The sequence below is a fragment of the Macrotis lagotis genome, chromosome 5, assembly GCF_037893015.1.
Source record: "Macrotis lagotis isolate mMagLag1 chromosome 5, bilby.v1.9.chrom.fasta, whole genome shotgun sequence".
NCBI classification, from domain to species: domain Eukaryota; kingdom Metazoa; phylum Chordata; class Mammalia; order Peramelemorphia; family Peramelidae; genus Macrotis; species Macrotis lagotis.
Window position 1 is genome coordinate 165907287 of NC_133662.1, and position 144179 is coordinate 166051465.

General features: G+C 36.4%; 2 protein-coding genes and 1 long non-coding RNA gene across 7 annotated transcripts in view; 2 read left to right on the forward strand and 1 right to left on the reverse strand.

Annotated features, from left to right (window-relative positions):
• Positions 1 to 10543: 10543 nt before the first annotated feature.
• On the reverse strand, positions 10544 to 49670 carry LOC141488093 (uncharacterized). 5 transcript variants are annotated; one of them, XR_012468583.1, is made up of 6 exons: positions 48963 to 49670; positions 48217 to 48302; positions 47312 to 48038; positions 43801 to 44245; positions 20773 to 20884; positions 10544 to 14401 (listed from the first exon to the last, which is right to left on the reverse strand). It is a non-coding gene; the product is annotated as an uncharacterized LOC141488093 (long non-coding RNA). The 5 variants fall into 5 exon arrangements; XR_012468585.1 differs by lacking the exon at positions 20773 to 20884; XR_012468582.1 differs by lacking the exon at positions 10544 to 14401 and having other exon boundaries at positions 17264 to 20884.
• A 208-nt stretch (positions 49671 to 49878) lies between these two features.
• LOC141488095 (damage-control phosphatase ARMT1-like) lies at positions 49879 to 69145 on the forward strand. The gene is made up of 5 exons (XM_074187834.1): positions 49879 to 49998; positions 55476 to 55581; positions 60339 to 60583; positions 64283 to 64448; positions 66482 to 69145. The coding sequence occupies exons 1-5, from the start codon at positions 49958 to 49960 to the stop codon at positions 67244 to 67246; spliced, it is 1323 nt and encodes a 440-aa protein (XP_074043935.1). The 5' UTR covers positions 49879 to 49957; the 3' UTR covers positions 67247 to 69145.
• A 35575-nt stretch (positions 69146 to 104720) lies between these two features.
• The window catches only part of CCDC170 (coiled-coil domain containing 170), a 93527-nt gene continuing 54068 nt past the window's right edge, over positions 104721 to 144179 (forward strand). Inside the window, exons 1-5 of the mRNA XM_074190056.1 lie at positions 104721 to 104837; positions 124868 to 125002; positions 127135 to 127391; positions 137669 to 137810; positions 139725 to 139910. Of these exons, the coding sequence (XP_074046157.1) occupies positions 104721 to 104837; positions 124868 to 125002; positions 127135 to 127391; positions 137669 to 137810; positions 139725 to 139910 (837 nt within the window). The remainder of the gene's footprint in view (positions 104838 to 124867; positions 125003 to 127134; positions 127392 to 137668; positions 137811 to 139724; positions 139911 to 144179) is intronic.

A 144179-nucleotide genomic window follows, 5' to 3' on the forward strand; every position in this document is an offset into this window, starting at 1 on the left:
ATTAATAATTGCATTCAACAGCATTCTCCAGTTTAAAGTGATATACAATACTGTATAGTATTATCTAAATTGTTCTAGTTCTCATTTCACTTTGCATCAATTCATAAAAATCTCAGGTATTTCTAAAACCATCCCTATGTGATAAATAATTAAATGGAACCCCAATTTTATTCCAATAAGCATTAATCAGTTTGATATGATTCCATAGGTTCTATATAAAGTCCCAGAGTTGTGAACTGCAGAACCCTGTTCCATTTCACTTAATCTCATCAGAGAGAGAGCTCCAAAGCCCACATCACCTTGTGGACTTACCAAACAAGATGTCCCATAGGGTTCTCAAGCTTAAGATATCCAAAATCAAAAAAGTGGCAGAAGGGGCGGCTAGGTGGCACAGTGGATAGAGCACCGGCCCTGGAGTCAGGAGTACCTGAGTTCAAATCCGGCCTCAGACACATCTAGCTGTGTGGCCTTGGGCAAGCCACTTAACCCCATTTGCCTTGCAAAAACCTTTAAAAAAAAAGTGGCAGAAGTGATGTTAAAGAACATGTAGCTCTTAGGTGGAGTTACATATTGACAGTAATGGTAATGACAACAGCTAGCTCCTGGACAGTCTCCGTCTATAATGGCAATATGAAAAAGATCCTTTTATATACCCACCATCAATATGAATGGAGCAGTTCCAAGAGTTGTTTATAATGCAACAACCCACCTCATTCATGAATCCCAGGAGAGTAACAGAACTTCTGAAATAGGTTGAGTATTGCATCAAAGCTCAGTATGAAGGAAATTATCTGGGAAAGCACAACAGGAAAGCATCTTGAAGAAAAACTAATCAGATTTGGGACTGGTCAAGAAGGCTTGATAACAACCTTTCCTGCTCCAGGTAATTTCTTTTTAAAAACTCAAAAAGTGTTCAGCTAACCTCAGAGAAATTAATGTCATGAAAAAAGAGAGCAGCTTCTCTGCCAAATTTTTAAAAGTTTTCCCTCTGCCTATCTTTGGCTGCCGTCTCATTTCCTCAACCTTGATTGAGTATTTATATTGGAAGATGTCTCACTGTCTCTATCAACAACTTGAATGGAAATTGGACTGAGAATCTCACCAAATAGCTGCCTGTGTAGAACGGTTATTGGAGGAAGGTCCTGGATCACAAGATAGATCATTTATAAGACTTATATCTATTTATCTTTTAAACGCTATGTTCGTACTTCAGCAGAATAGATGTATAGATGACTATATTCATACGCTAGCCATCAGTTTAGGAAGTATTTCAGAATGGTTCCCTCTCTAGCAATTAGCTAGTGAGTTCTCTAATGATGAGTTTAGCACAATTCCTAGTGCTAATGTTTATTGATTATTAAATATTTTTCTAACTACATGCAACAATAGTTTTCAATAATCTTTTTTTTACAAGGTTATGACTTTTACAATTTCTTCCCTTCTTCCTTTCTCATCTCCCCCATCAGAAAGCTCTAATAAAGCTATGCATGTGTAATTATGCTAAACATAGATGCATATTAATCATGTTGTGAAAGAAGGATCAAATCCGAAAAGGGAAAAAAAAATTTGAGAGGGAAGAAAAGACATAATACATAAGGCAACCTTTAAAAATGAAGGATAGTAAGCTTTGGTCTTCATTTAAACTCCATAGTTTCTTCTCTGGATATGGATATTTTCCATTATAATGTCACTTGGAATTGTCTTTGATTATTGTACTGAACAAGTTCATCATAGTCGTTCATCACCCAATATTGTTAGTTTGTACAGTGTCCTCCTGGTTCTGCTCACTTCATTCTGTATCAATTCATGCAAGTTTTTCTACGTTATTCTGAAGCCCTGCCCATCATGTTCTTATAGAACAATAGCATTCCATCACATTTATATATTACAGTTTGTTCAGTCATTTCCCAAATGATGGACATCCCCTCCATTTCCATTTCTTTGTTACTATGAAAAGAGCTGCTATAATATTTTTGTTGGGTTTTTTTACCCTTTTTTGTGATCCCTTTGGTATGCATTTTAACATTTTATTTGTTTTTCAATTATATACAATAGTAATATGTACCCATCATTTTTTGCAAGGCTCTGAATTCTACAATTTCTTCCCCCCCTCCCCCCACAGAAGGCTGTCTGACAGTCTCTACCTTGTTTCCATGCCATACGTTGATGTAAATTGAATGTTATAAGAGTAAACACAAGAATGAACATAACCCCCCCCCAAGAAGATGGGAAACCTCAAGAATAGAGAGAGAGAGAGAGAGAGAAAATGTACTTCAGTCTGTGTTCAGATTTCAATGGCTCTGTCTCTAGGTTGAGTTGCTTTCTTTATCTTAAGTCCACCAGAGAAGTTGCTTCAATATTTTTCCCTCAGTTGCTATTACTAGCTGTACCTCCACTCTATTTCTCCCCACTCTTATTTATTCTGTTCTCTCTCTCCCCTTTCATCCTGGCCCTTTCCAAAAGTATGTTGAATCTGTGTACCCTCCCCCTCGATCTTCCCTCTCTTCTATTACCTATTCCCCCCTTCCCTCCCCCCATTCCCCCTCATCCCATCCCTTTCCTCCCATCCTTCTCCATGGCAAGACAGATTTCCTCACCCTATTAAGTATGTATGTCATTTCCTCCCTGAGCCATTTCCACTGAGAATGAAGGCTCACTCATTCCCCCTTGCCTTCCCCCCCTCCCCTCCATTGAAAAAGCTTTTTTTTACTCTTATGTGAAATCTCTCAGCTTCTTCTTCATCTCCTTTTCCTTCCTCCCAGTACTTTCCCCCATCACCCATTGACTCCATCCCTTTACCACATCATATCATTATATTTCACTCTTTCCTATGTCTATATATGCTCCTTCTAACAGCTCTTATAAATGAGAAAGTTCATATGAGTTATCAATATCTTCTTTCCATGCAGGAATACAAACAGTTCAACATCATCAAGTTCCTCATAATTAGTCCCTCTCTTCTACTCCCTCTTTGGTTCACCACCATCCTGTACTTGGAGACCAAACTTTTTGTTCAGCTCCAGTCATCTCAATAGGAAAGTTTGAAAGTCCTCTGTTTCATTAAAAGTCAATCTTTTCACCTGAAAGAGGATGTTCAGTTTTGCTGAGTAGTTGATTCTCGGGTGTAAACCAAGATCTTTTGCCTTCTGGAATATCATATTCCAATCCCTATGAGCTATTAATGTAGATGCTGCCAGATCCTGTGTAATCCTGACTACAGAACCTTGGTAGTTGAATTGTCTGTTTCTGGTAGCTTTTAGAATTTTCTCTTTGATTTGGGAGTTTTGGAATTTGGCTATAATATTCCTGTAAGTTTTTCTTTGGGGATCCCTTTCAGGGGGTGACCAGTGAATTCTCTCGATTTCTATTTTACCCCCAGCTTCTAGGATCTCAGGGCAATTTTGCTGTATTATTTCTTGAAAAATGAAGTCTAGGTTCTTCTCCTGGTTGTGGCTTTCAGATAGTCCAATAATTTTTAAATTATTTCTTCTAGATCTGTTTTCAAGATTGGTTGTTTTTCCAATGAGATAGCTCACATTTTCTTCTAATTTTTAGCATTTTTGGAAGAGTTTTATTTCTTCCTGATTTCTTGCAAAGTCATCAACTTCCTTTAGTTCCATTTTTGCATTTGAAGGAGTTATTTTCTTCAGAAAGCTTTTTTATCTCCTTTTCCAGCTGGCCAATTCTGCTTTTAAGGCATTCTTCTCCTCATTTGCCTTTTGTTTTGCTTTTTCCATTAGGCCTAAACTGGTTTTTAACATATTATTTTCTTCAGTATTTTTTTGTATATGTTTCACCAATCTTTTGATTTGGTTTTCATGATTTTTCTGCATTGCTCTCATTTCTCCTCCAAATTTTTCCTCCACCTCCTTTAATTGATTTTCAAAATCTTTTTTGAGCTCATCCATAGTCTGAGCCCATTTTCTATTTCTCTTGGAAGTTTTGGATATGGAAGCTTTAATTTTGTCATCTTCCATGGAACTAAAGTAATTCTCTATGGTCAGATTCTTCTTTTTTCTATTGTTTACTCATTTCCTCAACCCAAGACTAATTTACAGCACTTCCAAGGCTTTGGGGTTTTTTTTGGGGGGGGACACCCCACTAGGACCTTTATTCCTCTAAGGTCTTATGCTGTCTAGCCTGTGCTTTGATATGTCGATGACCACAGTACTGCCCTCTGCCCTGGAGCTATAAGGAGGGATCCAGCTTTGTTACTTAGTATGGTAGCCCAAACTGCAATATGTGAGTGTAGGCAAACAACAGAGTTCTACACAGGGAGAGTAGAGAAATCTCTGCAGACTTCCGTTACCATCTCTGGGGTGCAGGCCGCTTTCTCTCGATTCTTGCTGCAGATTCTGCGGCCAGTGTTCCTCATTCCACACTCACCCAGGTACAGCAGAGTTCTCTCACCACCCCTTCAAGCTGTTTCTGGTGATTTCTGGGCAATGCTGGGCTGGGCTGGGCTGGGCTGGGCTGGGTTGGACTGGGCTGTGCCATGGCTTTTTTTCCAACCTCCTTGTCCTGGTGAAGCACACCTTTTCTGCAGAAGTTCTAAGTTATCTTGGACTGGGAAAATATATCACTCAGTCTTTCTGTGGCTTCTGCCTCGCTAAATTTTTGGCTAGAGTCATCCTTTGTTTTATTGGGGTTTGGGGGGGTCAGAGTTCTTGGGAAATGGTGCCTTCATGTCACCATCTTGGCTCTGCCCCCCCACCCCATCCCTTTGGGATACAGATCTAATAATGGCATTGCTGAATCAAAAGGTAATGCCAGTTTTACAGCCTTTTGGGCATAATTCCAGATTACTCTCCAGAAGGGTTGGATCAGTTCACAATTTCACCAACAATGCATTAGTGTCCTAGTTTTTCCACATCCCTCCTGTTAGGGACTGTTGTGTGTGGGAGCACTGTAAACTATCATCACCTGGTATCCTTGAGCACCAGAGCCTTATTTTGCTAAGTGCCATGGGAGTGGATTAAGTGACTGGGAAGGATATTTAAGCATTGGTATTTGGTTCAATAAACAGAGACCTTGGAGATCTTGAAGAAATTTCCATCCTTATCACTTGCCTCTTCAATACTCTCCTGGGGAAAGATTGAGGGAGTCCAGAAAGGGACTCAACATATGAGCCCGAACTGGGACTCAGCACTCTCCAACATTGATTATTTTCATTTTTAATCATATTGGCTAATCTTATAGGTGTCAGGTGGTCAGAGTTGTTTTAATTTGCATTTCTCTAATAAATAATGATTTAGAATATTTTTTCATATGACTATAGATAGCTTTAATTTCTTCATCAGAGAATTGCCTTTTCATATCCTTTGATCATTTCTATTGATAATTGATTGATGATCATTATACATTACTTTTCCTACCCCAATCACAAGACTTCCTGGATCTAAATGAAATAAAAAAAATTCCAGATTCCCCCTTAATTTGAATAAGTGAATTGAAAGCAAGACATTGAGGAATTTGTCCAAAAATTATTGTGAACTTGTGGTCACAAATGTCACAGAAAATCTCCTGCACTTATTGTGCTTTGCTTGAAGTTGGTTATTTGGTTTGAAGCTTCCTTCACCTCTATTGCACAAGTAAATGTGAAAACAAAGACAATCAGCAAATTATAAATGCAGATTCTCATGGAAGTGGTCTACTAAACTTTAATTTTCTTCTTACAACACTGTGACAATCTAATTCTAACATTTTTAAGTTTCCATATCATTAGCACTTCCTAACTCCCTTCCCATTGATCTTAGAGAATAGGCTATGGTCAGTGTGTGCTAGATAGCAGACCTTGCTCAGATTGCTCACTTGACTATGCTTCACAGTAAGCTGGCACAGTCTTTTTTCTTCAACTTTCTAAACCAGTCTATTATGTCTATCCTATCCCTATGGAAGTAGAAAGGTATTATTCTTTGCCCAACCCTTCAGAGATACCTCTGTTTTGGTCTAGTTTACCAAAGAATTGTGAGCACTTGACTTATTCTCCATTATGCTGTTCTCTCTAGGATAAATGCTTTTGATAGGTAATATCTTTGCTATGCAGGACACATTATTTGTTTTTATTTGTCCCTACCCTTCTCAACACTCTTCATCCCTATTTATCTGTAATGAAATAAATAGAATCTATTAATTTGAAAAAACATTATTCAAAACTGAATTTTCTTTCTCCCAAAACCTCACCTATTCCCAACTTTGCTATTGCTATCTAGGGTACTATAATTCTCTCAATTACCCAGGTTCATAGTCTTAGTATTGTCTATCTTTTTAACTTATACTCACTCCCTATATCCAGTTCATTGCCAAATCTTGCCTTTTTTAACCTTACAACATTTTTTGCATATATTGCCTTCTTTCCATCTATACAATCCACCCTGGCAGAGATCTTCATCACCTCCTGCCTAGACTATTGAAATAACTAACTTAATTGGTCTCCCTGCCTTAACTCCCTTCTCACTCATATCTATACTCCACTCAGGTGCCAAAGAGATTCTGATAAAATGTCATTTTAACCATGAAACACAACCCTCTCTATTCAACAAACTCTAATGGCTCTCCATCACCTCAAATATAAGTCCTCTGTTTGGCATTTAAAGTTCTTTATATTCTGATCTCTTCCTATCTTGCTGATCTTTGACTTTACTTTCCTCCACTAACTATGATTGAGCTACATTTGCCAAATTGATTTTCCTCAAATATAATATTTGGTCTCCTATCTTTGTGATTTTGCATCTGCTGTCCACTATACCTGGAGTGTTCTGTCTCCTCATCTTTGTTTGACTCAGTTTTTCTGACTTCCTTCAAGCCTCAGCTCAAATCCCACCTTCCCAAGATCCCCAGTTGCTATTGTCTTGTCCTCTGAGGTTATTTTCCATCTACTCTGTTTATATTTTGCATATACCTATTTATTTACTTGCTATCTCTCCTATTAGAATGTGAACTCCTTGAAAGCAGGCTATGTTTTTGCCTTTTTTTTTGTATCCCTAGCACTTATCAAAGTATCTACCACATAGTAAATGCTTAATGAAAGCTTGCTGACAGACTGAGGAAGATCATCAGATTTGTTTTAATTTGCATTTTTATTAGTTATTTGATACATTTTCACATTGTTTTTAATAGCTAAATTTTCTTTGGAGAAATGCCTATTAATATCCTTTGACAATTTACCTTTTAGGGAATAATTCCTGTTCATATACATTTGTATCAGTTCCCTTCATATCTCACATATCAGATCTTTATTTTTTTTTAAGGTTTTTGCAAGGCAAATGGGGTTAAGTGGCTTGCCCAAGGCCACACAGCTAGGTAATTATTAAGTGTCTGAGGCTGGATTTGAACCCAGGTACTCCTGACTCCAGGGCCGGTGCTTTATCTACTGTGCCACCTAGCCGCCCCTATATCAGATCTGTATAAAAGAAGTTTGCTACAAGGATTTCCCCCCATTTAACTTTACCTTCCAATTCTAATTGCATTGATTTTAGGTTAGTAGGCATGATTTTAATTTTACAAAACCTTTCAATTTTATGAAATCACAATGTCCATTTTATCTTTTATGATCATCTCTCCTCCCATGTTTGGTCAATAACTCTCTCATATCCCTAATTGTAAAGGGGTATCACCTTCCCTTCTTATAGATTTTATGAGTGAGTTCATCATATTCACAATCATAATTTTTAATTATTTAATTTTTACTTTTTCCTCTATTAGTCTCCTTTTCTAAAAAGAAAAGAGGTGGTAAAGAAGAAAAAAATGTGGTCATCATTAATAATTTATAATTGAAATGGTCTGCTATATTCCTTTTGGCCCTTCTCATTTTACCTATGCCAGTTCTCCAAATATTAGTTCTTATATTTTCATTTTCTCTGAAGACCCTTTTTGATTTACCTTCCAAAGTTAAAAGTTTATTTTGCTTATGACTATTATCTCCACAACTTTCTCATTTCTCTTTAAAATCCTGCCTTCCCTATTCTTGTTTCTCTCTTGAGTTTAACATATTTCTATACCAAACTTTATATCCCTTATCCAATTGTGATGAGTGAATTTTATGAGACACTTACTCCCACCACTGTTCTTCAGTGTTTGGGTACTCTTTTCATGCATCCCAACTAATGAATTATAGAAAGTTCCTCCCCTCTTCATTTTTATTTCTTCCCAGATATATTCCTTTTTGCCCTCAATTTTTATTTCCTCTCTTAAATCAACCAAAGGGAACATACTCATCCAGACCTCGTTTGTCTTTAACTCCCTTTGTGATTTGAAGACAAAAGGATTTTGAAAGAACAGTTTTCACTTCCCCATGTAAGTAATGGATTATTATGTAATTCCTTCTAATTGTTTAAATTTATTTTCCCTTCCTGACTTCTCTGGTCTCCTGAATTTACCTTTCGAAGATTCTACTAGATCTGGTATTTTCATCTAGGATAGGCAAAAATTCCCTATTCTCTTAAAAGTCTATCTTTTTTCCCCCACTCATTAGATTATATTCAGATTTGCTCAACAAATTATTCTTGGTAGTAAACTTTTACTTTTTGCCTTTTGTTTATCATATACCCAGATCTTCTCTCTTTTATTAGCTGCAATATAATCTTGATTGATTTTGACTACAGTTTCTTGTTAATTGAATCCTTTCTTTTTGGCTGCTTGCAATATTTCTTTTTTTTCTTTCTTTAAACCTAGCTCTGGTTGCAACATTCCTGCATGTTTTCAATTTGTTATTTCTTTTGGGAGGCAACTTGTGGATTTTTTCAATTTTGTACTTGTCCTCTGATCCTAATTAATTTGGGTAGCTTTCTGTTATGATTTCTTAAAATATGTCATTGACTGTTATTTTTAAAGAATCAGATGATTCTTTAATTATTTCTCCTTGTCCCATTTTCCTGGTCAATTATTTTTGATAGTAAATACCTTACATATAATTACCCCTATTTTTTAGATTAGAGTCTTCTGTTGAGTAGCTACTTTGATTTTTTCCCTTTTTTTTTTCATTTCTTCTTATACAAGGCAGGTAGGTGGCATGGTGGATAGATACTGGACCTGAAGTCAGGAATATCCGAGTTCAAATTTGTGGCTTCATACATTCACTAGCTTTGTGACTCTAGACAAGTCCCTTAGCCTCACTTTACTCCATTGCAATATGGGGTTGTAAGAATAAAATGAGATCATATTTGTAAATTTATTTACAAATCTGAAAGTGCTATTTAAATGCTTGTAATCATTAATAATAATTCACTATTAAAATATATTAATATTTAGCAATGATCCCCAGCTGGAAGTTGTCCCAGATATGCTGTGACCCGGATCGCTTTCAATAAAAATGGTACAGATTTTGCTTGTGTTAGGCCTCCCCCTACTGTATGTACTCATAATCAAATGACTCAGTTTCCTGCTGAGGTTCTGGGTGCGCTTAGGCTTGTGATATCTTGTTCTGTATCTCCTGGAAAATTTTGAATAAGCTTGATATATCTTTCTCAACTCTTCACTTTTACTCATACCATGCTTCCAGTAAGATCCAGTCACATCAAGTTGTTTCTACCTCCTCAGCATCATTTACATACGTCCTTTGCTCTCCACTCTAATTACCTAGATTCAGGTCCTCATCACTTCTCAACTGGATGATTTTAACAGCCTTGAAATTAATTTTTCTGCTGTAGGTATCTCCCCATATCACTCCACTCTTCACCAAGTTGCCAAAGTGATTATCCTAAATTGTACATCTGGCAATTTTACTTCCCTTATTCAGTAAACTCCAGCAACTTCCTTTTAAATATAGTATCAATTTAATCTGATTAAAATTTTATATTTCTAAATATAAAGGTATAGCTACAAGAAGTTTCTTTGTAGTTTTCTACAAAGAGTTTCTTTGTAGTTTTCTACAAAGAAATATCATTTCTTATAATGAATCTTGTTTACAGATTTAAAATCATACATTTTGGTAAGATGGTTTGATACAATTCTCTGTGTAGAAAGGAAGGGGAATTGGACTACAGGATGATAGATTTAGTAGGACTAAAAGAGACTTTTCAAATCCAACCCTCTTATTTTAGGAAAGGAAGGAAAGTAAGCCTGAAAACTTGCTCAAGGTCATACAGATAGTGTCTGAGGTCACATTTAATTCCAAGTCCTCCTGATTCCATATCCTACATTCTATCCACAAAACTATGTTCCCTCTTAAAGACAAAAGGAAGAGATTATTAGATACGGTGGCAGTAATGTTATCTAGTTTACATCAAAGAAACAGTACTGAATAGATGAGATTGAGATTCAATTTTTTCCCTAGGGTTTTGAATCAGTTATTTGTGCCAGATAAAATGCCTTTGGAGATATTTATTTTATCATACTTTGTTTTTGCTTTACTTATCATACCTATTCTGTAACTTCTTTTGTAGCCTCACTATTATTCTTCAAATATGTATTTTCTTTGCTTTTTTCTATTTTCATTAAAAGTAGAAAATAAAAATTGTGAGTATTCATATACTAGACATTTTAAATGATGCATTTAGTATTATAAGGAATCACTGTAATAATATAACAAAGTGACAGATTATACTTGTTAAATTCTGTTATATCATAATAACATTTAGGCATATAAGAGAAAAATTGGTGAATACCTAAAATTAAAATGAGTGCCATATAATGCTAATTACCAGCTAATAGCTTTAGAACTGGAAAGGATTTTAGAGGTCACTTTTACTTTACAAATGAGGAAACTGAATCCCAGACAAGACAAATGACCAATGCTATACAAGAAGTAAATAGTAAGGAGCAGAATAAGATTTGTATCCAATTCTTTTTTTTTTCTAAATCTAATATGCTTTCTATTATACTTTGCTGCTGCTCTGAGTTGTGGCAGAAGAATGAACAGAAGTTATAACTTTTAGGAATTCTGGATTATTTTTATTTTAATTTTATAAACCTTTATTCTAGATTTTTAGAATATATATCTGAAATATATATTTAGCATAGCAATATAGTTAATGCACTTTCATTTTTATTTCTGATTTTAGTTTTTATTAGCTATGTGATTTTAAAGTTTTAAATTTATTTCTGATATACTTGAAATATATTTAACTCCTAGTCTTGGAAACCCTTGGGAAGTTGGATTTGTTCCAAAAAACATTTGTTCCCCTAGGGGACACCAGAATATCCTAGTATTTGTTCAAATTGTTTAATGATGGGAAAGTTTTGAACTGTTATATAAATCTCTCTAGGAATTTGAACTGAGCAGGCTTAGAGAAACTGAATATTTTTTTCTAGAGAGATGATTAAAGAGTCACACATGATTCAGAATGAAGTAGACTCTTGAAATTATGCTGAAAGAGTAGTCTCAGAGAAGGGTTCATACCATTGATTCAATCTTCTTTTAAGTCTTGATTAGATTCTTTATCCCCATTTTGGAGTGGGACTCCTAGATTCCAAATTATTTTAGATATTACACTTCCCAGAAAAGAAATATAGAGGACTCCAAAAAAAATCTACTGCTATCATTCCTACCCAGTTGAAAGCAGATAGACCATCACCCATTGCATTTTCTGTTTGGTTTGGCCATTTGGAAAAAAATATGGAATATTTTTATCAGCGGTTTCTCATTATATGCCTGTATACTTTTGAGCTGTTGTGATTACCCTTTTGGGCTTAATATTGCTTCATCTAATTTTCAGGCCCTCAGGAAAACAGCAAAAAGAAAAATTGATGTGGCAAAAATGTGTGCAGATCTGAGTCCCATTATTTGTTTATTACTTTTAATTTTATATGTTTAAGACATTATTCTGTCTTCAGAGATGATCTGGGAAGATATATATAGTGAATTACAGAATGATGCAAAGGAATACTGTAAATTTTTTTATTATTTATATGAAGTTTGTGTTTACAGAGCTCTTTAAATTTAAATTAAATTTAAATTAAAATTAGAGATTGTCCAATAAGGAGAATAATGGCCTGTAGAATGACTAATCATAAGCCTTGTCTTCAATACAAGAACATCTAACCTTTATTCATTATTACCAGTACCTAGCAGTTATCACCCAACTCTGACTCGGGCACTCTCAGCAACAGTTATACATATGCAGAATTTATACCCCCTTCCCCAGATCACTTTGTTACTTGAGCAGGTTCCCCTTAGCAAGAATTTCACATTGCCCTTTCCATTTTGGATGGGCTAGAGAGAGTCACATAGGATGATTAGGCCTTGAGAGGGTTGTGATTTGAACCAAAGATATTACATTCTCTTTTTCTCCAAAGACACTCCTTTTCCATTTTTGTCAGGAATGCCATCATCAAGAATACCCTCCATGTCACTCTAGACTCTTCACTGTACATCACCCCACAGATCTAAGCAGTTCCTAAATCCTGTCATTCTATCTCCACCAAGTTTCTTACACACATCCTATTCTTTTCTCACAGCTACCACATTGCTTCAAGGCCCTCATCATGTCTTGTCCAGACTCCTTCCAATGGTCAACTACAATGAAAAGCTACACTCACTGACTCTCATGACCTATCATTGTGCAATCTTTCAATGCAAAAAAAGTATCTAAAATAAGAAATTTACCTGCTTGTCCTAGACACATAGCCTAAGTTAATAATAATAATAATTATTTACAACTCCTCTATCTCCCAGGATTTTCAAAGGGACTTTTCTTATATAATGAAGCCTATTCAGCATATTGTTCTCAAAAGCAAAAAATTTTTTGTTCCATTACAAAATTAAAGTTTAAAAACATTGATAATTTCTTCATCTTATCTTTGAATTTTTGTGTTTTATAATAAATATATATTCATAGTTTATAAATAAATATAGATATATTTGAAGTAAAACTAGCTTAAATTTATTTTTATTGATATTTATATTGCATGATTAAAAAAATAATTGGAGGCTACAAAAATAGACTAGCATAGGTAGTAGCAATAATGAAGTTAAAGTGAAGCAGACTAAGATATATATATATTAGTTGAGTTCAGTTGAGGTTCAACTTTTCAGATATTGATGATAATGATAATAAGTCTTCTTTAGCCTAAAGTCTCTTGGGTTTTCATTTGTACACGTATTACAGTAATTGAATATCCAGACTTAAGGGCTTAAATACTCTCAAAAGTTGTAGGGGAAACAAGCTTGCTCTTTTTGTCTTTTTCCTTTGCACCTCTAGTTTCCATACCATTACAAAACAAAACAAAAATAAAACTCTGTTATCTACTTGAGGTTAATATTGTGTTTTGTTATTTTTTTAGTTATGATTTATTATCTTGATGGGAAGGGACACAGTTATACTTACTAATAGAATTTTGAAATATAGAAAGAAAATAACATGATAAAATTTTCTTGGTTGACTGCAAAAAACTTGTAGTTTAAATTGTTATAATTCTTCTTTTGGAGTTATGAAGGATAGATATAGATAAAATACAATAGACAGATGGATATTTTGACAGTGAGATGATGGATCACATTCATTAAGCCTCACTATGTATCAGACACTGTACCAAGAGTTGCAAGTACAAAAAAGAAATACCAGAAGACAATTTCTATTCCCCAGGAACTTTCTTTCTAATAAGGAAAGACAAAAGATAAAGTGAAGCTAGAAAGGTGGTGGTGTGTGTGTGGGGGGGGGCTGGAGGACAATCAAAAGTGAAAAATGAGAGCAACATGCCTAGGCTTCCTCATGTTAGGGAGGTTTCAGGTCCCTGTTTGTGAGGATCAAATGAAATGATGTCCATAGCCTGCTTTGTAAATCTTAAATGCTAGCTATTGTTATTTGTTTTGTTTCAGTCATAGACTTCCTTTTAGAGCTAGGATAGAGCCTTAATGCAGGAGTTCTTAACCTGAGGTCAACAGACACTCACACCCCAGAATCCAGAGAGTACCTGAAATTGGCTAAAGATTTTTTTATACAATGTTTAAAAGTTTTAGTGAAGCAAATGTCAAGCAAGTACATCAATTTCTAATTAAAGAAAATCTAGAATCTGACTTACACCACACTTGTAAGAAAACTTGTCATTTAAACTGTTCCAGAAACAGGGACAACACATGGATTTGTCTCTTCATCTTAGAAAACTACCTTTTGTCTGACTCCCTCTCCCAAAGCTGCCTTTTGTTGGCTATCTTTCTTTAAAAGGATGGGAGGAAATCTATAATGTGGAAGTAAACAGGAATTCATATCTTGACAAAAAAAATAAAAAATAAAAAAATTTCCTAATGAGAACAATCAAATCTATGTCACTAGGACTGCTATAATCTCACAACAGCTTCTCTGTGGTAGGACAGGAGGAGGAGGTATGAGATTTACACTCAAATATCTGATGGGTTGCTGGGACTGTATCTTAGCCACTGGAGAGTCAGGTATATCTTCACACAATCTTCTCATGTTTTTAGATGAAGAAACCGAAACATAGTTTGTATAAGACTTTTCCAAATCTACAAAACAAAAAGACATTGTATCATTTTAAATCTTTCAGGAAGGATATCCTGAAACAGTCTTCACCATAGAGTCAAGGAAAAGAATGAGCTATTGGTTGCCCTGCCTTCTACTTATTCCCTCCTTTTTAAAAAAAAAATGGTGGAGAGAGAGGAAGGAGGGAAATTGTCACTGAACTGTTTTTTTTTTTGTTGTTATTGATAGATTTATAAATAGTGTATTTACCCGAGGGCAAACTTTGAATCAGTAGAAGACAAAAATCTCTTTCCCAAAAAGCTGAGATGAATTTATTTTTGTGATGCTGCTGGAAGAATTAGATGAGAATCATATAGTGTTGGATGCCACTTGATTTTTAATAAAATCTAGTGTTGTCTGAATTTGAAAATCATCAAAAGTATTCTCATGTTTTTTCCTAAACCTCAGCAAGATATTACAGTCAACATTAAGAAGCCAGAGGAGTGCCTAGGAGGAACAAAGACTTTGCCCTCAACCTCTTTTAATTTTTTTTTTTGTTAACAAGAATTATTGCTGACATTTGAAAAGAAGTTGGCATGTTTTTAAAAGAAGCTCAGAGCATGTCTAAAAGAGGGTCAGGCAAATCCCACACTCCACACCCCATTCTTTTTCCCAACCCCTAACCCTGAAAGATTGAAAGAAAAATTAGAACAAGTATCTGTTCATTCAAATGGAGTGAATTTCCTCATTTTAAAAACAAATTCTTTTTTGAACATGACAGTAAATTGTAATTTTCAAATGAAGATTCTGGGAAATTGTCCTTTATTTTTTTGAGAAGTTTTAGTATTGGTCTTCGAGATCTGGAAAGTAATTACTGATAAAATAATCTAGAAGCAGTATTAATTTCTTACAGCTGTTCTCAAAATTAAATTTGCTTTAGGTTGGAGTGGCTGAGAAATTGGACTCTTTCATTCTGTACTTTTTTCTTTCTTGGTTCCTGAAATTTTCTTTTGAACTATTAAAGAAATAAATGGTCTTTTTAGTCATTTAAAATTGGTTTGATGCCTATCTTTTTTCCAAATTCAGGACAATGTAAAGCTAAGGACAAGAATCAAGTTAGATTTTCCTATACTTTTCTCAAGACTATTGATTGATGGGGTGGCTAGGTGGTGCAGTGGATGGAGCACCAGCCCTGGAGTCAGGAGTACCTGAGTTCAAATCTGAACTCAGACACAATAATTATCTAGCTGTGTGGCCTTGGACAAGCCACTTAACCCTATTTGCCTTGCAAAAACCTTTTAAAAAAAGAATATTGATTGATGCTTTGTACTCAATTTTAAATCAATGTTTTCTTTAATTTATATGTAAAAGAATCATTTGAGTTCCCCACCCACCCACCCAAAACTTGCTAATAGGTTTAAGTAAACAACTTGACCCTCAGGTAAAGAGTTTCTCAATTAAAATGACCCTGTACACACAAATACACACACATAATAGCTCTTGTTGTAGCAAAGAAGTTAAAAAAAAAGGGAATGACTAAATAAATTATTATATTTGTGTGTATGTATGTGTTTGTATCTATACATATATTTATGTAATGGAATACTACTATGTTATAAGAAATGATGAGATATTTCAGAAAATCCTGGGAAAATTTGTATGAAGTGATACAGTGTCAAGTGAGAACTAAAAGATCAATTTGCATGGTAAAATATTGTAAAGGCAAGCAACTTTGTGAGATCTAAGAACTCCAATTACTGTATGTCCAATCATGATTCCAAAGGACTGATGATGAACTACCTTCTGACAAAGAAATGATGTTTCAAGATGCAGAATGAGACACAAATTTGTGGACATGCCCAATGTAGGAATTTGTTTGATTATGCATATTTGTTACAAGGGCAATTTTTTTCCTTTAAATTAATTGGAGGGTGAGAATATAAATATTTGCAATTAAAAAATAAAAGGAAAGGAAAAAAAGAAAGATAAGAAAAAAACCAAGTTCCTCATTAACATGATGAAATTACAGGGCCTTGGCCACCAAGTGAAGTTAGCTTAAAAACATGATTTCTGGGGCAGCTAGGTGGTTCAGTGGATAGAGCACCAGCCCTGGAGTCAGGAGGACCTGAGTTCAAATACGACCTCAGACACTTAATAATTACCTACCTAGTGTGTGACTTTGGGCAAGGCACTTAACTCTACTGCCATAAAAAAAAAACAACAACCAACAATTTCCAATGATTGAGAATATCAGTTACATTAGAGAAAAAGCTTACCCCAGTATAAGGTGAGCTCTAAGGAAAGAGTTCATTCTTTACCTTTTCACTTGTATCTATTGGAGAGTGTAGTTGTGAAGGGCAGGCATTTCCTCTTTCATTCACCCACCCACCTACCTTTTTGGACCTGGTATTTTACAGCAGCCACACCTGATAGCATCCAGGGGAGGACAGAACAGCTATGGAACTGAATTGAGATGATTAGAGAAGTTCAGTGCCCAGAACTATGAGCTTACACTCAGATCTGGATCACATTCCTAGGGCAGGGAGGAACAGCATGTAGAGTGTGACCTTAGGAGAATGGGAATCCTGGTCACATTTCCAGGCCAGGAAAAAGTACTGGTGGTCACAGACTAGGGCATAGTCCAGGAGAGTAGAAAACACATCTCTCCTTTTTCTGTTTTCCCCTTTATTTTCCAATTATATGCAAAGATAATTTTCAGCATTCAATCTTCTGCAAGTTTTTGAGTTCCACATCTTCCCACCACCCTCCCTTCCTAACCTCCCCCCCCCCCCATGGCAGTAAACAGTCTGATATAGACTGTGTTTAACATATTTTATATTAATCGAACTATGAAAAAAAGAAATAGAACCAAGGGGGAAAAAACCTTGAGAAAGCAAGAAAAAAAACACAATTTTTTTTTTAAAGAGAACATAGTATGCTTTGCTCTACATTAAGAAACCATAGTTTTTTTTGGTATGTAGATGACATTTTCCATAACATGTCTCCCAGGATTGACTGTTCTTGATCATGGCACTGCTGAGGGGAGTTGTGTTGATTCTGAAGTCTACCCGATCATGATTTCTTACAGAGCAATAGCACTCCATAACATTCATATACTTTGGCTTGTGTTTAGTCATTCACCAATTTATGGGTATCCCTTCAATTTTACACCTCTCCTTAAATTATATACCATCTTGGAAGAAGGGATAACTTACAGACTTCCAGAACTAGCTCTGAAAACGGCTATATAGAAAACCTGAAACTTGGGACAGTGATTCCTTCACTCTGGGAATTGAACTCAACTTTAATATAAAAACTAAAAGGTAAGAAAAGGCTGGCAAAATGGACAAAGAATAAAAAAAAAAGAACCTGATTATAGAGAGTTACTATGATGACTGGGAACATAAAAACACAAAACTTAGAAGACAACAAAGTCAAGAAGCTCTTCTCAATTCCCACAGCCATCAGTATTTTTTCTCTCCTCAAATTGCTATTGTGATCATATTATCTATTATATAGGACTTCAAGGTTTACCAGGCACTTTACAACTATTATCACATTTTATCCCAAAAGACCTTGGGGAGTAAGGTGTTATTATCCTCATCTTACAGAGAAAGAAACTGAGCCAGAGAGCAGTTAAGTGACTTGTCCATAGCCAGTTTGAAACCAAATTTGAACTCTGGTCTTCCTGATTCCAAGTATACCTACTAGCTCATATAAAAATATCTTTAGATCTCTCCTTCCCTTTCATTTCTTATGCTATATTATACTTATCCAAACCATGCTGTGTTTTTCCAACTGGAAATAAACGTCTTGAGAAAAGGCTTATTTTATTTTAATTTTTATATTCCCAACACTTTTATTGTGCCTTGCATGTAGTAGATACTTAAAATTTGTGGAACTGAATTAAAGCAAGTCAGAAGTGTAACACTGGCTTGACTTTCAAATTATTGTTTTATTTTTTGACAATCATTTCTCTTTAATCCTGTTAACCATCCCAACTCTCTCCTCCCAAAATAAAGAGAATTAGAAAAGGCAACCTGCCACATTCTGAATTTATAGTGCCCACTCTTCATAACCTGCTGACCTATTAGGAAGGATATTTCCTCACTAAACTTTCTGGTCCAAGATTTGTCATTACAATTCATTAGAATGCATTAGCTCTTCTTTTGGCAAAAAATGAATCCAAGAGAAGATTTGAATTGTTGCGATCCCACATTCACTATTCAGCCAATGAATATTTAGGCTTCTATTCTGAACACAATCTGATAAGTGTTTCCCATATATGATCTCACTTGATCATATATGGGAAGACATCCTTGGGAGACATGTCCTATTATCCCCATTTGAAGGTAAAGGAAACTGAGGCAGATAGCACTTAAGTGACTTGTCCTGTATCACACAGCTAGTATCTCAGACTTGCCTTGAAATCAAATCTTCCTGATTCTATTCCCAGCACTCTATCCACTGAACCATATGGATGTTATATCCTAGTTATAAGACCTATCCTATAAAGTCACAGGTGTAAATTTGCCTCCCTGCATTAGGGTCACTGCTTCAACTTACTATATTTTTAATTTTTAAAAATTACTGCATTTACTCTTGGAATTTTTTCCCTAGGAATTATTAGTCCTCTTTACTGCTATGATATAGCAGTAAATCATACTTACTATGATGTAGCTACTATTTTATTGTATCTCAATACGTTCAGATAACTTTGTCCTTTTCTCTTTGTTTTAAAATAATCTTGCTCAGTTTTGTAAGCCTTCCAGCAAATACATTTTAGGCCCTTCTTAGATACTCTATACTCAATCAAGAACTTGGCATGACTTTATATGATAGTATCATCCAGAAGTACAAATGTTTTTTTTTTAATCTAGTTGTTCACTTTCTAAATTCAATTCTTTTCTGAACTCTTTCATTTAAATGCTAGCAGTAATAAGAACACCATTTGTATACCTGAAATCACCAATTTTCTCCCCAAGCTTTAAAGGCCTCAGTAATGACTTTTAGATTCCTTTTGGCGAATTATCAAGAATAGTAGCTGTTGGGGCAGCTAGGTGGTGCAGTGGAGGGGCAGCTAGGTGGCACAGTGGGTAGAGCACCGGCCCTGGAGTCAGGAGGACCTGAGTTCAAATCCAGCCTCAGAGACTTAACAATTACCTAGCTGTGTGGTCCTGGGCAAGCCACTTAACCCCATTGCCTTGCAAAACAACCTTAAAAAAAAAAAAGAATAGTAGCTGTCAGGTTTGGTAGGTCTCAAAAGGCATATCCCAAATACATGCACTAGGAAAGTAACAGAGGTCTTTATGTTCTATGTCTACCTGACAAATCACTACACTGGCACGACTGGGGCAAGAAACACACACACACACACACACACACACACACACACACACACACACACACACACAGATCTCAATTTGTTCATTGGTCCAAATCCTGTTATAGTAGAAGGTTCTGTTTTATACTTAGATAAAAGTTTTTCCCTTAAGATTAATTCTATTCCTCTCACTTTATTATCCCACCATATAGATTCCTAATAGAGGTTAGGCTTTCTCTCAGTCTCTTCCTTGTTTCTCCTTGAACATTATGAATGTAGAGCTGTTACTTAGCACTTAGCACACCTTCTATAGAAGTCACAGGTAAAAATACAAGGACATACAAAGACTAGATAAATAAAAAAGATCTGTGGGAGTGAACTACAAAGGATTTTACTGAGAGTATGAAACAATATTTGTAAAGTACTCAGCATTGTGACCACCATATGTAGTGAGTACTTAATATTTAATCCCTTCTCTCCCTCTTTCTTCAATGTCTTATCCTGTATTTATTATCTTCCCCCTCTCCCCCATGGGTGTAGATTGTGTTCAAAGAAGAATAGTTCCTTTGATATGAGGGCTGCTTTTTCAGGGTTGCTTTCCACCTTCTATTTCCACCTGATTCACCTAACTCTCACCTGTGGCTCAAAGAGCTGTAGCATGCACAGTGTCCATACCCTGGGCTAAACCAGCTTGAGAGGGTATCAAATCTATTAGTGAGTTAGGGAAATATCTACTCCAAGCATGTGAAATCTTCCCCTGTTGGAACAGGTGGATGAGAACAGTTTGTTTCAATGTTCATGAAGGCAGAGGAAGCAGAAGCTGTGTAGCTTTTAGAACTTGGTTAGACTCTGCAACTCAAGGTCATCCTGCATCTCAAGCCATCGCCAGTTCTGTCTTGTCACTGGACCATTATGACTTTGGAAGAGAGTGAGGCTGACAACTTTGTGGAAACTCTACCTCACAAATACATTTTACCTATGAATCAAAAGATATCACTCATACCATTTTACCACTCTTATTTCAAAATCCTTTGGTGACTAGCATGTGACAAAGCAGCAGGTGCAGATACACTAGAAGCTGTATTCACAAACCTGCACACAGGTAGCCCAGGCCATATGATTGTTTCCTCATTGAAAGCAGCAGCAGTATTTGGCAGGCTCTTTGGTATCTAAGCAGCCTTTTAAAGATTTCATCTTTCACCACCTGGTATGAGGAAGAAGGTAGAAAAGGTGACCTAAAAATTTCTGCTTTTCTAACCCTGACCTGATTATTATGGCAGGCTAGGATCCTATCCTGTAGTCGAACCACAAAACAAAACAGGAATTTATTCAAAGATGATTTTGCACATCATTGATACATGGAATGTGGGCACACTCATAGACAACATAAGATCCAACAGACTGAAAAATGAGCAGCTTTTGTTGCAAGAGAACTTGAGGGAAAAAAATAGAAAACTCAAGAGATATCACATCCAAATAGCAGCCCTAAGTGAAACAAAGCTGGCAAATGAAGGCTAGCTTATTGAAGTTGGCACTAGATGTGTTTTCTGGAGTGGTTGCAGTGATGGGGAGAGCTGTGAATCTGGGGTAAGTTTTACAATTAAAACTAATCCAGTCAAATAGCTTGTTTGCCTATCAAGGAAGTAAACAATGGACTCATGACAATGTGATTGCTACTTACAGGGAAATGCCATGCCACCATCAATAGTGCCTCTGCCATGACTAACCTGATGAGGGCAAAGAAAAATTTTCTGAAGACATGAAGACCCTTGTCATCAAGGTACAAAAAGAGGCCAAGCTTATAATTTTGGGTAACATTAATGCTAAAGTGGGTTCAGACTATCAGACAAAGCTGGAAGGAATGGAGTTGAAAATGGTAATAGCAATAATTATCTACTGCTGGAGGCTGGGCATTTCATGATGTTCTCATCACAAACACTGCCTTCCTTTTACCTAAACACAAAACTTTCTGGACACACCCTTGCAGCAACATTTGCATCTAATAAGGAGAAGAGACAGCCAGGATATGAGAGTGATGAAGGCAATTTGTGGTACAGAGGGCTGAACTAATCACAGACATCGTTTCCAAGCTAAATGTTCATATTCAATTGAAGTAGCTGCCCCAAGGCAAAATGACTACTAGAAGAATTAATATCAAGAGATTAGAATGCTTCTTTGAATGAGGACATTTTGTGCTAACTTTGAAGGAACGTTGAACCAATATAGTTAACAACAGTGGAGCAGAAAAGGAGTTTACTGCTTTCTGAGATCTGGTTTACAGCACTGCATTTGCTCATCTGGGTAAGAACTCACATAAACATCAAGACTACTTTGATGAAAATAAGGAAATACAGAAATTGTTAAATGAAAAACAAGAGCTCCACAGGAGTTGTCAGCAAGATAGTTCATCCATTTCTAAGAAGGCAACATTTAATTCCATCAAAAGTAAGATACAAGTGAAGTTTAGAGAGAATTGAGACCCTTGGCTCAGTAAGAAGGCAGATGAAATTCAGTTTTATATGGATAGTAATCATTCACAGTGCTTTTATGATACCCTGAAGGCTATGGGTTAAAGACTCAGTGTTGATGGAGTCACATTAATTGTAGGGACACGATTCTAGAGGGATGGGCTTCCAAAGTGTTCTTAATAGACTGTCATCAATCAATGCAGAAATCATTGACTGTTTATCTCAAGTTGAAGTCAATCCATCCCTAGCTGAAGTTCCAATTGAAGAAGAGGTATTGAATGCTATTAGACTCCTTTCATGTGGCAAAGTCCTGATACTGATTCTATTCCAATTGAGATTTTCAAAGTTGGCGGGGGGGTCCATTGCTCATCCAAAAACTGACTGAAATTTTCCAGGTTATATAGTATGAAGAGGTTATCCCCCAGGAATTCAAGGATGCCTCCATTTTCCATCTCTATAAAGGTAATAGGAATAGATTGTCCTGTGACAATCACAGGGATGTTTCTTAGTCATTGCTGGCAAGATTTTTGCCAGAGTTATTCTCTAAAGGCTGATCCTTCACCTGGAAGATGGTCACTTACTTGAGAGCCAGTGTGGCTTCAGAAAGGATTGAAGAACAGTCAATATGGTGTTTTCTGCCCAATTACTCCAGGAAAAATGTCAGAATCAAAACAGAAGTCTGTATATGCCATTTAAAGATCTGACCAAGATTTTTTTTTTTTTGCAAGGCAGTGGGGTTAAGTAGCTTTCCCAAGACCACACAGGTAATTATTAAGTGTCTGAGGCTGGATTTGAACTCAAGTACTCCTGACTCCAGGACTGGTGCTCTATCCACAGAGCAACCTAGCCGCCCCTTGACCAGGACTTTTGATAACCATCAGTCATGAGAGTTTGTGGAAAATTATGTCAAAATTTGATTGTCTGGAAAAGTACATTAGTATTGTACATTAGTTTCATGCTTGCCTGAATCCTGGATAGTGGATGATGCTCTGGAGATTTTCCAGTCACCAATGGAGTGAAACAAGAATGTGTTCTTGTTCCCATGTTTTTTTTTTTAACATTATGACAATCATGTTACCAAACATCTTAACTAAGAATGAATCTCGAATCAAGGTCAGTTACTGTACTGACATAGATTCTTTAACTTGAAAAGGTTATAAACCAAGACCAGGGTGGAGGAAGTATTGGTATGTGATTTTTCTGTTTGAAGATGATTGTGCCTCAATGCAGCCTCTGAAGCTGAGATGCAACAAAGTATGGATCCATTCTCTGCTGCTTGTGCTAAATCAGACTTAATGATCAACACCAAGAAAACACTGCTGTTCCATTATCCCACACCATACCATCTATATGTACAACATCAGTTACAGTAAATGAAGAAATTTTGAATGCTGTGGATAAGTTCACTTACCTTGGCAGTATACTTTCTAGGGAGGTTCACGTTGTTTATGAGGCTGACAAATGTATTGCCAGAACTAGCGGAGTGTTTGGTAGGCTCCAAAAGAAAATGTGGGAGGGAAGAGGTATTAGACCAGCTACTACACTGAAAGTCTACATAGCTATTGTGCTGACTTCATTATTATATGCCTCTGAAAGTTGGACAGTTTGCAAGGGTTGGGGTTTGGCACTGGAAGTCTGAGAAAGAATTCATGAGACATGGAGCTCCCTCCCAGGCAAGGTGGCACTTTACTGTATGCTGTGCTGGCACAGTGGATGGAGGGTTGGGAGATACTCAAGTAAAGAGATATTTGATATATCTCATGTTTATAAGGAAAGAGAGAGGAAATGATCTCAGACAAATCTGAAAGTGAGTCTGGAGGTCAAAAGTTGGCAATACCAGAAGGACAGATCTAATAGTTATAACACAGGCTTGTAAAAAGGGCTTTTAATATCTAAAGAAATAAAGATGTTGGAAGTAAGCAATTGTCTCTTAATAGACCATTACATAAGGTTAAATGATAAAGATAACCCCTAGCAGTGGTTACTGATAACAAGCAAACACAAGATTGAAGGCCTTGTGCAAAAGGCAGAGGCACTGACTGTAGAGCCAGGAGTTTAGTCATAGCTAAAATTCCTGGTTCTAGCAAGGACTCAGGAAGGCCACTCAGAACAGATCTGAATGGTAGGGAGGAGGCTTATTATGTAAGACCCTGAGTTTTGAAACCTATGAACTTTAGCCTGAATGCCTGTAAGACCCTGAATGTTGAAACCTATGAACTGTTGCCTAAATTCTGCCCCTAAGTCTCTGCTTGGTCAGCTAGCTGAGTTTCTGCCAGATCAGCTTCTGAAGATTCTGCCTGGTCAGCCCTCGGACCATGCAGCAAGGGGGGCTTCTCCAAGGACCTGCATCCAATAAGAACACGCTGCACCATCTCAAGACAATCTGCAGGCAGATACTTGAAACTCCCCTACCAAACCATATATAAGGTCTCTCTTCACTTTACTCAGGGTTCCAGGATCCTAGCCCTGACCTAGGATGGAACCCTAGCTTGAGCTAGTTTAATAAACCCTTGCTATTGCATCTCCATCATGTCAAGTGCCTCTATTCTGTAATTGGGGACTTTTCTCGGACCTTAACAATTAATTAGGACCTTATCACCAGCACCATGCCAGGAACTGAATCTCTTTCATTTAAATTGTCTTAGGAAGATCAAAGATCACCTGCCAGGCTAAGATACCCAACACTGAGTTCCTTTCTTTAGCTCAACTGCCAAGCATTCAGGTGACCATGTTGTTCTTTTTTTTTTTTTTTTTTTTTTTTTTTTAGGTTTTTGCAAGGCAAATGGGGTTAAGTGGCTTTCCCAAGGCCACACAGCTAGGTAATTATTAAGTGTCTGAGACCAGATTTGAACCCAGGTACTCCTGACTCCAGGGCCGGTGCTTTATCCACTACACCACCTAGCCGCTCCGACCATGTTGTTCTAATGTCAAATGTACACTTGCCAAAAAGACTATTTTATGGAGATTCATATAGGACAGGTACTCACAGGGGGTTCAGAAAAAGTGATACAAAGATACTCTTCATCTCTCTCACAAACTTTGGAATTGATTGTGCAGTATGACAGGACTGCCCAGCCTGGTGTGTCCTTATCAGAGAGGGTGCTGTACTCCATGAACAAAGTAGAATTAAAGCAACTCAAAAGAAACATGAGATGTTCAAGTTTAGAGTCCACCCCAGCTGTTTGGATGGACTATTTGTGTTCAACCTGTAGTAGAGCATTCTGGGCTTGTGTTGATCAGCCCTCAATTTGTCTCTTAGCATAGCAATGCCATTTTGGTGGTCTGCAATAATGAACCAAACAACCAATATTTCTCCCTATGATCTTGCAGGACAGACAGGTCCTGGGCTAGAACATGTAGGCTCCAATTTGATTAGTTTTGAGGAAGGTGTCCTGTATCTTCTGATACCCAATGTTTAATTTACTCTGTACCTGTTAGGGGTCAGTGTCCTGAAGATCATGTCAGAGCAAGACATCTAGTCTATCATCAATGGGTGATTCCTTGAGTTTAAATTCTATCTTCACAGGATAATTAAAGAAAAAACTTGCTAAGTCTTTATTATATTCAAGGTGTTATTAAAAAAAGATCAATATTAAAATCTTTATTCTAAAAAAAAGCTTATATTTGTCTGGGGCAATAAAAAATGAATACAGATGTTTTATACAGGAAAGGGAATGAGGGTTGTAAAAGAGAAATCAATTTCAGTAGTCATTATTATTAGAACTAATTTGATACTAATTTGATTCATCTAATATTCAAGAATTGGAGATTTACTTTGCCATTAGACAAAAATTAGTCAACCAAAATATTTAGCAAGGGCACTATGTTGATTCAGCTGAGAATCTGAGATGACCATGGTGGTCTAGCCAATGAAGCATTAGGAAGAAACTAGACCTCTTCATGTATTTTTGTATTCAGAAGTTAACTATCAGTGGCATGGACTTTTGGGCCACTGAGTCAATTACACTTTGAGAATGATTTCAATATCTTTTAAGAAAAAGAACCCAGCTCATATAGTGGAGAGCGCAGTCAGATATTTATTAGACCCCTTAGTGATAAGGTCCTAAATACCTTCTAGTGAACCTTTTCCCACTTAAATGGTTTTAGGACTATAACTAGGTAACTTTAACTTCAAAGATGTGTAAAACATGATACCTAGGACCAAAGGAGAAAAAAAAAATAAACCTCAAAGATAGCAAAAACAAATTAAAAAAAAGCAATGCAATGCCCTCTTCAGTGTGAGAGAAGGAAGATTTAAAGTGAGAAACTCTCCCATTCAGAAGCAAAGAGGGCTAGATTTAAACAATATAGTCTATGTTATGGGTGATGCCAACACTTTGAAGTTCATGATGACAAAGAAATGAAAGTAACAACAAGGCTACAGTGACAAGGGTAGTACCTACTCAATCACTGCTTCTCATGAGTTAGGATCTTCTGTTGTCATTGAGGCCTTACAATCCTTGAACTTTTTTATATTCTTTGATATTGTTTCAATATAATTGTTTTTCTTGCAAATCTATAGAGTTTATTTTATGCATTTAAAAATAATTCTGAAGCTGGGTCCATGAAACATGTTAAAAAAAGGTTAAGATTTAGAATTCCTGGTCTAGAGAATTCTCAATGATAGTAGCAAACACTTCTGACAAATTCATATTTTCCTATTTTTTATGACTGCATGACAACCACAAGGTCACTGAAAAGTCATTTATCAAGTAATTTTGTGTGATCTTAGTATATTCATGAGAGATTCCTTGTTGAGGAAGAGCCTTGAAGGCTACAATTTGCTTTATTGAGACAAGTGTATCTCCTTTTTTGGTGATTAACAAGAATTCAATCCATCAGGGTTAGATATTCATTAATATCTTTTAGACAGACATGCAATGTGGCTAAAGATGTGTTCTGTTAGATAAAATTGTTTCTGAAGACAGTCTATTCTATTTTCATATTTTCATCAAATATGCCCTTGATATATCTGAAATCATTCTCTAAAAGATTCATCATATTTTCTAGATGAATCTGAAATGACAATCATATCCAATTGGTTTCTTGTTGTTGTTATTGAGGCAATGGGGTTAAATGACTTGCCCAAGGTCATACAACTAGGTAATTAAGTCTGAGGCCAGATTTGAACTTAGGTCCTCCTGACTTCAGGGTGCTCTATTCATTGTGTCACCTAGCTGCCCCACATTCAATTCTTCTTATTTTTTTTGTTTTTTTGCAAGGCAATGGAGACAAGTGACTTGCCCAAGGTCACACAGGTAATTATTAAGTATCTGAGGTCAGATTTGAACTCAGGCCCTTCTGACTCCAAGGCTGGTGCTCTATCCACTGTACCATCTAGCTGTCCCCTCCACATCCAATTCTTTTTTCCCTTTTATTTATTTATTTTTTTAAATATACTTATTTTTTGTACAAATAATTTTTTATACATTAATAAAATATTCTTGTTTAAGAGTAAACAGAATACCCCCTCCCCCCCACAAAATATAGACTTGCTTGAGTGATAAAGTAAAGGGGAGAGGAAAAAAATTAAAATAAAAAAATAATAATAGTAATAATTGTAGGTATGGCCAGGTGGAGCAATGGATGGAGCCCCAGCCCTGGAGCCAGGAGCACCCAGGCCCATATCTGGCCCAATACACCCAACAATCACCCAGCCATGTGACATGCAAACCACCCCAACCCCACTGCCCTGCAAAAACCAAAAAAAGAAAAAAAAAGACCCATAATAAAATAAAATAGTAATAATAGTAGAGGTGGCTGGGTGGTGGACAGAGCACTGGCCCTTGAGCCAGGAGCACCCGGGTCCAAATCCAGCCTCAGACACCCAAAGATCACCCTGCTATGAGGCTCCAGGCAGGCCACCCAGCCCCATTTGCCCAGCATCCCCCCCCAAATAATAATAATAAAAAATGTGCTTCAGTCTTTGTTCCAACACCAACAACACTGTCACAGGTGGATCACATTCTTTATGGAAGTCCATGGCAGAAGTTACTGCCATATTTTTCCACCATTGCCATTGCTGATTGCAACTCCCTCCTTTTGTATTTGTCCACTACCATGTACTATATTTTCTCTCTCGTTTCACTCTGACTCTGCTGTAGGGTAGCTGAGTGGCGCAGCAGCCAGATCCCTGGTCCCGGGGCCAAGAGGCCCTGAGCCCCCATACCACCTCTTAGGCCCAGCATCCACCTGGCCCTATGGTCCCGGACAGGTCATCCAATCCCAGCCCCTTGCAAGAAGTAAAAAGGAAAATGTGTTATATCTGACCACTCCCCCCATGGTCCATCCTCTCCTCCATCACTCACATCCCCCCCTTCCCCTGTCCCCTCCTTTTCTTCTTACTCCAGATACCTATACCCCATTGAGTATATATGCTGTTTCCTCTCCTAGCCACCTCTGATGAGAGAAGATTCCCTCATTCTCCCTTGCATTCCCCCCTTCCATATCATTGAAATAGCTCACTGTAATAAAGAAAAAACTTATTATATGAACTATCTTGACCTATTCCCCCCTCTCCTTTTTCTTTCTCCCATTACATTTCCCTTTTTTTCTATTGACTCCATTTTTACACCATATTTTATCTTCAAATTCAGCTTTCTCCTGTGCTTCAGCTATAAAAGCTCCCTCTACCTGCTCTATTAACTGAGAAGGTTCATATGAGTATTATCAGTGTCATTTTTCTATGCAGTAATACATGCAGTTTATCATCAAGTCCCTCATATTTTCCCCTTCTCCTCCAATCTCCATGCTTCACCTGAGTCCTGTATCTGAAGATCAAACCTTCTGTTCAGCTCTGGCCATTCCAAAAGGAACATTTGAAATTCCCCTGGTTCATTAAAAGTCCTTCTTTTTCCCTGGAAGAGGACATTCAGCCTTGCTGGGTAGTTCATTCTCGGTTGCATTCTAAGCTCTTTTGCCTTCCGGTATATTATATTCCCAGCCTTACGAGCTTCCAATGTAGTTGCTGCTAAGTCCTGTGTAATCCTGACTGCAGCTCCACGGTATTTGAATTGTGTCTTTCTGGCTGCTTGTAATATTTTCTCTTTGACTTGGGAGTTCTGGAACTTGGCTATAATATTCCTAGGGGTTGTTTTTTTGGGATCTCTTTCTCAGGGAGATTGGTGGATTCTCTCCATTTCTGTTTTGCCCTCTGCTTCTAGAATAGCAGGGCAATTTTCCTGTATGAATTCTTTGAAAATGATGTCAAGGCTGTTTTCCTGATCATGACTTTCAGGTATTCCAATAATTTTTAAATTATCTTTCCTAAGTCTGTTTTCCATATCAGTTGTTTTTTCAATGAGATATTTCACATTTTCTTCTAATTTTTCATTTTTTTTGGTTTTGAAGTAATGAGTCCTGATTTCTCATAAATTCATCAATCTCCCTGAGTTCCATTCTTTGTCTGAAGGATTTGTTCTCAGAAAGTTTTCTTATCTCTTTTTCCATCTGGCCAATTTTGGTTTTTTAAGGCATTCTTCTCCTCAATAACTTTTTGAACTGTTTTATCCATTTGACCTAAGCTGGTTTTTAGCATGCTATTTTCTTCAGCATTTTTTTGGATTTTCTTGACTAAGAAGCTGACTTCATTTTCATGTTTTTCCTGCATCTCTCTCCTTTCTTTTCCCAGTTTTTCTTCCAACTCCCTCATTTGATTTTCAAAGTCTTTTTTGAGCTGTCATAGCCTGAGCCCAATTTCTGGTTTTTTTTTTTTGGAGTCTTTAGATGCAGGAGCTTGTGCTTCCTCATCTTCAGAATGAGTATTTTGATCCTTCTTGAGCTCATATGCAAAATATTTCTCAATAGTGTTCCTTTTATTTCTCTGCTTGCTCATTCTCCCAGCCTGAGCCTGGTTTTTTGGGTGCTTCCTGAGCTTTTGGGACACTCCCACAAGAATGTCAGTGTGTGAGGCTTTGTCCTCCCTCCTGGTCTGTGAATAACCATATGCGCCCCCCTCTGCCACGGGGCTGAGGTGGAGGGGGCCCTGCTGTTCTCTGGGGGGGCCTAGCCTGTGATCAGGATCTGAATTTGGTCAGAACCCCAGAGTCCTGTTCCAGGGACAGAGCTCTGCAGTCTCTCTTCACTCCCCTCCCTAGGTTCAATGGGCTCATGCCCTGGGGGCTCCTGCTTACCAGCTCCACCTGCTTCTGTTCCTGAGTCTGGGCTGCAGACAGAAAGACCACTTTCCCCGCTGTGTGCCCTGAGGGCTGGGCTTCATGTGGTCAGTCTGGCAGAGGTCCCCTGCTGGTCCCCCAAGTCGTGCCAGTGCTCTGCATGGTGTAGCTCAGGAAACTCCCCCGCTTCTGTGAGCCGCAGCTCCCAGCGCCCTGGGGCTGCCTCCAGGAGGCTGAAGTTCTTTTGCTCTGGGGGCCCACCCCTTCGACACTGGGGAGGAGAGCCTTTCTGCTTTTTTCCAGGTTACCTTGAGTAGGAGAACTGCCTCACTGGGTCCCTCTGTGGGTTCTGTCTCTTGAAAGTTTAGTTAGAGTTCTTAGTTTCGAAGTTTTATGAGAGAGCTTCTAAGAGCTCTGCCCCCCACATCCAATTCTTAAAAGTGATCAGTAATCCCACTTAAAAATCTCAACAATGTGGGAGGGTGGAGCCAAGATAGCTACATGAAAGCAGGAATTCCCAGAAACTCATTCCCCCAAAACCACCAAAAGCCATCAAATTATGACTCTAGCCAAAATTTAGAGGGGCAGAACCCACAGAAAGACTGAATGATACAATTTCCTAGTCCAAGACAATTTAGAAGTTCGGCAGGAAAGATTTGTTTCACCAGGACTGGGAGTTCGAAAGAGCTGCAGTTACAGCACAATGCATCCAAGGTTGGGCACCTGGGTCCAGGGCAGAGGGGTCGGTTTCCAGACTTGTTGGCCCAGGGATCACCAGGGACAGCTAGAAGGGGAGATGAGAGAACTCTGCTGCACCAGAGTGGAGTGCTAGCCTCAGAGTAGCCCTGAGATGAGAACCTGCAGTGGGCATCAGCAGAGCCACCCAGCACTTCCAGAGCTCTCAGCCCACAGATGGTAAGGAGGTCCAGGGAGACTGCAGAGGTATCTTTGCTCTCCCTGGAGCAGGACTTGTTTGCCTACACTCAGATCCAGGTTGCAGTTTGGGCTCCCATACTACCATAGCTGAGCAGGGGCTCTCCTCACAGCTCCAAGGCAGAGGGGAGGGCCTGTGGTCATCCAGACCAGAGCATAGGCAAGACAACAGAGCCTCTCATAAAACCTTGGAGGATTTAAGGTCCCTGTGGATTGTCCCCCAAAGCCTTAGAAGTGTGGTAAACCAGTCATAGGCTGAGGAAATGAGCAAACAACAGAAAAAGAAGAATCTGACCATAAAAAATTACTTTGGTCCTATGGAGGACCAAAATATATGCTTAGAAGATGAGAAAGTTGAAGCTTCTGTATGGATGAGTCAGAAAAAAGAATTTGAAAAGCAATTAAGGGTGGTAGAGGATAAACTGGGAGGAAAAATGAGAGCGATGCAGATAAATCATGAAAACCAAGTCAACAGCTTGATAAAAGAAATTCTAAAAAGTACTGAAGAAAATAATGTTAAAAACCAGTTTAGGCCAAATGGAAAAAAAGCAACACAAAGGACAAATGAGGAGAAAAATGCCCTTAAAAAGCAGAATTGGCCAGCTGGAAAAGGAGATTAAAAAAAAGGTCTCTGAAGAAAATAACTCCTTCAAATGTAGAATGTAACTAAAGGAAGCTGATGACTTTGCAAGAACCCAAGAAGAAACAGAACTGTACCCCCCCCTCCAAATTAGAAGAAAATGTGAAATATCTCATTGGAAAAACAACTAAGCTTGAAAACAGATCCAGAAGAGATGATTTGAAAATCATTGGGCTACCTGTAACAGATAAAAAAGTCTAGAGTTCATTTTTCTTTTTCTTTTTTTCCTAAGTAGTTTATTTTTTTAAATTTACATTTATTTTTATTTTTTTGTACAAATGATTTTTTATACATTACTAAAATATTTTTGTTTAAGAGTAAACATAATACCCCTCCCCCCAAAATATAGACTCTCATGAACAATAAAGAAAAGATAAAAAAATTAAAATTAAAAAATAATAATAGGGGAAGCCAGGTGATGCAGTGGATGAAGCACTGGCCCTGGAGTCAGGGGCACCCAAGCCCAAATCTGGCCCCAGACACCCAACAATCATCCAGCTGTGTGACCCTGGGCAAGCCATCCCAACCCCATTACCCTGCAACCCCCCCCAAAAAACCGAAATCAAATAAAAATAAAATTAATAATAATAATGATGATGATGATAATAATAATAATAATAAATTGTAGGGGTGGCCAGGTGGTACAGTGGACAGAGCACTGGCCCCAGAGCTAGGAGCACCTGGGTCCAAACCTGGCCTCAGACACCCAACAATCACCCAGCTGTGTGGCCCCGGGCAAGCCACCCTACCCCATTTGCTCTGCAACCCTCTCCCAAAATAATAATAATAATAATAATAATAATAATAATAATAATAATAATAATAATAATAATAATAATGAAAAATGTGCTTTAGTCCAGCTCTGTCGCGGGTGGATCACATTCTTTATGATAAGACCATCACAAAAGCTACTTCCATATTTTTCCACCGTTGCCATTGCTAATCACAAATCCTTCCATTTATATCTCCCCACTATCATATACTATATTTTCTCTCTCCTTTCACTCTGTCCCTCTTCTTAAATGTGCTGTAGGGTAGCTGCGTGGCACAGCAGATAGATTACTGGTCCTGGGGTAAAGAGGTCCTGAGCCTACTTAGGCCCAGCAACAACCTGGCCCTGGGGTCCTGGACAGGCCATCCAATCCCAGCCCCTTGCAAGAAGTAAAAAAGAAAATGTGTTCTATCTGACCACTCTCCTCCATGGTCCACCCTATCCTCCATCACTCACATCCCCCTTCCCCCTTCTCTCCTTCTTACTCTAGATGTCTATACCACATTGAGTATATATGCTGTTTCCTCTTCTAGCCACCTCTGATGAGAGCAAAGGTTCCCTCATTCCCCCTTGCCTCCCCCCATATCATTTCTTTTTTTTCTTTTTAAGATTTTTCAAGGCAATGGGATTAAGTGGCTTGCCCAAGGCCATATGGCTAGGTAATTATCAAGTGTCTGAGGTCGGATTTGAACCTAGGTACTCCTGACTCCAGGGCTGGTGCTCTATTCACTGCGCCACCTAGCCACCCCGTCTCCATATCATTTCAATGGCTCATTGTAATAAAAAGAAAATCTTATTATATGAAATATCTTAGCCTATTCCACCTCTCCTTTCTCTTACTCCCATCATACTTCCCTTTTAGCCACTGACTCCATTTTTACAATATATCTTCAAATTCAGCTCTCTCCTGTGCCTCATCTATAAAAGCTCCTTCTACCTGCTCTATTCAATGAGAAGTTTCTCATGAGTATTATGAGTATCATTTTTCTATGCAGGAATACATGTAGTTCATCATCATTAAGTCCCTTATATTTTACCCTTCTCTTCCACTCTCTATACTTCACCTGAGTCCTGTATTTGAAGATCAAACCTTCTGTTCAGCTCTGGCCATTTCAACAGGAACAATTGAAATTCTCCTGGTTCATTCAAAGTCCATCTTTTCCCTGGAAGAGGATATTCAGTTTTGCTAGGTAGTTGATTCTCGGTTGCATTCCAAGCTCTTTTGCCTTCCAGGATATTATTTTCCAAGCCCTACAAGCTTCCAATGTAGTTGCTGCTAAGTCCTGTGTGATCCTGACTGCAGCTTCATGATATTTGAATCATGTCCTTCTGGCTGCTCGTAATATTTTCTTTTTTGACTTGGGAGTTCTGGAACTTGGCTATAATATTCCTGTTTTATTTTTTATCTTTTTCTGGGGGAGATCGGTGGATTCTCTCAATTTCTATTTCCCCTTCTGCTTCTAGGATATCTGGGCAATTTTCCTGTAAGAATTCTTTAAAAATGATGTCAAGGCTCTTTTCCTGATCATTACTTTCAGGTATTCCAATAATTTTAAAATTATCTTTCCTGAATCTGTTTTCCACATCAGTTTTTTTTAATGAGATGTTTCACATTTTCTTCCAATTTTTCATTTTGTTTTTGAAGTATTGTGTCTTGATTTCTCGTAAAGTCAGCAGCTTCCCTCAGTTCCATTCTATATCTGAAGGATTTGTTTTCCTCAGAGAGCTTTCTTATTTCTTTTTTCCATCTGGCCAATTCTGCTTTTTAAAGCATTCTTCTCCTCAATAAGTTTTTGAACTGTTTTATCCATTTGACCTATGCTGGTTTTTTAACATGTTATTTTCTTCAGCATTTTTTTGGATCTCCTTGACTAAGCTGCTGACTTTTCATGTTTTTCCTATATCTCTCTCATTTCTTTTCACAATTTTTCTTCTATCTCCCTCAATTGATTTTCAAAATCTTTTTTGAGCTCTGTCATACCCTGAGCCCAATTTCATTTTTCTTGCAGTCTTTAGATGCAGGAGCTTGGACTTCCTCATCTTCAGATTGCACATTTTGATCCTTCTTGGGATCATAGACAAAGTATTTCTCAATGGTGTTCCTCTTTTTTCTCTGTTTACTCATTTCTCCAGCCTGTGCTTGGTCTTGGGGTGCTTCCTGAGCTTTTCAGTATTATTGGGACAACCCCCCCCCCCAACAAGGATCTCAGTGTGTGTAGCTCTGTCTTCCCTCCTGGTCTGTGAATGACCACAAGCACACCCCTCTGCCATGGGGGGTCCTAGACTGGGATTGGGATCTGAATGTGGTCAGAGCCCCAGAGTACTGTTCTAGGAACAGAGGACAAACCTTGGCAGTCTCTCTCCACTCCCCTACCTTGGCTGAGCACTCAAGCCTGGGGGCTTTTACTTACTGGCTCCTGCTTCCGGTTCCTGGATCTGGGTTGCTGCAGTCATGCTACTTGCTGAGTGCCCTGAGGGTTGGGCTTCACTGGCTTGATCTGGCAGAGGTCTCCAGCTGATCTTCTAAGTTGTGCCAGGTACTCCCTGGGGTGAGGTACCCTGGGGCTGCCTCCAGTTCCTTCACTCTGACGGCCACCCCCAACCTCATGGAGCTGAGCCTTTTCACTATTTTCTAGGTTACCTTGGGCTGGAGAATTACCTCATTAGATCCCTCTGTGGGTTCTGTCTTTGAAAATTTAGTTAGAATCCTTATTTTATGAGTTTTGAGAGAGAGCACCTGAGAGACTCTTCTCCTATTGCCTTCTTGACTCTGCCCCTGCCTTTTAACTAGACTTCAATTTTCAAGAAATAATGCAGAAAAATTGCCCTGAGATACTAGAAGCAGAGGGCAAAATAGAAATTGTGGGATTTCATTGATCACCTCCTGAAAGTGATTCCCAAAGGAAAAAATTCCAGGAATATTGTAGCCAAATTCCAAAACTTCCAAGTCAAAGAGAAAATACTAAAAGCTGCCAGAAGCAAATAATTCAACTACTGTGGCTCTATATAGTCAGGATTACACAGGAGCAACATGGCCACAGCAGCCCAGATCCAGGAACCTGAAGCAGGTGGAGCCAGTAAGCAGGAGTCCCCAGGCTTGAGTGCTCAGCCAAAGTAGGGGAGTGGAGAGAGACTGCCAAGGTCTATCCTCTGTACCTGGAACCGGACCCTGGGGCTCTGACCACATTCAGATCCCAATCCCAGTCTAGGCTTCCCCTTAGAACAGCCCCTCCCCCACCTCACCCTCGTGGCAGAGGGGTGCACTTGTGGTCATTCACAGACCAGGAAGGGAGACAGAGTTTCACACACAGAGATCCTTGTGTGTGTGTGTGGGTGTCCCAATATACTCAAAAGCTCAGGAAACACCCCAAGACCAGGCACAGGCTGGGGAAATGATTAAACAGAGAAAAAAGTGGAAAATACAGCTACTAATAGCAACTGTGGGGAAAATATTGAAGCAACTTCTCTGGTAAACCTATAATAACGAAGGCAACTTGTACACTTTTTTTTTCTCTCACTATTCTTGAAGTTTCTCATCTTTTTTGGGGGGGTTATATTTACTCTCACAAGATTATTGTAAGATAAAGCAAAAATAAAAAAAACTCAACATCTTAAAGTTGCTTTTCAAATACCTCTAGGCAAGAAAATTTTCACTCCATGCTATGGCTTTTCTATTATATATATTAGCAAAGCATAATCAGATTGTACCACATTTTAAAAAAAATAGGAAAAGCAACAAATACAGTATTGGGCATAGTCTGCTATCTGAGGACCAGTCCTAGCTAATATAGGAACAAAGATGCAGTGTCAGAAGATTGACCACCAGATTAAAAAGAAAAATTTTAAAAAGACCCAAGTCTTTGTGTGACTATTTTCCCACTTCTATAATCATAGGGGTAAGTACTATAAAAACAGAGAAAGTTGATTTTAAAAATCTCCCCATTTTTTTTAGAATGCCTATAAGGATATATGCCTATAATAATGTGAGATGTGTATTCTTTCACAAAAATGTACATCATAGTTCAAAGTTTGTTTTTGATGATTAAGTTCCCCCAAATGAAGAAAATTTAAAGGAAAACTATTAAAAGCTATTTTCATCACAATGCATTTTATAAACTAGAATTTACAATTAAAAAAAATCTAGTTAACTACATCTGATTCCTCTCAAAAAATGAGGTAATTTTATTCATATTGCCTTTTTTCAAGGTATCTCCATATATATTACTTCAATATTTTCATTATCTTTTGTTTTCATAACACCTTAACATTTCTGAAACTATCCTACTTCCTCAGCAACAAAGAATAAAAAGAAAGGTAATTCAATAAAATATGTGAATAGTATTTGTACTATTTCCCATGTACTGTCTCTCAACTCTGCTAAAAGGGTATAGTTCATTTTATTTATTTTCTAGGGTCAAGCTTAGTCATTATAATTACCTGGAATTCAGTTTTGAGCTTATTGCTATCATTGTATAAATTGCTTTATGGGTTTTGCTTCTTTCTGTATTAGTTTGTTTCCATGTTTCTCTGTATTCTTATTGATCTTTCCTTATGTGTACATTTCTTTTATTCATATACTATAATTTAACTGTCCATCATTGGGTATCTACTTTGTTTCAGGTTCTTTTCTACCAAAAAAAATTCTGCAATGAATATTTTAAATTTGAATATTTCTGTCTTTGACCTCAGTAGTGCATTTACCAACCAGTGGGATCTCTTAGTCAAAAAATTATCCATTATTTTATCCATATGAATGAATGAAAATGCCATAGGGGCCTTATTCTTACTAGCCACACAGTCATTAAGATGGCTGGAAAAAAATTAAACTAAAACCAAAGAATTTTAGGGCCCATAGGTACAAAGTAACACCAAAAGCTTTAAGGGAGGGATGAGGAAATACAGGAAATAAATAAGTCTTTAAACCTCTGACAGTTGTCTTTGGACAGCTAGGTGGCACAGTGCACAGAATGCTGGGCCTAGAATCAATATGGCCTAGATCAAATATTTGAGTCACTAACTAGCTATGTGACCCTGGGTAAGTCACTTAATCCTATTTGCTTCAGTTTCCTCATCTGTAAAATGAGCTGGAGAGGAAAATGGCAAACTACTCCAATATCTTTGCTAAGAAAACCCCTAAAAGGGAGTCATGAATTAGGACAAGACTGGAATTCATGAACAACAATATAAAAATTTATCTGTTGATGCTTTCAATGTGAGATCCTTTTTCAATTCTCACCAAGTTCAGATGTTACTGGAAGAGATAACCTATGTCACTATTAACATTTTCACTATTAACATAACCAAAAGACATAAGTTGCATGTGATGGATAGCTCATAGATTCTCCTTAGAGTGTCATGTAAAGGAGTTGATCAAGTACCCAAAGGTAACAAGAAATACTTCACAGGACATTTGGTCATTTCACCTTGCTGTGCTTATGATCAGCATAAACTAACAAATAAAAAGTACCATGAAGGTAATTATAGTGATTGAAGATAAAAATGAGTTATGTTTCAAAAACTCAATGTGACTTATGGAAAATATGAGTAGGTAGTTTTGAAGTGTTCTGAAGGTACTAACAACTTAGCATCCTTACTGCAGTGGAAAAAGGAAGAAGATGGTAGAAAGAAAAGGTGAACTGATAGGTGCTGATAATAATCACTTCAGCAAATTCTTTTATTTTAGGTTTTTGCAAGGCAAATGGGGTTAAGTGGCTTGCCCAGGGCCACACAGCTAGGTAATTATTAAGTGTCTGAGGCCAGATTTGAACTCAGGTACTCCTGACTCCAGGGCCAGTGATCTATCCACTGTGCTACCTAGCTGCCCCCACTTCAGCAAATTCTACACCTTCCTTAAATTTGACCTTTTGTCTATCCTAGAAAGAATGGCATACTTGTTGCTGAAAGAATGAAAATATTTTTCTTGTTTTTCTTTTTAAAATCCCATGAGGGAAAAAGAATCATATGAATACACAATAAATAGAGTTAGTCAATGTTGAAGTTAGAAGGAAGCATTTCTACTTTTTTGTTTACTAAAGTAAATGATGGAACACACCTTTGTAACTTAAGTTTTATTTACTACTTACCATTTTTTAGGATTGTATTATTTCATTATTTTAGATGAAATTAGCCCAAGTTCTTTGAGAGCAGGTACTGGTTCTGTCTTTCTTTGTATCTCCAGTGTTTAGCAGGGTAACTGGCATACAGCAGATAATTAATAAATGCTAGTTCACTTACTTGTACACTCCAAATTAGGAAAAGGGTGATGCTGATTGGATTTTCAATCCAAGAAAGAAGGCTGAAGGAGGAGTGAATATGGGGGGGCGGGGTTGGGGAGTAAAGCAAGCACTAGCCACACAAGAGATGTCCAGTCTCTGGTTCTGCTAGAAAGTTAAGAGAAAGTTATATCAAGATTGAGATACTCCCAGTCAAAGCCAACTTTACCTGGAGATTTACTCCAGTGGTGAGGGCAATGATTCACCAAATAAGCTTTCTTAATTTTTAATAATGTCTTCTCATAAGAAGACACTTCCCTCTTTTTTTTGGAGGTGGGAGGTATGGACAGGGTCTTGGAAATGGATATGGATTGGCTGGTTTTTGTCTTTATTGAAAAAAGATGAAAATGACATCACTATGTTTGAGAGAAATTACAGTGTGTCCTATTGTGGCTGATCAGACCAATACAAGCTCAGAATGCTCTACACAGGTCAGGCACAAAGTGTCCATGTGAACACCTGGGGTGGGTACTCTAAAATTATGGATTTCACATGTCCTTCGAGCTACTTCCTTCCTTCTTCATAGAGTGCATCATCCTCACTGATGAGGGCATGCCATACTGGGTGGTCCTGTGCCAATGTCTCCCTTGCTTTCTAATCAATTCTAAAGTTCTTCAATGAGGCTTCAGATTGTCTCAGAATTGTTTCTTCTGACCCCCTTGTGAGTGCTTACCCTTGTAAGTTCTCCATAAAAGTTTTTTGCTACTACAGATAATAGCAGATTTTTTCAATATTGGTTAGTATTGCTAATCCCTCTTTTTTTTTATTATTTTTCTGTTATAAAAGGTATCTCTCTTGGAGAAGAGGGAGTGATAAATTGGGAAATTTAAGTTTTATAAATCAATTAAAAATAATTTAAAAACAGCACTAGGGGAGCTAGGTGGTTCAGTGGATAGAGTACCACTTTTGGAATCAGGATGGATCTGAGTTCAAATGTGACTTCAGACACATTGGATTGACCATGGATAAGTCATTTAACCCTAATTGCCACCAAAAAACAAAACAAAAATATCTCTTGTTTTAGTTAAGTTGTATCTTTATCTTTGAACTTTTTTTCTCTTCATGTAGCATATAAATCTCCTACAGTTTCATGCAAGCTTATACTGTAAATTTTTATGGTGACTGATTTTTGTTAAAAAAATGCAAAGATTAGATACTAGAATGATTAATTCACATCCCTATCTTCTGAAAAATGGATTACCAAATCCATCAAGGCACGATATTAGACAAGTCAAAAGAATCTATCAATAACATTTCCTGCAAAAGGCAAATTCCACATGAATTTCAAGTTAAAGAAAATATGTTCCAAGAGGTGGCGATAGAGAACTATGTAAAAAGGACAGAGTTATAGTACACTTTTTAAAAATCTAATATATATATATATATATGTATTTATTACCTAATGAAAACACAAAACTCTAAGTAGCAATGGTCTTAGAGAAAATAGACTGGAATGTACTTAGTTCTGCCATTATATCCCCAGAATTTTATTTTTTATAATATATTACTGAACATTTTCAAGCACATTGAACCATGATATTTATTTCTTTTGGAACCTTTCTTACTAAACTCTTTTTTTTTCTAGAATTTTATGGTATTTTGAAAGCAGAGAAAGTTAGTGATTTAGGTTAAGAAAAGATAATAAGAATATTCAGCATAGTATTGCTTCTTCTTCTCCCCCTCCTACTTTATATAAAGTTCTAGTAACATGAAATCCCACCTTCAACAGGAAGTCTTTCCCAATTCCTCTTAATTCTAATGCCTTCCTTCTATTTTTCTAAATTCGCAGTTTACCACATAGCAAATAACAGGCACAATATTTCACTGACCACTTTCACAAACCTTAGATGATACAAAATAATCAAAAGTCACCATAACACAGCAAAATCTAGTAAAAAGATTGCTTGGTCCATGATCTCCTTTTAACACTTCCTGTGGCACTAACTTTTTTCCTCCGATAATTTCACCCAATATGTGAGTTTTTTTCCCTTTATTTTCTTTCCAGGTACCAGAAAGTCTGTGTTTCATCCCACATAAAATGCAGAATGGTTCTGTGAGTAATTTTTTTGAGGATTTATATACAGACTCATTGCATGAACAATTCTGTATTATTGTGTTCCAAAGAACCAAGTTAATAAGGATAAGCAAGAACAGTCTGCAGTTCCATTCATAGGACCATTAGTATTTATCATGAATGAGAAGCAGGGGTGTCTATCATGTTCCAGATTCATAATGGGTTGCTGAACTATTAGAAAGCCTAAATCTTTTTCATGTTACCTTAAAGAGATCTTAGACAACAGTTAAAGGCTTCAGTAAATCTGGCCTGGCAATGCCAAAATTGTGATTTAAGGAGGCAAAGAGGAGGAGGAGAATCTGATCTTATATCTCCCTCATATGTCTAAAATTAACATTTTATTCTTCTCTCTACCCTGCCCTTCCCCAAATTCCCTCTAAGACTATTTATCTGGCACACACACACACACACACACACACACACACACACACACACTCTCAAACAAAAACACACACAATATGTATTTTGTTCATAATTGTTTGCAATATTAAATCCCCTAATATATTGTGAGCTCATGAGAGAAGTGTATTTACCTTTTTTCTATTCTCAATTCTCAAGCACAATGTCTGGTACACAGTAGGGACTTAATAAGTACTTGTTGATTTGATTTCTCCAAAATTTTTTATTTCTATAATTGACCCTGAATCCTACCCATCTCCCAGGCTCAAAAACCTCAGACTTTCCCCTCTTCCTCCCCTCACCAGCCACATCCACAATGCCTGGCATACAGTAGGTATTTGATAAAAGTTTACTGACTCTCTGACTAGCAGAGTGACAAATAGGTGCTTAATATTGACTCTATTTAATTTGTTCAGCAGAGTTCAGTTTTTTAAGTTAGTTTCTTTTTAAGAAGGGGCAATAGTGGTCAATATTTTATAGACAAGGCTATGTGAATTGGAAGTTAAGATACATTATGCATAGAATTTTATACTATTAATGTGGGAGTAATAAAAGAACATTGATCATAGTGTCCTAAGGACTGGAGTATAAATCCAAACTTTTTACATAACAGTAAGGCTATGTAAGTCATTTTTATTAAGTCATAACTTCTCTCAGCTTATTTTTTATTTTTTTATTTTTTTAGTTTTTGTAAGACAATGGGGTTAAGTGGCTTGCCCAAGGCCACACAGCTAGGTAATTATTGAGTGTCTGAGACCGGATTTGAACCCAGGTACTCCTGACTCCAGGGTCGGTGCTTTATCCACTAAGTGAACCTAGCTGCCCCTCAGCTTATTTTCTTACCTATAAAATGAAAATAAGTCCTGTACAACCATCACAAGTCAATGAAAATCAAATATTAAATGTATGGGATAATGTTCCATAAGCTATAAAGTAACATGCAATTTTAATTTATTAATACAGAATTCCATATAATCAATAACTTTGTATAAGTTTTTCCTGACTGCACTCGTCATTTGTTATTAAAACAACAACAAACAATTTGATTCTGTGGTATCTTAGAATAAAAGTTAGAAGAAAAGCATTATAATGACTACCTTTATAACCTTAGAAAAGAAAATTGAATGGTTACAGGAACCTCCAAGGATTAGAAGGTCTAAGAATTGAAAAGAGAATTAAAAATAGGGCTCTTAAAATTTTCTTTTTTTTATTTAACTATTTTGTTTCTCAATTATATACATTAATTTTGACCTATCTTTTTTGTAAGGTTTTGAATTGTACAATTCCCCCCCCCCAACAGACAACAGTTTAATGATGTCTTAAAAAATTTCTAAGGAGAGCTGGGAACCTGGAAAACCATAATAAAAATTAGATATCCTGGGGGGGAATGCAAGAGGGGGAAAAAAAGCTAAATAATCTAGTGATATAAGAAATAGTATTAAAACATATAGAAAAATTCAAACACATGAAGCATATTCAATTAAAAAACAACTGACACAATAGAAATAGTAACAGAGCTTAGGGAGAATCTGAGAATACTTCAATGGCCTCCCAGAAAATTAAAGGAAAATTTAAAAAACCTTAATAGCATAATTCAAGAAACGAATGGTCTTCCTATTCCTTTTCCACCATAAATTACTGGATATTTCCCCTATGTCATACAGATAAGGGAGCAATTATCTATATATCTATATTTATTATATATCTATATTTATGAATGATGCTAAAAACAAAATATTCATTTTGACAGTGAAACTCTAAAGTTGGATTAGTTGTTTCTATAAACCTTTTGGCAGACTGGATTTTGTCATACAAAAATCATTATTCTCTTTTAATGGATACTATATTGATGTTCTAAAGTGGCATTTCACCAAAATCCTGATATTCTACTTTACCAAAAAAAGGGGCTTTGTAAGAACATTTTTATGTTATTAAATATTTTCCTATGTAAAATATATATAAAGTTATATTAAGTAGCAAAAATATTAACTGAAACAATATACTAGTAAGTAAATGGTCTTTATTTCACCTCTATCATTTTAGAATATTTTTGAACCCTGCCCTTTATATCTCTGGGGCGCTAGAAATATAATTATATCAGGATCATAGATTTAAAGAACTATAGATTTAAGAGCTGAAAAATCCCTTGGAGGTATATAACAGTAAGGGTTAAATCAGTCAGTTAAGGTTCAAGCCCTGAAGTGTTCCATGGCCAATATCTAAGACATTATCCATGTATATTTATATTCTGTTCTTACTTGTATTTTTAAGTTATAACATTAGGAATTTATTTCCTTTAGGTATTTCAAAGGTCTTAACAATGAACACAAGTTAAGTCTGTTTAACTTGCTGATTCTTAAATACAAGCATATAGTTGCTGTGCTACATTCACTGCTCTCTAGAATGAGTATTATTAAACAGAGAATTCAATAACAATATGAACTTTACCTCAATTACTGAAGAAAGTAGGTTAGCTCTGAATGGTTGTTTGATCCTAGATGCTTTTTAATGATCTCTTGATTTCTTGAACTTCTAGTTATTCAGTTGGTATAGATGAATAATGCCTCTTTACCATTTTCATAGGCCACTTAGTATAAAACAGACATAGTTTGTGAATCATTTTCCTGGAAGTAGTAAAAGGTTCCAGGGATGGAATATTCATTTTTTCAACTCAGCAGAACGCAGTCATCAAATGAGATATTTTCAGCTGACACTTTTCAGTTGATGTGTCCAGGAAATGAACATTTCCTATCACCAGCTGCTGTTTTAGAAAAGAATAAACCCAAGTTTCAATTTATCGTCAGGGTCCTGCATGTTGTCTTTCCAAATTCTCTAAGTGGTTTTTGTATTGAGTGAAGAATTCTAGGAAGACTTTAGCACTGGCTTATTTTTGCTAAAATGCAGGAAGATTTGGTTAGACCTGGAAGCAGTTTGAATTGCATCATTACACTCAAAACTAAATAACAAAAATTCAGAATTTAACATTTAAGTCAATCCACAAGCATTCATTAGTAAGGAAAAGTAAAAACATTCCTAACTGAACTCAAGAAACTCATATTCTAGTGGGAAAGACAGCTTATGTAGGCACGTATAAGATACATACATATATATATATATATATATATATATATATATATATATATATATACACAATGCAATAAGCACCAAAAGAAATGTTTTTTTTTCAGATGTATAAAATTCTGAAGATTTAACAGAACATTTAAATGGAATCCAAAAGAAACATCTGTAAGCTCAAATGTGTCACTTTAAGTGTTCAATCAATCAAGCAAATACCAACTATATACCAGGAACTGTGATAGGAACTGAGGATTTTCTAACATTTTTTAAATGTCTGACACTTTGTGACCCCATATATAGTTTTCTTTTTTTTTTTTAGTTTTTGTTTTTGCAAGGTAATAAGGTTAAGTGGCTTGCCCAAGGCCACACAGCTAGGTAATTATTATGTGTCCACCTAGTCGCCCTCACATGTAGTTTTCTTGTTAAAAATACTCTGGAAAGGAAATTGCAAACCATTTTATTTTACAGATTAGGAAACTGAGGCAAAAAAGGATTAAGTGACTTGCCCAGGAATTGAGAACATGAGTTAAAAATAAAACCGTTCCTACAAAAATGAAACAATTAGTTTTTATTCTATCTTCACTTAAGATTGTAGGTCAAGACTCATAGGTTCGAGGTTGAAGATACAATAAGCATTTTTAGAACATTAAACTTAATGAAAACCAGCTTTTTTAAAAGTATAAATCAAAATGATAAATTAAAAGGGAGAAGAGGATATTATTTGACTTCTGAACAATCGATACTGCAAACAATTCTTGGAAAGCTTTTGCCTAAAGGAAAGCAAGAAACATCTATGGTTTGGGATTCACAAAACAGAGGGCAAGGAAGGAAAATGGCTTCAATGGACCCATACAGGAATGAGGGATGATTCCCTTTTTACTATAACAAATAGTTATTACCTATTAATTCATCTTGCTGTTAGGTGACAAGGTCCCTAAAATTTCCTAGGTGAACTTCTACCACTTTACCATTCCTATCTCAAAGTCCTGTGGTGACCAGCAAATGATGAAGGAACTGTAGTCACAACTCTGCACACAGATGGCCCAGGTCACAGGATTGTTTCCCCACTGAAAGCAGCAGTGGGAATTGGCAGTCTCCTGGGTGTCTGAACAACGCTTTAAAGGATGGAACTGCTCTACTCCTGGTATGAGGAAAGGGTCAGAAAAAGTGACCTAAAGATTCTCTGCTTATTCAACCCTGTGTCCTGGTTACTGTATCAGGCAGTCAAAACACACACACACACACACACACACGCACACAACATACAAAAAGCTTTTTCAAAGAAGATTCTAGGCACATTGGTACATGGAATGTGTATGCACATTCAGAAACAACACAAGATTTAATAGACCTGAAAGATGAACACATTCTGGTTGCAAGAGAACTCGGCAGGTATCATACCCAAATAGCAGCCCTGAGTGAAAGAAGACTGGCAAATGAAGGCCTGCTTACTGAAGTCAGAGCTGGATATATAATTTTCTGGGGTGACTACAGTGAAGGGGAGTGCCATGAAGCTGAGGTAGATTTTGCAATCAAAACTAATCTAGTCAACAAGCTTACATACCTACCAAAAAAAAAAGGCTCAAAACAATGGAGATTGACACTTGTAGGAAAACACTACTCTACCGTCATTAGTGCCTGTGCTCCCACTATGATGAACAATGATGAAGCCAAAGAAAAATTTTATGAAGACCTGGAGACCCTTATCATCAATGTACCAAAGAGAATAAGCTTATAATTCTGGTGATATTAATGCTAGAGTAGGCTCAAATTACCAGTCATGGCAGGGAGTCCTTAGGAGGAATGGAATTGGAAACAGCAATAACAATGGTCACCTACTACTGAAGACTTGCATATCTCATGACCTTCTTGTCACAAACATTGTCTTCCATTTACCTAAATACAATAACACTGCTTGGAAGCTCCCTTAAAGCAAACATTGGCATCTAATAGACTGTGTGATTTTAAGAAGAGACAGACAGGAAGTGAGAATGATGAAAGCAATGTATGGTGCAGAGTGCAGGACTGATCACAGACTCATCCTCTCCAAGCTAAATATTCACACTGAACCAAAGCAGGAGCTCCAAAAAGACTACTAGAAAATTAAATATCAAGAGATTAGAATGTCTTGCTGAATGGGAACAGTTTGTTGCTAACTTGGAGGGAAAACTGAACCAATACACAGTTGACAACAGTGGAGCAGACAAAGAATGGACAAATTTCAGAGATCTGGTGTATAGCTCTGCATTTGCTCATCTGGGCCAGAACAATTGCAAACATCAAGACTAGTTTTATAAAAATGATGGGAAAGTACAGAAGTTGCTAAATGAAAAACAAGAACTCCACAGGGTATACCATCAGGATAGTTTATCCATTTCTTTCTTTCTTTCTTTCTCTCTCTCTCTCTCTCTCTCTCTCTCTCTCTTTCTTTCTTTCTTTCTTTCTTTCTTGCAGGTTTTTGGCAAGGCAAATGGGGTTAAGTAGCTTGCCCAAGGCTACACAGCTAGGTAATTATTAAGTGTCTCAGACCAGATTTGAACTCAGGTACTCCTGACTCCAAGGCCACTGCTTTATCCACTATGCCACCTAGCCGCCCCTAGTTTATCCATTTCTAAGAAGGCTCAGTAAGAAGACAGATGGAATTCAGTTTTACACAGATAATAATCAAAATTCTTTTATGATGCCCTGAAGGCCATTTATGGGCTAAAGACCTATGGTGCATCTCAACTACTCAGTGCTAATGGAGCCTCATTGATTAACAAAAGGGACATGATCCTAGACAGGTGGGTTGAACACTTCCATAGTGTTCTTAACAGACTGTCATCAAACAATGCAGAAGCCATTGACTGTTTAACTCAAGTTAAAGTCAATCCATCCCTACCTAGCTGAAGTTCCAAATGAAATTTTTGAATGCCAAATAGGTTCCTTTCATGTGGCAAAGCATCTGGTGCTGTTCCAGCTGAGATCTACAAGATAGGGGGTCCATTGCTCATCCAAAAGCTGACTGAGATTTTCCAGATTATATGTCATGAAGAGATTATCCCCCAGGAATTCAAGGTTGCCTCCATCTCTTTAAAGGTAAAGGAAATAGATTGTCCTGTGACAATCACAGGGATACAGTCATTGCTGGCAAGATTCTTGCCAGAGTCCTCAAAGGCAGTAGGGTTTCAGAAAGGGTGGAGGAACAGTGGATATGGTGTTTGCTGCCTGGCAACTCCAGGAAATATGCCAGGTGCAGAAGAGAGGTCTATACACAATGTTTGTGGATCTGATCAAGGTTTTTGATACTGTCAAATCATGGAAATTATGTCAAAATTTGGTTGTCTGAAGAAGATCAGTATTGTATATCAATTTCATGACTGCATGCTTGCCCAGGTTCTGGATAGTGGATGATGCTCTTGAGATTTCTTGATCAACAATAGATAATGTTTTCAGCCATGTTATCAAATGCCTTTACTGAGAATGCACATGGCATCAAGATCAGCTATTGAAATGATGGAAAATTCTTCAACTTGAAAAGGCTACAAATCAAGACTCAAAAGTGGAGGGAGTGTTGTTGTATGATCTTCTGTTTGCAGATGATTGTGCACTCAATACAGCCTCTGAAACTGAGATGCAACAAAGTATGGATCAATTCTCTGTTTTGCTTGTGCTAACTTTGGCCTAACAATTAACACCAAGAAAACACAGGTACTCCATCAGCCAGCAACACATCATCCATATGTGGAACCATAGGTTACACAGTAAATTGAGAAGTTTTTGAATACTGTGGATAAATTCACTTACCTTGGTAGTTTCGTTTCTAGGGAGGTTCACATTGACAATGAGATTGACACATGCATTGCCAGAGCTAGCTCAGTTTTTGGGAGGCTCTAAAAGAAAGTATGGGAAAAAAGAGTAATTACACTACCAAACTGAAGTTCTACAGAGCCATTTGCTGACTTCATTCCTGTATACCTGTGAAACCTGGATAGTCTATCAGCCCCAGGTCAGGAAACTGAATCACTTCTGTTTACATTGTCTTAGGAAGATTCTGGCAGAAGAGGTAAAGTTTTGAATTTTACAATTTTTTCCCCCACTGTCCCTTCCCTCCCTCCCCCCCCTCCCAGAAGGCAATCTGATTTTTCCATTGTTTCCATGCTATGCATCGATGAGAATTGAATGTGTTGAGAGAAAAAATATCCTTAAGAAATAAAATATTAAAGATAGCAAAATTATGTATACATAAGACAACTTTTTAAAAAATTGAAGGTAATAATCTTTGGTCTTTGTTTAAACTCCATAGTTCTCTGGATACAGATGGTATTCTCCATCACAGATACCCTAAAACTGTCCCTGATTATTGCACTGATGCAATGAGCAAGTACATTAAGGTTGATCATCATCCCCATGTTGCTGAAAGGGCACATAACATTCTTTTGGCTCTGCTCATCTCACTCAGCATCAATTCATGCGAGTCTTTCTAGGCTTCTCTGAAATCCCATCCCTCCTGATTTCCAATAGAACCACGGTGTTCCATAACATCCATATACCAGTTTGTTTAGCCATTCCTCAATTGACGGACATCCCGTCGATTTCCAATTCTTTGCCTCCACAAACAGAGCTACTACGAATATTTTTGTACAGGTGACGTTTTCACCCTTTCTTCATCTCTTTAGGATACAGAACTGAGTTCAACCGCCAAGCATCCAAACATTACTACATAGAGTGCAACTATGATGGGCCAGACACGCTGTTAGAATGCCAGAAGGATCCCTGCCAAAAAAAGACTATTTTATGAAGAACCTGTAAAGGGCAAGTGCTCACAAAGCGGTCATTGGAAGCCTTAGAGGGACAACCTGACAGCTTGGCCTGCCCTCATCAGTGAGGCTGTGCTCTGTGAACAGGGAGGCTGGACTTATGGAAGTTGAGAGTCTCCACCCCAGGTGTTCACACGGACCATCTGTGCCCACCGAGCTTGTGGGGGTTTGTCTCAAATATGGTGACGTCATTTTGGTCTTCTTAGATCATGAAGGGCGAGAACCAACCAACCTCTGACCTCCGGAAGCACATCAGTCAATCCCAGACGCTGGGAGAGGAATCGTATTTATCTTTCTATCTCCTGGGGCTTCGGGTATATTAGAAGTGGTAAACCATCAGGAGCCGAGGGCCGTGGCCAAGGAGACCCCAGGGGGGTGGTCTGGAGCCTCCTACCCCTAAAACTGAGCCCCGGCCACATCCATCTTCCGCCTTCAGTCCGGCGCAGGCGCAGACTCCCGCGCGGAGAGGGCTGCTCACGTGACAGCTTTTCCTCCCCTCCCCCTCCCCCAGCTCCACCCCGCTCCGCAGTCTCCCATCCCCCAGAAGGCGGGTTGAATAAAGTTTGTGGATTCAAAAGAAGAGGCGTGGTGTGACGTGCCCGGGAGGGGCGGAGCTTGCGGCGGTGACGCACTTCCGGCGCCGGGGCTTTCCTCCTCCCGCACTTCCTGCGGCGGCGGGGGAGCTGGGAGGAGCTCGGAGGAGCGGAGCCGGGAGCCCTGGGGCAGTGATGGACTTGCTTCCGCCCCGCTTTACCCCCCAAGAGGAAGGGTTAGTTTAGCTCTCCCCTTCGCGCCTGCCCCTGCCATCCCGCTCCGCTCCCCGGTGGCCGGGAGCTGCCGAGGCCTGTGGCCGCCGGCAGAGGGGAGGGTGGGGGCGGCCTTCCGGCGGGCCCGGGATGGGCCGCTCCAGGGACTGAGACCGGAGCGCACGGTTGTCCGGCGTGCCTGCCCTCCCACCCGAGAGCCGTAAAGCTATTATTTTTCTGCCGTTATGAGCTCAATGTTGGCGTACCAGCTATGTGTGATTTTTTTTTAAAACCCCTTTTTTCCTTCCTCTCCATCTTTATTTTTATTTTTCCCCCAAATACATGCAATTAAATGTTTCTTCTAAAAAAAGTTTCCCTTTTCTTTCGCTGCCAAAGCTTGCCACCTACCCCGCAGCGTGCGGGTCCTGGAGCAGGTTGCTGAGAGCCTTCTTGTTACTCTTTTTTAGGAAACCCGCAGATCTGAAGTCCGTCCCCCCTCGGTGAATTTTTTCACAGCTTTTTTGTTAATAAATGTGTAAATGCTCTGAGCTAAAATTCGAGACTTAGAGTGTGCCGGGTTATGGCAGGAGGCTGGAGGGGCTGCCCGCTCGGTCCATTTTCCGTACGAATGATTCCAGAATGACTTTTCTTAAATCATAGATCCAGCTGGGTCAGCCCTCCACTCAACAAATTCTATTGGCTCGCTATGCCTGTGGGATCAGATGTCAAACTCGGGCTTTCAAAGCCCTTTTTATAACCTGCTACTCCCAGGCTTTCTAGTTTTCAGTCTAACTACACAACAACTCCCCCCCCCCCCCCCACATTCCCATCTCTCAGGCTGTCCTTGGTGCTGGAATATTCTCCCTCCCCATTTATTCCTACTTTTGTTTCTTCCCCTGAGTAAAATCCCATTTTCTCTACTCAATTCTAATGTCTTCCTTCTTTTAATTTCCCATTTAGCCTGTTTAGATCTGTTTGTATATGTTTGTTTGCTTCCTTTTTGTTTTTTTTCCCCCCGCCTAGATTGTGATTTTTGTATCCCCAGCACAATGACTGGCACTTAGGTGGTTCTTAGTAGTTATTGATTGACTTGACAACTTCTCTAGACCACAGATTGAAAATGAGGGAATAAGGTTAAGTAATATAGGAAGTTCCTTCTGGTTACACAATTTTATGTATCTATAAAAATAATAATGGTGAATTTATGGTGATGTTTTTAACTCTTGCTAAGCATTTAAAATATATGAATTGATTCTGTTTTCTCTGAAAAGTTAAGAACAATCATATGCCCCTTTTTTTAGTTTTTTTTTTTTTGCAAGGCATTGGGGTTAAAGTGGCTGGCCCAAGGCCACACATCTAGGTAATTATTAAATGTCTAAGGTCACATTTGAACTCAGGTCCTCCTGACTCCAGGGCTGGTGTTCTATCCATCTAGCTGCCCCTAGTATGCCCTTGTTTTATTCATAACTTCTACCTTTAAAAAAAAACAACTTTTTTTTCCCCCCAAACTGTGAGTGAAGATAATGTTTAAACTCTATGGCCAAAATTATCTCATATTCATTCTCAAAATGGCAACCCTTACATAGTACTTTAGTATCCTTAACTTTATCCACAACATCCTTCCAAAATATTATGGTAGTTGTAGTCCTCGAAAGGAGTCTTACTTAGATCACCTTTTCAGGTAGGCCGTTATCATTTATTGAGTCCACTCAAGGACTTATTTTTACAGGTGAAGAAAATGAGGGCCAGGGAGGTTTAGTGACATGACCAAGGTCTTCCAGTTAGTTTTTATCTCATTGTCCATCTCCAGTTTTATAGGTGAAGAAATTGAAGTTTCAAATACTTAAAATGATTTGCAGGGCGGCTAGGTGGCGCAGTGAATAGGGTTCCAGCCCTGGATTCAGGAGTACCTGTGTTCAAATGTGGCCTCAGACACTTAATAATTACCTAGCTGTGTGGCCTTGGGAAAGCCACTTAACCCCATTACCTTGTAAAAACCTAAAAAAAAAAATTATTTGCTCAAGGTTAAGTGCCTGAGTCTTTAATGTTTACATCTAGTGTTCTCTTTGTACCTCACTGTTTTCCTTTTCTCCAAAGTGACCCCAGAGGCAAACACAAATATGTTTTTTGGTGAACATCAAGATATGACCCTATTCTAAAAATGTGACTCCTTTGGAGAAACTATAGTAAGCACTAATCTCACAGAACTATCTGTTAAGATACTTTACTATTAAAAATTTTATCAGGAGGGCAGCTAGATGGCATAGTGGATAGAATACGGGCTCTGAAGGACCTGAGTTCAAATGTGACCTCAGACACTTAATAATTGCCTAGCTATGTGACCTTGGGCAAATCACTTAACCACCTTAAATAAAATAAAAAAATAATAAAAAAATTTTATCAGACACACACACCATTGTCTTAACACTGAAATTATTCCACTCTCTCAAAAAGCACGTCTATGAATTATTCTATTCAAATAGAACTAACAAAAATTCCTTAATATTTAAGAATAATGATTCACACATATGTAGCTCTTTAAGATTAACAAAGTCTTTAGAAAAACCATGTGAGGAAGTGCAGGCAATTATTTAATTTCTATTGTAAGCTCAGAGGCATCATTAATCATATAAGCAATAACTCAGATTCCAAATTTTAACTATTGGATTCCACATTTGAACCCATGTTTCTTGATTCCATACTTTAAACTTTTTATGCTGTACCCCACTATGTTTTGTATGTGATTTTTATTATATATCTGCACAGAATTTTCCGTATTAGTACCATTTGAGAATTCTTAATGGAATATACACAGAGAAATTCAAAAGGATTAGTTGATTCAAACAGGGTTTTAAGAGTTGGCAATTGAGTTGAGGAAAAAGTGGTTTGTTGAAATTACCCACCCAAATCATTTTTATAACTTCCTCACTTTTTCTCCTTTGTTGTGAATTACTGCTATTGAAAATTTATATCAATCTGTGGTCATTTATTATAAGGGCCTACTATTTATCAGGAATTTTGAGAGGCATTGTATTTGCAAAGACAAATATCAAATAGTGCATGCCCATAACTTCATTTGAACCAGGGGAAAAGCATGTCTACTCTTAAGACCAAATATGAACTTCTCTTATTGGTACTTAAAGCCTAACTTTTCCATCATATGTTATTCTTTATATATGCCCCAGGTTTTAGCCAAACTGGCCTTTTTTGCTGTTGCTCTCACATGACACTTCACTTTTCATATCTTTGCTTATCCTTTAGTGTGGAATAGTTTTGTTCTACCTCCACTTAGAAAACAGCCTTTAAAAATCAGCTCAAGCACCACCTTCTTCATGAAGTCTTGCCTGATTACCCTGTCTTACCTTGTATTTTGTCAAATAAGCCCCTTGAGAGCAGTAACTTTAGTTCTGTCTGTATCCTCACCATTTAGCACAGTGCCTTGTCTTCAGTAAATATTTGATTGATTGAAGTAACATATACTAATGAATTAAATTAACATATGCTCTAGGAGATTTTAATGCAAAGGGAGATAAGTCAAATTTGGGAAGAAATAAATGGGTGAGCATGGTTCAGGAAGAAGGAATATAAGAGATCAAAAATGTGAAGTTTTCCCAACAGACTCATGATTTTCTTCCAGAAAAGAAGTGATAGGTGCTGGGTATGGTTAGCAAATAACACCATATTGAATGGAATACATATTTTAATTGATATTTTTCCCCACTACATATGAAAATTTTTCAATATTCATCCATAATACATATGCATATCTTTAACTTACATAATTTCCTTCCACCCTCCCTTCCCACCCACCCCTCTCCTCAGTGGTGAACAGTCAGGTGAATATTGTACATACACATTTATGTTAAACATCTTTACAAGTTAGTCATATTCAGTATGAGAAATTAGGATTAAGGGAAAGAAATACATAAGAAATTTTTTAAAAAGTGAATATAGTGTTCACCAGATTCTGAAAGATTTTTTTTTTCGTCTTTTGATTTGTTTTGTTTTTCTTCCTCTGGATGAGGTTAGCACTGTCCATAGCTGGTCTAATAGGTTTGTCCTAGCTCTCTGAACTGCTGAGAGGAGTTGCATCCATCAAGGTTGATCAATTCACAATGTCTATGTTAATGTGTAGAATGTTCTCTTGATTCTGCTCTCTTTGCTCAGCATCAGATCCTGTCATTCATAAAATGGAATATATATATATATATATATATATATATATAATACACATAAATACACTGCTAGAAAAATCAATGTGGGAATTATTCCTGAGTAAGCTTTCTATACAGTCAGGTTTTTTACTTTGATTTATCAGAACCAGATTCAGAATTAGTAAAGAACAAGATGAAAAAATAATGATATTTGTACAGTTGCACCAGTCTTGAGCTATTTAAATGAGTCCTTGAAAAAAATGGGAAAGGATCAACATAGAAGACTTAAGTCAGATGCCAGAGTTTTAGAGAAATGGAAATATGTCTACAGGGTGGGTAAATTAGTAGTATATCAGGGAGGATAATGTAGCGAGAATAAATTTCTACTGTATAGAGTTTCATAGAATCTTGAATTATTGAATGACTTGAGTGAAGGTTAAAGAGCAGGGGTTTAGAAATTTGCAGTGGGGAGTGATAAAAGTGAGGTATGGAGAGGCAGAAGATGGAGCAACTAGCGTTGGAGAAAAATACTGAAGATCCAGAGTTGTTGGGAAAGGATGTGGAAGGAATGTAAAAGGAAGAGATTAAGCATAAAATGTAGTTTTATTACAAAGCGATTGAACCAAAGGGCATAAAGAAAAGAGCAAGCAGGGGAAAATAGGAATGTGTTGTTTTTTGGGGTAGGGCATTATGGCTAGTTGAATAGCAGTGAAAGTACTGGGGTGGGGTGGCTAGGTGGTGCAGTGGATAAAGCACAGGCCCTGGAGTCAGGAGTACCTGGGTTCAAATCTGGTCTCAGACACTTAATAATTACCTAGCTGTGTGGCCTTGGGCAAGCCACTTAACCCCATTTGCCTTGTAAAAACCTAAAAAAAAAAAAGTACTGGGGGCCCAGGATACAGGGGAATGAATTTGTTTTAACATATCTCTGGGTGATAAAGATTAAGTTTATATATATATATATATATATATATATATATATATATATATATATGTTACCCATAAAGAAATGGAAGTACCAAGCATACAGATCATTCAAGATTGACTTTTTTAATACACATAATTATACCTAAATTTTAGTCAGAAAATGATCCTTCTAGATTCTGAACTCTTAAAGAAGGGACATTTGATAAATATTTTCTGGTATATTGAATAGGTCTTACATTTCACCACTGTATCTTAAAATAATATTCATTGACATACTTATAATGATATAAGCAAATATGTGAAAAGTAGTTGTAAAGAGAGATTTATTTTGTAAGTATAAAGGGAAACCAGATCTATTACTGTTAATATTTTTTTCCATTAAATAACATACTAGTATGTATTACTTCTCTCTTTTTTAGATCTTTTCCATATCTTAGAATTAAAGACCAAACACCACCGATCCTAACTAAGGCTATAGATGCATTGCATCGACATAAAAATGAGTTCTTTGAGAAGCATGGAGAGGTAAGGGTTAAATGTTTAATAATTATCTTTTGATAATTTACCAGGAACCTGGTAAATGTTATTAAGTCTTTTGATTTCAGTCTTTTATTTTAATAACAGTTGAATATATTGATGCTGATGTGTTGTTGTTAAGATCTTAGAAATGATTAGTTTTTAAGATTGTGCCGCAGAAGCCTATTTATTCCATAATTAGCGCTCTCTCTCTCTCTCTCTCTCTCTCTCTCTCTCTCTCTCTCTCTCTCTCTATATATATATATATATATATATATATATATATGTATATATACACACACACACACAAATTGATTTGAGTATACTGGGTAGTTGGAACATGATATATCTATATAGCTATATATATATTGTACATATATATATACATATATATATATGTATATATATATATATCTTTATATTGCCCTGAATACTGGGTGGTCAGAACATCCTTCTACCTTTTTTAATATCCTCTTATTTCCCAGTATCTCTTCTCAGACTCCCAATTGTTTCATGATTTACTAAATATGTTAAGGATCTTAGAGTTAGAGTCAGAAGGGACCTTAGAATCCTCTAGATCAACACCCTGATATTTGATATGACAAAAAAAAAAGTCTCTGAGACTTTAAGGACTTTCCATGGATCACATAACTAATAGATGTTTAGGGGATCATCTGCCTACTCCTTCTAAAATACTCATTGAAAATGCTAAGTTGGAACTCTGAACACAGTTTTTTCCCCATAGAAGCTACCACTGTTTTATGTGATAAGTTATATATAGTCCCATTGGAATTGTAACTACAAAATGAGTGTTTCCCATGGTTCTGACCTCGGTCCTCTTCTTTTCTTCCTTAGTAATCTTGGTAACCCCATCAGCTTCCATGAGTTTAATCATCTCTATGATTTTCTTATTCAACAATTCAGGCCTGGTCTCTCTTGAAGCTTCATTTCTAGAGCCCCCCATTGCCATTTAAAACTGTATATGTCAGAAGCCTCTTAATTTCAACACAGCTAGAACTGAGAACTTATCTTTCCCCCTTAAACCCTCCCTCTTCCAAGTTTACTTATTTCTTTTGAAAGTACTACCAACCTTCTAGTATCTTAGACTTGTAAAAACTTAGCATTATCCTGGATTCTTCTCCTCTTACATGACCACCCAATTTACATGTCCCCCGCCCCAATAACTCTAATATTCAATCCTCTCTTTCCACTTAAACAGTTGTTAAGTTAGTTTAGGTTCTGATCACCTCTCACTAGAATATTTCAAAACCTTCTCATTGGTTTTCCTTAATTGGTTCCTTAAATTGCCCCCCTCCCATCTAATTCATCATACACATTGCTTGCCGATGGTCCCTAACTGATGAAAGGATTGGTATAGCAGTTTTCAAAGGAAGAAAGTCATGATATGAACAGTCTTGATTTATTTGGTACCTAATGCTTGTTTTTTTCTGACTACTTACAGTATATTTGGTGTGGGGTTTTTTTTTTTGATCCTTTAACTTCCCAGTTTATTTTGAGGTTTCTTTCAGGAGTAAATTGGTGATTGTTTTCTTATTTTCACTTTCTTCTCGTTCTAAAGTTTTTGTAATTTTTTTGAATTATAATAATCTGGCTCTTATTTTTTTTAAGTCATACGTTTCAGGTTATCCATGTCTTAAATTGTCTCCTTAATGTTCTCCATCTCAGGGTTTTGTTTTTTTTGTTGTTGTTGTTAGGAAATACCTTACATTTTCGTTTATTTTTTTCAATCTTTACTCTTTTTCAATCTTTTTTTGAACTTTACAAAATATTTGTCTCATGGAGACTTTAACTTTTGGTCCATTCTAATTTTCAAAGAAACTATTAATTGGGAAGGTTTTAACCCTTCTGCTAAGCTTCTCTAAAATTATCATTTCTTTCCCTTAGCATTCTCCATTTTTAAACTCTTGCTTCATTATTTCTATACTTATTGCTGTTCAATTGCTTTAGCCAATTCTGATTTTTAAGGAATGAGTTTCTTCAGTGAATGAGCTTTTGTACCTCCTTTTCCATTTGGCCAATTCTGCTTTTTTTATTTATTTTTTTATTTTACTCATTTATTTGTTGGCAAGGCAATGGGATTAAAGTGACTTGCCCAAGGCCACACAGCTGAGGCCGGATTTGAACTCAGATACTTCTGACTCCAGGGCCGGTGCTCTATCCACTACGCCACCTAGCCGCCCTCAATTCTACTTTTTTAAGAGTTCTTCTCTTCATTGGATTTTTGTGCCTTTTTTAAAAAAAAAACATCTGGCCTATTCTGTTTTTTAAGAGTTTTCCTTCCTTCCTTCCTTCCTTCCTTCCTTCCTTCCTTCCTTCCTTCCTTCCTTCCTTCCCCAATCTGTTGACTTGATATTCTTGACATGATATTCTTGATCACTGTCATTTCTTTTCCCAATTTTTCCTTCCATTTCTATGATTTTAAAAATCCTTTTTGAGCTCTTCCAGGAATTATTTTTGGGCCTGAGACCAATTCACATTTTTCTTTGAGTCTTTGGATGTATCAGTTTTTGTTTTGTTCTCTTCTTCTGAGATTGTGTTTTAATCTTTCCTGTCATCATAATAACTTTATGTGTTTAGGCTGTGTGTGTGTGTGTGTGTGTTTTGCTCAGTTTCACTGCCTATTTCTTGAATTTTAATTTTATATTAAAGGTATGTTCCTGTGGTAGAGGGGACACTGTCCTAAATTTCAGCTTTTTCTATTACTGTTTTCAAAGCTAATTTTATGATTCTGTAAGTTTTCCAGTTCTTCTAAATTGGAGTACTCCAAGGAGAAGTGTGGTCACTGTTCTCCTGGCCTGTGTTCAGTGAGCAACCATAAGTATACCTTTCTGCTCAGTAACTGTAATTAAGTTCCCTCTTCCCTGGGGACCATACTCTCTAATTTTTTTAGTTTTTCTACTTGCTGTGGGACTGCAGAGTATAGGAAATACAACAAAGTCCTTTAGGATTGCCAACAAAGGATCTTTTGATAAATTGTCTGATCCTCTATGACTTGAGAGCTTCTGCTGATTCAGTTACCTTAAGGCCTGCTGCTGGCTTGCCCAAGGCATGGCCTGTGGTGTATTGTGTTTAACTTTTACCATAAGGAGACAGGCTTTTTTTCACTGACCTAAGTTGTCTTAGGCTAGAAAATTGTTTTAACTTCATTCTTTTTCTGGTTCTGCTGCTCCAAAATTCCTTTGAGACATTATTTTAAAGTTATTTGGGAGAGTTCAGGCAAGTCCCTGCCTTTTATGTCACCCCGCTGGCTTTGTCTACCAAATTTTACTCAATTTTAAAGCATGTTAGTATTTAGTCATCCTTTATTTTTTACTTGCATACTATTCTGGTTTGCCTTTGAGTTTCAGTTGCTTGGTGAGTTTAAACCTTAAGTTGCCAGTTTTGATGCATAGACAGTTTTGGGGCATGGCCAGTTTCTCTTGTCTTCCTTAGCATATTCTATTTCTAGTATTTTCCTGGATATTTATGAATTATCTCTTTGATATGGTAACTTTAGAATTCATCAACTCCATTTCTAAGTTAAGAGTTCTATACTCTTTTTTTCCCCCCCGAAGGTTCTTCAGTGTGTACTCTGCCTTATGTTTTTGCTATCTCTAAATTTTCATGGGTGATTTCCTAGAATGTAATATTCTGATTCTGTGTTTCTTTGTGGTTTTGTTTTTGTTTTGTTGTGGTTTTTTTTTGAGGGAATAATAATCCTTTGATTGTCTTGCTAAACTCTATAATCTGGTCTTTGTTATTTTGGTTTTATAAAAATCTTTCCTCTGTTTTACCATTGTACATTTTTTTTCTTATTCCATCTCTGCATTTTTTTGTTCTGTTTGAATCACTCTGCTCCTCAGAAGATCAACTTTTTATTTGAGATCTTCAACTGTTCTTCATTATCAGTTCTTTTTTTCATATTCTTGAAATCTTCCCTGGGTAATTATAGTTTACAGCCTTGAACCTACCAGATTTTTCTTTATATCCCTTGGAAACAATGTAGCATTAGTAGACAGTGTTGGTTTTACTGTCAGGAAAACCTGGGTTTAAAGTCCTGTGTAAGGCAAATGACTTAATGATTCTAAAACAATGTTTTCCTCATCCTTAGAATGTGGATAATCCCCAAATTTCCTGCTTCATCAAGTTGTTTTTGAAATGAGATAATTTATATAAAATGCATTGTAGACTTTTAAAATTCTAAGTAAAATCCTATATAAATGTAAGTTACTAGTTATGATTTTAAATCTCCCTGTAAGTTTCTGCCTTATTTCATTATCTCTTCTAGGGGTGTAGTTGCTAATATTGTAGTATTTATCTTCTTAGAGTTATTTCTCCTTGCTTTTCTTTTGTTCCAAAGTTTCTATTAATTGGATTTGGCCCTCTTTTCTGCTTATTTGTACTATCTTTCTGTTAATTTTCTAGTGATTTATTTCCTTTTGTTCTCTTATCTGTTACATATATCATTATTTGGAGGTTGGGCAGGTGGCCTGGGTTTTATTCCAAACACATAATTCATTTTTGGTTGCCAGCATCTGCTATTAAGTTTTCCTAAAGTGTATTTATATCAGTCCTACTTGGATAGGTAGTGATTTAGAACTTTGGAATTCTATATTGGAACATGGTTCATTCTAAAAACTTCTGGCAGTTATAAAATCCAGGACTCTTAAAAAAAAGCAATTTTGTTTTTTTGAGCTGCAGATGCCTAAAAATATAATTTCTGATAAATACAGTTTGTGAAAGGTGTTTTTTATTTTCTTTCCCAGGTAGGCACTGAAGCAGAAAAGAAAGCTATCTCTCTTCTTTCTAAGTTACGAAATGAACTACAAACAGATAAACCATTTTTGCCTTTGACTGATAAATGGGTTGATACTGATATATGGAACCAATACTTGGAATATCACCATAGTCTTTTAAATGGAAATAATAAAAAAATAAGCTGGTTTCAGTCTCCTTGGTTGTATGTAGAGTGTTACATGTACCGTAGAATTCATGAAGCATTAATGCTAAGGTAAGTTAATTTCTTGTCAAATTCTGTTACTTAATGTATTTTTTTAAGATGTTTTATGTTTTTTTGTTGAAAGGTAGAACAGAATAGAGCATCCTGGAAGCCATGGAGTTCTGGATTCAAATCCTGTCTCTTAACACATACTGTCTGTGTGGTCCTGGGCAACTTCTTGGTATTCTCAGTAAATCTCTTAGACTTGGAAGTTGCAGAGAAAGTGCTAATCTGCTCTTTTAGAAGAAATTCCTCATTGTAGCAGTGAAATCACAGGTCCAGTAGCAAACCTTATCTCTTATGCTTTTTAAAACTGCTTAGAACCTCTAAAAGCTAGCTGATAAGATTGTACTACTGGGAATATTTATAAGTGAATTTCAGGAAGTTTTCAGATGCATGTTTCTTAAAAAATCAGGTTATAAACACATTATAATTGTGCTAGGTTTTATTGAAATGCATATACTTTTTTGATGTTGTGCTTGACATTCCATTTTAAAATTCTTTTAAAAATTGATTACTTTGCTTATTTTATATTAGTGATTTATTTTCCTACAGAGTCCAAATTTATGGGTTTTGATCAAATGTTGCAAAGAATTCGTTTATAGACAAAATCTGATTTTTGATTAAAAAATATAAAAGCAAAAACAGTAAATTTTCTAACAGTAAAAAATAGGTAACATTTCAGCATTTGTTTCATTAAAGAAAACATCAGACTAGTACATCATGTCATTTTTATCATACTGTTTAAAATCTAGCCAGTCCTCGCCTAAAAATGCTGAAAGTCATGCCATCTTTCCCATTTGTTCATTTTCCCCATTCTCAACCGTCCTCCTGCTTTCTTTGGCTTTATTCTTCTATCCATCTATTGGTCACATATCTGTAGTGACTGCTGTTGCCTTCTGAATAAAATTCTTTTCTTTAGCTTTCATGTTTCTTCCCAAGATCTACCACTGGAGCCAAACTTTCCATGCTCTCCTCTGTGCCTTTGCCTTAGTCTATTGCTATGGTTTAGAATGTTCTTCTATGTTACCTGTTCCCCATATTATAAAGTGCAATGTGGTTTTGCTTTCCTTTCCTCTCATACTTAATTACCATGAAATGTCATTTCATAACTGTTGCACTTATGTCATATTGTTTATTTTAGTTATGTTGGTATATTATCCTACTGGAAATGCAAAGTACTTGAAAGCAGGGAATGTAAATTATTTTTATGTTACATCTCCCTAGCTGCCAACTGCTCTGAGGTTTACAATATACTTCGCATGTTATCTCATTTACTTTTCATAACTCTGAGGTAATTCATTTTTAAAGATGAGGAAACTGAGGCAGGATTTTAACCTAGATCTTCTTGGTTCCAAGACCAACATCATCCTCTGTACCACCTTACTGATTTCAGTGACACTTAGGTCTTATAGCTAACCTTTTCCCCCAACACAGCTAATTCTAATTCCTGCCTTTGATATTTGAATTTCTTCTTTTTCTGTTGTTAAAGTGCTTTTTCTCCATGAACTTCAAAGAAGGTAGATTTTGAATGGAGTCTACCCCTTTCTCCTTCATTACTAACTTAGTTACACATCAAGCCATTCTATTAATGCTAGTATAATTCTATCCACATATTTAAAATTAGCATGATAATCTTCAGTGCTGAGTGAACATATGCAAAAAATCAGATTTATGTCTTTGATTCAGAGCTCTTTGAATAAATGGAACTAAAGGATCTATCTTCATATTTCATCATATGGTTTTGGTATGTCAAATGGTTTGTTGGTTTCTCTTTTCTCCAAGTTTCATTCACGCTAAGAACTTTTGGAAGGAAAGAGTCAAAGGTACAGTTATCAGGGAGACTGAATATTAATTTATAGTAAATTTAACCAATTTAAAGGTATTAATGATGAACCTCAGTGCAAAAAAAACTCTAACATTAGTCTATGGTACAGGATACCCTTCCCTAATGGCTACAGGTATAAGCTCCAAAGGAACTCATTCTTTGGAGTTAGTTTAGTTAGTAAAGATTTATGTAGGAGATCTGGGGGTATTCATTCAGGGGATAGAACCTGCAGGTTTCTTTTAGTATTTCTGCTAAATGGCCCAATATTAATTATGTAATAGTTACTTAATCTGTAAGTTAGAAGAATTGTACATTTCTGTAGTCATTTGTGTAAAATTTAGCATGTAAAATTGTGTAAAATTTCACATAGTGTAAGAATTGTACTTCTCAGACACTGAAAAGTTCAGTAAAGTTATTCAAATATATAAGAATTATAATGGTTGTTCATTTATTAATTTTTGAATAAAAATCTTGAAACTCGGGCTTATTCTAAATATGAGGTGTGACTATAAACTAAGGAGGCTGATTTTTAAACAAATAGAGTAGAAGTTAAACATGCAAATGGATGTTTTTCTTCAGAGTCACATTGGGAATTAATATACTTATTCCACTTGTACTGTCATCACCAAAAACATTGTGAAATTCCTCTTTTGGAATTGCCTTCAGAACCAGCTTATGAACCATTCAAGAAAAGTCTCATTATCTTATGGTCATACCTCATTTTTGAATCAAGATGGTATTACTTAGTTCGATCCAACCCACCTTATTTACCAGACTTGACTCCAAAGGACTTTGACTGTTTCCAAAAATTAAATCTACCATCAAAAGGTGAAGATTTGCCACCCTTGAAAATATTCAAAGGACGGGCTCTGAAGAAAGTACCAAAAGAGGAAGTCCTAAAATATTTTGAGCAATGATAACATCGTTGGAATAAGTATATTTTCTCCTAATTTGACTCCTTTGAAGGGGAAAATACTCATTTGGATATACAAATTCTGGTAGGTGTGTTTTTAAAAATCAGTCTTATTATTTTCTTGTCACAACTTCTGCACCATAAACTTAAAATTTTTCACCTGATTTTTAAAGGGGAGGGGGAGCATGGTATGTATAATCTGGAATAGAAGACAACCCCCAAATTTTTTGTACTTGACTTTGAAATGTGTCATGTTTTTTCCTTCAGATTTAGCTTCCTGTTTGTTTTCTTTAGTTACCATTTTTATTTCTTCCTATTCTGTTACTTTGTATTGGCTAGGAAACAGAATGAGATATCCCAGGAAAATAATTGATGTTGGGCAGCTAGGTGGCACAGTGGACAGGGCACTGGCCCTGGAGTCAGTATTACCGGAGTTCAAATCCAGCCTCAGACACTTAATAATTACTTAGCTGTGTGGCCTTGGGCAAGCCACTTAACCCCATTGCCTTGCAAAAATAAAAAAAAGAAAATAATTGATGTCAAATGTGGGGATGAGGAGATGGGAATTTTAAGTTTTAAGATAATCTGCACATGGGTAATCAAAATTTGACTGTATAAGGAAATCAAGGCAGCTGTTGGTCAGAGAGATAAAATGCTGCATATTGTATAAATGATTGTTTTTTTCCTTAAGACAGTAGTTTTTCCTATTCCTTTGTGCTTCCTGATTTTAAGTTTTCATCAAAGAACTTGGTAAATAGGAGAAAATACCAAATTAGTTAATATTGTAAAATATGGCATATTGAAAAATGACTTAAATTTGTCAGAGTATGTTTTTAGTATTAAAGAAGATTTCAGTTTTCAAGAAGCTTTATGCTTTCTAGCCTTTACCACAGTTTAATTGCTAAAATAGTAACAACTATTAAAATATAGCATGATTTTTACACTTCCTTTTTCTTTTGTCCTATTTTAGTTCACCAGTAAGTTACTTTGATGTATTTAAAGAATCAAAAGACCAAAATTTCTTTGAATCACAGAAAACTATTAAGACATTATGTAGTTACCTACAAGAATTAAAAAAAAGGATTGAAAGCCTAGATGAAAATCAACTGAAAGATGAATTTTTTAAACTCTTGCAGGTAAGTGTTAAAATATTTTCTCTCTTCTTTCTCTTTTTATATGCATGTGTCTCTGTTGTTCTGTCTTTGTGTTTGTAATATTGTATGTATAAAAAGTTAAGGGATTTTTACATATATTTCTTTAAATTTGTTAAGTCATTAAAGGTCAATATTATATACTTGCAGTTGATTTTTTTAAAATGTTTTTTAAAGAATAAAGTTCTAAATTTTAATGCTTGGAAATGGATTTTTAGGTTAACTTATATTATGTCCTTTTAGCTAGAAATCCTTACTAGTAACCCAGGAAACCATCTACCTTACATACATACATACATACATACATACATACATACATACATATGTGTGTGTGAGTGTGAGTGTGTGTGTATATATAAAACACTCAAATATTATTAGTACTGATCTTCTGAGAACTTTTTGGAATTGTTTTCTGGTCCATTTGTCTAGAGAAAGGGTTCAGGTGGTCAGGGAGTGAAAAATTGAAAGCATAGATTATTTGAAGGAGGCAAAGATAATCAGATAATCATTGATAATCAAGAGGCAAAGTATAAAAGGTAAGAATATGAAGTGAAGAACTTTTTCAAGTCAAAATTTATTTCCTTGTTCAAGCTGTTGAAGAAGATCTTTTGAGATAATATACAGAACTTTTGGATTTATCTTAATCTTATTTCCTAATCTTAGGGAATTTATAATCTAGTTTGGGAAAAAAAGATATTAACATGTAAAAAGTAAAATAGGAGATTAAAGTAATAGTTCAAGATGACAATAGGAATTATTTCAAGAAACTGACTGATAATATTGATAGATGAATTTTGTAGATGTTAGTTGAATTAAGAATATTAGTTTTGCATCCAAAAGAAGAGAAAAGGATCTATTTGTACAAAAAAAAAATTATAGCAGTTGGCTAAGAATTGGAAATTAAAGGGACACTCATCAATTGGGGAATGGCTATCAAGATGTGTATAGTTGTTAATAGAATTTTATTGTGCTATAAGAAATGAAAAAGTAAGATGATTTCAGAAAAACCTGAAAAGACTTGTTTGAACAGATGTAAATAGAACCAGGAGAATATTGTACATAGGAACAGCAACATTGTTTCATGAATAATTGTGAATGACTTAGCTCTTCTCAGCAATATAATGATTCTAGACAATCCCAAAGGACTAATAATGAAGCATACTGTCTGCTTCCAGAGAAAGAATTGATATTGATTGAATACAGACTGAAGCATGCTATTTTTCACTTTCTTTTTTTAAGTTCATTTTTTTTTAATGTACAAAACATGAAAATGTTTTGCATAATTATACATGTATAACCTATATCTGATTGCTTTCCATCTTAGGGAGGGACAAGGGGAGACAGGGAGGGGGATAGTATTTGACAGTGGAAACTTAAAAAAATGTTTAAAAAAATTGTTTTAACATGTTATTGAGGAAAAATAAAATATATATTAAAAAAATTATCAGTCTTGTTGGATACATTTTACATTTGCTTTGGAATTCATTTTCCCTTTCTGCCTTCTCAGATTAATGTGCATGGATGTATATGTAAACGTGTATGGAGATAGACAATTTCTTTAACAGATCTGTGATCTTATAAGTGTGGGTATTCTTTCCATCAGTGTAAGATTATAACCTAGCTATATATTATCACATAAAATTTTTACTCATATTTTTGCATAAATCATCTCCAGAGAAAGCTTCTACCCTTCTCTTCTCCTTTAGTATATTTTCCCATTATATTATAGTACTTGAACTTGTTCTTCTTTTATCCCTTACTTTTGTTACATGATTTTTTATTTTTGCATCATTTTCCAATATCAAAAAAATGATTCAAAAGTGAAAAATTTTATGAAACTGGAAATATTTTCTATGGGACAGCAATGATTTTCATATTTAATGTTGCCTTCGAATTATACAGGGAAATAATTTTAAATGGAAATTGCATAAGGCTTTTTCCTCTTAAGATGTTACCTTTGAAGTATTTCAGTTGTAGTTGTAGGTAATAAGCAATGATTATTTTGTACTTTCTTTCAGATTATGTTATGGGGAAGTAAATGTGATCTGGAAATCTCAACTGATGAGAGCATCCCTCAGACATCTAATCCACTAGTCACTTTAGAAGACCTAAAACCTTTCATTTTAGTGAATAATATGGACTCCCTTTGGTCACTACTTATAAACAGAAAAAAAATGAGTCAGGAGACATTTTCTGCTACTAGAGTGGATTTTATCATGAATAATGCAGGGCTTGAACTCGTTACTGATTTGGTAATGGCAGACTTCCTGTTAGCATCTAAGCTGGCTACTGAAATTCACTTCCATGGAAAAAGTATTCCCTGGTTTGTTTGTGATACTAAGCAAAATGACATGTATTGGTTGATTGAACAATTAAAAGCTGCTACTACCAAGTGCATGTCTGAATGTGGGAATAACTGGGAGCACTATTTTAAGCATACATGGATTTACCAAGATCATATGTTTTGGACACTGCCTCATGAGTATTGTGCTATGTCTCAGGTTGCTCCTGACTTGTATGCTGAGCTACAGAAGTCAAATTTAATTCTTTTCAAAGGTGATTTGAACTATAGGAAATTAGTAGGAGACAGAAAATGGGAATTTACAGTTCCATTTCATCAGGCTTTGAATGGCTTCCATCCTGCACCTCTCTGTAGCATAAGAACAGTAAAATCTGAAGCTGTAGTTGGTCTGGCACCTGGGCAAGGGGAACAGGTTGAAATTTCTGATCCTCATTGGAGGACTAGTGGAAAATATGGTATGTTTCAATTTGATGGGTTTTGATTTGGCTTAAGGACTTTTTAAAACCTTTAAAGAGAAGCTTTAGCATGCACATTTCCTCCCATGGAAAAAGTCATTTTAAAATTTAATTTAATTGGGGTGGCTAGGTGGCTCAGTGGATAAAGCACCGGTCCTGGAGTCAGGAGTACTTGGGTTCAAATCCTGTCTCAGACACTTAATAATTACCTAGCTGTGTGGCCTTGGGCACTTAACCCTGTTTGCCTTGCAAAAACCTAAAAAAAATTTTAATTTAATACTTTGAGGAATTGGGGTTACCTTTTGAAAGTTTACCCTTTCAATATCAGTTGTTCTTATGTACTGATGTTGTTCAGCAAAGTTCTTTAGGTTCATCTACTTTGGGAGTCTTAAAGACATTTCATTTCTTATTATTCATTAAAGTTTTATGTCTGTCATCCAACATTTCAAGTGGTTCAAAGAAGCTACTGAGATAAATGTATAATGTGTTTTTATAATGAATTTTACTCATATTTTCTATTTAGTTTTTGCCATTTAAAATTATAAGCAAGCTCTATGATATTTTAGGAAATATTAAACTTATTTTAACTTAATTTTGTACTGCTGCAGCACAAGTTTGATGGTGGCATAAATTCTAATTTATCTGCCCTTAGGATGAATTTCTTAAAACTGTGATGTTTGAACCACAGGGAAATAGAACATTAACTTGATAGAGTTAATAATTCAGAGAAATTGCCTTTTGTACTTGAATTTCTTTCCTTAAAGATAGTAACTTCCATTCATAGACATTCTGCATTCCTAGTCATCGATTTCTTTTTAAATGGTTTTGTTAAATTGCAAAAAAACATGAAAAAATTAAACAGACTGGAGGGATGTGTATTTCTGAAGAATGGAATATCTTTTCATGCTTATGAATTATATCCATTGAAAGTAAAAGATACTCTGGGGGCGGCTAGGTGGCGTAGTGGATAAAGCACCGGCCTTGGAGTCAGGAGTACCTGGGTTCAAATCCAGTCTCAGACACTTAATAATTACCTAGCTGTGTGGCCTTGGGCAAGCCACTTAACCCCATTTGCCTTGCAAAAATCTAAAAAAAAACCAAAAGAAAAGATACTCTGATCAAATTATCTTTAGAAATGAACAAATACTTTTTTGGAATCACTATGTACTATCATTTTGAGAGAATTTACACTATAATAAACTTAGTCCCTGACTGAAAAAGCATTTATTTTCATATTTGAATTTCCACTATGAAACAGCTTTGAACCTGGTAATTTTCAAAAGTATAACTATGGTTTTAGCACCTTGTTTTGTAAAAAAATATAACTGAATGGAACTTTCTAATAGAGTGAAGTGCATTGAAATTCCTTTTTGTTTTTGTTTTCCATTCCAGAGTTAAAAATAGACAATTGTAATACCAATCCATACAATTAAATAATACATCAGTAACATAAAAGCAGGTCAAGTACAATACAATTTACATTTGAGATTGTTTTAGCTTCCTTTCCTTTTACTTAGTTGGAAAAAAAAAAGGTGGGTAGTGACAATGTATATATAAAATAACTGCTAATTTATTTACTTCTATCTATAGTTTCATTCATGGATGATTCTTTTTAAAGATAAATTATTCTGCACATGGAAAGTTGAATTATCAAAATATGAAATTATTTACAGTTGAATATAGTGGGATAAAAGCATTTGTATGAATTGCTCAAACTATAGTGCACTCTTATGTATATATTACATTTTGTTAGAGAATAAATGAAACAACAGGTATTAACAGTTCTGTTAAATGAAGTACAGCACTCACTTATAATGAGCTTGAAAACTGAAGTTATTTTTTATTTCACAGAGTTTTCCAATATTTAAGTAATGTGGTTAGATTGCTGTAATAAAATTTGCATTTGAAAAAAAATTTGAGCATTTTCTTATTTTCTTCCTAAATTAGGAAACATGTTATTCTTATTTTTCTTTTTTAATATTATTTTATCTTTTTTGAATTTGTTTAAGGTTATATTATCTTTTCAGTTCATAAAAAAGAAAATAATATGCTTTGGTCTGTATTTAGACTCCCCAGTTTTTTCTTTGTATGAGTGTGGCTTGTTTTCTATCACAAATCTTTTAGAATTAATTGTCATTGGTTACAGAAATGTTGAGGAGCAAGTTGTTCATCATGCATTAATGTGTGCAATGTTCTCCTAGTTCTGTTCACCTCTTTTCAGCCTCAGTTTATACAAGTCTTTCCAGACCTTTCTGAAATTCTCCTTCTGATTTACCTAACAATAGTACATAATACTCCATCACATTCATATACCATAATTGTTCAGCCATTTCCTTAATTAATAGGCATCCCTTCATTTTCCAATTTCTTTGCTATGACAAAAAGAGCTGCTATAAATATTTTTACATGTGTTTCTTTTCTCCTTTTTAATGATCTCTTTGGGACATAGATCTAGTAATGTTGGATCGAAAGGTATAGTACTCTTTTATTGCCCTTTGGGCATAGTTCCAAATTGCTTTCCAGAATGGTTGGATCAACTCTACCAACCGTACATTACCATCCCAATTTTCTCATATCCCCTCCAATATTGATCATTTCCCATTTTTGTCATCTTAGCCAATCTGATTAGTGTGAGATGGTACCTCAAGAGTTCTTTTATTTTGCATTTCTCTAATCAGTGATTTAAAGTGGTTTTTCATATGACTTTTCATGTGACTATAGGTAGCAAAGGGCTGCCTGTTCATATTCTTTGATCATTTATCAATTGGGTAGTGATTAATAATCTTAAAAATTTAACTCAGTTCTCTATCAAAAACACAGTTGTGAAAATTGTTTCCCAGCCTTTTGCATTCCTTCTAATCTTAGTTGCATTGGTTTTATTTATGCAAAACTTTTTAAATTTAATGTGATAAAAATTATTCATTTTGCATTTTATAATGTTTTCTATCTCTTTTTTTGGTCATAAATTCCCCTTTCCCTAGATCTGACAGATAAATTATTCCTTGTTCTCTTAATCTGCTTATGGTTTCACCCTTTCTCTTGGTTCTTTTAAAATATATATTTCATTGATATTCTTTTCCTTTTTTCACAACTCTTTTTCTACCCTGCTTCAGTTGGCATCTGTTTTGTCAAATCAATACGGGATTTTGACAAATCTGAATATGTATATATAATAGCTATACATTTTATCTGAAAGTCAGGGTTTGACACTTGTTTTAAAACATGTTTTTAAAACTTGACAAAATTTGACATAAAAGAAATGGTTTATGAATGTGTGACAATCCTTTAAGTTGTATCAAAACTATCTTGTTTGTTTCCCTTCTGAATTCTCATTTCTGCATATGTTTTATTGACAATCTTATATATCTTGATCACTAACCTCCATATTCTCTCTATATAACACCCTCTTCCTCAAAAAAACCCTCACAGAACAATTAAGTTTAATGAAGCAAAATAAATACATTTCTTGCCTAGGCCTGAAAATAGATGGTTAATTTGAGTGAAATCTTAAAATTTTTATTTTTTTAGTTTTTGCAAGGCAGTGGAGTTAATTAAATGGCTTGTCCAAGGCCACACAGCTAGGTAATTATTAAGTGCCTGACGCTGGATTTGAACTCAGCTACTCCTGACTCCAGGGCTGGTGCTCTATGTACTGTACCACCTAGCCACCCCAAAATCTTAAAATTTTTGGGCATGTATTGTTATGTGTAAATTTTTCTTAAAATTATATACAAGTACTACTACAATAATTGTGTACATTTAAAAAATGAGATAAAAATTAAAAAAATTGGTCTTAATCATAGTGATAAGTAGGGAATGTACTTTAGAAAATTCACTGGCAGTTGTGTGGGGAGTAGATTAGAATGGGAAAGAGTAGGAGACTTGCAGTAGTAGTTCAGGTGAAAAATTATAGGGCTTAAACTAGAAAGTGGCTATGTGAGTGATAGATGTAAGATGTCTGGATAAGTGAATATAATTTGAGGGAAAGCATGAAGTCAAAGATAAGTTATGAGAACTCAGGTGCTAGGAGGATGGTGGTGATTTTAACAACAAGGGAGACATTTGGAAGTTGAGAAGGTGTAGTGACTGGTGGGGAGAGAAATGATGTAATGTTATCTGTAACCCAGTCCTTTATCAATGGTTAGAAATTTATGACTCACTTTACCATGAAAATGCTCCTGTCCCCAGGAGCAAAACTCATATCTCAAAGGAATATCTGATCAAGCTAGGTGTTCTATGGTATAGCGATCAGTTTGAATATACTCTGAAGGATCCGATATTGGGAATTTGCAGAGCAGCGGAAGGACATGGGGAATGGTGAGGAATTAAGGCAATGTGGTTGTGTTAAAGACAAGAGTAATAATTGGGGGAGGAAGGTAATGACACCCGAAATCAGTTGGTTGATCATATCTTGGGATAGGGGTGGGGCAACCCCAACTTTGGATACCACTTTTATAATTCATTACTTCTTTGCCAAGAAGTGGTAAATATATTTCGTTAGTCCTCTGAAGTTACAACAGAATGCTTACCTTTTAAAATTGTTTTTCCTTTATAGTATTATGGTTATTGCTTAAATTTTTCTGGTTCTGCTTATCTCAATTTACTTCATTTCATACAAAACTCAGGTTTTTCTGAAACTATCCCTCTTGATTTTATGGTAATATAATTTTCCATTATATTAATATATCATAACTTGTGAAGCCATTCCCAATCAATAAACAATTCCCCCTTTTTTCTTTATTACAATAAAATACTGCCTTTTGTATGGATGGATCATTTCTATCTTTAATCTCTTTGAGTTATGTGGCTAGTAATGGAGTTGATGGGTCAACAGGAAGTACACATATTTAGCAACTTTTGGAGTACATTTTCAAATTGTCTTTTGGAATGATTGAATCAATTCATAGTTCCAGGTAGGATCTCCACCCTCCATCTCTGCCAAGATGATAGAGACCAGGAACTTTCTTAAACTCTCCTGGGTTTTCCTCAGAAACATCATTAATCAAACCTCTAAATGGATTTTGGAGCAACAGAACTCACAAAAGAACAGAGTGGAGCATCTTCCAGCAAAGTCTGTCTTGGGCAAAGTGTGTATGTCTAGGGTGGGGAATGGACAACCACTTCTCTTGGGGCAAGGAGTAACCAACCGGAGGTTTTCATCTAACAGGAGAGATATCCATTGGAGATCTCTGGAGTCCAGGTTCAGCAGGTCAACAGCACAACAGGCCAACTGGGAGAACTCAACACAGATACCCCAAACCCCTGTTCAATTATTGACTGGATTGAATAGCCTAGCCCAGACTGCAAGCTGCTAGTATTCCCAACCCAGAAGGCCTTAGTCAGTGAGTAAACTACTGACATTTCCAATATGATGGCCCAGTAAGCAGCCACCTGGCATTCCCAGGGCCCCAGGCCCTAGACCAGTGAGCAGGTGTCTAGGATTCTCAAAGTCGAGGGTCTGCAAGTGGGCCCCTCCCCCAACACAAAAACCTTGGGATAGTGCGCAGTAATAAAACTCAAAATGGGTAAGAAAGGTCAGAGAAAAGAATCATCTGTAGGAAGTTACCTTGATGATAAGGATGAGCAAAATACCATCTCAAAAGAGCATGGCAGAAAAGGCACTACATATGAAGCTGCAGAGGAGCATATGAGTTGGTCCTCAGCCCAAAAAAGTTCTTAGAAGAGCTCAAAAAGGATTTCCAAAATCAAGTACAAAAATTAGGAAAAGAAATGCAAGAGAAATTCAATGTCTTGCAAAAGGAAAATTGACAGAAAAGCAAATACTGTAAAAATAAAATAGGGCAAATGAAAAAAACATGGAAAAAGATAACAGCTCCATTAAAAATAAAAGTAATAAAATGGAAAAGGAGATGTAAAAACTAACTGAAGAAATTAATTCCAAAGATTAGACTGGGGTATGTGGAGGCAAATGATTACATGAGATAAAGAATCAGTCAAAGTAAAAAATAGAAGAAAATATAAAGTACCTCATTTGAAAAACAATTGACCTGGAAAATAGATGGAGGAAAGAGGCAGCTAGGTGGCATAGTGGATAAAGCACCGGCCCTGGAGTCAGGAGTACCTGGGTTCAAATCCGGTCTCAGACACTTAATAATTACCTAGCTGTGTGGCCTTGGGCAAGCCACTTAACCCCATTTGCCTTGCAAAAACCTAAAAAAAAAAAGAATTATTGTATTACCTGAAAACCAAGGTCAAAAAAGAGCCTGAACAACATCTTTCAAGAACTCATCAAGGAAAACTGCCCTGATATGTTAAGAACCAGAGGGCAAAATTGCCATTGAAAAAATTCACTGATCACTTCCTGAAAAGACTCCCCAAATTAAAAATGCTAAGGAATATTGTAGCCAAATTCTAGAATTATCAGATCATAGAGGAAATCCTGCAGATGTCCAGAAAGAAGCAATTCAAATACCATGGAGTCACAGGATTACACAGGATCTGGCAGCATTAGCCTTAAAGGATTAAAGGACCTGGAATATGATATTCTGGAAAGCAAAGGAGCTTGGATTACAACCAAGAACCAACTGCCCAGCAAAAGTGAGCATATTCTTTCAGACAAAAAGATAGACATTTAATAGAATAGGTTTCAAACTTTCCTGATGAAAAAATCAGAGTTGAACAGAAAATTTGATCTTTAAACAGGAGACTTGATACTTATGTATCAAGAGCTACATAAAAAGGTAAATGTGGAAAAGAAAAAGATTTATTCAGTAAGATTAACTGTTTATATCCCTACATGAGAGGAAGATTCTCATTACTCTTGAGAATTGTAACTCTATTAGAGGGAGTATACTTAGATTGAAAGTATGGACATAGGTTGATTTTGATGGGATGGTTTAAAAAGAGATCATAATGAGATGGGAGAAAGGGGAAGATAGAATGGGGTAAATGCAATCACATGAAGGGGCACAAAGGACCTCTCAACAGTAGAGGGAAAGAAGGGAGGGGCTGAGAATTTCTTAAATCTTACGCTCATGGATTTGACTCAAAAATGAAATTACACTCAGTTGGGTTTAGAGATTTATCTTACTCTTCAGGCATTAGGAGGTGAAAAGAGAGAGAAGGCGAAGGAGGGACTGATAGATGCAAGGGAAGGAAGGAGGGGAAAAGCGAAAGTAGAAAGAATAATGGGGAACAGATTGAAGGGGGTATTTAGAAGCAAAACGCTGATGAGAAGGGATAGGGTGAAATGAGAAGAAAAATTACTAATGAGGGAGAGATAGGATGGAGACTAATAAATAGTAATTACAACTGTGAATGTAAATGGGATGAACTATGCCATGAAATGGAAGTGGATAAAGTGGATTAAAAAACAGAATTCTACAATATGTTATTTGCAAGAAACATCTGAAGCAGAGAGATAAGAAAAAAACTGGAGCAGAATATATTATGCTTCACCTGAGGTGAAAAAAGCAGGGATAGCAATCCTTATTAGACAAAGCAAAAGTTAAAGCTAAAATAGATCTAATTAAAAGGGACAAGCAAGGAAACAACATCCTCCTAAAAGGTACAATGAAGTAATTTCAATACTAGGCATCAAGTTGTAGAGCATCCAAGTTCTAAGAGGAGACACTAAATGAGTTATAGGAAGACAGACAGCAAAACAATACTTGTGGGTGACCTCAACCTTTCAATATTAAATAAATCTAATAATAAAATAAACAATAAAGAACTTGAGAAAATGAATAGAACGTTAAAAAAGTTAGATATCTTAGACCTCTGGAAATAAGTGAATGGGAATAGAAAGGAATATACCTTTTTTTTTTTTGGTATAAAATGGCACCTACTCAAAAATAGACCATGTATTAGGGCATAAAAAATGCAAATGCAGTAAGGCAAAAATATTAAATGCATTATTTTTCATAGCATATGCAATAAAAATCACATGCAATAAAGGGTTATCAAAAACAGATGAAAAATTAATTGGAAACTAAATAACCTAATTTTAAAGAGTGAGGATCAAACAATAAATTGTTGTAAGATAATGACAATAAGGAGACAGCATACCAAAACTTGTGGAATAAAGCCAAAGCAGTTATTAAGGGAAATTTTATATCTCTAAAAGCTTACATGGATAAAATAGACAAAGTGGAAGGAGATCAATGAAGTGAGTATACAACTAAAAATGCTAGAGAAAGAATACATTTAAAGTCCCCAATAAAATATATTAGAAATCCTGAAAATCAGTTGAGATTAATAAAGTTAAAAGTAAGAAAACTTATTGAACTAATAAAACTAAAAGTTGGTTTTATGAAAAAACAAAATAGATAAATATTTGGTTAATATGATTTTTTAAAAAAAGAAAACCAAAATAAGTCTCAAAAATGATAAAGATGAATTCACCACCAATGAGGAGGAAATTAAAGTAACAATTTGGAGGTATTTTGCCCAACTGTATGCCAAAAATTTGACAATCTAAGTGAAATGGATGAATTTTTACAAAAATATAAATTACCCAAAATACCATTAGGAAATTAAATATTTAAATAACCCGATTTCAGAAAAAGAAAATGAGCAAGCCACTGATAAACTTCCTAAGAAAACATCTCCAGGACCAGATAGATTTACAAGTGAATTCTTCCAAGCATTTAAAAAAACAATTCTAATTCTACATAAATTATTTGAAAAAATAGGTGAAGGAGTTCTGCCAAATTCCTTCCATGACATCATTATTGTGCTAAAACTTAAAGCAAGAAGAATCAAAACCAAGAAATAAAATTCTGAATATTGATGAAAAATTTTAAGTAAAATATTAGCAAAGCAATTACAGCAAGTTATCACTAGGATAATACATTATGAACAAGTAAGATTTATACCAGAATGCAGGCTTGGTTTAATATTAGGAAAGCCATTGATCCAACAAATTAGACATCAACTGAAGTGAAAAAAGGAAGGATAACAATCACAAAATTCACAGAAATCATGATTTCAATAGATGCCTAAAAATATTGACAAAACATAGCACTCATTCCTATTAAAAACACTAGAGAGCATAAGAACCTGAAACTATCAGTAAGCAGTATATGTAATGGGGATAAGCTAGAAACTTATTGAGGTGAAACAAGAATGCCTGTTATCATCACTACTATTCATTATTGTATTAGAAATGTTAGCTTTAGCAATGAGAATAAAAAGAAATTGAAGGAATTAGAGTAAGCAATGTAGAAACAAAACTTTGCAGATGACATGATGTTATACTTAGAGAATCCTGGAAAATCAACTAAAAAACTACTTGAAACCATTAGCAACTTTAACAAAGTTGCAGGATATAAAAATAAGCCCACAAATATCATCAGCGCCACTTAGCTATCCTACAGCAGAGTCAGAGTGAAAGGGGAGAGAAAATATAGTACATGGTAGTGGAGAAATAAGAAAGGAGGGAATTGCGATCAGCAATGACAACGTTGGAAAAATATGGAAGTAACTTTTGCGATGGACTTATCATAAAGAATGTGAGCCACCTGCGAGAGAGTTGTTGGTGTTGGAAGAAAGACTCAAGCACATTTATTATTATTATTATTTGGGGGATGGTGCAGGGCAAATGGGGCTGGGTGGCCTGCCTGGGGCCTCATAGCAGGGTGATCTTTGGGTGTCTGAGGCCGGATTTGGACCTGGGTGCTCCTGGCTCAAGGGCCAATGCTCTGTCTGCCACCCACCCGCTCCTACTATTATTACTATTTTATTTTATTTTGGGTATTTTTTTTCTTTTTTTTGGTTTTTGTAAGGCAGTGGGGTTGGGGTGGCTTGCATGTCACATGGCTGGGTGATTGTTGGGTTTATGAGGCTGGATATGGATTTGGGTGCTTGTGGCTCCAGGGCTGGTGCTTTGTCAATTGCTCCACCTGGCCATACCTACAATTATTACTATTTTTTTTATTTTAATTTTTTCTCTCCCCTTTATCACTCAAGTGAGTCTATATTTTGTGGAGGGAGGGGTATTCTGTTTACTCATAAACAAGAATATTTTATTAATGTATAAAAACATTATTTGTACAAAAAGAGAATAAATATTAAAAAAAATGAATGATGAAAGCTACCTTTGTATGTAATTGGAAAAAATAATTTTTTTAGAAAAATTTTATTTATTTTGAGTTTTACAATTCTTCCCCCATTTCTGCTTCCTTCCCTCTACCCCCGCAGAAGGCATTCTGTTAGTCTTTACATTGCTTCCATGGTATACATTGATCTCAGTTGAATGTGATGAGAGAGAAATAATATCCTTAAGGAAGAAAAATAAAGTATGAGATAGCAAAATTATGTAATAAGATAATGGTTTTTTCCTAATTTGGTCTTTGTTCAAACTCCACAATTCTTTCTCCGGATACAGATGGTACTCTCCATTGCAGATAGCCCAAAATTGTCCCTGCTTGTTGCACTGATGGAATGAGCAAGTCCATCAAAGTTGATCATCACCCCCATGTTGCTGTTAGGTGTACAGTGTTTTTCTGGTTTTGCTCATCTCACTCAGCATCAGTTCATGCAAATCCTTCCAGGTTTCCCTGAATTCCCATCCCTCCTGGTTTCTAATAGAACAATAGTTTTCCATGACATACATATACCACAGTTTGTTAAGCCATTCTCCAATTGAAGGACATTCACTTAATTTCCACTTCTTTGCTACCACAAACAGGGCTGCTATGAATATTTTTGTACAAGTGACGTTTTTACCTTTTTTCACAATCTCTTCATGGTATAGACCCAGTAATGGTATTGCTGGATCAATGGGTATGCACAGAAAAAAATAATTTAAAAAAGAATAAAATGAGAGTGAAGTTTAGAGAGATGTAGGATTCTTGGCTCAGTTAAGAAAAAGATGAAATTCAGTTTTATGCTGGTAGTAACAAATCAGTTCTTTTATGCTGCCTTGAAGGCTTTTTTTGGAGCATTACCTATGGTGCATCTTAACTACTAAGCACTGATGGAGCCACACTGATAAGTAATAAGGTTGATCCTGGAGAGATGGGCTAAACACTTCCATAGGCGAAACCATTGACTATATATACCCCTGGTTGAAGTCAATCCCTCTTTAGCCATACTTCTTGCTGAAGAAGTTTTTCAATGACATTTGACTCCTCTCACATGTCAAAGCACCCGGTGCTAATTGTATTGCAACTGAGATTAGGCAAGGAATCTCATGCTCATACAAAAACTAAGTGAAATCTTCTGGATTATATGGCAAAAAGGAGATTATCCCCCAGGAGGATTCATTGTCCACCTCTTATAAAGGAAAGTGAAATAGGTTGTCCTACAACAGTCATGACTAGGGGTGGAGTAGAGTGTAGGGGGAAAGGCGGGGGGGAGGAGAGAGTCTCTCTCAGTCATTGGTGGCAGTTGATTATTAATCAGCTGGAAGACAGATGACTACCTTATCATCTACCTGAGAGCCAATGTGGCTTTAGAATGGATCAAGGAATGGTTGATACAGTTTTGCTACCTGACAATTCCAGGAGAAATGCTAGGAGCAGAACAGAGGTCTGTACACATCATCCACTGATCTGAACAAGACATTTGAGTGTCTTTTATGAGGGCTTGTGGAAGACCCTGACAAAATCTGGTGTCCAGAGAAGTTTGTTACACCAGTTTCATGAACACACACTTATATGTGTTCTGGATAATGGATGATCTCACATTTTTCCAGTTACCATAGGAGTGAAACAGGGCTATAGGCTTACTCCTGAACTTTTTTAGCATGATGTTTTCACTGATTTTGTTAGATGACTTCAACAAGGACAAAAATAGCATCAAAGTCAGTGACAGTACTGATGATAAATTTTTTAACTTGAAAAGGTTACAAGTCAAGAATAAAGTGGAGAGGGAGTTGGTGCATGACTTTTTGTTCACAAAAAACTGGGCTTTCAATGATACCTCTGAGGCTGAAATACAACCAAGGATAAATTGATTCCTCTGCTACTTGTTCTAATTTTGGCCTGACAATTATTACCAAGAAAACAGAAGTTCTCCACCAACCAGCACCACACTATTCATGTGTGGAACCATCAGTTAAGCAAATGGAGATGTTTTGACTGCTTTGGATAAGTTCACTTACCTTGGCAGTAGAGACTGACACACACACACACACACACACACACACACACACACACACACACACACACACACACACAGTGACACAGTTTGCTCAGTGTTTGGGAAGCTCTGAAGAAAAGTGTAGGAGAGAAGAGGTATTAGCCTGCTTACCCCATTGAAATCTATAGGCTGACCTCATTGATGTATGCCTGTGAAACCAGGAAACTATACCTGTATCATGCTAGGAAACTTAATCACTTCCATTTGAATTGTCTTAGAAAGAGTCTGAAGATCCTCTGGCAAGATAAGGTACTGCTGAACATTGAGGTCCGTTCTCAAACTGAACTGCCAAGCATTCAAACTGCTGCAGAGAATGCAACACTGATGGGCTGGCCACATTGCTTGAATACCAAAATGTTGTTTACATAAAAGACTATTTTCTGGAAAGGGCTGCTATGTGGTGTAGTGAATAGAGCACTGGTTTTGAAGTCAGGAGGATGGGAGTTCTAATACAGGCTCAGACACTTGCCAGTTACTAGCTGTGTGACTTTAGGCAAGATACTTAACCCCGATTGACCCAAATCCAGGGTCATCTCCAGTCATCCTGATTCACAAGAAGTTATTGGACCCCGATGGCTCTGGAGGAGAAAGTGAGGCTAGTGACTTTGCACAGCACTCCCCATGTGTTTGTCATTATTTCACTTCCTTGATGCCAGAATCTTCTTTGAGAATGAAGGACAAACATCATTATCATTTTTTCACAGAACTCACACACAAGGCAAGGACTCACATGGAGGTCAGGAGAAGTAAGGCAAGAAAACTCTCAAAGTCTTTCTGAAGAACTTTGCAATCAATTGTGAGACCTGGAAGACACAGGCATAGGAGTGCCCAGCTCTGGTGTGCCTTCATCAAAGAAGACACTGTGCTCTATATGCAAAGCATAATTGCAGTAGCTCAAAAGAAGTGTGACATTTGCAGATTTAGAGACATCTCCACTTCAGAATGCCTATATAAAGTATTTATATTCAACCTATGGTAGACCTTCTGATCTCATATTAGCCTGATCAGCCAGAACTGAACAAACTATGCCTTGACACCCACCACAGAGATGTCTCTTTGGTCCTCATCAGTATGGAGGACAACAGACACAAAGGACACCAGTCAAGCTCCCTGCACAGTGACTTACAGGGAACCATTCTATGCCCAGATGTATTCTGTCAGGCCAGGGCCAAGATATCATTGACTTCAGACCATAATTGTCAGAGCTTTTGTTGGTTTCTATCTCCTTCAGTGTGTATTCCCTTAAAAGCTGAATATTTCATATTCTCACATATGTATTTCAAGTCCTTTGTGATCAGAGAGGCTCTGATCTAAGTGGGTTCAGGTCTTCTGACAAATCTCTGCTTTGGGCACCTGCAGGCTTCCTCTACATTACTGCAACCCATACTACCTTTTGCTTTCCCAGTCACATTTGTTCTCCAAAAATCTTAGTCTTTCAGCAAACTTCTTTTGAAATCTTAGATCAGATGGAGGAACTTCTTTTTTTCCACTTTAAAAAAAAATTATTTAAGTCAAGGGATTAAGGGTCTTGCCAAGGTCACATAGTCAGATAATTAGTAAGTGGTCATATTTGAACTCAGGGCCTCCTGACTCCAGGGCCAGTGCTCTATCCACTGCACCACCTATCTGCCCCTAGATGGATGGATTTCTTGCTGTTTCTCTTTGGTCTTCTTGGTCATTTCCTGACCTTTTAGATATTTAATGAAGGCCTAAGGCTCCTTTACAACCTCTCATACCAGTACTTTAACCAGAAGTCTCCTTATCCTTGGTTTTTGTGACTATGCCAACAGATTATCAATGCTGGCAGATTTTGCTAGATGGAAAGACTTTGAATAATCTTGATATTTTTCTCAACTCTTCACTTTTTCTCCTCCCATGCATGCTGTAATTACATTGGGTTGTTTCTGCCTCCCCAGTGTCACTTACATATATTCCTTATTCTCTATTTACACAGTCATCACTACAGTTTTGAACCTCATCAGTTCTTCCCTACACAATTTTAACAGCCTTGTAATTAGTTTTCCTGCTGTAGGTATCTCCCCATTCCAATAAATTTTCCAGCAAGCTTCCAAAGAATGATTTTCCTAAAGTGTACACCTGACAATTTCACTCCCCTTATTCCATAAATTCCAGTGGTTCCCTATTGCATCTAGAATCAAATGTAAACTTTTCTGACATAAATTTAAAGGTCTTTAAAGCCTCTGCTTGCTCTTCTCTGAGGACCAGGCTAATAAAAGTAAAGTAGAGAGAGAGAGAGAGAGAGAGAGAGAGAGAAAGAGAGAGAGACTGGCCAGAAGGTTTGACCCAGATTATCCTACTAATTAAAATTTTTATTTCTTGTAAATGTAAATCTTCAATGCTTCTTAATTTCATTTCATATATTGAATACACTTTACAGATTTAGTATCATACATTTCTGTAGGATGGAATGATAAATTCTGTGTGCAGAAATAAGAGGAATTGGATCATGGAATCATAGATTTATGGTTGAAGAGGCTTTACCAGTCATGACCAAATCCTATCCCTCATTTTACAGATAAGGAAAGCAAGATCCTGACATGCAGGTAGTAAGTATCTGAGGCCAGATTTTATTCCAAGTCTTTCCTGATTCCAAATCCAACATTCTCTCTACAAACCATGTTCCCTCAAAGACAAAAAGAAGAGATTATGGGAAAAAGAGATAATTATATCTCAGTGTTGTTATCTAACTCACATGGAAGAAATAATACTGAATAGATGAGGTTAATTGAGTCTCAGTTATTTGAGTCAGGTAAAATGCCGTTGGAGATAGTTATTTCAGCATCTTTTGTTTTTGTCTTACTTATCATCCCTATTTCCTAACTTCTTATACTAACTTAATATTCTCACTTTTATTTTTCAGTATTCTCTTTTTTATATTTTTATTAAAAGTCAAAAACAAAATTTGGGGATATTTGTATATTGTAGGGGGAAATGATGATTAAATGATGAATTTAGTACTAAAGGGCATTATAAAGAATTCCATATTATTGTAATAATCTAAAGAAGTGATAGCTTTAGAAGAAATTGATTTGATGAATACCTAAAATTAAAATGAATACTATATGTTATTAATTACCAAATCATAGAATGATAATTTTAGAAATGGAAAGGATGTTATAGGTCATCTAGTCATCTTTACTTTACAAATAAGGAAATTGAGTCCCAGACAAGTTAAATGATTAATGCCACACAGGAAGTAATTAGTAGATAGCAGAATACGATTTGTATCCAAATTCTTTGTTTCTAAGCCTAATATGCTTTCCATCATGCTATGCTGCTTCCCTCAATTGTTGTAGATGAATAAACAAAAGTGGAGTTATAACTAAAATTTAGGATTTCTGGATTACATTTATTTGAATTTTATAAATTTTTATTCTAGCCTTCTGGTTAGTACCTACTGAAATATGTTTAGACATGGTTAATTTTTATTGCTTAGTCATTTCCAACTCTGCAAACTCATTTGGGATTTTCTTGGTAAAGATACTGGAATGGAATGTCATTTCCTTCTCCAGTTCATTGAACAGATGAGGAAACTGAGGCAAAGAGGATTAAGTAACTTGACCAGAATCATATAGCTAGTAAGAATTAGGCTGCATTTGAATTCAAGTCTTCCCAGCTCTAAGCCTAGTATTCTTTTTGTTTGCTTGTTTATCTGTTTTTTTGCAAGGCAATGGGGTTAAGTGACTTGTCCAAGGTCACCCAGATAGTAAGAATCAGGTGTCTGAGATGGAATTTGAAGTCAGGTCCTCCTGACTCCAGGTCAGTGCTCTGTAACTGGGCCACCTAGCTGCCACCCCCCCCCCCCAAAGCCAGGCACTCTTTACACTGTACCATCTAATTTCCTTGTATATTTATTTCTTATCCCAGTTCTCTTATTAATTATAGAACTTTAAGTGCCTTTTCCTAATTTTACTGGAAATCAGAAAGTTATTTCTGATATACTTGAAATATTTTTGATCCCTAATCTTGAAAACCCTTGGGAGGCTGGGTTTGTTCCAAAAAGCATTTGTCATTTCAGTATCCTCCAGGGGGACACCAGAATATCCTAGTGTTTGTCCAAATTGTTTAATGATGGGAAAGTATTGAGCTGCTTTTATAAATCTCTCTAGGAATGTAGATTTGAACTGAATAGACTTAGGAAAACTGATCTGACCTGGATCTAATCTGAGTATTTTTCCAGAGAGATGTTCAAATTAACCACATGAGATCTAAAGTGAACTGTGGGAGACCACTTCTTGAAGTGCTGTTAGGAAAATAATCTCAGAGGACATACCTTTGATTCAGGTTCTCCTTTTTAACTGGGATCTTTGATCAGATTCTTTGTCCCCATTTTGAAGTATGACTTCTAGATCCCAAATTTTTTAGATTCCTAGAAGTGGAGTAGAGAACTCCAAAAGTTATCTGTGATTTGAGGAAAATATAATTTACAGATTTCAATTCTTACTCAGTTGAAAGTAGACCATCACCCGTTGCATTTTGCATTTGAAAAAAAAATGGAGTAGTTTTATCAGAAGTTTCTCAGTTACTTTTTTTGGTGATATAATATTGCATCATCCTATTTTCAGGCACTAAGAAACAGAAAAAAGAAAAATTGATTAATGTGATGGAAATGTGTGCAGATTTGCATCCTATTTTTCATTTTCATTTTATATGTTTAAGGCATTATTTTGTCTTCAGAGAATATCTGGGGAAGGGTATGTAGCAAAGTAGAGATTGTTGCAAAAGAATCTTATAAATTTTTTATTATTTATATTGAACTTTGTGTTTACAGAACCCTTTACAATTAGAGATTGCTTATTAAAGAGAGTAAATGACTTCCAAAATGACCAACCATGGGTCTAGTCTTCAATACAACAATCTTTTACTACTACTACTACTACTACTACTACTACTACTACTACTACTACTACTACTACTACTACTACTACTCTTCCCATCCATAACTCTAATCTTTAGCCTTCTCCTCTGGGTGAGCCCCTGGAGGCAGTTATATCCTAATTCTGACCTCAGCAGCAATCATATATATGTATATATGTAGGCTGAATTTGCACTCCCCAGATCACCTTGTGACTTGAGCAGGTTCCCCTTAGAGGGTGAGCTCTATTCTCCAGGAAAGTAATGGTGAACAAGAATCTCACTTCTCCCTTTCTATTTTTGGATGGACCAGAGTGAATCTACATAGGTGCAATGAGTACCCAAGATATTATATTCTTTTTTCCCCCAAACTTATTCCTTTTTCAACTTTCTCAGTTCTGTCAAGTATGCCATCATCCTGCCAGGAGCCCAACTTTACACCCTCATGTCCCTCTAGATTCCTCATTTTACCTTACTCCTCAGATCTAAGCAGTTCCTAAATCCTAAATCATGTAATTTTTATCTCTTCCAAATTTCTTGTATATATATCCTTTTCTTTCCACACAACCACCATGTTGGTTCAAGGCTCTCATTATGTCTTACCTGGACTACTGCAATGGTCTATTAAGGATATCTGCTGAAAAGTTACACCCACTGACTCTCATGACCTATTATTTGATTGTTATATTTTGCCTCTTTCAATGCAAGAAAGTATCTAAAATAAGAAATTTACCTGTTTGCTAGGAACATTGCTCAAATTAGCTGTATAATTATTAATAATTATTTACAAGTCTATTCTATAACCTAGGACATAAAAGGGTATTTTTCTCATATAATGAAGCATTCAGTCTATTTCTCTCAAAAGCAAAAAAGGTGTTTTTGAACCATTCCACAATTAAAAGTTTAGGATTATTTTTAATTTCTTCTTTATCTCATCTTTTACATTTTTGTGTTTTATAATGTATATAGTGTATATAGTGTAGCATAATAGTTTATATGTATATATATATAATTTACAAATAAATAAACATGGGAGGTAAAGCTTAAAGTTTTTATTCATAAAGTTGCATAATTAAAAAAAAGATTTGGAGGTCACTAAAGTAGACTAGCATTAGTATTAGCATTTTAAATTTGAAATAAGGGAAGCAGCCTAAAGCGGCAGGGTTGAAATCAAAAATCTTTTAGGTCTAAGAGCTATGACATATTTAGAGACCTAATGTTAATTGAGGTTCAGTTTCTCAGATATTGATGAAAATAATAATAAGGAATGGATATTTTGCTAGCCTAAAATCTCCTGGGTTATTTCCATATTATTGATTTTCCAGATCCAAATTATTGAATTTCCAGACTTCTGGGCTTAATTTTATCAAAAGTATAGGAGAAACAAATTTGCTCCTTTTTTTCCCGCTCTTCACCTGTAGGTTTCATACTAGTATAAAACAAACATACAAACAAAAATCCTATTTGGGTTTAATGCAGTTAAGTGTTTTATTTTTATTTTGAGAAAGGAAATACCACAGTTAGAACATTATCTTGGACAATGTAGGCTGAATTTGGAACCCGGGAGATAGAAAGACTGGAGATAGAGAAGTTAGGTTATTGCAATAATTCAAGGCAATGGTTTTCTCAATATACCTTTAAAGGTTTTTTAAATTGTTTCATATCTGGTCAAGTTGAGATTTTTAAGAACCTCATTTTTAATTTGTATAAAAGTACCCCTGATTTTTTCAAAAATCCACAAACTGCAAGTACCTGTTAATGAAGGTCTTTAAATAAAAAAAAATAATTCAGGCAAAACTGATAAGGGTTAGAACTAGTATGGTTACAGTAGGGATAAAAAGGAAGGGACAGATGCATTAAAATATTGATAAAGGAGAATGAAACTCAGCAGATTAAAAGATAATAATGCTTAATGTGTATGTACATCAAATTGTAGATGTCAGACTCATAAGTTATTAGTGGCAACATTACTAAGAATGTTTGGAAGTATGTTCCTAAGAAAATTGTTGTCCACTAAGACATTAGGCATTGAAATGTGTCTTGAATCTACATTTGGGGAGGAATGGTGTAATTGAATGAATGAATAAGAATAACTATACTCTTCAACAAACTGACTCTTGGATCTATTATCAAAAACAGAATATTGATCTTGTTGGACATCAGGTCTGATCTAATATGGTATTTTTGTTGTTTAATCATTGATATTCTGTTTAGTATTTACCTTCTCCAAGAAATTTTCAGTGACTAATTGAATTTGATTTTAATCACCCTGTTCATTCTAGTAACCTTTTATCAATTTGTATACATTTTTTTTTGTCTAACTGGTTTGGTATATTTTGTCATTCTGGTGTTCATTTATATTTGTTCACTTTTTCTCCATAAATTGCAAACTTTTTAAAATTATAGAATATGTCTTTTGCTGTTATTTTTTTTAAAAAAACAAATAAGCATAATTTGATCAAAATCCCTCCCCAAATTTTCCTTGTCCAAAAATGTGTGTTCTCTTGTGTACTTTGAATTCATCACTCTTCTGTCAGGGAGTGGGGAAGCATACATATTCTTTAGTCCTCTGGACTTGTGATCTATCATCCTTTTCACTCAGAGTCACAAAAAGATGCAGCTTATATGAAAGTCATCTGGTCCTTTACCTTCTCATTTTACAAATGAGGGAACTGAGGTACAGAGAAGTTAAAGGACCTGTCCAAGGTCACAAACTGGCTAGTGAAAAGACTTGTATTAGACTTCGGACTTTGATTACCAAGCCAACTTTCTCTTTAATCTCTTAACAGCACTTTACCTAACAAGTACATAATAAAAACAGAATAACTATAAAATCAATTTACAAAATTTATTTATTCATACATTGTATCATTTCAAAACTTTCAGGACAGCTATACTGAAACATAATTTTCACCAACTATTGATTGCCCTGCCTTCTATTTATTCCCACCTTTAAAAAAATGGTGAAGACAGGGGGAAAGAGGGAAATTGTCTTAGAATTGTTTTTTTTTGGCCATTAACATGGGTTATAAACAGTGTATTTTAGTTGAAGCCAAATTTGTGAATCACCAAAGATAAAAATCTCTTTCCCAAAAAACTGAGATGAATTCATTTTTATGATGTTGCTGGAAGAATTAGATGCGGAGCATTCCTTATATAATGTTGGATATACTTCAATTTGTAATAAAATCTAGCATTATCTGAATTTGAAAAATCATCAAAAGTATTCTAATTTTTCCCCCTCCAACCTTAGTAAGATATTACAATCAACATTAAGATGTCAGCAGGACATAAGAGGAACAAAGACTTCCCTCAACACCTCTTTTAATTTTTTATTAACAAATGCTATTACTGTCATTTGAAAGGATGTTGGCATGCTTTTAAAAGAAGCCCAAATCATGTCTAAGAGAGGTCAGACATATCCCACACTCCCCACCCGCCCTGCCCTACCCACCCCCTCCAACCCTGAAGGATTAAAAATAAATTAAGAAAATAAGAATCTGTTTATTCAAATAGAATAGGTTTCCTCCCTTTTCTAAAAACAGAAATTGTTTTTGAACATGACAGTAAATTATAATTTTCAAATGAAGTTTTTGGCAAATTGTCCTTTTTTTTTTGAGAAGTTTTAACATTGGTCCCTCAGGACCTGGGACACAATTACTGATGAAATAATCTGGAATCTGTATTAATTTCTTACAGCTGTTTTTAAAATTAAACTTGCTTTGGGTTGGAGTTGCTGAGAAATTAGGCTCTTCCATTTTGTACTTCTTTTTCCTGTTCCTGATTCTTCCTTCTGAAATTTTCTTGTGAACAATTACAGAAATAAATCGTCTTTTTATTCATTTAAAATTGGTTTGATACCTATAATATTTCCATATTCAGGGCAATTTAAAGCTAAAGACAAAAATGAAGTTAGCTTTTCCAATACTTTTCTCAAGAATATTGATTGATGCTTTGTACTCAGTTTTAAATCAATATTTTCTTAAATTTATATGTAAAGTATGCACTTAAGAAAATTTGCTAATGGGTTTCATTGAATAACTTGACCACAAGGTAAGAAATTTATCAATCTAAATGAACCACATACATAAATATTTACACACATATATTTAAATACACACACATCATATGAAAGCTCTTGTAGTGGCAAAGAATTAAAAATTAAGCGTATGCTTATGTGTATACATATATACGTAATGGAATACGTCTATGTTGTAAGAAATGATGAAAGAGATGGTTTCAGAAAATATTGGGAAGATTTGTATGAAGGGATATAGTTAATGAGCAGAACCAAAAGAACAAATTTAAATGGTAAAACATTATGAAGACAAAAAACTTTGGAAGACTGAAGAACTCTGATGAATGTTTGTCCAATCATGATTCCAAGGGGCTGATGATGAACCCATTTCCTGACAAAGAAGTGGTGATTCACAATGCAGAGTGAAACATACATTTGTGGACATGACCAGCGAGGGAATTTCTTTTATTTGATTATGTATATTTGTTATAAGGGTATTTTTTTCTTTTGAATTTGTAGAGGGGAGGGAATGAGAAAAACAAAAACTTGCAATTGAAAAGCAAAATACAATGAAAAAGGAAAGAAAAGAAACATTGCAGTGTAGTCATGAAGGGAAGGAATTTTCTTTTTCATTCTCCTTCTACCCCCCTCCCAACCTCACCCCACCCCACCATGGGGTATCTTACAGCAGCCACACTTGTTAGCACCCAAGCAGTTTAGTTTGGAATTGAGTGAAGATGATTTAATGGAGTTAAGAGTTCAGTGCCCAGACCTGGGATCCTATTTAATAGATGATAGACCTAGAACAGAGATTCCTGCTAGTCCTAGGATCTGGGCTAAAACTCTTTTTTACATGTGTTTAACAATAATGTAAGATAGGATGTTAGCTGAGTCCCAAACCAGGGACAATGATAACTATAGTGAGTGATGACTATAATCAGTGAGGCAGAAATTGGCAGTAATTAGGAGAGCGTATGTGTCAAAGACTTAGAGACTAAGGTCAGTGAGAGCAGCCTAAGGATTTCAGCCTGTAGCACTGGAAACAAAAGTTTCCTCTCTTTTTGATCACCTTGACTGTAGTTGTGACAGGTGCACTTTTCCATTTTTGAACTGTTTCTATTCTCACATATTTTGTGTATGTATGAAAAAATGTATCTCGAGTTTATTTTGGCTTCTGTTTTTACCATGCTGTTTCAATAAGTGAAACAGGAATGAAAATTGATATGAAAATAAAAAAATTTAGAAATTTTCAAATGAAAATTGCTCTGAGTCAATTATATTTTCTGACTGACTATAAGAAGGTTTGTTAAACATACCAGTGGGGGCTTAGAGTCATAAGCCCAACTCTCTTTTAGGTGTTCAATTTTACAGAGCATCCTTAAACCTGGAGTAATCTCCCCCAAGTGACTCAGACTGTATAATTTATTGGGAGAGGGGTTACACCAGAAGGTTCTACCTATAATAGTTCTGGGGGAACAATTTCAGGCTGTTATATCTGAGAGTTTCTCTTAATTTAAAAAAATCTCTCATGCAGGGGTGTATTTTCTATACATGTTTCCCAATATATGTGACTGTAGGTTAATTTGGATAGGGGGCACTTCCCACTTCCTCTTCAGAGAAAATGAATGGAGTTGAGTCTCTCTAAAACATTTTTACATGACCTGTGTGAATAGCTTCTGAGCCCCAGTAAAACAAATGAACTTATTGCAGGATGCTGATAAAAATCACTTAGAATGGACAGTTACAGAAAGGTTGGGAACTGCTTCTTTCAAGGGAATACCCACATAGTCCTTTGAAAACTGATTATTAAATACTCAAAAAGTTAAAAAAATCTCAGCATTGCATGAGATAAAGACTATATTTATTTGTATAGTTTTTGTGAGACGGTCTAGGTGGTAGCAGTTAAATGATGTAGTGGATAGAGCACTGGGCCTAAAGTCAGGAAGACCCGAGTTAAAATCTGTCTTCAGAAACTTACTAGCTGTGTCATCCTGGACAAGTCGTTTAAAATTCAATTCATTGAAGAAGGAAATGGCAAACCACTCCATTATCTTCACCAGAAAAAATTCATAGAAAGTATTGGTATACCGTGATCCACTCAGTCACTTTTTGGTAGTATAGAAAGAAACATTTGACTTAATGACTAAAAGAATGAAATACATTTTCTTTGAGAATTTGTTATGGTACCAGGTAGAAATGTCATGCCCAAACCTGCTACATTGTAGTCCTGGGAATTAGACCAAGGAATTTTTTTAATCTTCACATAAAGTAATAGGTCAGTATTGTTGAAAGAATCATATCATTCTCTCCTCCGTTTGCCAAAATAGGAAGAAGAAGAGTTGGATCAGCCAACTCTTTTTCCCCCTCAAAACAGCAAATAGACCTTCTCTTTATTGTGATACAAAAGGATGAATGTTTAAAGTAACACTACAAATTCATAATTCCAGGGTGTTCTCATTAGAGATTATGCTTGATAACAAAAGGACTTACAGAGCTGAGGATGGTATATTAAAATGTTAGTGCCTATTTTATTGCTCCAAGGATTTTTTCTAGGTTTTACTTGATCAATTAGGCCCCCCAAAAGATAATTTCTCCTCTGTAGCTGATTGACTGTGAAAGTAGAACCTGACCCAATATTCCTTGTAGAGTCTAGCTCTGTTAATAGATAATTTAAAAATTGTAATGAGCAAAGCTACTACACTGGGATCTGAATGTGTTAGCAACCAACTGGTTTGTGGGATTTTTACATTCCTTGAGGGCTGATGGGAGTAGGAGAAATAGCAGCAATAGTGGAAACTGGCAGGGCAGGTGTGACAAGCTCCAATTTATTGACAGCAGTAGGGACAAAGGGATCTAGAGGTAATGAAGTATCAAGCCTGATTTTAACTTCAGTTACTATGATGATTGAAGATTTTTTTATCTGCACATCAAAAAGGAAAGCATCACAGATGATCTTTGACTCAGTCTTCTCCTTTAGCACCTTCTCCAACTCTTTGAACTCCATAGAAATCTCAAATAATTGTTAATAATGTTTTCAAGGTTGTAATGACCACTCTAGTATGATCCAATGAGCAGCAAACAATCTATTCTTCAATCTTTCTAACATGATGTTCCAAGAAAATAGATACATGGGAACATGAAACTTGGACCGCTCTTAGTGCCTTTGAGTTGTCTATTTTCATTTTTTTAATAACTTAGTCTTAAAGAGTTGAAGTTAAATTACATGTAGTCCCATAGGTACTATGTGCTAGTGGCAGATCTTGAGCCTAAATCTTCCTGACTTCTTTACCACCTGATTAGGGAATTTCTAATGAGGTACATCTCATACCATTATACCTTCTTTCTCTGCAACTTCTCTTAGAGTTGACTTGAATATGAGAAGAATTACATTTTCTTAGGAGAACTTTAGTGTCTGGGGACCAAATACTAATTGCTTGAATTCTAAAAATAATTACAAAGGAATATTAGATATTTCAGCTAGTTGATACAGTGGATAGTGTGCCAGGCCTGGAACAGGAAGATTCATCTTCATGAGTTCAAATCTGGCCTCACACACTGGTTGGATGATGCTGAACAAGTCACTTAACCTTTACTGTCTCAGTTTCTTCATCTGTGAAATTAAAAGGAAATGGTAAACCACTCCAGTATCTTTGCCAAGAAATCCCTAAATGGAGAGGTGAAGAGTTGGACATGATTAAAAACAACTGAACAACAAAAACAGAAGATAAGGGTCTTACTCTCTTAAGGCAAAGGTCTTGCCTTAACCATATTTACATGTCTTCCTAATATTTTTCCTAGAAAATGTTCTTGCTATATTTGTGAAACTTTGTTTATTTGATTTCAGATTAGACAATACAGAGAAAAGTAATAAATCTATTACAAAGTTCTATGTTTTTAGATGATATAAACAACAGCTGGTTTGGTCACTGAGGTCTTTTCAAAGCTCAAAATTGTTTATGATTCTAAAGTGTATTGTCATCAGGAATTGCTATTTAACTGTCATCCACTTTTATTAGTTAGATGCTATTTGGACAATAAATTAGAAAGAAAATATCCTGGCAAAAATAATCTTACAGATATACTGAAAAATTTATATTTTAAGACTGAAATGATTTCCTTAATTCTCCCCAATGAGTAGGAACTAATCCATATGGATCCAAATATAATAGTTTAATGTAGTCTGAAAATTTAGATAAACTTAGGTCTATAAATTAATTGGTTTCACAGGTGGCATAAGAGAAAAGAAACAAAAGATAAGATGTGACAATTTTGCTGTAATGGAAAGGAGGAACAGGAGTCCTATGGAAGCAGAGTGAGTCTTGAGAAGTAGCGGCTCTCTTAATGGGAATTTGGAAATTTTCTAGTACCTTCGATAAAGTAAATTTTGTAATCAACTCTTCTCTTTTCATGTGGATCATGTGGATGTAATCTTCTATATTGCACCTTAAACTGCCCTCTTCCCCCTTATTTTTTTGATGAGTTCTACCAACATTCTAATATAGAGAACTCCACAATGAGGAAGGTGCCAATACAGATGTAAGTTGCATATGATTTATGGTCCTAGAGCAGTGGTTCTCAAAGTATGGGTAGAGGTTCCTGGTGGGTTCTCAAGAAACCATTTCAGGAGGTCTTCCAAGCCAAAACTATTTTTCTAATAATACTAACATGATTTAATTTCTAATATGGCAAATACTGATATATATAACCAAGTGCATCCTAATAAATGTTTAAAAACCCCTTTTCTGAAAAAATGTACGTAGGGCACACTTTTAAGTTTAATCCTCATTATTAACATTTTTCTTCTTCACTTTTTAAAGTTTAGAACTCATCAAAACAACAAACCAAGCCCTGATTCATGTGATTTGTCCATTTCTGAGGTATAAATGCTCACTTTGAAAATTTAACAGCTGATTAGTGAACATATTTGAATTGGCTCCAATATACCCTTGAATCTATATAAAAATAATCTTCATAAATAATGGCTCTTTGGGGAGGAGTTATCAATTTTTTTTTTTTTAGTATTAAGAGGTCCTGACAGAAAAAGATTTGAGAATGTCTTAGAGAGTTTCTTAGTGGTAATCAGATATTAAGTATCTAAAGTTATATAATTCTTGGGACAGGTACAGGTGACTCAGTGGGTAGAATGCTACACTTAGAACCAGGAAAGCTCAGTTCAAATCCAGTGTGACCCTAGACAAATCATTTTGCTTCTGTTTGCCTCAGTTTCTTCATATGTAAAATAGTGATAATAAAAGTTTCTACCTTGTAGGGTTGTTGTGATGATCAAATGAGATAATAATTGTAAATTACATGGCACACAGTGTTATAGAATTGTTAACTATTGACTGTATTAATATTAAATATTAATTGATATTAAGTTAATATTAAATTAATATGACTGGGTCAGAGTTAAAGCTTTAATCTTTGGCTTTGAGGAATTCTCTCAACCCATCAATCCCAGTTACTTTTTTAAAAGGATTTTTATTTATTCTGAGTTTTACAATTTCTCCCCCAATCTTCCTTCCCCCCCCCCCAGAAAGCAGTCTTTTAGTCTTTACAATGTTTCCATGGTATACATTGATCTAAGTTGAATGTGATAAGAGAGAAATCACATCCTTCTATTTGCTTATGTTTTAAGGGAGAGTTCATCCCATTCGCATTCAAAGTTATAATTACTAACTCTTTATTGCCCTCCATGCTATCTTCCCTCTGCTTGTATTTTTCTCCTTTTTTCCCTTTATCCATATTCCCCAGTATTTTGCTTCTGGATACCACCTTCAGTGTGTTTGCCCTCCTATGTAAACGCCCTCCCCTTTCTTTCCCTTTTCCCTTTCCCCCTTTTTCCCCCTCCCTTCCTTCTGACAGTTCCCCTTTTTGTCCCCCTCCCCATCTCCTCCCTCCCCCTTTCCCCTTTGAATATTTGAAAGGTGAGATAAGTTTTTTAACTTAATGGAGTGTTTGTGTAAGTTGACTTTAAGCCAAGTCTGATGAGAGGATGATTCAGGTGGTTCTCAGCTTCTCCCTTCTTCCCTTCTATTACAATAGGTCTTTTGTACCTCTTAATGTAATGAGATTTACCCCATTCAATCTCTTCCATCTTCCCTTCTCCTTACTGTCCCCCCCCTTTTAAGGAGGTGTTGTTTTTTAAATCATTCTTAGTCACAGAAAAGTTATGAGTGCCCATCACTTCTAGCTAAGTATATTCTCTCTAATAGAGTTACATTTCTCTAGAATTATGAGAACCTTTCTCCCAAGTGGGTATATGCCCAGTTTCATCTTATTGGATAGCAGTTTTTTTTCCCTTTACCTCCCCCACCTTTTTTTTAACCTTTTCATGTGTCTCTTGAACCTCCTGTTTGATGTCCAAATTTTCTATTAGACTCTTGACTTTTCATCAGGAAATGTAGGAAGTCTCCCATTTCATTAAATGTCCTTCTTTTTCCTTGGAAGAAATCCAGTGACCCTAGACAAATCATTTTACTTCTGTTTGCCTCAGTTTCTTCATATGTAAAATGGTGATGATAAAAGTTTCTACCTTGCAGGGTTGTTGTGATGATCAAATGATAAGCTCTGGTCTTTTCATGAGGAAATGTTGGAAGTCTCCCATTTCATTAAACGTCCATCTTTTCTCCTGGAAGAAAAGGCTCAGCTTTGCTGGGTAGTAGATTCATGTCTGCATTCCAAGCTCCCTTGCTCTTCAGGATATCTCATTCCAGGCCCTTTGATCCCTTAATGTTGATGCAGCCAGGTTCTGTGTAATCCTTACTGTGGCTCCTTGGTATTTAAATTGTTGCTTTCTGGCTGCTTTCAGGATTTTCTCTTTTATCTAATAGTTCTGGAATTTGGCCACAACATTCCTTGGCGTTTTCATTTTAGGATCTCTTTCCAGAGAGGACTGATGTATTCTTTCTATAACAATTTTGCCCTCTGGTTCCATGATATCAGGGTAGTTTTCCATCACTAAATCCTGTAATATTAAGTCCAGACTTTTTTTCTCTTCAATGTTTTCAGTTGTTCCCTTCTTGATCTATTCTCAAGGACAGTGGTTTTGTTGATGAGGTATTTTACATATTCTTCTATTTTTTTGATTTTTTTGGTTTTAACAGGCTCTTGCTGTCTCATGAGGTCATTAGTTTCCACAGACTCCAATCTTTTTTTTTAGAGAAGAATTTTCTTCATTTACCTTTTGCAACTCCAATTCTAATTTTGAAAGAGTTTCATTTGACCAATTGAGGTTTTGAGAGAATTATTTTCTTTTTGCATTTGTCTAATTGTATCTTCTAATTATTTGTTTTCTTGTTGCAAGGTTTTAATTGTCTCTCCCAAATATTCCAATTGATTGCTAAACTCCTTCCTGATTTTTCTTCAAGGAAGTCTTTCTGTGCTGGGGACCAGATCATATTTTCCTCAGAGGTTCTAGGTCTCTCTGAGTTAGGCTCTTTTTCTTCTAGGAATTTTTCTATGGACCTCCCTTTCTTCTGAACTTTCTTCATTTTACTAAGACCTTATGTTGGCAAGGGGCTGGTTCACAGAGGTTTGATGTTGAGATCTCTAGAGGCTTTACTCACTGGGTTTAGCAACTCCAAGTGGGCTGGTTGCTTTCTCTGGAGTATCTATGAGCTTAATTTGAGGCCCACTCCTTTAACTTGGAGTGGGTGGATGAAGCTGTAGAGTATTTTTATCTTTGATCAATGGTGAATTTTATCCTAGGGCAAGGTAATTGCTCTCCCTAATCACAGCTGAGGGAGGTCTTCTGCTCCCATGCTTGGGGCAAAGGTGGGTTGTAATTGTGTTTGTTCAGGGAAGAGGTTTCAGCTGAAATGAAGCACTGGAACTCTCCCTCCAACTCTGCTGGCAAACTCCAGACCTTCAGTGTCACAAATAATGCCTTTGCTCCCTAGCTGACTGATCAGACTTGCCGCACTTTTAGGTTTTCAGGCTCTAGTCCACCCCACTGATCAGGCTAGTGGAGCTCTTAGATTCTCACCCACCCCATCTCTGATCAGACTGATCATACTTTCAGGGTCTCAGGATCTTGCATGCCCCACTGATCAGGCTAGTTGAACTCTCAGGCTCTGACCATGTCCTGTGCTGTACTTTGGGAAATAATAATAACAACTAATATTTATATAGTATTTTAAGATTTGCAAAGTACTTTACATGTTAGCTCATTTCTTCATTTCAACAACTTTGAGATAAGTGCCATCATCTATCCTCATGTTACAACTTTATAACTAAATCCAGATGAGAGTCTATTACCTATTGATTCCCAGAACCCTGATTCCACAATTTTTCCACCACAACTTCTTTTCTTATAGTTGGTGCAGTGAATGGAAAGCCAGACTTGAAGTTAGGATGATTTGAGTTCAAATCCTGTCTTAGAAACTTAGCTGTGTGGCCCTGAGTAAATCATTTAACCTCTGTTAGTTTCCTCTGCTGTAAAATGAGTATAATAGAACCTACTTTATCAGATTTTTGTAAGCATAAAATGAAGTGACATATTAAATTCTAAATATTATATAACTAGTACTTCAACACAACTTACATATTATTCTCTAAAAAAATTGTAAACTTCCTATTCCTCAATCTACTCAATTATTATGTTATACCACTCTATTCCACCTCAGCTAAATATAGTCATAATCTTGATTTTGTCACCAACCACAAGTGTTTCACTTTTATATTCTTGGATTTTGAAAACTCTCCTAATTATTGAATTCATATCTGTGGAATTCTTGTGTTAATACCCACTTTTTCTCCTATTTTGCTTTTTTTTTGTAGCTGGAACTATGAAAGTTTCTTTAAGTAACTTTAATTAATATTTACTCTATACAAATACTTGAGATCAGAGATGGTGATTTTTTTTTAACATCTCATTGCCCAGTATCCAATAGTGTCTCGTTTATGACAAATACTTAATTCCTGAATATTGAATTTGATGTTTCTTGAGCAGCATTAATGAAAATAGCTCTAGATTAAAAAAAGCACCTGTAGTTAGAGTTGTAGGTAACTTTTAAAGTGCTTTTAGTTCTAAATGTATGAGCATATGTTAGAAAGCTACTGATTGAGTCTTTTTTTAAGTAATTAATTTTATTTATTTTATATTATTACAATAATCTTGTTGTGAGAGTAATCATAAACTCCCCTCCTCCCCAAAAGGATAAGAAACCTCAAGAATAGTGAGAGAGAAAAAAAATGTACTTCAGTCTGTGTTAAGATTCCAATGGCTCTGTGTTAAGATTCCAACAGCTCTGTCTCTGGGATGAGTTGCCTTCTTCCTCATAAGTCCACCAAAGAAATTGCTTCAATATTTTCCCCACAGTTGCTATTCCTAACTGTATTTCCCTCTACTCTATTCCTCCCTACTCTCATTTTTTCTATTTTCTCTCTCTCTCTCTCTCTCTCTCTCTCGCTCTCTCTCTCTCTCCTTTTACCCTGCTCAGAAGTATGTTGTGTCTGAATACCTTCTCCCATGATCTTCCCTCTCTTCTATGATCTATTCCCCCTTCCCTCCTCCCGTTCCCTTTTATCCCATCCCTTTCATTTCATTTTTCTCTAGGGTAAGATAGATTTCTATACCCTATTAAGTGTGTATGTTATTTCCTCTCTGAGTCATTTCTGATGGGAATGAAGGCTCACTCATCCCCTTTCACCTTCCCCATTCTACTTCATTGCAAAAGCTTCCTCTTGATTCCTATGTGAAATATCTTAGCCCATTCTTCCTCTCCTTTCCCTTCCTCCCAGTACTTTCCTTTATTGCCCATTGACTCCATCTTTTTACTATATTATACCATCACATTCAGCTCCTTCCTGTGCCTTGTCTATATATGCTCCTTCTAACTGCTCTTATGAATGAGAGAGTTCATAATGAGTTATCACCTGAGTCCTGAACTTGGAGATCAAACTTTCTGCTCAGCTCTAGTTGTTTCAATAGGAAAGTCCCCTGTTTCATTGAGAGTCCATCTTTTCCCCTAAAACATGTTCAGTTTTGCTGGGAGGTTGATTGTTGGTTGTAAATCAAGATCTTTTGCCTTCTGGAATATTATATTCCAAGCCCTACAATCCCTCAATGTAGATGCTGCCAGATTTTGTGTAATCCTGACTATAGAGCCATGGTAGTTGATTCGTTTCTGGAAGCTTTTAGTATTTTCTCTTTGACTTGGGAGTTTTGCAATTTGGCTGCAATATTCCTGGAAGTTTTTCTTTTGGGATCTCTTTCAGGAGGTGACTGATGAATTCCCTCAATTTCTATTTTACCCTCTGCTTCTAGGATCTCAGGGCAATTTTGCTGTATTATTTCTTGAAAAGTGAACTCTAGACGCTTTTCCTGTTACAGGTAGCCCAATAATTTTTAAATCACCTCTTCTGTATCTGTTTTCAAGATCAGTTGTTTTTCCAATGAGATATTTCATATTTTCTTCTAATTTGGGTTTTTTTTGGTACAGTTTCATTTCTTCCTGGGTTCTCACAAAGTCATCAGCTTCCTTTAGTTCCATTCTGCATTTGAAGCAATTATTTTCTTCATAGAACTTTTTTATCTTCTGGCCAATTCTGCTTTTTTTAAGGCATTCTTCTCCTCATTTGCCTTTTGGGTTGCTTTTTTTCCATTTGGCCTAAACTGGTTTTTCACATATTATTTTCTTCAGTATTTTTTTGTATTTCTTTCACTAAGTTGCTGACTTGGTTTTCAAGATTTATTTGCATCGATCTCATTTCTCCTCCCAATTTTTCCTCTATCTCCCTTAATTGCTTTTCACAGTCTTTTTTGAGCTCATCCATGGCCTGAGCCCATTTTCTATTTCTCTTGGAGGTTTTGGATATTGAAACTTTGATTTTGTCATGATCTGCATATGTATTTTGTTTCTCCATGAGACCAAAGTAATTTTCTATGGTAAGATTCTTCTTTTTTTTGTTGTTTGCTCACTTTCTCAGCCTATGACTGATTTACAACACTTCCAAGGCTTTGTGGGGGGGGGGGGTTTGGGGATAACCTACAGGGATCTTAATTCCTTAAGGTCTCTTGCCTGAGTCCAGGCCCTCCCCTCTGCCCTGGAGAGTCCCTGCACTGCTATGGTAGTGTGGAAGCCCAAACTGCAACCTGGATCTGAGTGTGGGCAAACAGCTGAGTCCTGCCCCAGGGAAAGCAGAGAGATCTCCACTATCTCTCCTACCCCCTTACCAGATGAGAACGCTGGACATGCTGGGTGGCTCTGCTGACTCCTGCTGCAGGTTCTCACTGCAGGGCTGCTCTGAGACTAGAGCTCCACTCTGTGCTTGCTCTGGTGTGGCAGAGTTCTCTCACCATCCCTGCTGGATGATTAAACTGTCCCCTCTGCCACTATCCCAGGCGTCCAGCTGGCTGTGCTGTGCTGTGGTGGCACTAAGGCTTTTTCCAACCCCCAGTCCTAGTGTAACAGACCTGTCCCAGAGATCATCTAAGTTGTCTTGGACTGGGAAATTCTATCCCTCAGTCTTTCTGTGGGTTCTGCCCCTCTAGATTTTCCCTAGAGTCATAATTTGAGGCTTTTTGAGGTTTTTTGGGAACAAGTTTCCCAGAATTCCTGCCTTCAAGCTGCCATCTTGACTCTGCCCCCTTCCCCTCATTGAGTCTTAATCCAATTCACATGCATAATTCCATTGACCCTTTTTAAAAACAGAAGGATGAATCACCATGTAACTTTTAGGTTTTTTTTCCACTGCTTGTTTTAAAAAAAAGAAAAGTAAAGTTGGACAGTACAGTTAAAACAACAATTACTTTCTGTCCATTAGCATGTGAAAATTTCTGAAATACTGATGATTTTTACATTTAGAATTTTACTAAATTTGTTTTGCTTTTAACCATTTTGTGACATTTATGATTTACAATAAACAGAGAAAATTTGCAACTCAGCATTTATTTGAGTATCCTTTTATTGCAAAGCATTGTTGCCATAGTCTCTGCCCTCAAGAAACTTAGGCTATATAAGCCTGAAACACATTTAAAAAAAAACAAAACTATCATCCAATTAGGCACAAGTGTGTTTTGCCATGACTCAACCAAAAGCAATAAAAACACGACCTTCTGAAGTATGGCAATGTCAGGATTCATGTAAGGATGGCTAAAGGAAGCTAAAGAAGGAAGAAATCATCTAATTCTGGTCCCCTCATTTTATAGCTGAGGAAATGGAAGCCCTGAGAAGATACATACATTTCTTAAGGTTACACAGCTAAGTAGCAGAGCTGAGACTCTAACCCAAGCTTTCTGACTTCAAGTCTGGGATGATCATTTTTTTTTAAAGTTTTTGTAAGGCAAATGGGGTTAAGTGGCTTGCCCAAGGCCACACAGCTAGGTAATTATTAAGTTTCTGAGGGCAGATTTGAACTCAGGTACTCTTGACTCCAGGGCCGGTGCTCTATCCACTGCGCCACCTAGCTGCCCCATTTGGGATAATCTTTGATGTAATTGAGCCAATAATTGAATTCTCAGTGTAAATATTCCTGTGAAATTGTCAAATGGTACTAATTCATTCATTTCCCCCCCTCTAGATTTAAGGGATGGAGAAAATGTTAATTACACAGATTAAATTGAAAAATTAAATTAATTTTTGTTTATTTCATCACTATCTTATGCTAGGTTAACATCAATTTTTTTTTTTTTAGGGTTTTTGCAAAGCAAATGGAGTTAAGTGGCTTGCCAAGGCCACACAGCTAGGTAATTATTGTCTGAGACTGGATTTGAACCCAGGTACTCCTGACTGCAGGGCTGGTGCTTTATTCACTGTGCCACCTAGCCGCCCCCATCAAATTTATTTTTAAAAGTATTATTTTTTCCAATTACATGTAAAGACAATTTTTTGCATTCTTTTTTTAAAACTAAAATTTGAGTTCCAAATTTTCTCCCTTCCTCCCTTCCTGTAAGCAATTTAATATTGTGCAATCATGAAAAACCTATTTTCATATAGATCATGCTATGAAAGAAGAAAAATTAGTTTGCAAAAGAAAAAACCCCACAAAAAAATAAAGTGAAAATTGTAGGCTTTAATTTGCATTCAATGCCATCAGTACTTTCTCAGGAAAAAAAAAATCACACTTATAAGATTGAGATTCATGGAAAGCAATGAATTAAGGTCCCCACAATCTCCACCCCCCACTTCCCCCCCTCCCCGCCTCCAGAGAACCCAGTATCTTTACCAGTATACTCCAGAATATGTTCCCTCTTCCCCATACAGGCTGATTGTATTATGATTTTAGTACAATCAATATTATCCAAAGCAAATGTTGTAGCAAAAAGGACACAATATTGTAAATCATTTTCTTTTTTTGTAGTAGATTGATTTTCTCAATCACCCTTTCCTTCTCCGAACTCTTACAGAATTTATAGATTATGTCAAGTAAATTTATACTTGAAATTTTCTGGTATTTTGTTTCAGTCAGGAGGACCTGAGTTCAAATATGACATCAGAAACTAGCTTGTATGAAGCTAGGCAAGTCATCTATCCCTGGTTGCCTCAGTTTCTTCATTGGTAAAATGAACTGGAGAAGAAAATGGCTAACCATTACAGTATCTTTGCCAGGAAAACCCAGATGGCTCATGAAGAATTGAACATGACTGAAATGAGTCAACATATGTTGGTTCAACTATGAAATCTTGCTCAATACAAACTTGTACTCTCTTACTTCAGTCAGACTTTTGTAACTTCTTACTCATACAAGTTTGATTTTTTTGCTGATGCTCTAGCATATTCTGTTACAACAATTGCTTCACAACTCTATTCCTTTAAAATCCTCAATTCCAATTTTGTTTCATTTACTACCAAATGATCTCATTCCCTTTTTTGAGTCAATAATTGAGGCCATCCAAATCAAGGTGCCTCATGCCCTTGTCTTTCTAACTGAAGTAATATTTCTATAGTTATTCTTTAAACTTTCCAACTTCAGAGGAAGAGGTGGATGTCCTTTTTTTCCTAAAAAGTTAATTTTTTTATTTGTTCTCTAAATTTCATATTCTTTCTTCTTCAGGGCTTTACTCCCATGACAGTATTTCCCACACTCAACTGTTATTTTTAATATCTTATTCTTTCTTCACTCTTTCTCCTCGATCTTCAAAACTGCAAGTTTCTGATATTCTGAAGAAACTTTTACTGTTTTAGAAGATTTGATATATATATATATGTATATTTATATATATCTCAAAACTGTATAAATGCTAAAAATCTTTATTTAATGCAAATTCTTCTCAGGTGACTTTTTTGCTTTTTTGTATGCAATTATTTTCTTCATTGAATTAATTGTCTCTCTTTTCATCTTCAATGTTTGCTGGAAATCTGAAAAATCCATGTTTTATTTTTTAAAATGAAATAAAGATCTTAAAAACACAAAAATTTTAGGTGTAACTCTGAAATAACCTGGCATTTCTACTTTTTGTCTAGTTCAACTCATTCTAGATTATATTCAAAGTCTTCCCTACCCTAACAGAATAACTCTTCCACTTGAGGAGTCTATGAGGAACACCTTCAGTTGATAGTCTTATTTCCCATCTTGTATGGGCAAACTTGATGTGCTGTTTGCATATGGCCTTGATGCATCGAAACTCTTAGCCATTTATAAGACTGAAAGTGATGCCCCATAGAATCACTCTCAGAAATAATTTCACTGTGTGTGTACGTAAGCATTGTCTCTTAGGATTGTTCTCCACTAGTTGTCCTAGCAACTTCTGTTTTCCCCAGTTGTATCAGTTCATTAAAAATTTCCATCTTAATAGGTTTGCAATGAGAAAATAACCTAAACATTATTTACAATGCTAAAAAATCTAATGTGTCTAAGAAACCTTTGGAGGATTTTCAGAGATAGGAGCCAATTTTGAAAGACAAAGCAAACAGGAAGATACTATGATTTTATCTTCTTATGACATATAAATCCCCCCAAGCTTTAACAGATCTAATTTATAAAGTTTCCAAGCAAGTAGTGATTCAGAAGAGTCTGCCATGTCACTGAAAAAAAGTTTTTTGCAGGATAGTTAGTGAACATATGTTGAATGTATGTTCAATATGGTTTCTACTTTTTTTCCCTTTTTTTTTCCTTTGGTTTCTACTTCTGGTGTGATACATTTTATTAATCACCTCCTCGGGGATTCATGGTGCAAAAGTAGGTTGACTGGCTTGGAAGCCAGATGGCATAAGTTGAATTGGGCAAGTCTCTTCCTCTGGTCCTGTTTTCTCATCTGTAAAATGAGAAACCTTTACTAGATGGCCTATAAGGTTTCTGACAATTATAAATTTATCATCCCTCTATGAATTAGAATTGGAATGGCACCACAGAGGTCTTCTGCTCTATAACATTCTTTATTTCACAGATGAGGAAAGTGGACACCAGAGGCTTTCCCAGGGTCACAAAGGAGTAAGAAGCAAGGTTAGAATTTGAACCTGACTCCTTTGATGCAAAAAACGTTCTATGCAAAAATAAATACATGTTAGAGCCTTTGGTCCCAGTTTAAAAGCCAAGAGGAGTAAGGACACAAATTACAAATTAGCAAGTATAGAAGGATAAAGTGTAGTGAGACATTGGAGAGATTTCTAATAGGGTCAAAAAATGCAAGGTTGAGGAAAAGTGGCTTCTGTGAGTTAGACCTTTCAGGACAGCAAGGATTTCTACACATTAAGCTGTGAAATCAAAGGGAGGGCGTTCCAGTCTAGCAACTGGACCTTTGGTTTTCTTGGTTGGAAATTCCCCCTCCAGGGAAAAAAATGATTAGATAAGGCATGCAAATAAGGGAAAGAACCAAATGGCTTCTGGACCAGCAGTTCAGCTCCATTAGATTTTTTTTTTTTTAGGTTTTTGGCAAGGCAATGGGCTTAAGTGGCTTGCCCAAGGCCGCACAGCTAGGTCATTATTAAGTGTGTGAGGTCGGATTTGGACTCAGGTCCTCCTGATTCCAGGGCTGGTGCTCTATCCACTGTACCGCCCAGCCGCCCCTCCATCAGATCTTAGACTTGTTGGGAGAATGCCAGCAAAGGGATTTGTACTTTATTAGGTAGTTGGAAAAACAAAAAAAGGTTAAAAATTGTCAAAGTCAAAATAAATTAAAAAGAAAAAGGTTGTTGATTGGGACAGAAAGGGGGGAATGGCCTTCGGGGAGGCTGGGCTGAGGTTTGGGCCCGCGCCCCGGCGTCTCCCTCGCACCTTCCGCAGGTACCTGGGGGGCTGGCGATCCCCCCATCACGGCTCCTCCAGCCGCCGCGCGCCCCTCGCCCGCTGCCTTGGCGCCCCCGGGCCGTCGTCCCTTCCTCCACCGCGGCCACCGGCCAGGCGAGGCGGCAGCCCTCGGGGCCCGGGACAGCTGCCAGCTCGCCTTGCCCGCGGGACTCCGCAGGAGGCTGCGGCACCCGGGGCCGCGCGTGTTGACGCGTCGCTAGGGGAGACGGCGCGGAGGAGCCGGGATCCTCGCCCTCGGGCTCCCGGGCCGGCCAGACCGCCCGCGTCCGAGTTCCGAACCTGGGCCCGGGGAGCCGGGCAGGCGGCCGAGCATGAGCGGCGGCGGCGGCGGCGGGGCCGGCTCGGGGCCCGCCTGCGCCTGGCCCGGGCTCCTGGAGGCCACTGGCAGCGCGGCCTCCCCGGCCTTCTGTCCCGGGGCCGCGCCCGAGGTACCGGCCGGCTCAGCAGGCGCCGCGGGGCGGGGGCCCAGGGAAGGCCGGGAGGGGAGCGGGGCGCGGCCGGGGGGTCCCGGCCGGGGGGTCCGAGCGGGGTCCGAGCACTCGGGGGGCGCAGGCTCTGTCTCTCTGTCTGTCTCGCTCCCCCTCTGTCGTTCTGTGTCTTTCTGTCTCTCCCTCCCTCGCTCCCTCCCTCTCTCCCTCCCTCGCTCTCTCCCTCCCTCGCTCTCTCCCTCCCTCGCTCTCTCCCTCTCTCCCTCCCTCTCTCCCTCCCTCGCTCTCTCCCTCTCTCTCTCTCCCTCCCTCTCTCCCTCCCTCGCTCTCTCCCTCTCTCTCTCTCCCTCCCTCTCTCCCTCCCTCGCTCTCTCCCTCGCTCTCTCCCTCTCTCCCTCCCTCTCTCCCTCCCTCGCTCTCTCCCTCGCTCCCTCCCTCTCTCCCTCCCTCGCTCTCTCCCTCTCTCTCTCTCCCTCCCTCTCTCCCTCCCTCGCTCTCTCCCTCGCTCTCTCCCTCTCTCCCTCCCTCTCTCCCTCCCTCTCTCCCTCCCTCGCTCTCTCCCTCTCTCTCTCTCCCTCCCTCTCTCCCTCCCTCGCTCTCTCCCTCGCTCTCTCCCTCTCTCCCTCCCTCTCTCCCTCCCTCTCTCCCTCCCTCTCTCCCTCCCTCTCTCCCTCCCTCTCTCCCTCCCTCGCTCTCTCCCTCTCTCCCTCCCTCTCTCCCTCCCTCTCTCCCTCCCTCTCTCCCTCCCTCGCTCTCTCCCTCTCTCCCTCCCTCTCTCCCTCCCTCGCTCTCTCCCTCTCTCCCTCCCTCTCTCCCTCCCTCTCTCCCTCCCTCTCTCCCTCCCTCGCTCTCTCCCTCTCTCTCTCTCCCTCCCTCTCTCCCTCCCTCGCTCTCTCCCTCTCTCCCTCCCTCTCTCCCTCCCTCGCTCTCTCCCTCGCTCCCTCCCTCTCTCCCTCCCTCGCTCTCTCCCTCTCTCTCTCTCCCTCCCTCTCTCCCTCCCTCGCTCTCTCCCTCGCTCTCTCCCTCTCTCCCTCCCTCTCTCCCTCCCTCTCTCCCTCCCTCGCTCTCTCCCTCTCTCTCTCTCCCTCCCTCTCTCCCTCCCTCGCTCTCTCCCTCGCTCTCTCCCTCTCTCCCTCCCTCTCTCCCTCCCTCTCTCCCTCCCTCTCTCCCTCCCTCTCTCCCTCCCTCTCTCCCTCCCTCGCTCTCTCCCTCTCTCCCTCCCTCTCTCCCTCCCTCGCTCTCTCCCTCTCTCCCTCCCTCTCTCCCTCCCTCTCTCCCTCCCTCGCTCTCTCCCTCTCTCCCTCCCTCTCTCCCTCCCTCGCTCTCTCCCTCTCTCCCTCCCTCTCTCCCTCCCTCTCTCCCTCCCTCGCTCTCTCCCTCCCTCGCTCTCTCCCTCTCTCCCTCCCTCTCTCCCTCCCTCTCTCCCTCTCTCCCTCCCTCTCTCCCTCCCTCTCTCCCTCCCTCTCTCCCTCCCTCGCTCCCTCCCTCTCTCCCTCCCTCTCTCCCTCCCTCTCTCCCTCCCTCTCTCCCTCCCTCTCTCCCTCCCTCTCTCCCTCCCTCTCTCCCTCCCTCTCTCCCTCTCTCCCTCCCTCTCTCCCTCCCTCTCTCCCTCCCTCTCTCCCTCCCTCCCTCTCTCCCTCTCTCTCTCTCCCTCCCTCTCTCCCTCCCTCGCTCTCTCCCTCCCTCGCTCTCTCCCTCGCTCTCTCCCTCTCTCCCTCCCTCTCTCCCTCCCTCTCTCCCTCTCTCCCTCCCTCTCTCCCTCCCTCTCTCCCTCCCTCTCTCTCTCCCTCGCTCTCTCCCTCGCTCTCGCTCTCTCTGTCTCTCGCTGTCTTTCTGTCTCACTGTCTCTCTCTTGCTGTCTCTCTCCCTCTCTCTGTCTCTCTGTCGCTGTCTCTCTGTATGTCTGTCTCTGTCTCTCTCTGTCTCTCTTGTTGTCTCTCTCTCACTGTCTCTCTCTCTGTATGTCGCTGTCTCTGTCTCTGTCTGTCTCTCTTGCTCTCTCACTGTCTCTCTCGCTGTCTCTCTGTATGTCTCTCTGTCTCTCTTGTTGTCTCTCTCTCACTGTCTCTCTCTCTCTCTCTCTTGCTGTCTCTCTCACTGTCTCTCTCTGTATGTCGCTGTCTCTCTGTCTCTGTCTCTCTTGCTGTCTCTCTCTCACTGTCTCCCTCGCTGTCTCTCTCTCTGTATGTCTCTCTGTCTCTCTCTCAGACTGTCTTTCTCTGTCTCTCTCTCTCTCCCTCTGTCTCTGTCTCTATCTCTTTCTCCCCCCCCCCCTCTGTTTCTGTCTCTTTTCCCCCATCCCACCCTTCTTTCCCCTTTTTTCTCTCTCTTTGTTCCTTTTACAATTAAAAAATAAACAATATAGCAAAAGAAGTTCTTATGGAGGTAAGAAAACTTAAAGAGAAAAATGATTAGATAGCCGGGAACACCTGAGGTAAAGCTTCCCCCTCGGCCTACACTGACTTTGTGACTATTAAGTCACTTCACTTCTCAGTGTTCTGGGTAACTTCCTAAATTGTTGAGAAAGGTGCCAACCTGCATTATTAAAGGGAAGTTTCCCTACACCAGAAAAATCACAGGACCAGTCTCTATTCAGTTTGGGACTAAAATCTTAGCAAGTGGTTCTAAAGGAAAATAATCTATGAGATGGATAAAATGGGGTCCTTTAGTATCTTGCAGAACACGACCACATTTAAAAAAAATGAGAGGTCTAGCTGGTAATATACTATATCTGAAATTTAGTGGGACTAACTTTAATACTGGCCAGTTTCTTTGGTTACAATTATAGTTTATGTATACCAAGAGACAGTAGTGGTTGAATATTCATTCACTTTAGGTAATGAGTTTGAAATGTGCTTAAATTACAGATGGACTTACTAGTCTTCTCTGCTGAAGTCAAATACCCCAAACTAAAAACCATTAACAAAAACTTTCATTTATTCCTAGCTCTTACAAGACTTCACTGCTCTCCATTGTGTAATGTTCTTGTGCCAATCTGAAGTAAAATAAGGAGAATTATCCTTTTTCTTTTACTCTAGCACAGAGAGAATTGCAATGATTTAGGGGGGTCAGGAAATATTATTTTATCATTCAAGCAGAAAATAGTAAAGTAAACTAAGTCACTGGATAAACCTGATTTTAAGGTGAATTTATACATTTCAGAGCATTCTGAGTAGGAGTATTCTTAGCTATGAATTTCTTATCTGGGAGTAAATTCTGAGTCACTTAAATCATATTCATATTTGCTTTTTTCTATTTTCTCCCTTGACACTAGAACATTTCTTTGCCTGAAGATGAGCACTATTTTAAAATTTATTGTTTGTTTCTGAGGCCAAGAGCTTGCGGATAGTATGCATGAGGCCAGTAATTCAGGATGGAATAGTGCAAGGAGGGCTGGATTTGAAGTTAGAAGACATGGGTTATAATTTCTACTACCTGGGTCACTTAAGATAAATCACTTAACTTGCCTGAGCTCCAATTTCTTAATATGAACATGAGGGGACTGAACTAAATCATTTCTTAAAATTCTTACAGCTCTAAATATATGAATCTATTATTTCAGTTCCTTTAACCTTTCATCGTAAATTATTTTTGTTCTTGTAAGCAAAATATTTCCTTGCTCCTCTGTGGCCTTTCTTCATGTTTTTGGTATGTTGCTAAATTTCAGGACTAGATTGCTAATGAAAATTCAGTGAGGATTGCATAAAAGTTTCAATATTTTGTTACTGCTTTCTTTTTTAAAAATGTTATTTATTTAAGACAATGGGGTTAAGTGACTTACCCAAGGTCCCACAGCTAGGCAATTTAGTGTCCGAGGTGGATTTGAACTCAGGTCCTCCTGACTCCAGGGCTGGTGCTCTATCCACTGTACCACCTAGCTGCCCTGTTACTTCTTTCTGTGTATCACAGTAAAGTATTGCTTTTAAGATTTAGTGTGCAATTAATAATTAATATTTATTTTTAGTTTTAATTTACTCCACATATTTTCCTGTTTTATCAACATGGACTTCTTGCTCAAATTTTATTTGTGAAAATTATTTTTCAATAATTCAATGTAACAAAAATAATTGTTGAGTGTTTCATGCATAAAGCATGATAGCACTAGTATTGAGGGTGCTAGAAAGTGTTGACTTGTTGAACATTGAACAAAGTTTTCATATTAACAAGAATAACAAGTTTGAAGTAAATGTTTATAGATCATATAAAAACTATATAATTGTTTTTACCACTATTGCTCCCTTCTTTTTTTGGTCTAGTTTTGCAGCTTTTTAAAAACATTCTAATAATACTTTTCCTTCCCTCCCTCTCCTTTTTCTTCTCATGTTCCTCCTCTTCCTCCTCTTCCTCCCTTCTCTTTTCTTTTTTTTTTTTCTTTTGCAAGGCAAATGGGGTTAAGTGGCTTGCCCAAGGCCACACAGCTAGGTAATTATTAAGTGTCTGAGACCAGATTTGAACCCAGGTAATCCTGACTCCAAGGCTGGTGCTTTATCCACTGTGCCACCTAGCCGCCCCTATAGTTCTTTTCAAGTCTAAGTCTACTTAGTCTATGAACTCTAACACTTGAATTCACCATTAAAGACAGTGGAGTCATCATGCCTGCACCTCACCATTTCATCCCCCAAAATGTTTATAGATAGAAAGGGCATTAATGGGAGCAAAGATGGAAAAATAAGCCATCTAGCCACCCCCCTTCTCTTTCTCTTCCTCCTTTCCTTCTTCCTCTTCCTCCTTCTCTCTGTCCTTTTTTCTTTCTGCATTACTTTCTGCTGAGATATGCTTCACTATCAACTTCTTTCAAATTATGATTGTTTACTGCATCGAGAAGCTAAATTCTTTCAGTGTTACTTTCCTTTACATTGTCATTCTAATGTAAATGCCTTTCTTGGTTCTGCTTAGTTCATTCATCATTTCATACAGATGTTCCCAATTTTCTCTGAATTCTTCAAATCTGTCATTTTTTACAGCGACCTATTCTAATTTTACTTCAAAAAATGAAGCATTACACAGTTGGGATTGTGTATTAAATATTAAATACATATAATAGGTATTAAATATTAAATACATATAATTAATGCATATGTTTGCTTTTTTATTTGTACAATCAGAAACCAAAAATAATGTTTAAAGAATTTTTCATAATCCTCTATATCTTTTGGTAAGACTCTGTGTATGGGCAGGGCATTTCCCCCATACTTTTTGGTTAATTTTAATTATAAAAGAATTTTTTCTTTAAGAATCCACAGTTTCTTCTAGGAAGCTTTATGTGAAGATTAAAAAAAAAATCTTTCTTAGATTGTTTATCCTTGAAATCTTTAAACAAGTAAGAGAGATCTTATGATAAGAGTAAGAGAAAATATTAGGAAAACATTAAAGGAACTAAATGTTTATGCTTTGGTTAAGTATTGCATAAGAAAACCACAAATAATTACAGTGAATTGAGAAGAATCATTAAGATAAAAAACAGTGTGTTTTAAGATAACCATGTGTTACAGAAATTTCATCATTTTAGGTGTGAGTGAAATAATCAATTGGGTGAAGTCCAGGAAAGTGGACTATGCTGACAAGAACTGGGCTAGATGAGCTTCTTTTGGATTTTTATTGTACATGGATAAAGTAATGCTATTTACAATAACCTATGTTAGACAGCAAAAGTCATTTTTGTTGATCGATTTATTAATTTCATATGAATGTTTCTAGTTATTTTAACTATGCTTTCACAAATACTTCCTATATCCACCTGCACTATTGTACATAAAGTAGAACAAGAGAGGTAATGTGTTAGATTGGTTAGAGAGAAAATTAGTTAGGAAGAGTTCAAATCCTGTCTATGATACATACTAGCTGTAATCATGAATAACAACCCCACTTCTCTAGGACCATGTAACTATGGAGGAGCTGCCATCCTGTACAAATGGAAACAAATCACATCAACCCTTTTACTCTATCCTCTTCTTCCTCTAAAAAAAATGAAATATTCAAAGAAGAGATAGCAAGACAGAATTTTTCAATGATTAAATTGAAAACAAAGGATTATCAGTTTTTGGATTCTGTAATGAATTTATTGTATTTTTTTTTTTGAGCAGCTATATTGTCTTGCTACAAACAATGAAGCATGCTGCTCAGTTTATATTTGAACTGTTAGACTAATCACAAAGGTTTACTTTTGGAAGTTCAAGGACAAACTTTTTCTTCTAATTGAAGAAGGGAGTAACTTGCTGCACCAAGAATTATTTATAGTATGCTTTATTATCCAAGGTTCTGTTTTCCTTGTTTCTTTGTTTTCCTTCCAATTTTTCTTTTGAAACTGGTCATTTAGTCATGTAGATCTAAGGCAAAAGAGTTCAAAGGCATGGTTTAGAAAGCCTAGACTCACTCTTCCCTTTTCCATATTATCACCACTAAAGTTAATTGTTATTATAATTATCCTATAGTTCTGATGCTGCTTGACTGAATTTTCTCATGTTAAATCCATAAATCAAGTACTGTCTTTATAAATTACCTATTTAAATACTTGGGAATATCAAAATCAACTTTCAAAATTTAGCTTATCAGGGAAATAAAGTGTTTTTGAATCATGTCCATCAGTTTTGCCTATTTTTGGGGGGGGAATCATGAGACCATATTTTTCTATATGAATGTTAACATCAGAGCAACAATATCTGCCTTGAATATTACAAGTAATATGTACAACATAGGAGATGGGAATACTATAAGCACAAATCAGTAAAGGAACTAGAAGAGCTTTGAATTTTTTTTAAAGAAATTCAATTCTTGTCCTGCCTACAGAAAGCCCACAATCTAACATGAGAAATAATTGCAAACAAATCTATACAAACAAGTTATGTACCTGATACATAGAAAATAATTAATGGAGGGAAGGCACAAAAATTAAGAAGGATTGGGAAAGGCTTCCTATAGAAAGTGGGATTTAGTTGGGGCCTGAAGAAATAAATCCAGGCAGCTGAGATGATGAGGGAACATTCCAGGCATGTTTAATGTAACCCCTCCTTTTTTTTTTCTTCTCCAATTCCCTTTATTTATTTATATTAAATATTTTATGTGTTTTCCTGTCTTTGACTTATTTGTGGGACTGCAAGGAGACGAGTGTGCCTGGATGGAAGCGTTAGGGGTGGTGGTGTAAAGTGTGAGAAGACTGGAAAGGTGGAAGAAGGGCTAGGTTAGAAAGGGCTTCCAGGGCTAAATGAATTTTGTATTTTATCTAGAAGGTGATAAGAAGCCCCTGGAGTTTGTTGAGTAGGCCAAATGGTATATTTTGCTTTATTGTCTGGGTGGAGGATGGACCAGAGTGGGGAAAAAGTGGAGTCAGGTAGATCATTTATTGTGATAGTCTAGGCTGAAGTTGTTAGCACCTGTTCTAGGACAGTGGCAATATCTGAGGAGAGAAGGGAATGTGTTGGAGGGATATTGCCAAGGTGAAATCACCAGACCTTGACAGCAGATTGAATATGGGGAATGGTGTGAGAGAGTAAGAAGTCAATTATGACCCCTACGTTGTAAACCTCTCTGGACTGATCCGGAAGGATGGTGGTACCCTGGATAATCATAAGTTTAGGAGAGAGAAGGGTTTAGGGGGAAAGAATGAGGTCACTTTTGGATATGATGAACATCCTTCACTCTTATGCTGAGTAAACTGAGTTTGTAAAAGAATTAAAGGATGCTAGGAGGTAGAAATGAGAAAGGAAACTATTTCAAACATAAGGAATAACTAGTGAAAAGACTTGGATGAGAGTAGTATGAAGGCTTATTTGAATGAACTGTTATTTGGGAATGACATTAATGTAGAATGAGAAAAGAAAATTAAGAAGGGACCAGATTGGGGACAACCAGGTCCTCCAGTGGATAGAGCACCAGCCCTGGAGTCAGGTTCAAATTTGGCCTCAGACACTTAATAATTACCTAGCTGTGTGACCTTGGGCAAGTCACTTAATCCCATTGCCTGGGGGGGGGGAGGGACCAGATGGTGAAGTGTTTTAGATAAATCAGAAAGGTATTGAAATTTGGGTGGTAGAGGAATATGACTTGACACTAGGTATCTTCAGGACTTGTCCTGCTGCACTAATAATAATAACTAACATTTATAAATTATTTTAAGATTTGCAAAGCTTTTTCACAAAATAAGCTCATTTCATCACAAGTATGTGACCCAGTATGACTCTTGGCAAGATTTAAGCCTGTCAGATGAATTCAGGCAGATTCATGCCTACTTGTATCTCAATCAAATTATCCTGGATAAGTAGAATCAAACCTTCTAAATCCTAATTATGGGCTTCAAACTAAGGTGCTAAAAGTACTTAGATTGGGAATGACATTGCACAGAAAGGAAGGTTCAAATAGACCTTAGGCAGGGGAAACTTGGTCACACACTTGATCAACCTACTTGAGAATTGAGATTATTGAAGAAGTTGGACCAAGGGTGATTTTCCAGTGAAATCCTTGAGGTGGGATTAGGGCTATGGGGAGTGGGGAGGGGAGAGGTTTTGACTTTGGTCTTAGACAATTCTCCTTTCTCCTTCATTTCCTCTTCTACCTACTTTGGCCAGAGGAGGACTTTGTGAACTTTGAAGGATGTGAAAGAATTTGGACTTCCCTTCTATGCTCTGGTATTGACCCCAAACTAGTATCTATTTTGGGAGCTAAGGACAGACTGGACAGAGGTTCACAGTTCTATAGATGGCCTAGCAAAGAAACCAGGTCATTCCTAAGGGAGAATTCTTAAGCACTCCATGAAAGGAGAAAAGCACTATCTATAACCAGAAGTTATATACAACTTTTGCATTTATGCTTTCTAGGTTCAAGTCCCCCTCCCCTAGGATTCTACTGATGTACTTGTAGGAAAATGTGCCAGTCTTGTCCAGGGATGTTTTGTATCAACTCTTCTTAATATACCGTTTTAATGTATACTCCTTTCTAAAAGGCAGTCTAATCAAAATGGTCCTCAGATGATGATCTTTATGGGGAAGCACATTGATGGGAACTTGACTCAGTGGCATTACCTGATTCTTTAGGGGTATCTCTAGAATGAGATACCTCCATGAGAGGGAGAAATGGTTCCAGAATCTAATATACAAGAGTGATAAAGAGCTTCAGGGCTTAAATAGACATTGTTTCATTTAGTTGTTTTTCAGTTGTGTCTTGCTTTTTGTGACCCCTTTTGAGGTTTTCTTGGCAAAGATACTAGAGTGGTTTGCCATGTGCTTCTTCAGTTCATTTTACAGATGAGGAAACTGAGACAAACAGGGTGAAGTGACTTGTTCAGGGTCATATAACTAGTGTGTGAGGTCAGATTTGAACTCATGAAGATGAATCTTCCTGATTCCAGACCCGGAGTTCTATTCACTGTGAGACCTAACCACCCCATATGCTGTAAGTAGATTACCTCTAAGATCCCTTGCAGCCCTAAATATATGACCCTGTGATCCTATGTGAATGCTTTTCATAGTTGAGGGTAGTCATTTCCACAGAATTCTCCTGCAATTGTGATAATAACCTAAACTTACTTCAGACTCTCCCTTTCCAGAGGGGAACATGGGTTCTGGGTTTGTGAACAAAATTGTTAAATCCACATGGCCTTCCCAAGAATGCCACAAATTAGAAACAAGCAGTAGAGTGGTAAAGGAAAGAGCCTGCTGTAAAAAGAAACTTTGGTATATCAGGATTGAGAAACTAAACTGGTCTAAATCTGGTTTCAATGTTTGAAGTGCCCAGTTCAAAAAGAAGTTGGGAGTATTCATTTAAATATAAATGTATATATCTATATTTATCCACCTCTCTGTTTCTCTGTCCATTCAGCTGTCTCTCTCTTTATCTAGAGGAAAGAGATAGATATATAGACAGACAGTTATAGAGAGACAGAGAGATATATAGAAAAAAAGATTAGATGGAAGATAATTTCAGAAGAAAGATACTATGGTGGGATGAAGGGAAAGACTGACCAAGACCTTCTGCAGCTTGGTCATGAAATCCTGAGAAGCTAACAGGTAGAGGCAAAATGGGAGAGCACCCAGGCAAGAGGGAAAGTCATTGCTAAGACCTAGAGTGAGGACCTAGATTATCTTTTTCAAGGAACAATAAATAAGTCAGTATAGTTGAATTGTAGAGTGCATGGAGGAGAGCAAAGTGTACTGGAGAGGTAGCAAGGAGCCAGTCAGCAAGTACTTTATATGCCAAGGGAATTTATTTGGTCTTGCAAGGAATAGAGAGCCACAGGAGTTTATTGATGTGAGAATGGGAGGTGTGGGTTGTATTGTTTTTGTTTTGCCCATATCCACTGTGCCTATCAAAACAGATCTCTCTAGATGTGGATCACAGGGAAGTAAGAATCAATATCTCTAGAATCTTCTTCCCCTTTTTCCACCTCTACATTTCTCTAAGGGAGACTGATTCCTTTTAGGAGGGGAAACAAGCAATTGGAAACAGGGGCTAGCTATTATGCTCTCCTCAAAAAGTTTGATATATCTACACCCTTACAATTTGTCATTTGTTGTTCAGTCATGTCTGACTCTTCATGACCCTGTATCTAGTTTTGTTGGCAATGGTACTGGTGTGGTTTGCCATTTCCTTCTTCAGGATGAAAGCAAACAGAAGTTTAATGACTTGTCCAGATTACAAAGCTGGTGAATGTCTAAAGATGGATTTGAACTCAAGTTTTCCTGACTCTAGGACCAGTGCTCTAACTACTAAGCCACTTAGCTGCGTTAGTCTCAGGTAAATAATTTTTTAGGCACAAGCTGTGTTACTAATTGCCATCCCTTAAAAAGGAAGTTTTCCAAGCTATATATATATCTGAGACTTGACTCCTTTTCTACTAGATGCTAATTCTATAGTGAACACACATAGCAAATCAACCTAATTAAACAACAGTGAGCCAAAATCAAAAGAAAATAAATATATGAGAATATGTATTAGTCACTGCATATATAATGAATGAGCTCTCCCACTACCAGATTACTCAGCTTAACCAAGAAAAACTATTGCAGTTCTTACCTAAGAGGAAATTCCTCAGTCTTTAGTGTAGAGAGCTGGGAAAAGGAACATGGTTGGAATGCTGGCTCCTCTACATGTCAGCTTCTTCTCTAAGTGCGTTTTTTTCTATTCAGGTTTGAGGGTAGGTTGAAACTGTGTCTTTTCTCTCAAAACTGGAAGCCAGAAGACCAGAATGTTTCTTCTCTCTATCTCTCACTAATTCTTCCCCTTCTGTAGAATGTTGAGTACTAAATAATTTCTGCCATTGAGGAAGGTTACACAAATGGCCTTTGAGGTATAGGTGACATTGAATTAGGGAATGACATACTTAGGGAAAATTCAGTGGTTAATATTTCCTTTTTTTGGTTTCTATTTGGGCAATTCTAATTCTCAGAACTTTGTTGTTTGGGAAAGGTTTTTTTGTACCTCTAATGAATGCTAAACTATTAATTTCATTTCTACTTTCTTACTTCCAAAGCTCTCATTTTTTTTGACTTTTTCCCTCTAGCACTCATTTTATCTATAAAAAAATATTTTGTTATTGTTGAGTTGTATCTGATTCTTCATTTTCTTGGTAAAGATACTGCTAAGAAGGTGTTAACAGGCATTGATTGGGAAGAGTTTCTTCATCTGGGAGTTGCCTATAGTATTGAAATCGTAGGTTCAGTCCCTATCTCGAATCCCAATATCCTTTCTTTCTAGGCTTTGAATGGGATTGATGGAGGAATAACATTAAAAAACTTCATGAGATAACTGACTTCTTAGGAATGGGGCTCCCAACCAAAATCCCTTTTTTAACTGGCTTAGGTGGCTCAGTACTAGCATCATTAGACTATGATAAGCACTTAGGGAAAGGAACTGAAGTTGGGACTTGCTGGATGTAGAAGTTGGTAGTGGGTCAAGCACAGTAGAATTCAAAAGGGTCATAGGGCAAAGGTCAAGTCCACATAAATGAAGAATTGACTTGTAGAGCTGGGTGGCAAAGGGATCTAGGAAGAGAGAAAGGAAAATCAGAATCAAGGGCCAATGCAAAAAATCAACATCACAGGAAATATGATAAACCCAGAGAAGGGGTCCTGAAACTATAGCAAAGGGCCCTGGGCAATTTTTTTTATAGTGAACTGGGAGGGCTATAGGCTTTTAAACTAGGGTTTACAGAGCTAGTTTCACCTCCATAATTTTCCATTTAATAATGATGAATGAGAGATAGTTGTGTTAGGACTACTATCAGACAGAAAGTCAGGAAATGGAGATAACTTTTGATTATATTTTTTATTAGGGAGAAATAGGAAGAGACTGAAAAATAAAGTTATAGATAATATTTGTAACAGCCAACTTTATCTCAAAATATCCTCCTCTCAAGACTTTTTCTATGGCTTCTAAAAAAAAGCATCATTGTCAGACTTAAGCTTCACTCTTTTTTATCCTCTTAAAGGTGCTATTCATGATGATGTTTTGTCCTTCATTCTTTTTTTTAGGTTGTTTTGGTTTTTTTTTGCAGGGCAATGGGGTTAAATGGCCTGCCCAAGGCCACACAGTTAAATAGTTATTAAGTGTCTGAGGCCAGAACTGAACTCAGGTTCTCCCGACTCCAAGGCTATCCACTGCACCACCTAACTGCCCCTTGTCCTTCATTCTTGAAGAAGATCATGAAATCAGGGAGATGAAAGCACATGGATTGAATTTGAGTGAGGGAGTTGCTGTGCCAAGTCACCAACACCTGGGTCTAGTGACCAGATATAAATCAGGATGACTGGAGATGGCCCTGGATGTGACAGAATCAGAGTTAAGTGACCTGCCGAAGATCTCACAGCTAGAGAGTGTCAGGTATCTGAGGTGGGATTTGGACTCCCATCCTCCTGACTCCAAGGCCATATGCCACCTATTCAACAAAAATGCCAACAGAAGAAGTTTGAACTTTCAGAAGCCTTCTCTACCTCCCCTCCCCCTTTAAAGATCAGAGCTAATTAATATGTAAATAGAATTACTGGAGTTCAAAGTTGTAAGGGAACTGAAGATCTCTTTATCTTCCCTGAGGCAGCTGGGTGGCAGTGGATAGAGCTTTGGTCTTGAAGTCAGGAGGATAGGAATTTGAATATAGCCTCAGGCATTTACTAGCTATGTGACCTTATGGTCATCTTCAGTTGTCCTGATTCCTATCTGGCCACTGAACACAGATGGTTCTAGAGGTGAAAGTGAGGCTGGTGACTTAACACAGCACCCCCTCACTTAAATCCAATTCGTGTGCTTGTCATGGCATCATCTTCCAGATGTCGCTTGTCATGGCATCATCTTCCAGATGTCATGGCCTTCTTCGAGAATGAAGGACAGAAAAACCAAAAAACATTATCTGCTCAGACAATATATTCTACTTTTGAAAGTTTTAAATCATCAGAGAGTTTTCCCTTACATTAAACTTAAATCATCCTCTGGCAATTTGCCCCATTGTTCCTACAATTGTTTTGTCTCCTGGAGTCTTGCTTTTCAAATTTAAAAATAGTTTTTATGTCCTCCTTAAATCTTTTCTTCATCATTCCTTTTCCTATAATGGGAAGATTATGTCATGAACTTGACCATCCTCACCATCCTGGACATCCTCTTGGGATATTTCCTTTTCAAAGCCATTTTAAAAATGTGATCCCCTAAACTGAATCAGCTACTTCACATGTGATCTATCCAGTATGGAGTGCATGTCTTCCTAGTCCTAGCTTCATTTAGTGTGGCCTAAAAAGTCATGTTAGTGTTAAAATAATGAAAAGTGAATTTTAGGCCAGTCCAGACAAAAATTTGGTTAGGAGAAAAACCATACTGGGGATAAGGAGGACATGAAAAGTTTTATAAGGTAATAGGACAATCTAGGTGAGTAGAGAGCCTTGGATTTGGAGGGAGAAAAGCAAATTAGAGAGCTGGAGAAAGGGAATTAGAACTGGTTATTGCAGCAAGACCAGAATTTTTGAATAGATTAAGGGTGAAAGGTAAAAAAAAAAGTGATAGAAAAATTCCATAGAAGGGCTTGCTGTAAAGTTGAACCCTGAATAATGCCGGGGGGGGGGGGGGGGGGGGGGGGAGAGCTTAGTTATAGGAAAATGGAGATATGAAGTAGAATTTAAGATCTTTTGTGTTGAAGAGTCAGACATTCATTTTCTTATTTTCTATTCATGGGATAATGACAACTAGATATCATAGAAGTAGAGCTGGAGTCCAGTCTAAGGCATTGTGGGGCCTGGGGGCATTGTGCATTCAATTGTGAGCTAGCTTATCTATATTTCTAAGCTTTCAAGCTGTCCTTTTCTCATAGAAGGTTTTGGCTGAGCCACCCTATGCAGCAATTTCCACAGTTCCTATAATCAGCCACAAATTCAAATCCTATGTTGCAGTCTTTTGTAAATTAACATTAGATTGCTTCAAGTGGTAACTGTGAAGCATAGCACAGATTGAGAGCTCCCTGGTAGTAAGAAAGGAAACATTTGAGTTTTTTCGTAAGGCCTTCTGTGTGGAGTTAAACTCTTAAAAATTTCTTAAAACTCTCAAATTTCTTAGAGGAAAAGTTAGGGATATTTTGGAGCATTTTGTCCTCACAGAAGACTTACTAACCTTGGGACCTGCTCTCACATAATGGTAATCTACATTTTGGAGTATGTCACTGTGAATATCTGGAGGATAATCTTTATTGTCCATAAGAAGCTAAACTAATTATTTAAATTAAAAATGACACTTTTCCTAGGAGTGTTGGTGATTATAGTCTCCATGCCCTTTTAAAGAGTGAACTGTGATTTAGTATGACTCCTCTTCCTCTTTTCCCTCCTTTCTCTTCCTCCTCTTCCTCCTCATTTCTCTTGCTTAAAAGAAATTTGTAAGAAGATTGACAAGATGTGCTTCTGGATATTTTTGTTTTCCCATACTGCACTGAATCTAAGAATCAAATCACGAGGGGATTTTTTTATGTCTCCTTTTAAAAGATATATGTTATCACTTTGTTAGGAACAAAGGATTAATGATTTAGACCTGGGGAAAATACAGTAACTTACAGATAAAGTAATTAAATTCTAGTGATTAAGTGACTTTCCCATGGCTGCACAGAGCAAAGCCATGATTTAAACTCAGGTCTTTGGACCACACATAAGGCATTCTTTCCACTCTCCAACGTGCTTTTACCATTGAACTCGGCTTCTCCTAGGAAATAACTTAAGATAAGAAAACAATTTCAAGTACAGATCAGGTGAATAATTCTCAGGAAAATGTTAACAGCATTAAATTTTGTTAAAGAATGTAGGCTGAATTTCTTTAAGGCAATTGATAGCCTTTTCATATTCTGCACCCAGCTGGTTTCTTCTTTGTTAAACCAGCCAAATTGGTTTTATTCTTCTCCACAAAACCACAGGAAGCTGTACTGTAGGATAACTTTGATTTGTCAGCTTTTCTATTCTAAAAAGTATCATGAAGGCCACAGAACACACTTTGATAGTTCTTCCATTGATCCAAGAATTAATGGATGGCAATCATCACTAATTAACAATGCTCCTCTTGTTGGCAAAATACAGAGAGGAAATTTTTGAATGGAAGTTTCTGTAGTTGTGGTATGAGAGCTTTTACTCATGGGGAGAGAGACCTTGTCTGTTTAACTTGCTTTATGTTGGTTTGTTGCTCATGACAGAGGTAGGAGGTCAGTTAATAGTGTATGATGGCATGTAGTCATTTAATCAACTAATGTTTTAAGATATGTATTATCTATTTCTGCTAAAAAGTGCCTGAAAAAAATTCAATTCAGTTCTTTATCCTCTCTTTTGGTGACCTCATTAACTCATAAGGATTTAATTATAAGAAAAGAGAATAAATATTTAAGTTTTGGTTTGGTTTTTTTTGCAAGGCAGTGTGGTTAAGTGGCTTGCCCAAGGCCACACAGCTAGGTAATTATTAAGTGTCTGAAGTCGGATTTGAACTCAGGTACTCCTGACTCCAGGGTGCTCTATCCACTGTGTCACCTAGCTGCCCTGAGAATAAATATTTATTAAGCATTATTAAACTAGTCACTGATTTAATATTATCTCATTTGATCCTTATAATTATCATTTCAATTCATATGATAATTAACAAGATAGATAAATATAATTTTTGTTAAGCACTTATATGGCAGGCAGCTAAGTGGGGTGGGGGGGTACAAATACAAACAAATGATAGTTTCTACCCTCAAGAAGCTTATATCTTAGAGGAGCTAAAAAGAGGGTGAGGAAAATATGATGTGGAGATAGCTGGGAAGTGACTTTGAAGTCTGCTTCTTGAAAAGATAAACTTAAATTTATTAGAGCTTATTGTTCCAGGAGCAAAGTCTTCCCTGTGGAGGAGAAGGATGAGAGTATAGAGAGCTTGGTGTGGATATGATTTCCATATCTATATATCCAGTTCTGGTCTTTCTCCTGAATTCCAGCAATCCATTTTCAACTGTCATTTAGGCATTACAAATTAGACATCCCTTAGACATTTCAAATCCAACATGTCTAAAACATTATCTTCCCCCCCCAAACTTATCACTTTAACAAATTTCCCTTATTTCTGTTGAGGTTATTGTAATCCTTCTGGTCCCCTAACTTTGTACCTTGACATTATTCTTTGATTCATATTTTCACTCACCATAGATTTCTAATTAATTGTTGCTGAATCTTGTTTCTATCTCTTTAATATATTTTGAACCTATCCTTTTCTCTCTGCCACTACCACAATTTAGGTCCAAATCACCTCTTGCCTAGACTATAGCAATAGGCTCCTAATCAGCCTCCTTTTCTTAAGTTTTGCTTAACTGCAATCCATCCTTCATACAGGTACTCAAGTTATTTTCCCAAGTTGCAGATATAACCCTGTTCCACTTCCTACTCAATAAACTCAAATAACTTCCTACTCCCTTTAGGTTCAGATATAAAGTATGTTTGGTTTGTTAATTCCCTTTTCACAACCAAATATAAATTCTCTTTGACTTTTAAAGAAATATGTCCTCACCCTACCATTCTCACTTTGAACTTTCCTTCTCTTTCTCTGCTCTTTCTATTCCTTACACATTCTATCTCCTGCCTCTGTTTCTTGGCATTGGCCACCCCACCTCATCCCATCCAATTCCTCCTCTCCCCAGACCTAGAATTCATTCTCTCTTCACTTCTGTGCCTTATGGATACCTGTTTCCTTAAAAACTTCAAAAGTTCCCAAATAAATCATGTCTTCATTCCTCACAAGCAACATTGCTGGCTCTCTGGGTTTTCAGGTCATAGAAGCCTCCTTTTCCTGGAAGTTCACTTTATCCTAGTACTTCTCACATTGAAAATAATTCTCATACTTCATGCTACCATTTCCTTTTGAGTGGGATGTTCTTCTCAGAACTTCGATTTTAAGGAGAGCATCTAGACTTGTCATAGGCATGTTTTTCTTCCTCTCCAGGCTCTACACCTAACTCTCAGGTTTTCAACTTTCTCTTCCATGTCCTGAAGATCCCACTTTTACTTTTATGTGTTGTCTTCCCCTATTAAAATATAAACCCCTTGAAGATGGTGACTATAAGTGCTTAATAAATACTATTGATTTAATTTGAAAAAACTCAGCTCAAATGTCAATTCTCCATGATGCCTTCATCCCTCCTTTCCCCCCAGATTTCTTCTCCCCATCTTCCATATTTTTTTTTTATGTTCTTATGTAGGAACATACTCTAACCCATTATTAAAGAGCTCACCACCTACTCATATGGAAAGAAGGGGTTACTTCTAATTGCATATTTAGTGCCCTGCTCACAGAGATATTGAAGTAATACATTTTTAAAACTGATGATGATGATGAAACATAAGATAATAGGGAGATGGCTACTATATCTTTTTAATCTCTAGAAGTTAAGCCTCTATGGAAATATTTGTGCTCTTAAAGAATAGATTTTTGGGGAAAAGTGTTGGACAAAAAAGACTGCTGCTCAAACCCTTCACTAGAGATCTGCAAATGTAGGACCCATTTTGGAAAATGTAACCATAGTAGTTAGGATAGGAATAAAAAGTCCCTTCTTGTCATTGATTGAGGCAGCACAGGATGTGGTTATCTTGTTGAAGAGTCAGTTAAATCTTATTATTTTGTGTGCTAGATTACATACTTACCAACCTCTTTGAATATCTTCTGAATAACAAACATTTAAATAGTTACTAAACTCATTGAAAGATTTGTTTTGGGAGCTTTGTATATTGAAACATAGTGGCCTTGACTACTCCTACTGGAAAGTTTGAGTGCTGTCAGGTGACTTTTGTTTTCCTTACTCCCATGGAGAAGTTTCAGCAACTGAATGCCTATGCTTTCCTATAGCAGATCTGACTGGTATTTCCCCTAAATATCTCGTAGATGATCTAAGAAGTCCCATCTTATCAGACTACTTTCAGATTCAGAGAAAATGAATTGCCTCCTGTTGGAACACGTTTCTTAAAAGACAAAACTGTACTGAAACTTAAAGGATGTGATTTTATGTGTCTGCCTAAGCAGAGGATTGATTCTTGACAAAAGCAGGCGGTTGAAAGAACCTAAACCAGAGAGCTCTGTACTTGATGGGGTCTAATACATTCTTATTGAGGTCAATGCAATATAATGGAAGTGAATAGGTTTTGAAATAGGATAGTAAAAGATCTTGGATGATCTATTACTCATGAGACTTCCAAGTCAGTCATCTAGTCATTTTGAAGATAGCAGAAATATTTCATTCAATAATCAGAAAAATGAGTTTATGATCTTATTCTAGTTTTTACATTACAAAAATTAATGTATACTTCATTTTTTTAAGGTTTTTGCAAGGCTGTGGGGCAAATGACTCGCCCAAGTCCACACAGCTAGATAATTATTACATGTCTGAGGCCAGATTTGAATTCAGGTACACCTGACTCCATGGCTGGTGCTCTATCTGCTGCACCACCTAGCCTAAAGTATACTTCTTATCATAACACTCTAGCTCCTTTGATGCCCTCCCCTCTTCCCCACTCCAGGTTCTCATTCTAGGCAGAGATTACTATGGACATTTTAAGAAGAATGGAAGGAGACTCTTAATGTACTATCCTTACAACAAGGTTTAGTCATGTGAATCCTATGATAATTTTCTATATTGAATCTTATTGTTTGTGAATAGCAATATTATCCTACCAAGAAATGGTGTTTTCCCACATATAATATTTTTAGCCTATCATTTTATCTTTTGTTCAACATAACATAATCTTAGTGATCCTAACAAAAGCCTCCATGGAGGAAGGTTGTTTTTAGCAATGTTATGAAGGATATAAGGGGGTCTAATTAGGAAGAATGAAGGTAGGTTTAAGGGAATGGTCCATATGAAGGTTTAGTGGTGACAAATGATAAAATTTAAACAGATTTAGTAATGATAATATTAATTCACATTTTTATCAAGACAATAAGCATGTATTGTACTTACTGTGTGCCAGGCCTTTGCCACATACAGAGAATACAAATATAGTCAACTGGTATAGAGACCTAGCATTCTATTGATTTAGGGGACTTATTGGTGAGGAAACTTTCATAAACCAATTTAACTTAGTACCTTCTCTGTAATTGTTATTATTAACGACCTGCTAAGATCACTAAAAGTTAATTGTCTTGCCCAGGGTTATCTAGACAATATGTGTGAAGGTAGAATTTGAATCCATATCTTCCTAACTCCAAGGTTGACTATCTATTTTATCTTAAGCATTTTACATGTTTTATCTAGTTTTGATTTGCTTGGCTGCCATGTAGAGTTTGAGTCAGAATAATAGGGAAATAGAATTTCATTTGGAAGGGAGGGAATCACAGAGTGGAAAGGGACCTAAGAATTAATCTGTTGAAACACGGCCCTAAAATTTCTAACTAGAAGTTTTCTTTTGATTTGAAAAGTCATTAGGATCTATTTTAGCTTACAGAAATGGGAATGACAATATGAATCTGACACATTTAGAATAAAAAGAGTATTTGAATTTTTATCTGGCATTGACTCCCTAGGGAGGAAAGTATTGTTTGGCACGCATTGCTGTTTCATTATTATTTTTTTTTAGGAAGAGACTCTTCAGGATCATCTTTTAGATGTCCCTGTTACTCGTGAGCAATTAAACCACTATCGTAAAGCTGCAGAAAATGCCCGCAGTGAACTCGCTGCATCTCTGGTCAAATTTGAATGTGTTCAGTCTGAGGTAAAGTTTCTCTTTTTTTCACTTTTAATTTAATTGTGCTAACTCATTTCTTGTGAATAGCAATTAACCATGCATGCTACTGAGAAAGTAGATCCCTACTTCTTCTGGATCAAAGGAGAAGTAGTAATAGGACAGCAGGTGGCAGATACCGCTGACCCACTCCTAACATTGTGATTGCAATGAAGCATTCCTTAGGAGCTAGTTATTCTCTTGCATTTCAAAGCATAATACTTTTGCCTATATCTCTGGAGAGAATTAAATATACTGTGTTGGGATTAGAATGGGTTCAGCTTGCGATCTTTCTACTTAAGGACTTAAAAGTGCACTCCTGATTTCTCTGCCCAAATGATTCTGAATCCTTTGGTTCTGAAAAAAATTCTGGAAAAGGATGACTGGAATGTACAATTACATGTTGGAATCCCTATGTCACCTGAAAATTCAAGGTACCTGACTCGTGTTTGTAGTGGGTCATAGCATAGAAATATTATATCATGGATTAAGAACTGGAAGAAATCTTGCTTTTAATACAACACCCTCATTTTTTACAGATGAGGGAACTGAGATCCAAGGAGGTTAAGTAAATTTTCCAAGCTTATATAGCTAGTGAGGTGAGTGTTAGTTCAAAGAAACCTAAACCCATTTCCAAATTAAATGATCTTTTCACTATATTATGCCTCACAAATTCTAAAACTGGTTCAGTTATTTCTGAAGATCTGCCTTGGTTTCAAACTACTTCTTTACTTACAAACAGGAATCCCTTTAATAATAATAGCAATAAGAATCACAATAATATTGGTACTATTATTACTAACAAACATTTATATAGTGCTTACCATGTACCAGGTATGGTAAGTGCTACATAATCATTATCTCATTTAATCCTCACAACAACCCTGGAATGTAGGTACTTTTATTTATCTTCATTTTACAGTTCACATAGGTGTTATTGTTGAGTCAGCTGTCAGTCTTTTCTAGTTCTTTGTGAGTTTATTTGGTGTTTTCTTGGCAAAGGAGTGGTTTACCATTTCCTTCTCCAGTGATTTGCCCAGGTTACTTGCTTATAAGGATCTAAGGCCAGATTTGAACTCTATTATTCTCACTCCAAGCTCAATACTCTCTATCCATTGTACCTGACCTTCTACCTGACCTTTAATTTTATAGGAATGATCTGGGAATAACTCACTGTGACTACAAGGCTGCCAGGTGATTAAATTAACTGGAGTATGGCTGAAGAAGTTGTATCCCTAGTGATGGAAAAGATATCCTAGAGGGGTAGTTCAGAAAGTCCTTTGTATATTGAGAACAGGGATCATGGCTTCACTAGGACACTGTGTTCAGAATCCTACTTTCTTAGATTTTCATAGCACTATAAAATTTGTCCTTAGCATACACTTTATAGAAACTTTCCTTTGATTTTAGTTGTTTTAAAAGTCTGGGTTATTTTTTTCTTTCTCATTTACATTTATTTTTTACCAGAAAGTAAACAAGGAAACATTGTTTGTATGGTAAATAGTTGATGTGTGTGTGTGTGTGTGTGTGTGTGTGTGTGTGTGTGTGTAGATATTTTTATCTAGGAAATTACAAACATCGTGAATTCTTTATTTTTCATTTCATTATTTCATTTCAATATTAACAGTGTAACACAGATTTTGAAAGTGGGCATATAACTGCAAAATATACCACAAATTTCTTTTTGAGAGAGAATAAGATAACCTCAAGAAGTTACTTAAGTGCTTTTAGTAAGGGCCGGATAAATGACATTATTTATATATATAATATTATATATATATATATATATATAATATTATATAATTTTTCCCTTTGCTTTTTCATATTCAGCTATAGAAGATTATTCAGGGGGTAGTTAGGTGTTTAGGCAGCCCTGGAGTGAGGAGGAATTGCTTTCAAACATGGCTTTGTACATTTAATACTTATTGACTGTGTGACCTTGGATAAGTCACTTAACCCCATTGCTCCACAACCCTCCCCAAATATGATTCAGTGAAAAAGAATAATCAATTGATAGGAGAGAGTAATATCAATGTGGGTAAAATGATGATACTATAACACTCATGTATTAAGTTGACTAAGTTTCTCAATTTCTTCTTGTATTTTTTTTATTTCTTGGTTAGCTTCTGGATCTCCGATCTAAAATGTTTTCTAAAGAAGTCTCATGCCAAGAGTTGAAGGCTGAAATGGAGAGTTATAAAGAAAACAATGCAAGACAGACCTCTCTTCTCATGTCATTGCGAGACAGGGTTCAGGAGATAGAGAAAGAATCTGCTGCACTTGCCACATCCAAAATGAGAACAGAAGTAACAGCTAATGCTGCAACCCAGGAGAACCAGGAATTGAAGAAGAAAATCACAGATTTAGAAGTTAGATTAAAGTAAGTAAGTGAAAGTAGAATGTCATATCATTTGATATTAAGCCTCTAGATTATGGTTTTGAAGGGACAAAAACAGTGTGATAGGCATCTCAACTTTTTTGTGGCCTTACAATTTAATTTTCAAAAGTCTTTTGATCTTAAATATTTTTTTTTTTTTTTTTTTTTTTTTTTTTTTTTTTTTTTTTTTAGTTTTTGCAAGGCAAACGGGGTTAAGTGGTTTGCCCAAGGCCACACAGCTAGGTAATTATTAAGTGTCTGAGACCAGATTTGAACCCAGGTACTCCTGACTCCAGGGCCTGTGCTTTATCCACTGCGCCACCTAGCTGCCCCTTGATCTTAAATTTTTTTATAATCCTGTAAAAATTTTACAAGTCCTTTCTTCCTGCATGCCAGCAATAATTTCAGCAAATACAATATTTTTCAATATTGATTCAGAATGGATGAACATTGAATTAAATATCAGATCCACATTTTGGGACTTCTATTTGGTGCAATACTTTAAATTGTTGAGTCAAAGATATAGTAGAAGACAGCATTCACTTGTAAGTTGTTTCAGAGAGATATGACATGACCCAGTAAATACTCTGGTATATTTCTTAAGGCATCTCAGTATAGCAGAAGGAAGACTGGATTTATAATAAGGAGAATTAATTTATGTGTCTCCTTAAGGACATATTTTTGCTACTAAGGTGATCCTAGGCAAATTAAATAATTCCTCTGATTGACTTCCCTATAAAATTTGTTTTTTTTTTATTTCTAGTGCCTAACAGTATGTGGCACAGAATAAGCCCTTAAATGTTTGTTGATTGATTTATAGGGATGCTAATTCTTGTACTATGTGCCTTCTAAATATTAAAAGTGTGGAACTATTTTCCATTTTCTAATATTAATAGTGGAGTGTGCTCATCATTTTGAAGCTATTTGTAAGCAGGGTTCATTCAGTCCTGTTGAAGTCTGGCAAAGGTTGAACTGAATTTGTGATTGTTCTGTAAAAGGGAGGATCTAGCTTGCTAAGATTTGAAATGTTAAGACATTTAAAAAATACCCCCCCCCCCCCATTGCAATAATTTAGACTATTAGGTAGTAAAGTAGATAGAGAGCTGGACTTGGAGTTAGGAAGACAGGAATCTAAATTCGGTTTCAGATCCTAGCTGTATGACCTTGGGCAAGTCACTTAACTTTTCTATTTTCTCAGTGTTCTCATCTATAAATTGGGGATAGTGATAACATCTGCCTCTAATTTTGTCAGAATGAAGTGAGATTAGTGTGTGTAAAGCATTTTTAAAACTCTATAAATGCTCGAGATTATTATTTTTAGTAAATTGGCCAAAAATACAGAAACATAGTTTGTAAATAATTTTTTTAGGAGATAAAAATATGATTGAGATCATAAAGTATTATGTATAGGGAGGGGATCAAAGCTTGGAAAGGGTTGAGACTTAAATTGTTTCCTATGTAAATGAGGGGGGGAAAACAAAGAATTAAACCTTCTGGGAGAAATTGCTTCAATCAGCATTGTTTTCAGATTTCTGCCTTTAATAAGAAAATGTAGTTACCTTTAATTCTTTCCAGGCTTTTAATCTCATTTTATATAATTTCTTAGACATTTTTTCTGTTGAGAGTGAAAATAGAGTATCTTGGGGGGCTATCTCAAGTTCCAAAGAATGAATACAATTCCTATACACTCAAAAAATAAAAAAGAACAGCTAATGAGTCATAGCAAAACTAATCTTTTATTGTTCTACATTTTTCTAAATAGAAATATGATATGCTTTTGAGGACATGAAATTATATGGTTTATTTTACATGGAGCACAGTAGAAGAGTTTGTAGGGAAAAAATAAACATGGTAAAGAGGGAAAGCAATAATCATGATTACCATCTACTCTCTGTAAAAAAATGGTGCCGATTACTGTAATGAGTCCATTTTACCGTTAAAGTACTTCTTAAGGGCCTTTTAGAGTATTAGAAATAGCCACTGGTATTTCAGAAAGCTCATCTGAAATTTTGAAATGAAAACTCCATATTGGAGTATAAGTTTATATAAACGTGAATGATTTTGTTTGTCTAGCTCATCTTTATCTTTCTTGAAGACTTATAGTTGATTAGGACTTTTGGTCTAGCTACTCTCATTTCTAGGGATTAAACTTGATTGTTCTTTTTGCAACTAGAAGAAAAACATTCTGTTCGGTGAGGAAATGACCCAAGATGTGGCCCCATGCCTACAATGCTCTCCCTGTTTGCCTCCACAACTTCTGGTTTCCTTAGTTTTTTAAAAAGACTGAGATCCAATCCCTCCTTGTTTAAGAGGCCTTTCCTATTTCCTCATTCTGGCATTTATACTTTCATTTAGACTATATACATATACATAAACATACCTATATATTATATTGTATACATATGCATATCATATACTTATACACACACATCATATATACATGCGATCTCTTTCTAGGAAGGGACTGTGTTTTCTTCTCTTTTTTTGTGTCACTAACATTTAGCAGAGTCACTAACACCAGCTTAGCAGTGGTATGAGCACCAATACAAGCAAAAAAAGTCTTTGCATTATGATTGGGAAAGATAAGATGATAGACATAGAGTTCTGGGAGAGAAGCTTATCTCCAAAGGAAATAGCCTGGTCAATTGTGTGGATTGGGATTTGGCAAGATTAAAGATTGTAGGTTTCTACACTTGTAAATGGTGTAGATTTCTTAAAAATTAAAACATTTTCCCCCTTTGGAGAAGAGGTATGATTTTGTCTCCACAGGAAAATTTTGCAACTGATATGAAACATACAATCTTTTTCTTTTGCTTTCTTATATATTAGTACTTTCCCCCATTCTAATAGTCTTTTTTTCTTTTGAATGTTATTTTATTTTTTAATTACATGAAAAGATAGTTTTCAACATTCATCTTTATGTAAGTCTTTGAGTCCCACATTATCCTCCCTTCTTCCTTTCCCTTCCTCTTCCCTGTGATAGCAAGTAATCTGGATTTGTCTTGGCAGGTAGACTCCCAAGTATTTTATGTTGTCGACAGTTGTTTTAAATGGAATTTCTCTTTCTATCTCTTGTTGCTAGGACTTGTTGGTAATATATAGAAATGCTGATGATTTATGTGTTTATTTTATATCCTGGTACTTTGCTAAAGTTTTTCCCCTAGTTTGCCATCTCTAAGTTTGTTATCATATCATCTAAAAAATAAATTTTGTTTCTTCATTGCCTATTTTAATTTCTTCAATTTCTTTTTCATTTCTTACTGCTAAAGTTAACATTTCTAGAGTTGATAATGGGCATCCTTGTTTCAACCCTGATCTTATTGGAAATGCTTCTAGCTTATCCCCATTATGCATAATGCTTGCTGACGGTTTTGATAGATATTGCTTATCATTTTAAGGAAAATTCCATTTAATCCCTATGCATTCTAGAGTTTTTAAAATATGTGCTATATTTTGTCAAAAACATTTCAGCGTGTATTGAGATAATCATATGATTTCTGTTAGTTTTGTTGTTGATAGGGTCAAACAAGTTAATTGTTTTCCTAATAATGAACCTGCATTCCTGGTATAGATCCTACCCAATCATCGTGTATTATACTAGTGATAACTTGTTATAATCTTTTTGCTAATATTTTATTTAAAATTTTTGCATCAAAATTCATTAGGAAAATTTGACTAAAATTTTCTTTCTCTGTTTCGACTCTTTCTGGTTTAAGTAATAGCACCATATTGGTGTCCTATAAGGAATTTGGTAGAAGTCCTTCACATATTTTTTTTGAATAGTTTATATAGGATTGGAATTAATTGTTCATTAAAAATATAGTCGATTTCCATCTAATCCTAGAGATTTTTTTTAAGGGAGTTCATGGATGGCTTATTCAATTTCTTTTTCTGAAGTGTTTTATGTTTTATTCTCTTTTTCTATGATTTATATTTTTGTAGATATTCCTGTATATCTTAAATCATCAGATTTATTGACATACAGTTGAATAAAACTGGTAATTTGAGTTTCTTCTTTTTTTAAAGTCAAATTAGCCAAGTTTATCATTTTATGTTTTTTTCTATAAAAACAACTTTTAGTTTTATTAATTCCATAGTTTTCTTATTTTCAATTTTATTAATTTCCCTTTTGATTTTCAGAATTTCTAATTTGGTATTCTAATTTAGGGATGTTTAATTTGTTCTTTTTTTCTAGTGTTTTTAGTTTCTCAATTCATTGATCTCTTCTTTCTCTATTTTGTTCATATAAACATTTAAAGATATGAAAGTTTCTCTATTGAGTGCTTTATCCCACAAGTTTTGGTATATTATTTCATTATTGTCTTTGTCTTGGATGATATTATTGATTCTTTCTATGATTTGTTATTTGACCCATTCATTCTTTAAAATTTGATTATTTAGTTTCCAGATAATTTTTGATTCATCTTTCCATGGCTCTTTATTAAATGTAGTTTTTAATTGCATCATGATCTGAAAAGGATCTATTTAATATTTCTGCCTTTCTGCATTTGATTGAAAAGTTTCTATACCCTAATACATGGTCAGTTTTTGTGTAGTACCATTTACCACTGAGGAAAAGATATATTCCTTTCTATCCCCCTTCATTTTTCTCCAGAAGTCTATCATATTTAACATTTCTAACATTTTTATTTATCTCCTTAGCTTCTTTCTTGTTTATTTTGTGATTAGCTTTATCTAGTTTTTTAAGATGTGATTTGCTTTGTTTTATTAGAAAAAACAATACTTAAGCAAGGGCTACAATCATCTGTCAATTATGAATGATTTAGCTTTATCTAGTTATGAGAGGAGGTTGAGATCCTAATGTAATTTTACTATCTATACTTCCTGCAACTAATTTAACTTCTCCTCTAAGGATTTGAATGCTAAACCACTTGGTGTATATAGATTTAGTATTGATATTACATCAGTATCTATGGTTCCTTGTAGGAAGATATAGTTTCTTTCCTTATCCCTTTTAATTAGATCTATTTTTGCTTTTGCTTTGTCTGATATGAGTATTGCCACCCTTAATTTTTTTTCCCAAATGAAGCATAATATATTCTTCTTCAACCTTTTTTACCTTTACTCTGTGCATATCTCTGATTCACATGTGTTTCTTGTAAACATCATATTGTAGGATTCTAGTTTTTAATACACTCTGCTATCGACTTACCTTTTATGGGTGAGTTCATCTCATTCCCACTCACAATTATAATTGCTAACTTTGTATTTTCCTCCATCTTATTCCCCCTCCCCCACACTTGTACTTTTCTTTCTCCTTTCACCCTGTCTTTCCTTACCAGTATTTTTCTTCTGACCACCCCTCAATCTGCCAGCCCTTCAAACAGCCTCCCTCTCTTTTCTGTTCCATTTTCATTTTTACTTCTACCCTTCTTTCTGCCCTCCCCTCTACCAGCCCCTCTTTCCCTTCCCCCTCCTTCCCTTCTTAATTCTCTGTAGGGTAAGATTAATTTATAAACCCAACTTAGTCTATATACTATTCCCATTTTGAGCCAAATCTGATGACAGTAAGATTCAAACAATTCTCAGCCCCTTTCTTCTTTCCTGCTACTGTAATAGGTCCTTTGAACATATTCATGTGATGCAATTAATGCTATTCTCTCTCCCTTTCCTTCTTTTCCCATTACAATTCTTTTTTGTTAATACCTTATTTTTTTATATCATGCATCAAGTATACTCCTAATAGATATGGTTTTTCAGAATTACAAATTATCATCTTCTGTGTATAGATGTAGAGATGCTAGTCTTATTAAATAGCTTTTCTTTTTCATTTCCTGTTTACCTTTTTATGCAACTTTGAATCTTATATTTGAAGATCAGATTTTCTGTTCAGCAATACTCATTTCATCAGGAAAATTTGAGAGTCTCCTATTTTGTTGAAAGTCCATCTTTTCCCCTGAAAGATTATACTGTATTTTGCAGGGTGGTTGATTCTTGGTTATAATCCAAGCCCTCCAGAGTATTCCAGGCCTATGATAGTTCAGTGTTGAAGCTGCCAAGTCCTGGGTAATATTGACTGTGGCTCCTTGAGATTTGAATTTTTTCTTTCCTGCTGCCTGCAGTATTTTCTCCTTAACCTGATAATTCTAGAATTTGGCTACAGTATTCCTTGATGTCTTTATTTTAGAATCCCTTTCAGGAGAGATTTAGTGGATTCTTTCAATGATTATTTTATCCTCTGGTTCTAGGACAATTAGGGCAGTCTTCCTTGATGATTTCTTAAAAGTTGTTGTCTGGGTTCTTTTTTTGATCATAGTTTTCAGGAAGTTCAATAATTCTTACCTTGTCTCACCTGGATCAATTTTTTAGGTCAGTTGTTTTTCCAGTAAGGTTTTTCTTCTATTTTTTCCTTTTTCTTTTTTCTTTTTTGCTTTTGCTGTATTGATGTCTCATAAAGTCATTAACTTCTTGCCCAATTCTAATTTTCAAGCTATTATTTTTCTTCAGTTAGCTTTTGCATCTTCCATCTGGTTGATTCTATTTTTAAAGGAGTTGTTTTCTTTTTCCATTTGCCCAGATGTATTTTGTAAGTAGTTGTTTTCTTTTTCATTTACTCAATTGTATTTTTAAGGAGTTGTTTTCTTTTTTTATTTCCCAGTTCTGTTTTTTTAAAGAGTTGTTTTCTTTGGCCATTTGCTCAATTGTATTTTTAAAGGGGTTATTTTCTTCAGTCAGTTTTTGGGGTTTCCTTTTCTAAGCTATTTATTCTCTTGCATGCCTCTCATTTCTTTTCCCAGTTTTTCTACTTGGTTTTAAAAATCCTTTTTGATTTCTTCCTAGAGGACTATTTCACATAACCTTGGGAACTTCACATAGGGATCTCTTTCCATTGTCCTCTTCTGAGATGATGTTTTGATCTTCTTTTTCATCATAGTAACTTTCCATCGTTAAGGCTTTCTTTGAAATATTTCTTATTCATTTTAGCCTAGTTTGTGGTTTTTTAAGGTAGAGTTCTGCTCCTGAGCCACATGTCAGTATTGTCCAAAGTGTCTTGGACTTGGGTTTGGGTTTGAAGACTAGTTCACCACCCTCTTTCATATCCTGGAGACTCAGGTATTAGTGGCTTCCCCTCTGCACTGGAATTGGTGACCTAGTCTTGCCTTCTGCTAAGGGATTCTTGGGCTTGCAATTTGCCATCTACATTGGGTCTGAAGGCCTCTCAGTTAGCCTACTGTGTCACTGGTCTGCTAAACTGGGACCTAGGGGTTTCAGTTGTTGAACTGGGCTGTGGCTGAAAACCTCCTGCTGCCTTCTCCTATTCTGCCTGAGCTGGTCCTCCACACTGAAGTGGGACAGACCTTTCCTTCCAAGATATCTTAAGCTGAAAGATGCTCTTTTCTCTCTCTCTTTGTGGGTTCTGTCACTACAGAATCCATTTAGAGTCTTCACTATCATTGGTTCTCAAGGAAACTCAGAAGAACTCAGAAAAGTTCCTGGTTTCTCATCTGGTGAAAACTACAATCTTAGAGACTATCTCTAGTGCTATGAATTTAAATGATTTTCTCAGTCACATAGCCATGGCCTGTTTTAAAAAAATATTTTGATAACTATTTCTTTTTTTTATTTTGAACTTAAATTAAAAAGACAACCCCCCCCCCAAATTCCCATTTTAATATCACTTGTTTCCTTCAATATCACTGGATATCTTATATATCTTATTTTATTCATTTAAGAACATGATTTTGAAAGGGATTCATAAGCCCCACCAGACTACCCAAGAAATGCAGTACACAAAAAAGATAAAGAACAAAGAGAAGGGTTCTCTCAGGTAGAATAATATTCTTAGATTTAGTCTTTTCTTTGGTTTATGCTCCATGGGCTATCATGACACTTGTGAGGGAAAACACATACACACATAGACATACACATACATAGAATACAAGTGAATAGGTAACAAACATTGAGGGCATACATCTAGGGAATATCCATGAAAGGACATATATTAAGATCTTGTATGATCAGCACATATATGTGGAAGGCACACACAGGACTGCCTAAGATAACTAACCTATTTGATGATGCAGAAATACTCAACTTCATCTGATCACACATTCTTCTACTATCTGTTGGTTTATGGAGTTTTCATTCAGCTAGACATCTCCTCTGATCTCAGTCACCAATCTTTGCTGCCATCTTCTGTGCTATTTCTCAGGGCTGTGGTGAAGAGCAGATTTGTTGTAAAGCACATCACTATATATTAAAGTGCTATATATTATGATTATTATTATTATTCAGTTCCCCAGGTCTATCTCTTAAGTTCTTGGCCCTCATCAATTAAAGATTTTTTTGTCTCTCCTTGATTAGTTTGTAGCTGTACTTACCTAAGGCAGCCAACAAAAATCATCCAACTACTACCAGGTTAAAACTCTGTGTGTGTGTGTGTGTGTGTGTGTGTGTGTGTGTGTGTGTGTGTGTGTATGTGTGTGTTTAGGTCTGATTCAAGGGAGAATCTGTGTGAATGGTGCCTCCTTGGTGAATTGTCTAGGCCAGCCCAAAAGCCAGGCACTCATGCTTACAGTTTGGCTTCTAGCAGACTGCTGACCACTATTTTCTGAATTCTGAGGGTTACGGGGAGTCTAATACAACTAATAAGCCTTCCATTGACATATATCATCATTTATCATCAAGTCAGAAAACTTGTTTTAATATTGAATCGATTTAGGATTAGATATTTATTACAACTTCCTTTCATTCCATTGTAGTGATCCAGTTCTCTACAACCCAAATCAAGACCTATGCTTCCCTGCTTCCTTGTCCCCTAACCACAACTTTCCCCCTCCTCCTTCCTTCAGGGTTAGATGAAGGTTGGAGGTACTTTGTCCTCACAGTATTTTTGTATATGAATGCTAATGAAGTTGGGCAAGGATAAAAATTAAATGTCTTTCATGCTTTTGGCCCATTTTCAGCCTTTTCTATATATTTCTTCTAGCTTGTTGTGGTTCAGTCATTTCAGTCATGTCCAACTCTGTGTCACCCATTTTGGATTTTCTTGGCAAAGATACTGGAATGGTTTGATATTTCCCTCTTCAGCTTATTTTACAGATGAGGAACCGAGGTAGTTGAGATTAAGTGACTTGCCCAGGTTCACATAGCTAATAAATGTCCGAAGATAAATTTGGACTCATGAAGACTGAGTCTTCCTTACTCCAAGTCATTTATCTACTGCTCCACCTTAATTACCCTTTATTCCAGCTACAAAAGTCTGAATTTTATATGTTATTCCTACCACTGCAAAATATCTGTCTTCCTATAGAAAGAAGCAGCTTCCCCCTTGGCTCCCAAACTACTGTTGTTGCTACTTCAATGAAAACAAAAAGAAAAAAAAATCAGCACACAACATTGAAAATTTTTAAATAGCTTATTTTAAACTGTCTTAAGAGAAGAAGGAATATCTTGGTTCTTATCTTAGTTTCATGAAATCATAGGAAAGTTATTTTATCTATTGAGGCCTTAGCTTTCTTATTTGGATGAGAAGTGTATTCTCCATGGTCTATCATGACATAGTGAGGGTGGTTTCTGAGATCTCTTCCAACTTAAATTTTGCAATTTAGTAATAAAATAAATATTTGTTTATGTGTCAAGCAACTCACTATAATCAGTGCTGGAGATATAATTAAGAAAACGAAAATCCCTACTCTCAAGGAGTTCACAATCTAATATAGTAAGATTGAACCCAAAAGAAACCTGAAAATATGAAGGACAGAGGTTAAAAGGTAGGGGCATGATGATGGTAGAGTGGAAGTCAAGTAGGGCAACTGGTGAAAAATGAAGAGCTGGCTGAGCCTCTTGGCCCTTTTCAAAGGGAGACTTTAGGAAGATTTTTTTGCTTCTTCCTCTAGTCTTCTAGACAGAAATATGGAGGCAAATTTTAGGCTGCTAAGATGAGAAAAAAATGCATTATTTTTAGAGCTTAGAATGTTATAACTGATGGATATTTTAGATACACTTTAAATCTACAGTGCATAACACTGAACTCGAATTCACTACTGATCTTGTGTACACTCATGACTGAATTACTTTTTTTTTTCTGGCTTCAAATTAGTTTGTAACCTTTAGTCAAAACATACAATTTGCTAGTTTAAAAAAAATAGTTCCTATTTCTAGCGGACAATTTTTTTTTTGGCAAAGAGCATTCTTGTTCAAGACTCCATGAGAACATGAACTGGTACATACAGAAATGTTTACATTTCTTAGTTTTGCTTATGAAACATTGCATTCCACTATTGTTAATTTTGATATATTTGTTATTTGCTGATTAGAAAGTGTTTAAAAGAAAATGAAGAAAGCAAGAACCAAGCAACTAAGAAAAGCCGAAAACTTGAGGAATTTTTAATCCAACTCTCTGGCTCCTTAGAAATGGACTTGAATGAAGAGGAATCTCAGGAACATTTAATTTTGAAGGTATTATTTATTGCAAATTTAATAAAGTTTCTTTTTTTTACGAATGATAAAAAATTATATGGGAAGGAAATTGGACTCAAATCAGGAGATCCATCACTAATCAGCTGAGTGAACTTGATTAAGTCACTTTATTTCTTTGGGCCCCATTTTCCTCATATTTTAAATGAGAAAGTTAGAAAATATGATTTTGAAGACCTTTTCTGCTCACTTGACTTTACTGAGATTATATTGACTGCTTAATTGTTTTAAAATATATCTGTAAGTTAGTATGTTAAATCAACAATCTAACAAACAATATACCTTTTAAGTGCTTATATACGTCAAGCACTCTTGATACAAATAAAAAATAATAACAATAGGTACTTACTTTCAAGAAGCTTACATTCTAGTGCAGGAGAGAATATTTAAATGAATAGATATATATATATATATAGGTGTAGAATGTATATTTTGGCTATATGTGTATTTTAAAGTGACAAAGCCTACCCTTCTAGTTAGAAATGAAAACAAAGGCAAAATTGATCTCAGTGACATTGGCTTAATCTTGGATCTTTATAAAAGTAGGAGTATAATAGCTTAAAGTCAGCCTGAACCTTTTATATTAAAAAGAACTAGGCTGCAGGTGTAAAACAAAATATGGTCACTAAAATTAAAATAAAAATTATTTAATTAAAATAAATAATACATGTAGTCTTTTAGGATTTATTTATAAAACTTAAAATAATTTACTTTACACAATATCCCTTGTTAAGAGACTCTAACATTCACTGGGCATTGGAGAAGTGGGATCTTGTTTCAAGTTTTCTTTATCATGGGTCACCATCAGGAATGTAGGTGCTCTACCTGTCCCAACTAGAATATCCTACTTGTCCATGAACAAGGACTAACTGGTTCCATACTTGTCCATTACTTCTATAAAGAAGGGAGAGATATGTTTTTTCTTATTAGGTCAACCTTAATTATTACACCTTCATTATCCTGAGTCAAAAACTCAATGCTTCAAACCATAGTCAAACAAAAAAGATTCCTATAGTGACCATGTTCAAAAATGTATCTCCTGTTCTACAACTTGAATCAAACATTCTTTTGTTAAGTGGTTAGTAACTTTCTTTATCCTTGCCCCTCAGTAAAAATTATGAAGGTCAAAGAAGAGATCAACAGAACTGAATGGAAAAAAGAAAAAAAACCCTTAAATTAATGAATAAAATTAGAAGCTTTTTTTGAAAAAAAAAATGGTTTTTAATTAGTACTTCTTACTGAAATAGTGTACAGAGTTCTAAACCTGGAGTCAGGATGTCCTGAATTCAAATATGGCCTCAGGCACTTACTGTGTTGACTCTGGGCAAATCATTTAACTTCTATCTGCCTCAGTTTTCTCTTTTGTAAAATGGGAATGATAGTAATAACACCTACCTTTCAGGGTTATTGTAAGGATAACTTGAGAAAATATTTGAAAAAAACTTTGCAAACAATAAAGTGCTCTATAAATCCTAGCTTCTGCTTCTGTTTCTTCTTCTACTGCTACTACTAGTATTTCTGTTACTACTACTACTGCTGCTGCTGCTGCTGCTGCAACTACTACAACTAGCACTAGATAATTGCATGCAATCCTCAATTAAAAGTCTTCTTACAAATATTTCACATCCATTCCAACTATTATCATCTCTTACCTCCTTGCATTAAGAGAATTTGTGTACCTCTCATACTGCTGCCAGAGAAAAATAACACTACTATTTCCCTAAGCCTAGTCTTGTATTAATATTAACTTGACTTATTAGTATATCATATCTGCAGAATTTTTGAAAATGTTATCTTTCAGTCCAGTATAGCATTTGTCATTGTGTAGAGATCAGTGCTTGCATAGAAAACAGTGTAAAAAGTTGTTTTTTTTTTTAAATTTATTATTCTCTTCAGGTTAAGGAGCTGCATAAAGAAAACACTTTTAGGAAAGAACAGATTGTTACTCTTGAAGAGACAATAAATGTCCATGAGATGGAGGCAAAAGCCAGCAGACAGACTATTATGCGACTGGTTTCAGAAGTAAACAAAGAGCAGAAAAAAACTGCTTCCTTCATTGAAGAGAAAGAAATGCTGAACAAGGTAAAGTGTGTGTGTGTGTGTGTGTGTGTGTGTGTGTGTGTGTGTGTGTGTGTGTGTGTGTGTGTATGCTCCCACATACACTTACAGGGTTCCCATTTGTAAAGTAGAGTTGTCCAATGCAAATAGGATCATTGTTCTGAGAAGACTGACTGCAATGAGGGGGGAAAAAAAGCAAGCATCTCCTTAGAAGTAGCTTTGCTGAACTGTTTGACCATGATGGAACTGCGGGTACTATTTATTTCTTCCTAATATGTATCATTGAAAAGTAAATGCTTCTGATAAAATATGCCTTTTTTTAGTGATATTATAGAGGAAAAAATACTTAGTTTCAAATATTATCCGAGCAAAAATAAATCATCTCACCTACCTGATTTCTAGTTTGTCTGATCTATTTGAAAATGAGAATTAAATATGTACTGTATTTTAATCTCTTTTATCTTGAAACTTGAATTTTAAAATCTTTGGGACAATAAATTATTTTGTTTAAGCCAGTAACTATATATTATTAAAATGATTCTTTTCTAAAAAAGCAAAAACTCAACTGGATTGAACTTGTGAAGCAATGAAATGATAAAGAGAGAAAATTAAATTGTGAAAGGAGGCCAAATCTAAATATAAATGATTATGGAAAATAAGGAGTACTAGAGGCAATTCTACTCTACTTTTTTAGGTTATATTTCAAAAATCCAGGTAAAGGATAAAGACAGAGGGTATTCATAGGTAAGATGGACTAAACATTAAGGAGATTTTCTTTGATTACCTCCACTTAGAACAGTGATATTCAGTTGAGACAGGATGATCAGTGGTGATCAGAGATTTGGCTATAATAATTCTTTGACAGGTGAAGCTTTTATTAAGAGCTCACTATATTATAGGCATTGTGCTAAGTCAGATACAAATACAAACCATGTAACACAATCTCTGCCATCAAAGAATTTATATTATAGAAGGAAAGGCAAAACCTTAAAGGAAGCTAGAAGTAGGAAGGAGGATACTCACCAATTGGGGTGGTGTGGAACTAGACAAGAACTGACCAGGAAGCTGGAAAGCTGGCAAGATAAAGCAAATGCTTACCTGTCAGAAATGAGAGATGAGAGACCTAGGGGGCAGACCCCAAGTTGTCAGTGGGAAGGAGGTAGAGTTTATTATAAAAGAAGTGCATGGTGGAATAAGCCAGAGAGCATTAGCACTTTCTCTTTTCTTCTTTTTGTAAATTTACAGATAACTAAGATGACTGAGAATTGATGATATTCATGATAACCTCTGAATTGAGCAAGTGTACCTTTTCTATTACACTTGATTCGATTTCTACAAACTAATAAATGTATATATCAACAAATCCAACAAACATAATTCTAATTATTTTCACTTATTAATATAATTAATAACACAGATGTGGAAATATTTGTAAATCTCAGAAAAATCAGGTTTGAATGTGACCCCAAAAGTCAAAAGTGAGGATTCCTGTTCTTTAACCCTTATTTTCTTTTTTCAGCTGAGAATGTTGTTTCATACTTCACCAAAAAAATTGAGATTATTCACCCACAGTTCACTCTTCTCTATTTCTTTTCATTTTGCATACAGACATGTTTTCTTACTACCTACTCTTATCACTCCAGACTCTGCTGAAGAGCTAGCTTTTTGTCTTGCCAAGGCATACCCCATCCTTGATCTTATCCCTCATTCCCTCCTACCATCTCCATAAGATTTCCCCTTTTATAAATCTTTCCCCATTTTCCAATCCTTTCCTTCCTTTCCCCCAGTCTTCTATGTTTCCTTTTTTTACTAGTTTCTTCCTTGCTTCTTGCAAATATGCCTCTTTCCCTCAACCTTACAAAACACTCACTTTTTAAAATTGAAATTTTATTTTATTTTTCTAATTACATGCAATGGTAGTTTTTCAACATTTATCCATTTGCAAATTTATGAGTTCCATATTTTTCTACCAGCCTCCCTTCTCTCCTTCTTCCCCATGGAGGCAAGCAGTTTGGTAAAGTTGTACAAGTACAATCATGTTGAACATATTTATATATTAGTCAAGTTGTGAAAGAGGAATTAGAACCAAGGGGAAAGAAAAAAACATGAGAAAGAAAGGAAAAAACCATAAAAGAAATTTTTAAAAAATGGACATAGTATTTTTTGCTCTGCATTCAGACTCTCTTGTTTTTTGCTCTGGATGTGGATGGCATTGTCCATAGCAGGTCTCTCAGAGTTGTCCTTGATCTCTGAACTGCCAAGAGGAATGCATTCATCATAAATGATCATCTCATTTGTGGTTTTAATGTACAATGTTCTCTTGGTTCTACTCAGCAACAATTCACGTAAGTCTTTCCAATTGCTCATGATTTCTTCTAGAACATTAATACTCCATAACATTCATATACTAGAAGTGTATGTTAAGCCATTCTGCAATTTATGGACATTCCCTCAATTTCCAATTCTTTGCCACTATAAAAAGAACTGCTATAAATATTTTTGAATATGTGAGACTTTTCCTGTTAAAAAGCTCTCACTTGATCTGATCTTTCCTGTTGATTACTGTTTTATACCTTTTCTCTTGCTGCCTCTTTTTCTCTTTTCACTAATATTTGAAACCTTTACAGTCTTGTTTCTTAATTCATCATTCATTTGAACCTGCTTACTCCAAAGTTATCAAAGATCTTTTTGTAGCTAAACCTAATAATCTTTCCTTAGCCTTCATTTTTTTTATCACTTTATAGCCTGTGAAACATTAATATCATCACTTGGATACCCTTTTTAACAAAGGTCCCTTTATGCAAATTATTGCAATTACTTCAAATACTTTGTAGGATTTTTTTTTAAAGAACAAAAGTGCCGTACTTTGTTAGAAGCCTTTTCTGCATCTCTTGAGATAATTGTATGGTTTTGAATGTTTTGATTTTTAATATGATTAATTATGTTGATTGTTTTCCTAATATTGAACCATCCTTGATACTTTGTATAAATCCTACTTGGTCATAATTAGTAATTTCTTCAATTAAATCACTGTAGTCTGACAGGATGTTGTTTAAAATTTTTAAGTTGGTATTCGTTAGTGATATTGACCTATAGTTTTCTTTCTGCGTATCTTTCTCTGATTTAAGTACAGGATCTTATTTGTCTCATAAAAGAATTCTGGTCAGTTACTTTCTCAATTTTTGAGAATAATTTGTGAAGTATAGGAAATAACTGCTCTTTAAAAGTTTGATAGAATTCTCCTCTAAATCCATCAAGACCAGTAATTTTTTCCTTTGATAGTTCCTTTATAGCTAGATGTATTTGATTTTCTGAGATTGGGTCATTTTAGATCTCTACTTGGTCTTCTGATATTTTGGCTATTTTATGTGTTTAAAGGTATTCATTCATTTCTTTTGTGTTCTTAGGGTTGTTAGCTTATAACTGTGCATGATATATTGTGTTTATTCTTTTTATTTCTTCTTGTTTTGCTGTGATTTCATACTCTTTACTTGCTAATTTACTAATCTGATTTTCTGATCTCTTTTTAATCAGATTAATAAAAGTTCATGAATTTTATTAGTTTTTTCCAAAGAACCAACTTTTAAATTTATCAATCAATTCCCAGACTTTTTTTGTTATAAATTTATCTATTTCCCCTTTAATTTTTATATCTCTTCTTTAGTATTTTCTTTAGGTTTGTGTACTTTTTGGCTTTATAATTTTTAAAAATATATTTTCAATTAATCTCCTATTTTTATATATGTTAGTTGTAGATATATATTTTCGCCCCTATAACCTACTTTGCTATGTCCCAGAAATTATGGTATGTGTTTCATCATTACTATTTTCTTCTGCCTAGTTATTCATTGTTCCTATGATTTATGTGTTGACTCACTTGTTATTTAGAATTTCTTTGCAAAATTTGTGCTTATGTCTTTTGTTTGTGGAAAGTGAACCAATTCCCATTTTTATTGTGTTATGGTCTGTAAAGGACAATTTCTCACTTTTTACATTTGTTTATAATATTTGTGCCCTATAGTTTTATAAAAGTTTCTATAATGCTGAGAAATATATATGTGTGTGTGTGTGTGTGTGTGTGTGTGTGTGTGTGTGTGTGTGTGTGTGTGTGAAAATGTTGTAAGTTGTTTATAGTTTCTTTAGTGCATAGTTTCTTCAGGTTCATGTTTTTCTTTTGTTTAATTTTCTTCTAGATTTATCCAAAATATTTAATGAAGGGATATTGAAGTCTCCTATTACTATTGTGTAGCTGTTTATATCTTCCTGTAGTTCAGATAATGTTTTTATTATGAA

What these genes read in the sequence shown, in the direction of transcription:
- LOC141488095 (XM_074187834.1), top strand. Translation starts at nt 49,958, where the DNA reads ATGGACTTGCTTCCGCCCCGCTTTACCCCCCAAGAGGAAGG. An exon ending in TCTTTGAGAAGCATGGAGAG is followed by an intron (nt 55,582 to 60,338) that starts GTAAGGGTTAAA and finishes TTTCTTTCCCAG; the next exon opens with GTAGGCACTGAAGCAGAAAA. An exon ending in AATTTTTTAAACTCTTGCAG is followed by an intron (nt 64,449 to 66,481) that starts GTAAGTGTTAAA and finishes ACTTTCTTTCAG; the next exon opens with ATTATGTTATGGGGAAGTAA.